Source organism: Molossus molossus, unplaced genomic scaffold (assembly GCF_014108415.1).
Source record: "Molossus molossus isolate mMolMol1 unplaced genomic scaffold, mMolMol1.p scaffold_m16_p_21, whole genome shotgun sequence".
NCBI lineage: Eukaryota > Metazoa > Chordata > Mammalia > Chiroptera > Molossidae > Molossus > Molossus molossus.
Window position 1 is genome coordinate 12802268 of NW_023425357.1, and position 108914 is coordinate 12911181.

General features: G+C 56.8%; 6 protein-coding genes across 22 annotated transcripts; 2 read left to right on the top strand and 4 right to left on the bottom strand.

Annotated features, from left to right (window-relative positions):
• Positions 1-719: 719 nt before the first annotated feature.
• MEGF8 (multiple EGF like domains 8) lies at positions 720-42209 on the bottom strand. Of its 2 annotated transcripts, XM_036274401.1 has the most exons (41): positions 41391-42209; positions 35877-36040; positions 35425-35631; positions 34444-34624; positions 34275-34363; positions 33306-33721; positions 32736-32881; positions 32490-32612; positions 29962-30116; positions 29511-29630; positions 28841-28985; positions 28599-28762; positions 26945-27145; positions 26364-26564; positions 25716-25952; positions 24848-24966; positions 24631-24762; positions 24425-24538; positions 23747-23995; positions 23052-23251; positions 22144-22354; positions 21801-22050; positions 21148-21280; positions 19495-19742; positions 19305-19415; positions 19037-19155; positions 18569-18776; positions 17923-18103; positions 17232-17395; positions 16114-16258; positions 14685-14916; positions 13282-13405; positions 12987-13200; positions 12609-12823; positions 8065-8272; positions 7748-7907; positions 7222-7414; positions 6505-6675; positions 5896-6026; positions 5317-5449; positions 720-2687 (listed from the first exon to the last, which is right to left on the bottom strand). In XM_036274401.1, the coding sequence occupies exons 1-41, from the start codon at positions 41575-41577 to the stop codon at positions 1419-1421; spliced, it is 8370 nt and encodes a 2789-aa protein (XP_036130294.1). In that variant the 5' UTR covers positions 41578-42209; the 3' UTR covers positions 720-1418. The 2 variants fall into 2 exon arrangements, with proteins under 2 accessions (XP_036130294.1, XP_036130295.1); XM_036274402.1 differs by lacking the exons at positions 720-2687; positions 5317-5449; positions 7222-7414 and having other exon boundaries at positions 5904-6026.
• Positions 42210-42703: 494 nt separating this feature from the next.
• Positions 42704-50605, bottom strand: TMEM145 (transmembrane protein 145). The gene is made up of 15 exons (XM_036275642.1): positions 50413-50605; positions 49614-49688; positions 49423-49500; positions 49258-49344; positions 49064-49165; positions 48879-48963; positions 48696-48767; positions 48523-48591; positions 48169-48249; positions 48010-48088; positions 47781-47874; positions 46872-47044; positions 46266-46386; positions 44028-44234; positions 42704-43522 (listed from the first exon to the last, which is right to left on the bottom strand). The coding sequence occupies exons 1-15, from the start codon at positions 50530-50532 to the stop codon at positions 43274-43276; spliced, it is 1692 nt and encodes a 563-aa protein (XP_036131535.1). The 5' UTR covers positions 50533-50605; the 3' UTR covers positions 42704-43273.
• PAFAH1B3 (platelet activating factor acetylhydrolase 1b catalytic subunit 3) lies at positions 43628-59439 on the top strand. 6 transcript variants are annotated; one of them, XM_036275645.1, is made up of 7 exons: positions 56733-56826; positions 56916-57131; positions 57218-57311; positions 57502-57591; positions 58243-58359; positions 58436-58558; positions 59112-59437. In XM_036275645.1, exons 3-7 carry the CDS (start codon positions 57234-57236, stop codon positions 59397-59399), a joined length of 696 nt encoding a protein of 231 aa, XP_036131538.1. In that variant the 5' UTR covers positions 56733-56826; positions 56916-57131; positions 57218-57233; the 3' UTR covers positions 59400-59437. The 6 variants fall into 6 exon arrangements, with proteins under 6 accessions (XP_036131542.1, XP_036131541.1, XP_036131538.1 ...); XM_036275646.1 differs by having other exon boundaries at positions 56916-57107; XM_036275649.1 differs by lacking the exons at positions 56733-56826; positions 56916-57131 and adding an exon at positions 43628-43646.
• On the bottom strand, positions 52678-53861 carry PRR19 (proline rich 19). The gene is made up of 2 exons (XM_036275643.1): positions 53211-53861; positions 52678-53126 (listed from the first exon to the last, which is right to left on the bottom strand). The coding sequence occupies exons 1-2, from the start codon at positions 53827-53829 to the stop codon at positions 52678-52680; spliced, it is 1068 nt and encodes a 355-aa protein (XP_036131536.1). The 5' UTR covers positions 53830-53861.
• A 249-nt stretch (positions 59440-59688) lies between the features above and the next one.
• CIC (capicua transcriptional repressor) lies at positions 59689-87032 on the bottom strand. 11 transcript variants are annotated; one of them, XM_036274359.1, is made up of 22 exons: positions 86174-86230; positions 80958-83762; positions 69419-69568; positions 69099-69336; positions 68888-69017; positions 68610-68792; positions 68366-68531; positions 67126-67328; positions 66805-67030; positions 66318-66421; positions 65449-66090; positions 64863-65055; positions 64593-64780; positions 63828-63949; positions 63564-63730; positions 63152-63460; positions 62736-63061; positions 62231-62484; positions 61978-62132; positions 61770-61901; positions 61344-61475; positions 60254-61254 (listed from the first exon to the last, which is right to left on the bottom strand). In XM_036274359.1, the coding sequence occupies exons 2-22, from the start codon at positions 83749-83751 to the stop codon at positions 60887-60889; spliced, it is 7182 nt and encodes a 2393-aa protein (XP_036130252.1). In that variant the 5' UTR covers positions 83752-83762; positions 86174-86230; the 3' UTR covers positions 60254-60886. The 11 variants fall into 11 exon arrangements, with proteins under 11 accessions (XP_036130249.1, XP_036130250.1, XP_036130256.1 ...); XM_036274358.1 differs by having other exon boundaries at positions 64863-65058; XM_036274356.1 differs by having other exon boundaries at positions 59689-61254; positions 61978-62129; positions 64863-66090.
• Positions 87033-97716: 10684 nt separating this feature from the next.
• On the top strand, positions 97717-105232 carry ERF (ETS2 repressor factor). Its single transcript, XM_036275962.1, has 4 exons — positions 97717-97896; positions 102249-102483; positions 102865-102980; positions 103085-105232. Exons 1-4 carry the CDS (start codon positions 97875-97877, stop codon positions 104362-104364), a joined length of 1653 nt encoding a protein of 550 aa, XP_036131855.1. The 5' UTR covers positions 97717-97874; the 3' UTR covers positions 104365-105232.
• Positions 105233-108914: the final 3682 nt, after the last annotated feature.

Genomic DNA, 108914 nt, shown 5'->3' on the forward strand with positions numbered 1-108914 from the left:
TCTCACACGCTTTATTTGTTGATTCAGTCCCTCCCACTCTCCCAGCCGGCCTCGGGCAGCACACGTGGACAGGCCTCCAGGCTGGGCAGAGGGAAGAGGCAAGGCCCAGCTCTCCAAGCTCCAGAAAAGCAGCTGGGGGATAAAGTCTTGGGAAGGAAGGAGAGTCTCAACTTCAAGATGGCTTGGTCTGGGGTGGGGTGTCCTCAGGAGTAGAGGAGCTCAGAAGTCCAAGGTGAGGGGCAGCCCCGGGAGGGCCAGTCCTCAGGGCAGCACTGTCTGGGAACAAAGCTGTCTGGTGAGGTCTCCGCCAGTTCTATCTCCAACCTTGGTGTTCACCCCCATCCCCCTTCCTGTGCCTGGGGTGACATCTCAGGCAGTGGCTTTGACTCAGCTTTGTCTCCTAGCGCTCTCTCTGAGCCTGTGGCCCTCGTGGGTTGGGTAACACTGCCAGAGCGGCGGCTTCCTGCTCTCGCTGGAGCCCCTGGGCTGCCTCCTGTCTGGCCTCTCAGCGCCGCCCTCGCCGCCCAGCCAGTCCCCTGCGCCCGATTCCTCGCGCTGGAGCTCAGAGCAGTTTGCTGCCCTGGTCGGACCTGACTGAAGGACGTCTAAAGGGCATCTTAGGTCCAAACTAGGCTCTTGACCTTCCTCACTGCCCCAGTCTGCCCATCTTAATAAATGACCCCATCATCAATAGGCCACATTCTGGATTCCTCCCTCCCTCACCCTGACACCCACACTCTGCCTCTGTCCCAGACTCTCCCTCCCATGGCCACCACCACTCCGACCTGGCCCATCATCTCTTGTGCCCCTGCTGTCTCTCAGCCCTTCCAATCCAGTCCCCACGCCACAGCTGGGTGACCTCTTAAATAGGTACATCGGATCCTGTCATCCCCCCTCATAAAACTCTAACGGCTTCCCATTGCCCTGAGAACAAAACCCCAAGCCCTCTCTGGGACCCACAGGCCCTGGTGGCCCAGCCCCACCTCCTCTTCACGCTGCCAGCTTCATGGTCTTCCCGTTACAGGGAGCTGGTCCTCACACTAGGACCTCGTTTCCTCTGCTGGGGCCCACTGTCCGCAGCTCTTCCCACAGCCTTTCCTTCGGTCTTTCCCTAGCTGCTCAGGTGCCCAGTGGACGTCACCCCTCAGTCCCTACAGTCACAGCAGCCCCACAAGACTAGGGAACCTCGTCCGTCTCGGTTCCTGTTGGCCTGGTGCCTTCATCAGGGCCTGGCGCTCAGTACGTGCTCAATAAATAATTCTTGAGTGCACAACAAAGGAGGCCTCGTCTGGGGACCCCGGGGAGGGAACCAGAGATCTCTGAGGACACAATATCCAGGGGCCCCCATGGAGAAGGGCCCCAAGCTCAGGGACCCTTCAGGGCACTTGGCTGCTGTGGCTTGAGGACCCAGCCTTGGGTCAGAGGGACATGCTGGTGAGGTTGTCCTGGCTCAACAGTCCCTTCCGACCTACACCAGCCCCGTGCCCGCTGCCGCCAGCACCCCCACTGCCCCCGCAGTACTCATGCAGCCTGTGCCTCAGTGTGACGAGGGCCGAGCCCAGGCAGGCACCATTGGGAGCATGGGGCCCACCAGGCAGCTGCAGCAGCAGCGTGGCCACACCGGCCATGCCGTCTTCCGTGGGCTCAAGGGTGATGGGCCCGGCTCGCAGGCCGGCAGTAGTGGTGGGGAGGGCTGGTGGGCAGCAGCCCCCTCCCACGGGTCCCCAGGGCCCGCCAGCCCCTGTCAGCAGCAGGGGTGCCAAGAAAGGCTCAGAGCGGCGGAAGGTGGGTGGCGGGAGACCGGCCGGCTTCCAGGACGGAACTGGGGCAGCAGGGTCGGGCGGGAAGCAGACTGTGACTTTGGCGAAGGGGCGGCTGGCCATCTTGGTCATCTCTTGCAGGTGCCGGCGCTGCTCCTGCCGCTGGTCCAGGGCCTGTTTGGCCTTCCAGAGGAGCACACAGAGTGAGAGGAAGAGGAAGAAGCAGGAGAAGAAGACGGAGAAAAAGACAAACAGGTCAATGTGGGCCTGGTCCTGCCGGAAGAAGAGCAGGCCCTGCGAGTCGGCCGAGCCGTTGGCGCCGGGCCCACTGGGGTCTCCCACGCCCAGCAGCAGCAGGTAGAAGCGGCTGGACTTGAGGGCATGGTGCTCGTGCGGGTAGGTGATGACCAGTCGGTCGCGCACACTGCGAACCACCAGCACTGCTGATGGCTCCGTCACTGTCACGTAGGTGATCAGGCCCCGTGGCCACACCTCCCGCACCCGCGGCTCCACTGAGGTGGCTGGCCCATTCCCGGCCCCGGGTCCCCCCAGATCCACAGCCCCCCGGGGCCCGCCATCCGCAGGGGGTGGGGGCGGCGGTGGGGGCGGGGGTGGCTGGATATGCACTGTATGGACGCCCGTGTCAGGGGCCACGCGGACCACGAAGGTGTCGTAGGAGGTGGAGACATAGAGGTCCACGGCACCAAAGGTCACATCCAGTGTCAGGCGAATGTCCACGTTGGTGAACTTGGGCTGCACACCAAAGAGGACGGTGCGGCCAGGGCCCAGGGCCCGGCGCTTGGGTTCGTGGAAGCAGTTGGTCTGGGACGTCGGGTCCAGGCAGCACTCCTGCTCCACAGAGATGAGGCGGTAGCACTGCTGCCCACCCAGCGGGCTCCCGTGGAACGACTCCCGGCATTTGGCGCACTGCGAGAGGGGTGCACAGGCAGCCATCAGGGCTGAGCTCGGGGCCCAGCACTTCTCCAGGCAAAACGGACACTGTGCACCTATTGGTAGGTAGCAAAGGCCCGGGTCCTGCCAGTGCCCCAGCAGCTTCCAGGGACCACCCCCGAACCTCCCTGACACAGTGTGGACACCGCCAGGACCCTACACTCCAGCTCTGCCATCCCTGGTGTCACCCAGGGACTACAGCATCCTGATGCCAAGGCCTCTGGAACTCCGAGGCACAGCAATGAAGAGCTCTGTTGAATCCTGGCTCCACCTCCTCACTAGCTGTGCAGCCTTGAACTAGTGACTGAACATCACTGACCTTGAGATTCTTCCTCTGTACACAGGTAGTAAACATGGCTGGCTCACAGGACTGCTGAAATCACAGGCACAGCAGAGTGGGCCAGCCTCGCGGTTTCTGCACTGTGTTCAGATACGCCCTACCTCAGGGCCTTTGCACTGGCTGATCCTCTGCCTGGATCACTCTCCACCTAATCTTGTCTTCCCCGCCTGTCTGCTTGTCTGGCATCCTCACTTCCATCAGGTTTTTACTCATGTCACCTTCTCACTGAGGCCTTCCTTGGTCACAGTATCTACCATTTTCACTCTCCAACACTCCCCAGCCCTCCTTTCTGCTTCATTTCCCTCCTTACTGCTCATCACTACCACACTGTATCCATCTGACTTGTTCAGTTGTTTGTTGCTAGACTCCTCTACGAGGATGTAAATTCCTTGAGAACAGATCATTTTGCCTATTTTTGTTCCCTACTGTGTCCCAGCGCCTTGCACAGTGCCGGCCACCCAGTGGGAGTGCAGTCGCTGTGTGTTGAATGAGCAGATGGGTCACGGCTGTTTTGACCCCTGCAGTCCAGTGGAAACCACTCAGGCTCTAGGACCAGCCCAGAGCCATTCCAGGCTCCAAACCCACCTGGCTATCTGACCTGAAACAGGACATGGAACGTCTCTGAGCCTCGTTTCCCTCTTCCATCTGTACCTCACCGAGACCCCAGCATATCCCTGGAGGGCCTTCCCATCTGTGTTGTCTCCGCTGTCTCCACAGCACAGCACCAGCTTGGTGACAGGCCTTCCCCACACACTAGTTTCTCCTGTTATTAATCCTCACCTGAGGATATTTTTCTATTTATCATCAGATAGGGTGGGAGGGAGGGAAAGAGAGAAACACTGATGTGAGAGGGACACACTGACTGGCTGTCTCCTGCAGGACCCGATCAGAGCCGGGGATGAACCGCAACCGAGGTACGTGCCCATGACCGGAATCGAACCTGCGACTCTTTGGTCTGTGGGCCGACACTCTAACCGCTGAGTCAAACCAGCCAGGGCTCCACTGCTACTGTTATGAGAACTTTTTTTTTTTTTTTTTATCCTCACCCGAGGACATTTTTCCATTTTTTGTTCAGGTAGAGTGGGAGGGAGAGAGAGGAACAGAGAGAGAGAGGGGAAACATCGATGTGAAAGGAACACATCAAGTGGCTGCCACCCGCACAACCGACCAGGGCCGGGGACAAACTGCAACCGAGGTACGCGCCCTTAGCGGGAACCGAACCCGGGTCTCTCAGGACCGCAGGCCGACGCTCTAACCGCTGAGTCAAACCAGCCAGGGCTCCACTGCTATTGTTATGAGAACTTTTAAGAAACCACTGCTTCCTAGCTGCTGGAGGAAGGGGGCTGAATTAACCTCTGGGACTATTTTTTTTTTTGCAAAGGCCAATGGGCCTTCAACTATGCATCAAGAAAGCAAAAGTTCTGGCCCAGGATGGAAATGTCAGGTGTCAGTAAGGCTTGTGAAGCTCTGTTGCTGTTTTGGGTGGAGTTGCACCGGTATAGATTCGGTGTTTCTGTAGATGGGTGGGGGAGACAGAGGCAGGCAAGGGATTTTCTCCCCTCAGAACTAGACAGAGGTCAGTGGGGGGGGGAGGTGCTGTACTCCAAGGAGAGTGTGGAATATCCCTTCTGTCGGAGAACTTGCAACATGACAGCCAACCAGGTGGCTAACACAGGGGTTCCAGGAGCCCCCCGGCAGAGAAAGGGAAATGGACTCCAGGGGAATTTGAATATGGGTATTGGTGACGATAGGAAGAATCCTGTCAGCTCAAGGTTATCAGGTGTGAGCTGCGCTTGGAGGAAAACCTGCCTGAGCATGAGGCCAACAGAGAGGAAAGCAGAGTCCGGGTGCAGGGAAAGAGGTACCCCCGACGGCAGTGTGAGCACCTGGATCCGGTCATCCCTGAAGGCAGGCTCCAGACCCCCGTTTTGAGAGCCAAGACATTTTCTTTTTGCGTAGGTTACTCTGAGATGGGGTTTCTGGCGTTTGCAACCTTCAGGTTGTGACTATCTGCAGTGGAGACTGTCTCCTCACCGGCCCCAGAGCGCCCCACAAGGGGCTTGTGTCTGGGTCACCAGCATCACTGCCCGGGACCTGAAACTGACTGGGGCTCAGAAACAGTCTATCACGCTGACCTTGATCGCATGACCACAGAGTTCAAAACCACACTGCCAGTCCTGCCTGGGCCAGGCCGCCCCCCTTCCCCCAGCTCCGACCCCTCGGGGCTATGGCGCCCTTGGTCCGTAACTGGTCTCTCAGCCGCACCTGGTACTTGTAGCAGTCTCGGCGGTCACTGGGGGAGCTCCCCTGGCAGGTGCCCGTCTCTGTGTTGTTCTGACAGGGGCAGCCTGTCCCGTCCTGCTCGTTACATGTATCCGCATGGCCATTACACTGGCATCTGGGGGGGAGGGAGACTGGGGTTACAGTGCTCTCCTGGCCTACAGGGGCCCCGGCTGGATGCTGCATATGTGAGCTCCAATCCAGGCCAGAAGAGACAACGGGCTCACAGAGGTCCAGCCCTTCACCCACGTGGCAGAGTCAGGACCAGAGCCTAGCTTGGACTGACCACTCAGAAGGAAGGCGCGAACAGGGAGGGCGTCTTGAGGCCTCTCCCTCAGTGGCCCTCTCTGCCCACCAGTCTCCATCAGGGCTGCTGTGTAGCCTGCATTTCAGCTTCTGAGGTTGGGGGCCTCCCCTCCGACTCCAGCTCCTTCTCCCCACACCTGCCCTGGCCTGGGGGCTCCCTGGGGATTTCATCTTCTCCTGAGGACTGGGGAGGGGACACTTGGCTCCCAGAACTGTGCCCAGTGAGCAGGGCAAAGGGCCTGGGTCCCTTCCACTCACTTGGTGCACTTCCCATCCAGGAGGAAGTAGCCGTGGAGGCAGCTTTCACATTTGTCCCCGTAGCTGTTATTCTGGCAGTTTACACACACAGCCTCGTCTTCACTAGGACCCTCTGTCACCCAGTTTTCAATCTGGCCAAGTAAGGACACAAAAAGGCATGGAGTAGCCCCCTCCTCCCTCAGACCAGGAGTCCGGGCCCCCTGCCCCTCCTCCCTCAGACCAGGAGTCTGGGCCCCCTGCCCCTCCCCCCTCGGAGCCAGGAGTCCGGGCCCCCCGCCCCTCCTCCCTCAGACCAGGAGTCCAGGCCCCCGCCCCTCCCCCCTCAGACCAGGAGTCCGGGCCCCCTGCCCCTCCTCCCTCAGACCAGGAGTCCAAGCCTCCAGCCCCCTCCTCCCTCAGACCAGGAGTCCAGGCCTCCAGCCCCCTCCTCCCTCAGACCAGGAGTCCAGGTCCCCGCCCCTCCCCCCTCAGACCAGGAGTCCAGGCCCCCTCCCCTCCCCCCTCAGACCAGGAGTCCAGGCCCCCGCCCCTCCCCCCTCAGACCAGGAGTCCAGGCCCCCAGCCCCTCCTCCCTCAGACCAAGTAGTTTGAGACCCCAGTCCCTTTCACCTCCTCTGGATCCAGCAAGTACTTCTCTGGCTCCCGCCTGGCCATTTCAAGCTCTTTCCTGGAGACACAGACGTGGCTGTTGCCACGACAGAAGGCGTGGCAGGGCCGGCAGGTGCCGCCCCCCACGGCAGAACCCACGAACAGCGGGAGGCACTGCTCACAGTGGCTGCCCTGGAAAGCAGGGACCATGTGGTCAGAGGGGCTGGAGAATCATGGTGGGGCACAGGGTGGGGAGGCCACAGGTTCTGAGAGCCCCATGAAAGGGCAGTGGGTGCACTTGGCCTGGGCAATTCCAGCCTGCCTGTGACTTACCCCTCTGCCTTTGCCACTCCAGTGACGGGGAGGGAGGTGGTGGGGTTGTCACTCCCTTACAGCCCAAGGTGTTGAGCTCAGAAAGCCCTTCCCTAAATTATCCCAAATCTTCTTCCATTTGACCACCTTCCCTGGCCCAGCACTGACTCTGTCCACTATTCCAAGGCAGCCCCTCTGTGATTCAACCCAGGCAGGGTCCCCAAAACCTTCTCACACCTCTCTGGGACAGGGTCACACCATTCCCAATCCCGCGCCTGGTTTATCAGGGCTTGACCAAGGCTCAAGATGCCTGAACATGGGCCCTGGCCGCTACGGCTCAGCGGCAGAGCATCAGCCTGCGAAGCAAAGATGCCTGAACGTGGGCCGAAGGCTCTGGGGCCAGGGTCTGAGGCCTGGGTGGCCCACCTTGGTGTGGTTGCGGCAGAGCAGGCAGTGGTCACGGGCGCCTACACCGGCACACTCGCTGTGGCGGTTGCATCGACACTCCGTGGAGCAATTGCGTCCAACAAAGCCAAAGTGGCAGCGGCAATGGTCTGGCTCCACACACGAGCCATTCACGCAGCCCTGGGCGCACACCGGGCGGCACAGCCCTGTCACACTGCAAGGGCAGGGAGGGGGTCAGGGCAGGGCAGCGGCCCACCACTCAGCATCCTCATCCCTGCTCTGTTCTATCTCTTCCCCCTCCAGGAGCCTGTCCACGGCCCTCTCTTCCTGGGGTACCCCGTCACACTCACAACTTTGCCCTGCCATGACCTAGCCCCCACCTGCATGCCCCCTTGGATTAATCCCACCACCATCAGGCTTGGACTGTTTTCTCCCACCCTTTGGTCCATGCCTCATCCTCTACTGCTCCCACAGACCCTCCCACCCCACAGTCTGTCCGGTCCCTCTTCCCTCGACCCGGCCCGGGCCAGTCTGGCTGCAGCCTCACTTGTCCATGGTGTAGCCTGTCTTGCAGCTGCACTCGTAACCGTGGGGCTGGTCATGGCAGTTCTGCGTTTCATTGCAGTCATGGTGCCCGTTTGCACACTCGTCCTCAGGGGGGCAGGACAGGAAGGCCCAGGAGGCCCCAGGACGCCCACACGTCAGCCCTGGAACAAGATACAGGGCTTCACTGGAGCCTCTGTACCACCCACTGAGCCACTCAGGCCCTTGCTCCTACTTCCCCTGAGCCCCACCTCTGAGACAGCCCCCGTGCCCCCCCATACTCTGTGCCAGCCTCTCACCGTACCCCCAAGCCCCTCTTACCATCACGGGGGCCGCTGAGTCCACCCTCCAGGCAGTGGCCGCCCCCGTCCTGGCCCCCCCAGGCACACCAGCCACAGTGGGGGCGCTGCAGGCACAGGGCACACTGCGTTGCCTGAGCACAGCCCAGGGAGCAGCTCTCAGGCCCTCGGAGCAGACGCCCGCAGCCTCCGGCCATACATCGAAGGGGCAGGTACGAGGGGCTCAGACACTGTCCAAGGAAGGGGAAATGCAGATGCACTGGGTCAAATAAACACATCCTGGGTATCTTCCCAGCTACAACCTCTTCTCAGAGATCTCACCCTCCCTGGCCACAGCTGGCTGGACCAAAGTGGACACCAGCTGGGGTCATCATGACATCCTCCCTCTCCAGCATCTATAACTAAGTCAGACTAGGGACATCCTTGACACTGTAAGATTATGTAGCCCAGGGCTGCAGGGCCGTTTGGATGAGCAAACGACAGCAACAAAGAGAGGAAGAAGCAGGAAAAGAGCAGAAGCAGAGGAAATCAGAGATGAGAACTATACCCCCAAACACAGGCGGAGAGGCGGCTTTCCAGCTCCATGTCCAGCCCCTGGTGACACCTGGCTGCACTCGCCACCCTGGTGCCACTGTTAGTGTAACGAGTCCCCTTTACCCACCTGGCTCAGGGCACAGCTGCTTCTTAAAATCAAAGGTGGGCAATGATCCCAGATGGAGACAGAAACTAGTATCAGGAGGGGGGTTGCAAGCCACAGTCACTTAGGAAAAATGGGGACCTGGTTGCTGGGGCAACAGGATGCTCCCACTCTAGCCTGGGAAGCTGAAGGGAGTCCATGGTCAGGGGCTGAGCAGCAGCTCACACGCCATCACGTAATCATGTCCTGAGAACCAGACAAGGTGCACAATGAGGGTCAGGCTCTTAGGAACGTACCTCGGTGTATAAGAGCATTTGATTTACTGCTCAGGCCTAAGTAAGGTATAAGAGGAAAGAGGTTAGTCTGGGCTGGCTGGCTTGCTGGGAGCACTTAGGAAAAACCAAAGCCAGCATACAGTCCGGAGATAGAAAACCCCGAGTGCTGTGGCCGGGGCTTTGAGCCCATTGAGGGTCATGGCCAGCGACGAGCTGAGCCTCGCTCAACTGCCAAATTCTCTGCCAGGCTAGGCCTCTGGATCTAAATTTACTGCACAAACTGGCAGACAGCAGAGCAATCTGGGAGGAGGTAGAGAGAAGCCCAAGGCTCCAGTCTGCACAGTGCTTTCTTTTTCTGTTGTTGTTAATCCTCAAGAGAGGATATTTTTCCATTGATTTTTTTAGATAGAGTGGAAGGAAGGGAGGGGGGAGAGAGAGAAAGAGACATTGATGTGAGAGAGACACATCGATTAGTTGCCTCCTGTATGATCCCAACCGGGGCTGGGGATGGAACCTGCAACCCAGGTACGTGTCCTTGACCGGGAATTGAACCCATGATCCTTTAGTCCCCAGGCCGACACTCTAACCACTGAGCAAAACCAACCAGGGTCGCACAGAGCTTTCTGCTGTGACCTCCCTAATGGCCAAATGTGATGCTGCCCAACCGCATTGCCTGTGTTCCTGGCAGACACGTGAACGTAAGTGCGGAGAGCAGGATCCGAGCGCATCTGTTGGCATGTGCCCGCAGCCTACGAGGAACGTGCTCAGGAAAGAATTTGGTGAAAGGAGAAAGGGAAGGAGGAAACAAGCCAGCCAGCCAGGGAAGAGCACACTCTTGCCTGCGCCAGGCTCTGAGGCCAACGTCATTCAAAACAACAATGCTGGATGGTTGAAACACAGCTGCCCTTGAGCCCGCACACCTGTTACGTTTGGTCTGTGCTGTGGTGGTTTTTAAAAACTTGCATCGACACTTGAACTAGAAGATTTTGGACACCAGAAGGATCTGGTGAAAGTCCTCTCCCATTCACAGGCAGAAGCAACTTGGTGCTCTCCACCACTTGGCGCGGCCTCATACCTGGGGCTGCCCAGAGCCAGAGGGAGTAGAGCCGGCCGGCAGGCACACGGCCTGGGGAGCCGCACATGCTCTCTGGAGTTGCTTTCTGGTCCCTGGAGCACCCGCAGACAAATAATGGCAATCTCAATAATACTGGGGGAGAACTTCCGTCACCAGATAGACCCCAGGTTGGGGAAGGACAGGCCTCTGCTTGTTAAAGAGGGACACTGCAGGGTCACCCGCAGGGACATCCACTCCCCACCCATGAGTGAACCTCTAGGTGTGTCCCAGAAAGTGGAGACTGGGAACCGTCCCGATGGGTGGAACCTGGGGCGTTGCTGAGTTCTTACTTAATGGCAGGCTCTGCATCATGTTCTCAATACATCCTCCCATCAACCTGCCTACGGGATGGTGTGATGCAACACAAAAAATGTTTGGATTTTGTCCCCCACTCCTGACACAAAACTACTAAACTGCTAGGAATTTCCCCAGTAATGAGAATGTCTTGTTATTTACCAGAAGCCCCTTTCTCCCAAGAGTTTATACTATTGAGTTGACTTAGGGAGAGGTCCCGGGAAGACCAAGCGATTAGAGGGGTGCGGCTTTTAGCCCCACCCACTGTCCTTGGAGCTCTATAAAAACTCCTGAACAAAACCAGGTTCGGAGCTGGTGAACACATCCACTGGGTGCCCAGGGAGGCATGGGAACTCCGCACTCCATTATCTGGCCCTATTAATCTCTTGCACTGGGCTCTTCCTAAACTGTGTCCTTTATGGTAAACTGGTATTAGTAAGCAAATGAGTTCTGTGAGCCGGTCTAGAAAATTATCAAGCCTGCAGAAGGCATGGTGGGAACCCAATTTATAGCCGTTGGGCAGAAGTACGGGAGGCCTGGATTTGTGACCAGCATCCGAAGGGGGGCAGTCTTCAGGGCTGAGCCCTCTGACCCATGGGATCTGGCGCTAACTCCGGATAGATGGTGTCAGAAGTGAGCTGAATTGTTGGACCCCAGGCTGCGTGAACTGGTCAATGGTGTTGGAAACACCTCAGGTGGGGTCTGTTGATATCAATCCTATTTTACCAAAGACTCCTGTAGGCTCCTGGGTTGAGATGGTGAGTAGACACACCTCAATTGGGTTTTGCACAATAAAGATATGAATGGGCCCTGGCCGGTTTGGCTCAGCAGTTAGAGCATCAGCCCACGGACCAAAGGTCTCAGGTTCAATTCCTGGTCCAGGGCAAGTACCTGGGTTGCAGGGCAATCCCCGGCCCCAGTTAGAGTGAATGTGGGAGGCAACCAACCAATGTTTCTCTCTCACATGGATGTTTCTGTTTCTCCCCCTCCCTCCCTTCTACTCTATTTAAAAATCAATGGAAAAATATCTTCGAGTGAGGATTAACAACAAAAAGATATGAATGGCCCTGGCCGGTTTGGCTCATAGAGTGTCAGCCCGTGGACCAATGAGTCAAGGGTTCGATTCTGGTCAAGGGCACATACCTCAGTTGTGGTTCATCCCCAACCCTTGTCAGGGTCGTGCGGGAGGCAGCCAGTCGATGTGTCTCTCTCACATCGATGTTTCTTTCTCTCTCTCTCTCTCCTTCCCTCCTTCCCACTCTATCAGAAGATAAATAGAAAAATATCCTCGGGTGAGGATAAAAAAAAAAAAAGATATGAATGGACAGTGGACCCCCATGGGAGTCAGAGACTTGGAACTCTGGTCCAGTGACACTGCTTCCAGATGTGACAGCAAGAGGTGAAGCTTCCTGCCTCCTGCTGGGGTGGGGTTGGGGGTAAATGCCTTCAGCATCTGTTGCTGAGAAGCTAAAGCATGCTGGGCAGAGGAACCTTAGCATGGGCTTTACGAGACAGCATGTGCCGGGCAGTCAAGGGGCAGACTGTCACTGGCATATATGGTACCTCCCCAGACCTTCCAGAATCATCTCCAGCCCACAGCCACAGATGAGGGTGGGTCTGAAGTGCCATGTCACAACCATGAGCTCCTACCCCTCCCTGGCTGTCCCCTTGGACCAAGGCTGGACACCTAACTCCTGAGCTGGGCTGAAGTCCCTTTGAGAATGTCAGTGAACCGATGAACAGAGATGACTGTAGCCTCCGGAATACCCAGACTGAAGGTCAGGGCTGTCATTTGAGGCCGTGTGTGTCGAAGACGGAGCCAAGAGAAATGAGGATGGAGATGAGTGGAGAACAGCTGAGACCACAGAGCGCGGGGCCCGAGAACCACGGGGCAGCAGTATTTCCTGCCCTTAGACTCCATCAAATGCCCTCAGTTCCTTATAATAAAGCCAGCTCAAGTGGGTTGCTTTTCTTAAAAGCAAAAGTTTCAAATGCACAGGGAGAGAAAGAGATGGAGGAGGGAAGCAGAAGGGTTTGGGAGGGAGAGGGGATGGTGAGTCATGGAAGGAGGGCGGGGACAGCAAGAGTGGAGAGAGTGCAAGAAGACAGGCCAGGGACTCAGGCAGGAGGGAAGAAAGAGCCCTGGGAGGAGAGGAGAGGAGAGGAGAGCGCGGCAGTAAGGGAAAGCGGAGGGGGAGGAAAGCGGACGGGGAGGAAGTGGAGGAGTCGGGGGCAGAGCGCAGTACCTGCTGGAGACTGCTGCTCCACACGCAGTGCTGCCAGCCCCCGTCCGCGCCCTTGGAGTCCAGGCAGGAGGTGCAGTTGGGCAGGAGGTGACAGGGAGTGGGGCAGGGCAGTGGGGGTGATGACTCCACTGGCATTGGAGACACGTTCAGCAGAGAGTGGCTGAAGCATGTCCAGTCGTAGGTGGGCTGCACTGAGAGGATGCGGCGGGTCTCCCCTGGGGTTGGGGGCATAGTGATTAGAACTGGGCCTGCCCCCCCCACCCCCGCCACCCCTCTGCCCTCAGACCAGGAGTCCAGGCCCGGGCCCCCACCCCCTCCGCCCTCAGACCAGGAGTCCGGGCCCCACACTCTCCCGTCAGGAACCCACTCAGTGCTCACCTGTCCTCTTGAACTGCCGTGTCCACATGCACTTGCCCTCTCTGGTACACTGCTCGCAGTCGGCCGCCCCGCACGCAGCCTCCGAGCAGTTCCCTGCCCAGAAGACCTCTCGCTGATTGATCCGACAGTCGTTCTCGGAGGTGCAGGACCCGTTGCGCCCGATGCAGGCACCCTCTGGACAGTTGGTACACCACTTACAGCGCGGGGCAGATACCTGGGGGGGGACAGACTCTGTGGGGTCCTCAGGGTCCCCAGCATCTCCTGACCCAACTCCTTCCTCCCTCACAACACTCACCTCTCCGTCTCCAGGCTGCAGGGTCCTGGGATGGCGGGCGAGGCACTCACTGCAGGTCCTTAGCCGGCGACATTCCTCAGGGGAGCGAGGCATTGGGGAGCAGGGGGGGACCCCACAGCCCAGCCTGGGGAGGCAGAGGCCTTGGCTCATCACACCCAGCCAGGCCCCATCCTTCCTCCTCCCTCTTCATCTCCAGACTCCCCGTGTGTGTCCCAAACTGCACGCCACGCAGGACTCGAACCTGCTCCTTCCCCGTCCCACGTGCGAATGGTCCCATGTTCGCGGTCACCCAGGTCAGAGACACTAAACAATACCTCACATTCTCCTGTCCCCCCAACCAAGGCTTTCTGCCTCCTGAATTTCTTTTTTTTTTTATCCTCACCCAAGAACATTTTTCCATTCTTGTTCAGGTAGAGTGGGAGGGAGGGAGAGGAAGAGAGAGAGAAACATCGACATGAAAGGGACACATCGAGTGGCTGCCACCCGCACAACCCCAAGCAGGGCCGGGGACAAACTGCAACCAAGGTACGTGCCCTTAGCGGGAACCAAACCCGGGTCTCTCTGGACTGCAGGCCGACGCTCTAACTGCTCTATCTCAAGATAAATGCAAAAATGTCCTTGAGTGAGGATAAAAAGAATAAATAAATAAAGGGACAAACAAAGCCAAGTGAGTTTGCGCTAAACCCACGACAGCACTTCGGCTTCCCAACTACAGGTGAGGGGTCTATGGACCCAGACGAAGTCCTGCACCTCGGCCACACACTGAAGTCCTTTCTGAGCTGACCCCACTCAACTCTCCAGTCTCCTTTTCCCCAGACTCAGAGGATCTTTCAAATACGCCAATCACAGCCTCACTTGTGAGCTTTTGCTGGTGTCAAGTGTCCTGGTCATTTAGGGCCCCGTTCAGACCCAGCTCCCACAGGAAGCAATTCTTTTTTTTTTTTTTTATCCTCACCCAAGGACATTTTTCCATTTTTTGTTCAGGGTGGGAAGGAGAGAAAGGAAGAGAGAGAGAGAGAGAGAGAGAGAGAGAGAGAGAGAGAGAGAGAGAGAGAAACATTGACGTGAAAGGGACACATCAGGTGGCTGCCACCCACACAACCAACGAGGGCCGGGGACAAACCGCAACCGAGGTACATGCCCTTAGCGGGAACCGAACCCGGGTCTCTCTGGACCACAGGCGGACACTCTAACCGCTGAGCCAAACCGGCCAGGGCAGGAAGCAATTCTTGGATGACACTCCAGCCCACAAGCAGGACTTCCCCCTCGGAGCCCCCAGCCTGCCCCTGCCCCTGACGAGTTGCTCATGTTCCCATGTGCGCTGGCATCCCAGCCTGGCCTAGCACAGAACCCCGTCTGGGGAGCACCGGCACGCCCTCCCGACTGTCAGTCAGCACCGTTACCTGTGGGCCTGGTCCCCGGACAAGCAGGCCCCATGGCACCAGGTGCAGGCTCCAGACTGGTTACAAGCTTCAGGTGAGGGCAGCAGGCGACAGGGGTCAGAGGGCAGGGTCAAGGCCAGCAGGCGGCCCAGGGCCACTCCCCCGAAGCCCCCTGAGATGTACAGGCGGCCCCCCACTGCTGCCACAGCATGGGCCACAGACTCTTCCATCGGGGGCCCCACAGAGGCCTGGCCTGGGGAGAGAGAGCAGTGTTCAGAGGGAGAACAGGCAGGAGACTCCGGGAAGAGACCTACACAAAGATACCAGTTAGAGAGACACCAAGTAAGCAGTTGGATGGTCTGAGAGGAAAGACACAGGGCAGGACAGGGAGAGACAGAGAAGGCCAGACAGGGCTGGGAAATCAGACACAGATAGCAAAACAAAGAGAGGGAGAGAGACATGGAGAAAAAAGAAACAGAGTGAAATTAAGAATGGAGACAAACGTTCCAATACAGCCCTAACAGTTTTCTTCTTCTTGTAATGCAAGCGCCTGACTGAATCTTTGACTGTCAGACACCCTTTTCAAAGAGGCATCTTCGCCCTGGCCAGTTTGGCTCAGCGGTTAGAGCGTCGGCCCACAGATCAAAGAGTCGTGGGTTAAATTCCGGTCAAGGGCACGTACCTCGGTTGTGGTTCGGTCCTCAGCCCTTGTTGGGGTCATGCGGGAGGCAACCAATCAATATGTCTTTCTCACATCAATGTCCTCCCTCCCACTCTGACTGAAGATAAATAGAAAAAGCATCCTCAGGTGAAGATTAAAAAAAAAAATCAGTGGTTGAGCATCAACCCATGTACCAAGAGGCTGCCGGTTTGATTCCCAGTCAGGACACATGCCCAGGATGTGGGCCCGACCCCCAGTAGGGGTCGTGCAGGAGGCGGCCAATTGATGTTCTTTCTCATCGATGTTTCTTTCTCTCTCTCCCTCTCCCTTCTTCTCTCTCTAAAAAAATCAATAATGAAAAAACATTAAAACAAACAAAGAGGCATCTGCTTCTAGGAAGGCAATCTGGAATAAACACACAGTCCCACCACAGGACTTGATAAAGAGCCAGGCGCCTCCTTGGTTTGAGAGAACTTGGCTGATTTCAATATCTGACCATTTGGGCTACGTGTTTGCTTTCTTGTCCTGTGCTTTAAATTCCTGCCCTTATGTCTTAAATTCACCAACAATGACTAAGCCAGCAGAAATCTTAGGACCCTAACATTGATCCCAGTAAAAGCAGCAAAAGAAACTTTTCTAAGGAAAAAAAAAAAGGAAGGAGGGCATCCCCCCGGGTGTTCAGGTAACATGGAGGGGACAGGAGCTTTGCCCGAGAGTCCGAAGGGACGCAAGGGACTCCTAATGAGAGGGGTCTGCGGACAGGGCCGGCAGGGACAGCAGTGGACTTACGGGTGAGGTCGGGCAGGAGCCAAGTGTTGCAGTTGACCTGGTACAGCAGCACATCGCTGCTGAACTCATCAGGGTCCGAGCGCCCCCCCAGGACCACCATGGTGTCCCCGAGCAGGGCTGAGGCATGGAAAAGGCGGGGGCGAGGCTGTTGGGGAGACAGGGGGCAGGATGGCCTGTCAGAGCCCAAGTCCTCTGCTCACTCTCGCAGCCTACTGGCCACCCTGACTCCCCCTACGCCCAGCCCCCACCAGCCCAGTTCTGATGGCCACCCTGACTCCCCCTACGCCCAGCCCCCATCAGCCCAGTTCTGATGGCCACCCTGACTCCCCCTACGCCCAGCCCCCACCAGCCCAGTTCTGATGGCCACCCTGACTCCCCCTACGCCCAGCCCCCACCAGCCCAGTTCTGATGGCCACCCTGACTCCCCCTACGCCCTGCCCCCACCAGCCCAGTTCTGATGGCCACCCTGACTCCCCCTACGCCCTGCCCCCACCAGCCCAGCCCGGCAGAACCTCCCTCAGATCTCCCCTCCTTTCTCCAGGAAAGCCCCTCCTTGCTCAGCAGCCCCCAGAGCCAGCTCCCTTTCCTGAACTCCCACATCCTGTGCTCCTCCCCAGGAAGCTGGCCCAGGCTGCTTGAGACCAACCCCACATTTTCAGGTCACCTCCCCGCTGGGCTGGGGGCACCGGGGTGAGGCCTGGGTCTCTTACTTCCACCTCCTCGCAGCCCAGCCCCATGAAGGGCTCGGAAACATGTTGGGTGGATGGAAAACGCAACTGCCTCTAACCAGCACACCTGGGGTCACAAGGTCTCCCACACATCATCTCCTTTGGCCATGAAGGCAGAAAGTGCAAGGAACCCCGGTCCTCCGGTTGCAGATGGGGAGGCCAGGAAGGGACGGGGCCTGCCAGGGCTGCACCAAGAGAGGGGAGGGGCTGGGGCAGAACCCAGGCCTCTGGACTCCTGGTCCAGGATTCCTTCCTCCAAGCCAGGGATGGAAGAAGGGGAGACTTGGGGTGCCACAGTTCAGTTCAGGGGACTGGGAAGGAGGAGTCGTCCAGGATTGAGCCAGTCCCTCCCACCCCCTACACCCATCTTTCTAGACCTCCTCTCCTGACCTTTGCGCCCTGAGAAGGCGCTAGCAGGCTCCAGGTTCGGTCCGGACAGTGCAGGGAGTAGAGCTCAGGGGACGGGGCTGCCAGCTCCACATGGAAGCGGAAACCCCCAAATACGTAGAGGGAGTCGGTGGCCTCGTGGTACACGGCAGAATGACCATAGAGACCTGGCCGGGTGGGGGTAGAGTGAGAACGGAGGCTGGGGAACGCCTGGTGATCAGGAGAGCCCACCACCTTCTTGGGCTCCCCTTCTCATGACCACACCACCTCCCGAGGCCCTGCGGCCACAGGCTCAGGAGCCCTTGTCAATCCCTCTCTCTCCCTTGAGTTCAAAGGATAACCATCAGAGACTCGGGAAGAGAAGACAGGGAGACGGGGTGGCCGAGTATCTGGGGACAGTGAACAAGGAATGCAGAAGGAGAGGCAGAGGAAGGAGACTATCTGAGGGACTGCGATCCAGGCCCTGGAGGAGGGAGATGGTGACCAGCATTACCGGACAGGAAGAGGACAGCTTTTCATGGAGTCAAGGGGAGGGGTGTAAACCTGAGACCCTGGTAGGGGTCAAGGGGAAGACAGAGAGATAACAGGTATGGGGGGCAGTGACCACAGAGTATGGGAATGAACAGAAAGACCGCACGAAGCCCTGGATGGCCAGGAGGACAGAGGTGCCGTGCTCTCCTGTCCCTAGCCCCACCTGTAGGGGGTGTTCCGCTCTGAGCTCCGGACACCCAGGTGCCAGTTGCCAGCTGGTACTCAAGCAGCTGCTGGTTGAAGCCATTTTCAGGAGAGTAACCACCCACCAGGAGCAGAGACAGGCCTCGGCGGACAGTGAGGGTGTGACCAGCGACAGCTGGCAGTTCCACGGTCTGAGGGGCCTGAGGGACAGAGGGCAGAGGCCATGGGAGGCCAGAGGTCAGGGGTCATCCTGAGGGTAGAAGCGACACTCAGAACTCCCCACACTCTGGCTGAACCGCTAAGGAGGCAGTGAGCGGCCCGGGCTGGTCAGACCACAGGCCCTCCGGCCGCCCTGGTCCCAGCAGGCCCGCAGCAGACCTGCCCGTCTGCCCTCGGCGTCGCTTCTCAGCCGGCACAGCCTGCGCTCCTGGGGAAGCCCTGGCTCCTCTGCTCGCTCTGACTGCACCTGCTCCCAGGCCAGGGCCTCATATCCCCCGGGCCAGAGACCAGCTGGGGAATACAGTGTGACCCAGGATGGCCAACTAATTCGATCCTGGGAGCCCAGGGAGAAGGCCCTGTGCTCTGGGGACAGAGCCCGCAGAAACTCCATGGTCGTCTTTGCCAGAGCCCAGCTGTGGGGCCCGGGGGTGGGGAGACATGCTCACCTTCTCCTGCCGCCACTGCAGGGTGGTGAGGTTGAGGACCCAGAAGTCTCGGGCGACACCCCCAGCCGTGAGCCCCCCCAGTAGGTACATGGCACCACGGCCAGCGGGCACATAGGCAGCTGCATGGAAGGAGCGGGGTGAGGGGCCTGGGCCCCCGTCCTCAGCTCCCGCCAGCATCTGTGTCCACCTCCACTCACTCACTGAGTACCTGGACCAAGATGCAAAACAGCAGCCTCACTGTCCACTCATCCCAGCATCCCCTGGGGTGACCCTCCTATGACAGTCACCTTACCATCCCCCAGGGTAGCACTACCCAAGTAAGTATCCACCCCTGAGGTGAGCCTCCTGTGACAAGTGTCACAGTGTCCTTTGGAGTGTCCTTTTTCTGCACTCCCCTGAGGGGACTCTTGTGTGACAGACATCACAGTATCCCGAGGTGACCTTCCTTTTCCCCAGGGCAGTTCTCACCTATACAGGTTTCCCAGCAGCCCCTGGGGCAGGCCCAGGCCCCCAAACATCCACAAGGTGGCATCAGGTCCCTCCACCATGGTGTGCCCCAGGCGGTGCAGGAAGCGGCTAGCAGTGTCCTGAGGGTGGGGGTGGGGACATGAGGCGTCAGGCTAAGGTCATGCAAAGTGTCAGGCTGAGTACAGGGTCTGGGAGTGGTCCTAGGAGTGGAAGCGGGGAATGCTCCAGGCTGTGCTGCCCCTCCCGAGACTGGACTGCTACAACTCACGGCTGAGAGGCGGCTGTCCATGAGGGTCTCCCAGACCAGCTGCCCGCCGTCCAGTTTTGTGGCACAGTCGGGACCCCCAAAGCCCTCGGCACAGATGCACACACCCAGGCTCTGGGGGACAGAGGAGGCGGCTTGGTGGGAGCCCTGAGCACCACCCCGTCCCACCTAGCTCACCGCATTCCACCTCTACCTGGTTACAGGTCCCTGCCCCGCTGTAGGCATTGCAGTTTTCAGGGCACAGAGCCATGCGGCAATGTGGGCCAGCCCAGCCCTGGGGACAGCGACAGAGTCCAGCCCCTTCAGCCCCATCCTGGGGCACACACTGCTGGGGAACAGGGCAGCTCCCAGGGCCTCCTGACCCGCAGCGGGCAGAGCCCACTGAAGCGTTGAAGCCCCAGGACGAGGAGCCATTGGCCTCCCAGTGCAGCACGAGCAGGCCTGTTGGGAGAGAGGCCAGAGGCATGAGCAAGGCCAAGGCCAGCCTCTGCTCCACCCCCAGGTTCTGAGAAAAACCCATGTAGTGGGGCAGGGAGGCCAGCCACCCAATCGTCTATAATCACTGCACACCCTGTCCCTGTCCAGCCCATCGGGTTCCGTAGGTCTTACAGCCTGAATTTCATTTCACCCACTGCTTGCCACTTCCTCAGTCTGGCCTGGCCGCCAGCACCCTCCCCCACTGGTTGTCCTGGCTCCCCTACATTCTGCCCTTCACAGCATCCCACGTGATCCTTTGAAAACAGGAATCAGCCTGTCACTTGCAAGCTCCAAACCTTCCACGACTCCTTACTGCTCTCTCATAAAATCGAGTTATATAGAAAAAATAAAAGGTCCGGCAGGCCCTCTGACTTCATCGCCTCCCCCTCATCTCTGGTCCCCTGGGTCCAGCACCAGGCCTCCTTCCTGCTTCTCGGGGCCTGGGCACCTGCTAATTCTCTGCCTGAAGGAGTCCCCCTTGCCCACACTGCCCCCATCAGGCCTCAAGTGAAAACTTCACCTCTGCACAGAAGCCCTGGGGACTCCCCAGACAGGCCAGGAGCTCTCTTCCACTTCCTTTGTCCCTCAATATTCTGAGTATACTTTGTTTGATGCCCACCCCCCCACACTCTCTGTGAACCATGACGGCAGTGCCTGTGCCTCCTGTCCACTGCTGCACCCCTACTATCCAGCTCAGGCCTGGCTCACCACAGGTGTTCAGTCGACACTTGGTGAGTGAAACAAAATGAGTGCCCCTCAGGTCTTTGCTCACCGTGAGGGGCTCTGCACTTGCCAGCTACAATTCTGCCTCTCTCTCCCGGCCTCGGAGCCGCTCTGCTGGACAGTGTGAAAGGAAGCATTCCCAAACCCGGCCCTTAACTGCCCTGGGTAACACATTCTTCCTAGCACAGCTCCACCAGCCTGAGCTGGGTTCTCTTGGCCCTGCTGATGAGTCCTGGTTGTGGGGCTGTCCTGTGCACTGTAGGGTGCAGAGCAGGACCTCTGGCTCGTATCCAGGAGATGCCAGTAGCACTCCCAATCATGACAACCAGCCACCTGCCCCAAGGACATAATCAGCCTTGGTAGAGAACTGTGAGCCAAGGAGATGCTGAGGGGCCCTCATGCCAACCCTTCTGTGTGCCCCAAAGACACATCCTGCTTGGCCCTTCTCTCCAGAGGCAGCCCTGCAATACTCTCTATTTGCCTCTTGACTGAAGGAACTGGGACCCACAGATGGCAAGGGGTTGCCTCATCCACCAAGTCAGTGGCAGAGTCAGGCTGGGTCTTACGCCCACCTTGGTCAGCAAGATGCAGGAGAGCAAGGAACACACAGCCCAGGACAGAGGTCCCACCTCCCCAGTCTCCATACCAGACAGGGCCTGCACAGTGAGGGGCCTGTCCCGCCGCTGACCGCAGAAGGCAGCGATGAGGCTACGGTCCGACTGCACAACACCAGTGTCCAGGAAGCGTGGGAAGCCATCAAAGGCCAGCACGTAGCTCAGCTGGAGGGGTGCAGAGCCGAGGATTAGGAGATGATGAGGACGAGAAAGAGGGATGCTTGGGTCAGGGAGAAGGATTCCAGAGGGAAGGACAATCTGAGACAGAAATGGGCTGTGTGAACATGCTGGGCAGACCGTCAAACTGTGGCATGGAGGCCACCATTCCCCCTCCTGTGTTGACACCTGACACGGCTAATCAAGCAGACACTCTCACCTGGAGCCTCCTTCTCAATACACAGCTCCTAGTGCCTACTAGCAGTTGGTCAGAGTTGGCACACATGGTATGACTATTTACTGTGCCTGGACTGAGGAAAGGAAGTTTGAAGACCTGGGGACTGGAGACAGGAGTCCAGGAACTAGGAGGTGATCTGGTACATGGGAAGGTCTTTGGGCTTAGAAATGAAGGACTGGGGGTCAAAGGAAGAGTTTGGGGTCTGAAGGAAGGTGGCAGTCAGGGTCTGTCTGAGGAGTCAAGGGGGGTGGAGGACATGTGGGTCTGATCCCTAGTGTCCTTGGAGCTCACCGTGCAGGGGGTGCTGCTGTCAGGGGAGAAGGTAAGGGTGAGTGGGGGACAGAGGATTCCAGGAGCACAGGGCTGTAGCACTTCCGTGGCCGAGACAACCCACACACAATACGAAAGGCCTGGCCCGGCCCTCGCTGCCCCACCACCTGGAGGCAGCAGCCCCCCAACCCGGCGTGAGCCCAGTGCCACTGAGGACACGTTGGTGAGGAGGGCGCGGCCCCCACACTCCCGGAAGCAGGAGCCACCGGCCCTGGGGAGACGGAGGAGAGCCAGTGTCAGACCAGTCCTGCCCCATCCCACGTCGTCCCTAACCCCGTGCCCACATGCCTGGCCCCTGGCTCACCGGGGGTCCCCATAGTAGCCAGGGGAGCAGAACTGGCAGTGGGCACCCTCAGTATGGTCCTGGCAGAAGCAGAGCCCGCTGAGGTTGTCGCAGTGGCCGCGGCGCGGGTCCCCGTGCCCATTGCACTGGCAGGGCCGGCAGCCCCCGGAGCCCGTGGCGTTGCCAAAGCTGCCGGGCCGGCACCGTTCACAGTGCTCCCCCCAGGTCCAGTCTGTGGAGGCCCCAGCAGGCAGGGTGCAGAGTCAGGGGCAAGGGCGGAAGGGGCCTGCCCAACTGGCTCAGCTGACCCCTGACCTCACCGGGCTGCTTCAAAGGAGGGTCACCAGGGCCCAGACATTGGGGAATAGCAAGTCCCCAGAGCGGTGACTGAGGCCCCACCAAAGAGATGAGTGCCGCTGAAGCCTGTCTGGGGTCGGAACAGGCAGTGGGCAGGGGCCCAGGGCTGGGTGAGGGGACCCTGAAGCCTGTCGGGTCGGAGCAGGCAGTGGGCAGGGGCCCAGGCTGGGTGAGGGGACCCTGAAGCCTGTCTGGGGTCGGAGCAGGCAGTGGGCAGGGACCCAGGCTGGGTGAGGGGACACTGAAGCCTGTCGGGTCGGAGCAGGCAGTGGGCAGGGGGACCCAGGGCTGGGTGAGGGGACACTGAAGCCTGTCTGGGGTCGGAGCAGGCAGTGGGCAGGGGCCCAGGCTGGGTGAGGGGACACTGAAGCCTGTCGGGTCGGAGCAGGCAGTGGGCAGGGGGACCCAGGGCTGGGTGAGGGGACACTGAAGCCTGTCGGGTCGGAGCAGGCAGTGGGCAGGGGGACCCAGGGCTGGGTGAGGGGACACTGAAGCCCATGCAGAGAAGAGGAAGCTGGAACCCGAGGAGGCTCCCTTGAGGTCAGCCCGGGGCATGGGGGAGGGCAGCTCACCCTGGCACTCATCGCAGAAGCCCGGCCCCCGCTTGCGGCAGTGGCTGTGGAAGTTGCAGCCACAGTCTCGGGAGCAGCGGGGGGCAGGGGGTCCTGGGGCCGGCGTGGGCGGGGGCAGGTCAGATGTCCAGCCCAGGTCACACACGCAGGTGAAGTCGGGAGGGCCGCTGCACACACCATGGCCGCAGTCCTCCAGGCACCTGTGGGGCCGTGGCAAGGGTGGGGGAAGGGCCGGGCAGGCCCAGAGTCCCCAAGGTATCCCCTGCCTTCCCACTCTGCCTCTCATTTCCATGGCAACACCACTACAAGCTAGGTTCTGGTCCTAGACTATGTGGGTGGCCCTGTCTCCAAGGTAACTCTATCACACGTGGTAACACCTGTCTCGATAGTAACCACACATCACCACTAGTGTTCTGTTCTCTGTGAAAACCCCTTTGGAACTTGATCCTCCCCCATCTCCATGGCAACTCTGAAGACTATGGCCCGCAGTCCACGGGTGACCTGTCTCCACAGTAACCAGTGTTACGCTGGGGACCTTGTCACTCTAATGAGGACCTAGTCTGCGAGGTAAAGACCCGAGGCTCACGGGGATGCCGGTTCCACAGGAGGGATTGCAGCACCATGATCACTTCCCCCTCCGTCTCCATGTGCCCCAGCCCGGGGCGACCTCTCCATGGAGCCCACACCCCACTCACGTGCGGTTGCAGTATGTGATGCCATCACCCTGGTAGCCCCGCTGGCAGTGACACTCATAGCTGAGGGGCGTGTTCAGGCAGGTCGCTCGCAGATGGCACCGTGCCAGGCCCAGGCGACACTCATCCACATCTGGACAGCGGGCATATGCCCAGCGGGCAGGGAGGGCCACAGACAGCCCCAGGCCCTCCCCCACCCAGAGGGAGCAGTTACCCCCACCCAGGGGCCCTGAGAAGTCCCCCTGGAGGCACCTGGCAGGTGGGAGGTTGAAGGTGGTGGAGTGGGGAGAGATGATAAAGAAGAGATGGAAACAGAGACGGAGAGAGAAGGCCCACCAGAGAGAGAAACAAAAGGAGACATGGAAGTGACAGAAAGCAAGAGCAGTCAGACAAAAAAAGAGTTTGAAGGACACGAGAGACAGACAGGGATCCAGTGAAAGGGAGAGAGGACAGACAGAAACAGAAAGTCAAGAAGAAACAGAAGAGAAAATGAGAAGAACAAGTTACAGAAGCAGGGAAAGAGTGGAGAGAGAAGAGAGCAACTGAGAGAGACAGGGAAGGGGGCCAAATCAAAGGTGATGGTAAAGAAAAGGCAGAGAGAGAGCAGCCATTAGAATCAGGGCCACGGAGAGCAACCCAGCCCATCCTGCCCATCCACCTGCCCCACCATCCATGGCCCACCGTCCCAGTGTGGGGTTGTCCTCATTGCCACACCAGCCACACTCATGGCTCTGCAGACACTCATGACAGGTCAGGAAGCGGTCACAGCTCCGGCACCGTGGCTCTGAGTGCACGCTGCAGGGCGACAGGTGTGGGATTGTCAGAGCCCAGCCACCTCCACCCTCCCCTCCATGAGCCCAGCTACCCAGACACCACCCTGACCACACCTGTCGTCCCAGCCTCGGCAGCCCCCATACGGGTAGCGGGCCAGGTAGGCAGCAAACAGAAAGCAAGTGTGGGTGGACTGGCACCAGGCACACTGGCTTGAGTTGGCCAGGCAGTCGTCACAGGTCAGGCGCCTGCGGGTGAGGAGTGGGGACAGGGTCACACCATGCTGGTTTATATACCACCCCTACACCCGCTCCCTGGGCCCGGTGGGCTAACTGGCTGCAGAGCGGGGGACACTCCTCCGGGCTCTTCAGGGCACCCCGACCCCGGCCCCGCCGGCTGCACGCCGCGTCCCCTTTCCGGTTGGTGCTCTGATGCCACTCACAGAAGGGGTCCTGGGGGTTGGAGAAGAGCCCAGTTTAGCCCCTTCCTTGGGTTCCCAGTGCCCTGCCTCCCTCACCTGCCCCGCCCCTAAGACCACCTCTCCAAGCCCCCCTCACTCCCCAACTGTCTGCCTCTCCTCTTTCCTCTCCAGACGTCAGCCAACAACATTCATGGTTTCTGCCTGCTCAGCCTCTCTCCCTTTTGGGCACAAGCACCCCTTTGTGTGGTCGAGGTGGGGCTAATTCAATCCTTGGGATCCAGAGACAGGCAAGGGGCCCCACCCCACCCCCTAGGCTCACTGACTGGTCCTACAGTTGGCACAAGACCCAACCCGAGCCACTAAAATGCACTTCTGGGATATGTTGACATGGGGGTCAACAGTGGGGTAGGGACAGAAAGGTGCTTTCCACTTGGCTGAATGGGGGATGCAAGACTGGAGCCCTCCAGGGAAATCATGGTCTGACCGCTGGAGGTCGCAGGCCTGAAGACCTTGGACTCTGCAGCCTGAGCCAGTAAGTGCCCCTCTGGTGAGAGGTACCGAGCTGGGTTTTCTGGCCCCTAAAGTCCTGACTGACAGGACCCCACCCTCCAGCCCCCTCCTCTGCTCCCCACCTGGCTTTGCCTACAGATCAGACTATTGCCCCAGCCATCTCCCCCTACTGCCACCCGTGGGGCCCCTTGGTTGCCCATGTCCCCTTCCCCAGTCCCCTGCTTTCGCTGCCTCCAACTTGACACTGCCCCTCGGTGGCCTGGCAGGCACCTGGGTGCAGGCGTGGCAGTCTCGGTGCTCCTCACAGAGCGGGCAGAGGGCAGGCACCAGCACCAGCAGGGATCCACCGGCCCCACTGTCCCCACAGTGGGCCCCACTCTGGCGCAGGTGGCAGGTGGCACTGGTCAGGCACCAGCCGCAGCCCTGGTCCGCCAGGCAGCCCAGGCAGGAGGAGTAGGAGGCGCAGGCTGCAGAGCGGTAGGGTTCCAGGAAGAAGAAGGAGATCTCCTGGGGAAGGGGCACAGGAGGTCAGGGGTCCATGATCTGACTTGGGGGTCAGGAGTCGAGGTTTGGGGTAGGGGTCAGAGTTTGGAGCTAAAGACTTAAGTGTTTAGAGACCAGGTTGAGAACTCAGGAGCATACAAAGTCATGATTTAGGCCATTAGCAGGCAAAAGGGGATCAGGGTTTGCAACATTCTAGAGATTAGAGGTCGAAGTATGGAGGGCAGAAGTCAGGGGCAGTGGGGTCAGGGCAGAACGTAGAGATGTGGGCAGGGGCAGAATATCAGATCCGGTCAGAGTCTGAGGTTCGGGAGTGGGGTCTGGAGGGTGCATGGTGAGTCCAGAGTTCAGAAGCCAAGGTTTGAGGCCTGAGGTTCAGGATCCCAGGGGATCTGAGGCCCAGGCCTGGGTACTCACACTGCCACCCGGCACACCAGTCCGGTCCCACAGCAGGGTGAGCTCACTGTGCCCGGGGCCCGCAGAGCCGTTGAGCTGGCCCCGGATCTCTACTGCGTACTTGTGGCCCCGGCCAGGGAACGGGAAGAGATGAGCAGACCCTGGGCGCTGTAGCCGCCGCGTCTCTTTCTCCTGCTGAGCCACCCAGCGCCCCACCTCCTCCTGGAGTAGGGGTGAGGACACAGAGGGGCCTCAGGATTTCCCACAGCCCCCCACTCCCGAAACCTCCAAGAGCTTCAAACCTACCTAGCAGCCACCTCTTCCTGGGAAGAGGGGTGCCTCAGGATTCCTTAGACTCCAAGAACCTCCAAGTGCCCTCAGGTCCACCGGTGACCCTCCTCCTCAGGGGCGTCTGACTGGGTAACACAGACCTCCCCCACCTTCTTCAAAATTCCACAAATTGTGTTCACAGTTGAACACCCCAAGGCCCTCCCACCACTAAGGATACATCTGCCTCTGATTTCTCCCCAGTCCTCCCTGCACCACACATCCCTGAGCCTGTATTGACACAATAGCCCTCTGAGTGTCCCAGGCACCCTCACCATGTTCTCTGGGTCGGGGCCACGGGCCATCCGGGCCAGGACGTGGAGGCGCTGGGCCCGGGCCCACACAGCCACATCCTCAGCCCCTGGCCCACCAGGCCCTCCCGGAAGCAGTGGGTGGATGAAGCCACGGTAGACTAGCGATACATCAGTCTCTGGGCTGGGTGTCAGCGTGATGGTTGTGCTTCGGACAATCAAGACCTGTGCCAGTGGGAAGGGGTGAGCATGAGTGCCCCTCTGCATGGCCCACAGTCCCCACACCCCTCAGGCCACATCAGAGCCAGAAAAGATCAGGCAACCCAACCTCCTGCCCTATCTTATGGGATGAGAGACTGAGGCCAGGGGCAGGGGAGGCTGCTCGCCCGGGTTAACTCTGGGAGAAAAGTCAGGACGCCAACTCAGAAAACAAACAGGGTCCCAGCCCTGCTCATCCCCCTCTCTTCAGGATCCTCTTCCCCAGTGCCCCACCTTTCCACCTAAGCCCCTCAGGAGTCCAGATTTAAAAAATAAAATAAAATCCCTTAATTATGGGGTTTGGAAAACTACCATGTTAGTGAACACACCCATGTACCTGGAGGGTGTCACGTCCCAGCTCCATGGGGACAGAAGTTCCTGTGCTCAGAACCTCCAGACCTCACCCTATGTAGCATATTCTCTCTTATGTAATATCAACCAGCCCAGGCCGGTTTGGCTCAGTGGTTAGAGCGTGGGCCCTCAGACCAAAGGGTCGCGGGTTCAATTCTCGGTCAAGGGCATGTACCCAGGTTGCGGGTTCGATCCCTGGCCCTGGTTGGGGTCGTGCAGGAAGCAACTAATCGATGTCTCTCACATCAATGTTACTCGTTCTCTCCCTTCCTCCCTTCCACTCTATCTAAAATCAATGGAAAAATATCCTCGGGTGAGGATTAACATAAAAAAAAAATCAACAGGAGCTTCTATAAAAATAATAGTTTGGTAGTTCTTCAATAAGTTAAACTAATAATTACCATATGACCTAGCCCTTCTGTCCCTAGATACACACCCAAAAGAGTTGAAAATGGGAGTTTAAACAAGAACCTGTGCATGAATGTTCGTGGCAGCACCACATACAATAGCACAAAGGTGGAAACAACCCAAATGTTGGTCAGCTGATGAAGGGTGCGGCACAGCCGTACAATGGAAGGCCGTTCAGCCGTGAAAATGAACGAAGCACTGACACACGCAACACGGAGGAGCCTCGAAAACATGCTCAGCGAGACAAGCCAGTCACAAGAGGCCACGTGGTAGATGAGTCCCTTTATATGACATATCTACAGCTGGCAAACCCAGAACTGAAAACAGATTAGTGGCTGTCAGGGGCCGGGGGAGAGGGGAATGGAGAGTGATTACTTCATGAGTCAGGGTTTCCTTTGGGGTAACGAAACTATTCTGGACCTAGATAGTGGTAATAGTTGCAAATACTGTGAATGTGCTAAACATCACTAATGGTAAATTTTAGGTTATGTGTATTTTACCACAATTTTTAAAAATGTTTTTAACTCAATAGGGAAATCAGACCCTTGAATGTGAAGACTTGCAGGGTAAACACATAAGTGATCAAGATCCATTTGGAAAACGAAAACCCTAGGACCAGCCCTTCAACACTCCACGCTGGACCCCATCCCCAGCTCCCCACCTTGTCGGGCTGGGAAGCATTGGGTGGCTGCTGGAAGGTGAGGAGGTGCAGGCCAGGCAGGAAGCTCTGGGTGACACAGGCCTCCAGGGACGTGACAAAGACAGGTGCGGGCCCCCACCAGCCCACGGTGCCTGAGATCTGCTCTCCTCGGCAGCGGGCCTGCTCTATGAGGACGGGAGAATGGAGGGGGATCAGTGTGGCGCGCAGTGCTGCCCCCTCCCAGACTGCAACTGGTCACTCACCGGGCTGAGGGAGGCAACTCTCATTGTGCACGCACCAGCCCAGGGCGCCAGGCCCCTTGGGAGGAGCTTCAGAGCTGCTGAAGGCCAGGCAGGCCTGGCAGTCACCCAGGAGGCGCCCCAGACCCAGGCAGCTGGCAGGTGGACACTGCAGGGAAGGAAGGCGACAGGGGTCACTGTTCACCGGGGCTGTAGGGATCTGGAAAGGGCTGTGGAGCTAGGAGTTCTGGAGGAGAAGGGGTCAGGAAATTGGAGAAGGGAACTGAAAGCCAACTATAATGAAGGAAGATCGAGAGGACAGGGCTTGCCCTAGCCGGTTTGGTTCAGTGGTTAGAGCGTCGGTGTGTGGACTGAAGGGTCTCGGGTTCAATTCTGGTCAAAGGCATGTACCTGGGTTGCAGGTTCAATCAATGAAAAAAACACCCTCAGATGAAGATTAACCAAAAAAAAAAAAAAAAAAGAGGACAGGGCCTGGGAATCTGGGTACAAATAAGTTCAAAAGGATTGGGAAGAGAGTCAAACTTCAGGGGTCAGCAATCAGGGATGCGGATCTTAGGTGTGAAAACAAGTCTCCTCTCTGTGTGGAGGGGAGTCCTTCTCCATTTGGTTTCAGCAGAGGGCGACACTGAGGCTGGTCTCTGTGCTAGGGGGCAGTGCCAGGACAGTCACTCACAGCCCCTGAGGGGGTCCTGGGAGGCAGTGCAGCTTGGCAGGCCTCCTGACACCAACTGCATTCAGGGTCTCGAGAGCAGACACTGCGGTCCGTGTACATGGAACAGTAGTCCAAGTGGTACTGTAGAGAGACGGGGTGGAAGAAGGGGCTCTTCAGACAGGGGCCTGCTCCCATATTCCCACTCATTTTCATCATCCCAGGGGACGCTGACTGCTCAGTACCTTGAGGACCCCTGTCCAATTCTCTTCCAGTGCCTGGGACCACTGCCCCTCTGCCCTCAGCCCCAGGGACCTCCATTCCTCCTCCCCTGAACCTGGGAACCAACATCCCTCCTCTCATCGACTTAGGGACTCCCACTACTTATCCCAAGGACCCCCAACTTTCTCCCGTATCTGTAGGAATCATGCTACCTCCTTCCCAGCCACCCTCTCCCTATCACCCCAATACTCACATCTGGGGCAGGTGCCTGGAACACAAAGGGGGGCACCTTGTAGGCCATCAAATCCCCACGGGGCCGGCCACTGTACCCACCAGCCACCAAAAGGACACTGCCACCAAGCACAGCTGCCACATGTGAGTACCGACCACTGGGAGGTGCTGCTCGGCCTAGAAGAACACAAACTCCAAGGACATGGGACTCCCAAGCCCCTCCCACCTCCGTGGCTCCGCTGCCCAGACGACTACACCTGGCTCTCCTAAGCCTCAGCCCAGACTCCTAGCTCCTGCTACAACCCACCTGCCCACGGAAACACTTCCAGTCTGCCTGGCCCTGAACCACCTCCAGTCCTTTTTCTCCTCAGGGTTCCCACACCCCTGCCCAAGTCTCCCTTCAGACAGAGTATGATCTTCGGGGTTAGGAAAACTTGGGTGCAAATCCTGGGTCCAACATTTACTTGGGTTAAAATTATGAATCAACTACTGACTAGCTGTGGAGCTTTGGGCAAGAGATTCAACCTCTCTGAGTCTGTGTTCCCTGTTCCCTCCTCTATAAATGGAGCCATGGTCCTGCCCTCAGGGAGCTGCTTGGTTCTCACCTGTTTTCGTCTGCCTGGCACTAGCCTCCCTTTGGTGACGGCCTCTGATTTTCCCCAGGAAAACAACCTTCTCTCTCTCCCAGTCAACAAGGCTCAAGTCAAGTCATCCCTACTTCTGGTAGAAGTGGGCTTTAGTCCAAGCCTATCAGTGTCAGTAACTAGTTCAGAATGGAACTCAAGTCCTACAGTTCTTGAGGAAAAAAACACCCTCTTCCCTCTGGGCATTTTTAGAAATATGTTTTTATTGATTTTAGAGAGAGAGGAAGGGAGAGGGGGAGAGAGAGTGAGAGAGAAACATTGAAGCTGCCTCCTGCGCAGCACCTACTGGGGATCGAGCCCTCTACCTGGGCATGTGTGCTAACTGGAAATCGAACCCGCAACCTCTCAGTGCAGGGGACAACACTCAACCGAGCCACAGCAGCCAGGGCCCCTCTGGGCATTTTAAAGGGGTAAAGTATCACCTGAGAGCTGCTGGTGACCATCTACAAAAGAGAAGCCTGCTGGAGACTGAAGGAAACCCAGCCGAGAACCAGAAAGAGAAATGGCTGATACCATCATGTGACCACCTGGATCCAGCCCAACCTGGAGCTAGAGTTTTCATTCAAATTAGCCAAGAAATTCTCCCTTTTACTTAAGCTGGTTGAGTTAGATTGCTGTCATTTACAACCAAGAGTCCTGGCTGACAGGTAAGTGGTCAGTGACTGGTGACTCCCCTTCCCTCTTAATGAACCTGGACACTGTAAGCACATGAGACCTGGTCCAGGGAATCACAAACCACAGAGGCGGAAGAGGCCTCCGGAAACCTCACACTCTCGCCTGCCCAGTAAAGGGGCCTAAAAGAGGAACAGGGACAAGCAGAGAAGCCCTAGATCAGAGATCTCAAATGTCAGACCCAGGCTTTATTCCTGATGGCCACAAAAGGTTCCTTGGGGACCTTTTCTCTTAAGTGTCCACCCCTTCCTTATGCTCGTCCTCGATCCTCGCTCTTCTATTCTGCGGGGTGGGGAGAACAGACAGGCCTCTGGGAAGTCCTCCTGAAATGATGTGCCCACTTTGTGCACACAAATGTTTTCCTGAAGAAGGGGCCTGTGGCTTTCTTCTGATTCTCAAAGCAATTTCTGATCTGAATTCAAAAGGTTCTCCACACCCCTTCCAGGTGAGCCCTCCAGCCTTGCAACGGGACTCTCACTGCTATTAGACAGCGGGTTGAGCCCTTCACTAGGCTGTCTTCATTCTTCAAGCATGATCTCAATGTATTCTCACAACAGCCCAGTGGCTTAAGTGTTTTTACAAAACCCATTTTACAGATGGGGGAGTTGAGGCACAAAAATTAAATGATGGCTTTTGTACAGATGGTTTTGTACAAAACCATCCTAGTTTTGCCACTTGCCCACTGTGCAATCTTTTTTTTTTATCCTCACCCGAGGACATTTTTCCATTTTTTGTTCAGATAGAGTGGGAGGAAGAGAGAGGAAGAGAGAGAGAGAGAGAAACATCGACATGAAAGGGACACATCGAGTGGCCACCACCCGCATGACCAACCAGGGCTGGGGACAAACTGCAACCGAGGTACATGCCCTTAGCGGGAACTGAACCCGGATCTCTCTGGACCGCAGGCCGACGCTCTAACCGCTGAGCTAAACCGGCCAGGGCCCACTGTGCAATCTTGAAAAAGTCACCTCTTCATGGACATTTCCCAGGAGCAGCAGGAAACTGCCAAACCTGAATTGGAACCTAGATCTGATGCTGCTGTAACTGCCTCCCATCTCCTTGGCAGCAATGCCCTTAGTCCTGTCTGCAGCACAGGCTTGCCCCCTGAGCCAGTCCAATACGGTGTCTGGTTCACCCCGACAAGGACTGAGATGGCTCCTGCCCAAAGCCCAGATTCACTGTGGGAGGAAGTGAGACCCTTAGGAACCCCTCAGGGAAAAGAGGAGCCACTCACCCTCAGGGGTTCCTGGGGGGGCAAGCTCGGCCCCCGACACCCACTGATGGCAGCCCAGGTGGTAGAAGAAGATGCCATCTTCATAGCACTTTTCCTCCTGGTAATGGGTGTGCACATTGCCCCCTGGGAACGGAGGAAAGGGGCACAGCTGGCAAGCCTGGGGGAGGTGGGGACACCCACACAAGGAGCCTCAGCTCAGGGCTGGCTTAGGCCCCTGGCAGACAGGCAGGCAGGGAGCCTCCTTACCATAGACCACCATGTAGTTGCCCAGGACACTGGCTGTGTGGAAGGCTCGCTCTCGTGGGCCCTGAAGCCCATCCCGGCCCTTCAGGGTTGTCCACACGCGCCGATCCACATGGAAGAGCTCAGTGGAGTTGACCCGCACCGAGAACCTATGGGGGAAGGCAGAGGAAGGACTCAGGGCAAGAGGGGCCTCTGTCCCCATCCTCTGGGCTGTTCAAGTTGTATAATCACTCAGGGTTGAGACCAGTGATGGCTGGGTTTATGTACCCTCAGAACTAGAAACTCCTGCGGGCAGGACCCAGGTTGGACTCCTATCTGGGTTCCCTGCACAATCTTCCCAGGGTTGGACACCAAGCAGGGGCTAGTGGAATGGACAGACGGTGGGAGGGTGGGAGGAAGCAAGTGATCAAGAGGCTGAATGGGTGGGTGAGTGAGTGAGTGAGTACGTGAAGGAAGGAGTGACGGAATGACTACAGGAGTCCAGGGGTAGGCGAAGCCCACTACTGACTAAAGGCCCAGGTGTTGGGCCAGGCCTGGCTCTGCAGAGCAGAGGTTGTGGGGCAGGTCACTTACCGGGCAGTGGAGGGCCGGTGTCCACCATGCACCAGCAGGGCTCGAGATGGGGCGTGGAACACCATGGAGTGGCCAGTGGCGGCGGGGGGCCGCCCCCCTGCCGGAATCACCCGCTCCCAATAGCCCCCACTGACACTGTCAAGACGGAAACGGAAGAGGCCGGAGGAGAAGAGGTCGTGCTGGGTACGGCCACCAGACACATAGAGCCAGATGTTGTCCACTAAGGCGGCTGCGTGACCTGCCAGACCTGGTGGCCCCGAGGAGCTAGAAGCAGGTGGTGCCAGTTGCTCCCAGTGGCCCCCGGCCAGCGGGCTAAAGGCCCACACGTCACTAGTGAGGGAGCCATTGGCCAGCTCACCGCCCATCAGCACCAGGGAGTCAGCCCAGGCTACAGCCACATGGGAGTGACGGGCAGCCTGTGAAGAAGAGACAGAGATGGAGAAGATGACAGATGGTGACACACAGAGTGACAGAGCCAGACACAGACACAGAGATGCAGAGACAGAGAAAGACGGAGGCACAGAAAGACAGACAGAGGTGAGACAAAGACAGAGATATACAAAGAGAGAAAAGAAGAGAGACAGACCCAGAAAGATAGACACGTGTGAATGCGAGCAGAGGGGAGACAGAGAAACACAATAAGAAAGGCGGAGTCAGGGAGACAGAAATAGAAGGAGGAATTATAGAGCAAAACAAAGAGAAATAGAGATACAGTCCAGAAAGAAGGAGACACAAGGACCGAGAACAAAAATGAAGAGATGGACCAAGAGAGAGACAAGACACAGAAAGACAAGATATAGAAAGGGATATAAAGGAAGACAAAAGAAAATCTAATGTAGAAAGCAGAAACAAAGGAGTAGGTGTTCCCCTGTCAAGCCACAAGCTGGGGGGACTATGGGGCGAAGGGGTGGCTCTGGGACTGACAGAGTGGGTAGGTGCCTCCAGGCAGGGCAGAGGTGGGGTCCATACCGGGGCAGGACTCAGGTCCCAGTGCTCCCAGGTGTTGGCAGAGAAGTTATACAGCACGAGGTCACCCAGGGCGCTGTTGAGGTCCTGGCCTGTGGAAGGTAGATGGTCTCAGGCCCTGGCCACAGGCTGCCAGACCTCCAGACCCCAGATACTCACCCCATATGCTCACCTCCAAAAACGGCCAACAGCCCTGGTTGGGACAGGAAGGCACCAGCCGCCCCGACACGGGCAGAGAAGGCAGGGTCCCCAGCACTCACGTTGTGCCACCAGCCAGCCCCCTGGTTCTCCCACAGGTGCAGGTCACAGGCACGTCCCAGGAAGCCAGGCTCACAGCGGCATGGTCCCAGGGGCTAGGGGGAAGAAAACACAAAAGCAGGGGATAGAGAGGAAGAGGAGATAGGGAGACAGGAGGAAGAGAGATAGAGCCAGAGTGAGACACATGGGCAGAAAGGTAGGAGAGACATGAACAGGAAAGGAGAGAATGGGAAAAAATAAAAAGAGACAGAGATACAGAGGGAGAGAGACACAGACAGGAAGGAGACAGATCAATGGACAGAGGAAGAAACAGACACAAGCAGAGGAGCAGAAAGGTGGAGAAAGGCAGAGAGACCAAGAGAAAAAGAGAAAGACCGAGAGAAAAACGAGGACAGATAAAGAAAATAGATTGGCAAAGAAAGACGGTGAGGTCAACATCATTAGAAGAGCTCAGATCTGGGGAGGTCAAAGCAGGGAGGGCTCAAAGCGTGATCCAGTCCCCAAGATGGACACGCATGGCTTAGGGCCAAGGTCAGTGGTTGAAACCAAAGTCATGGGGCCCAATGCCAGACAGAGAGGCTGGGTGGGTGAGTGAAGTCAGGCCTGGCAAGAGGAAGCAGGATGGGTTCACAGGTGAGAGGTCAGTTGATGAGAACAGGAGTGGGCTCAGGCAGAGGGGCCCGAGGTGAAGATGGGGTGGGGCTGGAGTAACAGGTAGGGTGAAATCCAAAACGAGAGAGCAGTACTGTGGACGACAGCAGGGCCGCTGGTGTCTTGGCAGAGGGTGAGGTGGCTGGGGGAGTCAGACAAGGGCAGAGTCAGATCCAGGAGATGAGAGCAGCAGGCGTGGTCACGGGTCAGGGCCCCAGGGGGACACAGTTGGGGACAGACTCACCGAGGCACAGGTGCCATGGCTGCCACAGTAGGCTGAACACTCCTGCAGTCCACAGTCAGGGCCCCCCCAACCGGGCTGGCAGGCACACACGCCGGGGGGCCGGCACTGCCCGTGGTTGTGGCAGCCCCCAGGGCACAGGGAGAAGCGGAAGGAGGCATTGAAGCCCAGCAGGTTGTAGTTGGCATCGCTAAAGAGGTGCAGCAGCATCTGTAGGTGCAGGTGGGCAGGGTTCAGGGACCCAACTAGGAGGTAGTCCACACCTGCCCCACCCCCACCCTGGAGGTCCCCACCTCATTTCTGTGTCTCTCTGTACCTTTTTCTGTCCCTGTGTCCTTCTGTCTGATGCCATGTCCCTCCCGCTGTCTCTCTGTCCCTCCCTGTGTGCAAACACCCCCTTGCCCCACAATGCACTGAGATCCTCTAGCCACAGCCCACAGCCCGACCCCACCAACCTTGCCTGAGGAAGCCTCAATGGGTGGGGGCCGAGTGCTCCCACTCAGACTAGCAAGCAGGGGCCCTCGTGGGGAGTCACCATCATACACGAACAGGTAGTCATACGTGCACTCCGTGTCAAGGAAAAGGAAGTCCAGCAGGATCCGATGCTGGGGGCTCGGCGCTGGTGGTGAAAACAGAGGGGCCAGGCTCAGATGTGGACCCTCTCCCCACCTCTCCATGCAGACCACCCATAAACAGCAAACCCTGCTCTGCACAATGAGACCCAAAGATGAGTCTGATCTGGGCCCTGCCTTGCAGGGGCTCCTGGTCTCATAACCCGAGGAGGTCAGAGCTCAGACAAGGAATTGCAGCATCAGCCCTGGAAAGGACTCCTGACATCAGGCTCAACACCCCACACTGTTCAAATGGGAAAACAGACCTGCTGAGAGGGAGCCCACCTCAGTGATCAGACAGAGCTGTTCCCATTCACTCCTGAGCTTCAGCACACCCAGGCCCGGGGGTTGGGGCCCAGGCCCAGGCAGAGAGGCATTCTCCCAGGTGGAAAGGACCTCTGTGAGGGTCCCCTGCTCCAGTCTGGGTAGAGCTCCAAGGGCCAAAGCCCAGACCTTAGAGCACCACAGCTCCTCTCTGCCCCATCCAGGGTCTCCCCCTCTCTGCTTACTGTGGAACCTAAAGACAGACTCCGGGGCCAGACTGCCTGGGCTCAAATCTTGGCTCTTCCACTTACTAGCTACTAGCTGTGTGACCTTGAGCAAGTCACCTAACCTTTCTGGACTGGTTTCTTCATCTGTAAAGTAAAGACATAATGGACTGTGGTGGATTCATACTTCCTGGCCATTCCGTCCACCGAGAGGTGAGGGCTGATACCCTGTCCCTTGAAGAGCCTCAGAGACTAGCTTGACCAACACAAAGCAGCAGAAGTGGCTTTCGGGGCCTTCCAAGGCTAGATCAGAGGAAGCTTTGCAGCTTTTACCTGAGACATGTAGAATGCTCCTTCTCAGAACACAGCTTCATGCTATAAAAAGCCACAGCCAGCCTGGCCAGTGTGGCTCAGCAAGAGGTTGCCGGTTCGATTCCTGGTCAGGGCATATGCCCAGGTTGTGGGCCCGATCCCCAGTGGGGGGCATGCAGGAGGCGGTCAATTGGTGTTCTCTCTCATCGATGTTTCTCTCTCTCTCTCCCCCTCTTCCTTCCTCTCTCTCTAAAATCAATAAAGAAAAAAAAATTTTTTTTAAAGCCAGTCACACGAAGGGGACACATACAGGCATCCCAGCTGACAGTGCCAGCTGAGCTTCCGGCTGACAGCCAGCATCAGCTGTCAGCCCCGAGCGGGAGCCTTCCCGAATGTCCGGCCCAGGTGAGTGAGTGTTCAGATCCGCAGCCCTGGCTGACATGCCTGCGCCTGTGTGAGAGGCGATAACACACAGAAAGTGCTTCGTGGGGCCTAGCGCTTCCGAAATGCCACTACTTCTAGCACTGTCATTATTCATACTCTCTGCCAGGTCCTGGTTCCAGAAGGTTCTCTCATCTCACATCTCACACTAAGGGCTCAGGGAAGTCTTCTGGGCTAGAGAAGTTAGACTTGGGTTCCAGCTCTGCTCCTGATCTGCTGGAAGACCCTGGACCAGCCCCTTCCGCCGTGCCCTTGGGCAGAATCATCTGCATGCTGGAGATGCTCATGGAGCACTCACTAGCAGTGTTATTTTGGGCCAGTGCCATGGGCTCTCTGAGTCTCAGTTTCCTTCATGTAAAATGGGGATAAGTCTACTCACCCGCTAAGGTTAGTATGGAGATTCGAGATGGTCAATCTAATGTGTCATCCCAGACCTTGTCCTCTCTCCAGGACCACTGATCAGTCTCCTTTCCTGGCCTCCCAGTCTCCCATCTTGCCCTGACATGGATCCCTGAGTGATCTTCCTAACTTGACATCTGGTCCTGGCCCTCCCCTGATCAAAGGCCTTCCATGGCTCCCGTCATCCCCAGAAGAAAGTCCGGTGTTCTAACCTGACATCTGAAGTCTTACCTTGTCTCACATCACCCCACTGCTTGCAGCTCTATCAGGAGTTGGGCCTTTGTTTTTTAATCCTCACCCGAGGATATTTTTCCATTTTTTTTGTTCAGATAGAGCGGGAGGGAGAGAGAGGAAGGGAGAGAGAGAGAGAAACATCGACGTGAAGGGACACATCGAGTGGCTGCCACCTGCACAACCAACCAGGGCCGGGGACAAACTGCAACCGAAGTACATACCCTTAGCGGGAACCGAACCCGGGTCTCTCCGGACCGCAGGCCGACGCTCTAACCGCTGAGCCAAACTGGCCAGGGCAGGAGTTGGGCCTTTGTATATGCTTCTCCCTCTGTCTGGAACACATTCTCCCTTCCTACCAGCAAGTTTCCCTATCCCACCCAGGAAGCCTTTCCTGATACCCCTGGCTGGGTTAGGTGCCCCTCTTAGGGGTTCTCGCTTCCATTATAACCTTCATCTGTAGCCAGGTCTGTCTCCCCAGCAGCCGAGGAGGCCCACACGGCAGGGCCTGGGCCTAACTCATCTTGGGGTCCCTCTCTGACATTGCCCAGCACAGAGCCTGGCGCTGAGCAAGGGTTCAGGAAATGCTGGATGAAGGAATGAGGAAACGCACAGAAGACAGACTAATGAAGTTGTTGGCTCTCTCTCAGGCTCTGACAAGAGCCCCAGAGAACTTCACAACAGACCAGAGCCATAGTCTGGGAAACGAAGAAGAACCATTCAGCTACACCAGACAAGAACTCCCAGTCTTACCAGCCTCAACCAAACTATAAAGCTCAAAACAAGTACATCTTTGTTAAGTGTCTGCAGAAGCAGGCTCACCATCTGCCTTCCCCAAGTTCCTCCCTAAGTTCAAGGTCTCCTGTTTCCACCCAGCATGGGCCCAACCCCATGCCATCCTGAACAGAGATCCAACCACAAAACCCACTGCTTTTCAAAAGCAAAAGCCTCTTATTCAGGAGGATGTTATGAGGACTGAATACAATAAAGCATGAATGTGGTACAAAAGTAAGTGTTTCAGTGGCTTATTTCTTTAATAGTCAGGGCAACATGTTGGTTCTTGGAAGTGAAAGGCTTTGGGAACAATGGAAGATGAAGGGAGACTATGGAAGTCTCCCAGACTCCTCCCTTCCCCAACATCCAACCAGTTGGTCCCCAAGTTTCATTGGTGGAACTTCACAAACATCTCTCAGTGCTCTCCATGCCTTTCTACCTCTTTAGTTCCTGCTCCAGACAGAACTCATCCTCTCCTGCAAGACTAGCACACCAAATCCCCAGTCCGCGCCCATGCAGCTTGAGAGTGAAGCCCCACTCCTGCCCAAAATCCCTCTGTGGCTCCCTTCAATCCCAAGAGCAAAGCCAAGCTGCTCGGCATGACATTCAAGGCCCCTCTTCCCCTGTTTCTAGTGCCCTCCTCATTTCCCAGCCAACAGTCTAGCCAGACCAGACCAACCTATACATGGCTCCTAAGACACACCAACCTCTCTTTTGTCTTCACAGAGGCTGTTCCCTTTTCTCACCCAGTAAACTCCTATGCATGCTTCAGAACCCCGTTCCAGTAGCTTTTCCTCTGTGAGCCCCCCAGCAGTGTCCTCTCACTCCCTTACAGGCTCCTCTACCCAACCCTGTACCTCCTTCTGTCTCAGACCTGGGCACACTGTGTCCCCAACCAGGCTGGGGCTTTTCAAGGCCAGAGGATTATTATTATTATTATTGTTTTATCCTCACCCAAGGACATTTTTCGATATTTTGTTCAGATAGAGTGGGAGGGAGAGAAAGAGAGAAACATCGACATGAAAGCGACACATCGAGTGGTTGCCACCCACACGACCCAACCAGGGCTGGGGACAAACTGCAACCAAGGCACATGCCCTTAGCGGGAACCGAACCCAGGTCTCTCCTGACTGCAGGCCGACGCTCTAACCGCTGAGCCAAACCGGCCAGGGCCAGAGGATTATTTATACCCCTAACACATACACACACTTCCCATTCTGTTCTCACCCAAAGACAGAAATGGCCCCCAAAGCTGGGGATAGACACGCATGCCTAAGAAACATGCTTCATCCATACCCCATACAACAACCATAAATAACACATTAAACATAAATTAGATCATGTCCTTCCCCTGTTTAAAACCCCTGCATGGCTCCCCAATGCCCTGGGATAAAGACCAAGCTCCATAGCCCGCAAAGGGAGGTTCTGCATGATCCAGGCCTTGTCACACCTCTGGCCTTTGCCCAGGACCTCCTCTAGGGGACCCCCACCTCTCCTTGGAGGCCAGTTCCTATATCCACTGCCAAGTGAGGCCTTCCTGGACTTCTCTTCCACCTCCCTATTACCCTCAGGAAACAGCTCAAAATCACAAGATCCTGCATTCTCTGCCTCCTCTCAACCCTCAGCTTCTGGCTCATGGTTTATCTTGGGGTATTGTGTTCTAGTACACTGCACTTCTACTTCCTCAAAAGCACCATACCCTCCTGCATCCAGGCCTTTGTATGAGCTGTTCTCCTTACCTGGAATGCTCTTGTGTTCCTTCCTACACATGCCTCTGGTCTCAGCTATCACCCAAGCTAAGTCAGACATTTTCTCTGGGCTTCCCACTATTTAGGAGTGAGTTTGTTTCCTCCACTGGACTGGAAGCCCACGAGGGTAAGGCTGGGCCCTTGCACAGGCTGATCCCTCTTCCTGGATTGCTTGCTCTTCTTCTTCCTCCTGGCTGATTCCTATTGGTACTTTAGGTCTCAGCTCAGACATCTCCTCCAGGAAGTCCTCTCTGCTCACACTGGTCCCCAGGTGCAGAGGCACCTCCTCTGGGATCCCTCTCACCTGTGGGGTTCCTCTATCACAGTACAACTCTGGACCACCGCTCTCTATTAATGTGTTTGTCTCCTTCACTGGATCCCAAGCCTCAAGTCATTGGGAACTGCTGGGACTGCCTTAGTCTCTGCTATGTCCCAGTAGCAAATATAGCATCTGGCACATGAATGATTGCAAATATACTTTTATTGAAGTACTTTAAAATCTAATGCTAATACCATGTACTGAACGTTTACTATTTGCCAGGCACGATGAAAACCTGTTGTCATTTCATTCCAACGACCCTCTGAAATGAGTACTATTATTATCCCCACTTGGGGGAGGGGAAGCAACCTCAGAAAAAGGAAGCCACCTTCCCCAATTCACTAAGGTAGTTGGAAATGGAACCAAAATTTAAAGCAACATGATTGGGATCAGAGCCCGAGATTCTTTCTAACACTCAGAATATCCCCTCATTGATGCTCCTAGCTTGTAACTGTCCATCTGAGTCTGGATGCAACTCCTCCACCAGACTTCAAGGCCTTGCAGGGCAGGGCCCGGGCGAGCTGTATTTGACAGCAAAGGGGCTGGATCAGAACCGGGCTCTGGGAATGTGGTGAATGGATGAATGAGTGCACAAATGAATGAATCAGCAAACGTCTGGGTGTGTGACCCACCCCACCCCACTCACCCTCGATGAGCCACTCGCAATTGCCATTGACGCTGTAGTTGCCCGCACCATCCGTCACGAAGCCTGGGGCCTCTCGCAGCACTTGCCGCTGACCCTTGCAGTCCCCTGCCCGGGCCCCAGGGCACAGCGGCCCCAGCACCGCCAAAGATAGAGCCAGTGCGGCAGCCAGAGCCTGGCCCAGGGCCATCGCCACCTCCGGCACTGACCCTTACAGACAGCGCGGACCCTCCACCGGTGTGAGGCCCTGAAAATGCGACCTCTATGGATGGAACATGGCCTTGTAGACCGGGGAGGTCCAGGAGTTGCAGTCCCCACGAAGGGAACCGCCGCTGTTGACGGGCTCTGGAAGTCGAGGGATGGGCCCTATAGACCCATGATAGGCCCTGCAAATGGGGTTGCTACGGACGGGGCCGACCCCCAGGGACCGTGGAAGTCCCTTATAAACACAGGCCCCCATAGGATAGCTGACCCCATACACGGTGTCCAGCAATTACAGCCGCGGACCGCTGCAGGCCGAAACGGACCTTAGAGATGGGGGGGTCTCCCGCGGGCGAGAGGCCCTACAGCCGGGCGAGGGCCTCCATAGAGGGTGCGGGTTGGGCCGGGATGGCCAGGATAGGGTTGGAGAGACTCCAGCCAGTGGCGGAGCCCGCCCTCACGCCTCGGGCCTGGACCGCGAAGATCCACTCCCTCGCTCACCCACCCGCGCTTCCCTCCAGCGCTGGATAGGCCAGATCACAGAGACGAGGGGACGCTCGGGCCAGAGCGGCCCCGGGAAGACCGCTGGGTGGGCGAGGGGGCGGGGCCGAGCGGCCGCTGTGGGAGGATTGGGACTGGGAGAGGAGGCGAGAAGCCGCGGAGCCGTAGGTCAGAGGGGCCATGGGAGGACTGCGGAACACCAAACCCTACCCCCCCTCCCACAAAGGGAGACTTCCGGAAACTTCCCCGCCCATTTGTCCCAGACGCATGCGCAGCATTGATCGTTTTCTCCAGCGAAAAGCAAGAATCGCACATGCGCAATGGTAAAATCGTAATCCAAAATCAGGGTGCAGCTGGCTGAGCAAAGTGTGTGCCACTGGAGGGCGCCTATACCTCTGACTGAGGAAGAGAAGGTAAAAATAAGGGTGCGGTGCTGTAAGAGGACTAGATAATTCATATCTTCAGTGCGCTTAGATTCTGGGTCAACATGAAGGTCAGGTTATGCAGGACTCTCCCAAAATGCCATTTCACAGATGGACACACTAAGGTCCAGAGCCTGGAACGGTTCTTGCTCAGCCCCGTCTCTGAGCACCATCAATGTAAAAGAGGCCATCTTATAGATAAAAACAACGAATCCTCTTTATTTTGGCAAGAAGGGAAAAAAGTCTTTCTACCGGGGACCTGAGGGAGGGCCCCGGGATGTAGATGGGGATGGACAGAGCACGGGTCTGAGGTCACAGAGATCCAAGGGAAGTTTTCAGAGTAGAGACCAGCTTCACAATATCCGTCCCGGGAGCAGTGGCTCGGGGTCGCGGAGTCCTCCTGGAGCGTCCCACGGGCAGGGTCCTGGCGATCCTCACTGGTGTCCCGGGGTCCGGCAGGGTCAGAGGTCTCGGAGGGGGCCAGGGGGCCGGAGGTCACGGAACAGCGGGAGCCCAGAATCCGGCGCCGCTCGGGGCAGGGGCTGAGGGAGGGGACGGGGAGAGCGGCTCCCGCGGGACCGTTTGGCACAAGAGTCGGGGGCAGGGAAGAAGTGGGACACCGCGCACCCCTACCTGGGAGCGCGGGGTGGGGAGGGTCGGGAAGGCCTGGGATGGCCGAGCCCTGGGGCTGGGATAGAGCAGGGGTCCGGAGCCCGGCCGGGGCCCGGCGCGCGGCCCAGGGGGCAGGGGCGGGCAGGGGTGTCAGACCGGGGGTGCGGTGCCCCCGGCCGTGCGCATGCTGAAGTATTCGGTGAAGCCGGAGTGCGGCGACGCCGTCTGGGGCACGAGCGGCTGGTAGGGCGGCGTCGGGCCATCCCAACTCGGGTCGGCCGCCTTGGCGAACCGAGCGGGAGGGGGCGGGGAGGCCGCGCCGGGCTCGGCCATGGTCACCACGCGGCCCCTCGGGGCCACCGCCGCCGCCACCGCCGTCTCCTCCACCTGCTTCCCGGCCTGGGAGGGGGGTCAGGGTCAGAGGCCGTCCGGGACCCACGGGGGGCAGATGCGGCCCCGAAGGCCCGTCCCCCTCCCCCCGGAGTATCCCCCTCCCAAGGTGTGGGCGCCTGTGTCAGTCAAGGTAGGAGCGGGTGGTGGGGCGCCTGGGCAGCGGGGCCAGATACTCAAGGGGTGGCGTCGGGGCGCGCGGGGCGAACTCCGGCGGCGGCCGGGGAAGCGGGGGAGAGCTGCGGAAGGCGAGCGGCGGGGGCACGGCGAGTGAAGGGGGCACGGCGCGCGGTGTCTGCGGGGGCGTGCGCAACAGCGCCAAAACCCAGTCGGGCAGGGTAGGCGCGGGCGCCGGGGGACGGTCGCGACGCGGCATCGGCGCGCGGGGGGTGCGAAAGGCTGGGGGTGGGCTCAGGCGCCTGGGTGCGGGGGGCGGCGGCGGGGCCGGGAGCGGGGTCAGGTACTCCAGGGGCGGCGCCAGCAGCTCCTCGGGCGCCGGGAGCGCGGGGCTTACGGAGGAGGCGGGCGGGGGGATGGAGAAGAGCTCCGTGAAGTTGGGCACCGAGTCGCTGATGAACGTCACGTTCCCATAGACGTGCTGCGGGAAGGCCTTGTCTGCCGATTCGCTCCCTCCCGGGCCGGGGGCACCAGCCGAGGCGATCTGCGATGTGCGCACGTGGTAGGGAAAGTTCTTGTTGGCCGCTGAGGGGCGTGTCATGATCTGGGGCAAGGGGCCAGGTGCAGGTTGAAGATGTACTGTCCAGACCTCAGGCTGTCTCCATAAACATGGAGTACTAAGGATTTCCCTGTACTGGGAATCCCCCACACTTCCTTGCAACACTTCAAACGGGATTACGCACCTCCTGTGGGCTTTCACAGTGCCCTGGACTCTTGACCTTTTTCCTCCACCCCTACTCATGACTGCTGACGCTTCCTCTATCAGAGCCCTGATCGCTGACTTGTCACTGACTAGGTAAGCTTCAACGTCCTGCGCTGTGCACTATGATAGCCACTAGCCAGCCACATGTGGCTATTTAAATTTAAGTTAATTAAAATTAAACTAATTTTTTTGTTTCTGTTACACTAGCCATATTTAAGTGCTCAATGGGCATATATGGATAGTAGCTATCATATTGGACAGCAAAAATCATAGAATAGTTTCATGAACACAGAAAGTTCAATTGAACTAATAGACTCTAGACTCTTTGCTCCATGAGGGCAGGAACTTGACTGTTCTGTTCCCTGCTGAATCCCCAATACCTTCTAGAACAGTATCTGGCACATAAGAGCTTTCAATAAATATTGGTTGAATGTAGAGATGTCTCCCCAACTAGTTTGGTAGAAAGGCACGCACTGGGTGTGACTCTCATACTGCACCCAGGAGCCCAGCATGGCCCCTCTAAGGTTGTGCTCAATGTGAATACGGAGCTGAAACCAATCAGCAGTAGAATGTCAGCAGTGGAGCTCTGCTAGCTAACGTGAGCATTTTTAGGAATGAAACTGGCTAAAGGTGAAATATAGAAGAAAAGGCATAGCGTTTGGCTTTCTGATACTGCACCCCACCTCTCAGCCCCACAGCTCACTGAGTGTGGGATCTGGGGCACATTGATTAAACTCCCCACACCTCACTGGCGAAAAGGAATTACAGTGCCTACTCAGAAAAATGAGAAAAGATGGAAATGAGAACTGCTGGTGCAGAGCTTGGCAGATGGTGGGTTCTCAGCATTTCTCCTCTCTCTGCCCATTTCTGACTTCCTGCAGAGCCTAAAGATGGACCATCCCAGGAAGGTGGGTCTGCACCTTAGTCAGGCTTTGGGGTAGCAGGTAGGGGACCTGGTGCCCTCCCTCTGCTGAGTACTTCTACACAGAGCTCATGGTAGACCCCTGAGATCAGGAGCTGGGGTCTTCAGTGATGCCTGTTTCCTCTTCATGCTAGATCATGTGGTCTGCTGGAGAAGGACCGGGTTCAAAGTCCCTGCCCTGCCACCAAAGGCTTTGGAGTCCTGGCAGGTCACCTCCGTTCTCTGGGACCTAGCTTCCTTTCCCTGAATAGTGGATCCAATGACCATTATCCATTCTGTCCTGGAGCTGCTTTGACACTTAAAAGTGTAGGGATAAATGAATATGGGTGTCCCCAGCGTGAAATAGGCTGATTTGAGACCGGTGCCCACTGAATGGTGGATGGATGGACAGTGGGTGGATTGATGAATTTATATGAGAACTCACACCCGGAAGGCTGGATAGGATATAAACCAGAGCAAAGAGGAGGTCTGCTGCTGATACCCTCCTGATGCCATTAAGGTCTAGAGCCCCAGCCTGGCCCACCCCAGCTGCTTCTTCCCAAACAATGACCTGTGATGGAGTGGCAGATGTGGGAGAGTGTGTGGGTGAAGGGTGGAGTAGAGACCAAGAGGACTGGGGGAGGCAGTGGGGATACAGAAGGGAAATTTGAGAATCTGGGGACACAGGGTCAGGACTGGGAATGGGGAGGGGGCAAAGAAAGAGGATGGGTTGGGGGAAGAGACCAGATACAGGGTGGGAGAGAGGAACAGAAGAGAGTGGAGCCTGGGGGATACAGCAGAGTAGCCTGCAGGAACCCAGCAGACTCAATAAGTGTCTATTGAATGACTGAAGGGATGAAGTGAAGAAAATGGATCAAGAGTTCAGAACACAAGGTTCAGGCAAATCGGGGTGGGAACCTCATGCATCCTCTGTCTATCGGTTTCCCACCCCACCAGATGCCCATCCTCACCAGGAACACGCCATGGGCATACAAATGGATCCCCAGCTGGATGCCATTGACAATCTTCTCCCGAGCCCACTTGGGGATCCCAAAGTTGGCGATCAGGGCCATGACAGGAACTGCAAAGAACCTGAAGGGGAGGAAATGGATCGGTAGAGACAGTGCCCCATGCCCTCCACCCACCCCCTGACCCCAGTTCCCCTGCCAGACACACACACAGGCCCCAGGTGGGTCCCAAACTGGAGGGAAGCTGTGTGACCTTCAGAAATCAGAGGTTAAAAGGGGGCATGATTTTCACTGGCCTGGGAAATTCTAGGGACAAGGACTAAGTTGAATTGCACTCAGTTTCACCCCACCCCACATCCCAGCACCTGATAGGAAAATCAATAGATATTTGATGAATGAATTAACATATGATAATAACAACTAAGAACCTACTGCATGCCAGATCTGTTTCTAAGCATTTTACATACATAAACTCATTGAATTCTCACAGTGACTCTGTGAGGCAGGTACAATTTCCACCTCCATTAAACAAATGAGGGAAATGAGGCAGAAGTTAATTGACTTGTGTGAGGTCACACAGGGACACATTGGAGGCCCAGCACATCTCACCAGAGGGTGTAGGCAGCAAAGAAGGGCACATAAAAGGGCTGCTTCTCCGGGAAATGGCGCAAAGAGACAAGCACGGCGTAGCAGAACCACACGTAAGCCGCCACCTGCAGCCCGATGAGCCCGTAGCCTGCTGGCGACTCATACGTGTACAGTACCTGGCCTGGGTCAAAGAACTGACCCAAGGAAGAGGGTTCGTCATAGCCCTGGCTTCTTGCCCTCCTGCCCTCCACACAGGGACCCCAGACCACATCCCTGGGTACCCAGGGGACAGAGGTACTTGGTCAGGACAGAAGCAGCAGAAGAGTGAGGGATGGAGACAGAAGCATGTAGAGGTAGAGAGAGAGGGTGACAAAGACAGGAAGAGAATACATCTGCTATCATGGGCCCAAAAGGGGTAAACACTGCCATGTGGAAGTTTTCCATTTGTATCAACTCCATGAAGTAGGTCTTATGATCACCCCACTTCACAGAGGGGGAAACAGACTAAGGGAGATGCCTTCTGGCTGAAGCCAAAGCCAAGGTACTACAAAGTGTTAGAGGAACCCCTGAAGTAGGTAAGACCTTCCTAATTTTACAAAGGACAAAATAGGCGCAAAGAGGGGGGCCGTCTCCTGAGGTCAGCCAGCTGGGAGGTGGGTGGGTCGGAGTGGAATCCAGATGTGTGAGTCCTGATCTCTTGGTCATGACGCTGAACCTAAATGTGACAGACAGTGAGACGGGGGAAAGGGAGAAGCTACTCAGCAGAGAGAGGAGGAATGCACTTAGAAAGACAGGTGGGAAGGTAGGAAATCAGAGTGAGAGAGAGAGAGCCAGGAGTGCGATGTGGAGAAGGGCTAGCAGACAGGAAGAGGGAGCCAGGAAAGCTTTGGTGGGGTGGGGCAGGGCCAAGCAGTGGCGGGTGGGACTCACCTTGGCCTCATAGATGAGCAGCACCACATGGGTAAGAGTGTACAGGGTCATGTAGACAGACAGCTTCACGGAGCCTGAGTGGCTGATGCGGCCCCTGGCAACAGGCCATGAGGGGAGATGGCAGGGGTGGGGCTGTCAGGGAGGAGGGGTGGCCGCCCCCCACACCTGCCCCACCCCCTAACCCAGCCACCCCCATCCCCAGTACTCCATCCCAACCCAGCCTGGGCACCGTGTCACTGTGAATCCCTTCCCCAGAAGGATGAGCATCAGCAGGAAGATGAGGAAGCTGGAGGAGAAGAGCAGCTTGGCTGGGAGAAGGGAGGAGAGGGCGGCTCAGACACAGTGGCAGAGGAGCCCAAGCACCTGCCCTGGCCCCCATCATTCTCACCCAAGATCTTCAGACTCTCGTTGCCAATACCATCAGTGGCATACTGGCCCCAGTAGATGCAGAAAAACAGGAGACTCAAAACTGAGGGGAGCATGGGCAGAGAAAGGAAAGGACAGAAACTGGCTTTGAGGCATCACTGATCCCTAGCGCTATGATCCAGGTGACCTGAACCCTCTTCCACCCCCAACAGGATTATAGACCGATCATGGAGACCCAGGAATCCAGGCCCCCAGCCTCCTCCCTCAGTCCAGATTTCCAGCCCCTTCTCCTTCAGGCCTAGATGTCTGAGCCCCAGGTCCAAGTGGTTTGCCCTCCTCTCATAGAACTCAAAAGTTAAGATGCTCTAAACCTCACCTTCCACTCCGGCTGCAGCCATAAACATTTTATAAGTCGTGTGGAGCAACTGACGACCTTTCAGCAAATCTAGAAGGGGATAAGGGAAGACTGTTCACAGACAGGAAGGGAGAGCAGCTCATCTCCCCCAACCTTGCCCCTCGGTATCTCCCCCAACTACGTGATGGACTCACATCCAAAGTAACAGGAGAGGATGAAGATGAGGATGAAGATGAGGAGGAAAGTCACATCTGTCTCCAGGATCCCTGCCAATTTGGTAGAAGGAGAAAATGGTTCGGTCAGGCTGGTGTCCCTCAGCAGCCACCCAGCTCCGGGCTCCCTCAAAGATCCTGGCTTTTAGGTTTCCATGTGCTCACCAAACTCATCAGCAGAGAAATGCCGCGTCCAGAAGGACTTGCCATTGGTGAGGACCATCTCGTACTCCAGCTGCAGCCCATCTCCCTGTAGGGAGGGTGGAGGCCTGAGGAAGGGCCCTAGGCAGGTAGGGGATTGGCAGGAAAGTAAGGAGAAAAAGACCTAGGTGGCCAGGACAGCCCCTTACCCCACACTTGCTGAGCGCAATGTACCACCACCTTTCACGCACTGAGCGGAAACTGCGGCCACTGGAGCAGCTCAGGTAGCGAGTTCCCTCCTCTGACACCACCTGGGACAAGCGAGAAGACTGAAGCCTGTCTGCACTGTCCTCAAGCCTTTGACCTTCAGCACCTGCCCACTCCCCCCAGGCTGGGCCCTTACCTGACAGCCTGACCAGGCATACTGGGTGGTGAGGTTGATGACCTGGTTGTTCTCAGGCCTGATCACTGACTCCTTGGCCAGGCAGTCCTGGGGAAGGCAGGGCCACAGTCACTCCCTGGCTAGCCTCAGCCTTCCCCTCCCATCCACCCTTGTCACAGCCCTCACCTTGTCCCCTGCCTTGTACACAGCTGGCCACTGGGATGGGTCATCGAAATAGAGGAGGATGTTCTGACAGCACTTGGCCTGTAGGCCCAGAGATTTTGAGGTTTGGAGGAGTGTGGGAGCTGGGGTAGCCCTTGCCTCAGGAGACCAGGGATCATCCAGCCTCAGTGTAGGAGTGATTGGGAAAGGCTCACCTCAGGGTATCGGAAACGGAAGTCCAATCGTCCGTAATCCGAGAGGAAGCAAAATCTTGTCAGGAACACCCAGTCCTGGAAAAGGGCCCCAGTCAGCACCTCTTCCCAGCCCTTCGGGAACTCTCCTCTACTTCACAGACCTTCAACTTTTATTCCCTACCCTCAGTACCTGGTTTCCCATGAAGTGTAAGGGGAACAAGTCACATCCAAAATTATTCCGTGGTCCCTTCACCTTGACTCCAGGATTCCTTTCTCAGGTACCCCCACCCCTCAAGCACTTTTCCCATGCACCCTAAGAAAGACCCTGGAGGGCCAGATCCCCATCCTGGCCACCTTCTGTCCAGACACCATCGGACCGACATCCCCCCAGTTATCCACACACCGCCCCCTGTTCCAGAGACCACCCTGTGCTGAGCACATTTCCAAATGGCTCTCTCGCGGTCCTGAGCCAGTGCATGAACTCCACGCTCTCCGCGGAGTAAAAAGTGCTGTCCCTTCAGCACCACCTCGGCGTCCCCCGGCCCCCCAAACTCCGACTCTCCACCCCGCCCAGCTCTGACCTCAATGTCCCTCCTACAACCGCCGAATCTCGAGTCTCGTCTCGACCCCACGCTCCCCCTCAGCCTCAACCCTTATCCAGCCCCTCTGGCCCCAGCCCACTCCCCCCGGCTCCGAGGGTCTGCCTGAGCAGGGCGGCAGGGGGCGGGGCAGCCCGTTCCCCTCCCCTCCTCTCCCTCTCTCCCTCTCTCCCTCTCCCCGGGGGCCCGGCGGGTGGCAGGGGAAGGCCCCACACGCTCACCTCTTTGGAGCTGAGGTTGCCCCGCACGTACTTGGCCCGGGCGCGGGGTGGCAGTGGCAGCAGCAGGAGCAGCAGCGGCGGCAGCAGGCGGCGCAGAGCGGGCGCGCGCGGGGGCTCCATTCCGCCCGCTCTGGCCCCGGCCCCGGCTCTGCTCCGCTCCGGCTCCCGCTCCGGCCCGGCGACGGCGGCGAGAGCGAGCAGGCCGGCCGGCGCGCGCCCCCGATTAAAGGGGCCGCTGGGCGCTGCAGTCCCCACCCCCTCCTTCGGGATGGCCCGGTTGGACCCCTTTCCAAACCGCGTGGGAGGAGAGGCCCCTTCCCCACCCTCTCTACCCTGCCCCAGCCCCAGTCCTCTTCTCTGGGAGTCTCGGTGATACCTCTTGGCTCCCCATGTCCTGAACTGAACTCACATTCCCACAAGCCCTGCCTCTCCAGACTACCATCTCCGGAGGACCCACAGCTCCCAGACCCCCACTCAGTCCTGATCTCCCTCAGTTTAGTTCTCAAACTGCTCTTGATTGCGCATCCCAGCCCCTATGCCAGCCATCCCCCACTGGGTCCAGCCAGGTGCCATCCATCCGCACCTCTTGCACTCTGAGAAGTTCCCACAGACACAAAGAGGGCAAACCACTTGTTCTGGGTCACACAACACGGAAGTGGCAGAAAGAGACCTCAACCTCAACCACTGTAACCCCCTTCCTGATCCTGTCCTGTGACTGCTTACCAAGGTGTTCAACGGGGTTGCTGTGAAGCCGAAGTGTTATGAATCTAGCAGATTCTGAAGTAAGTTGCCTGGGTTCGCATCGCAGTATTACCACTTTCTCCCCATAAGACCTCAGCCAAGTCACAGCCTTGTGATCTGGTGCAGTCCCCTCCATGCTGGTACCAACCCTAGATCCCCAGTGGCAATGGGGAACCCTGAAAAAGCTTTCCGGAGTAGCATCCAAGCCACTCAACTAAGTTTTCCTCATCAGATTTCAAAACATTTCTAGTTTCATCCCTCCCTCTGCACTGCAGAAAATTTGCTGCTCTGCAAAATACCACTTTTTAAAACTGTCTAAACCACCCCAGCTGGTGTTGCTCAGTGGTTGAGCATCGACCCATGTACCAAGAGGTCGCTGGTTCTATTCCCAGTCAGGGCACATGCCCAGGTTGTGGGCCTGATCCCCAGTGAGGGGCATGCAGGAGGCGGCCAATGTTCCCTCTCATTGATGTTTCTATCTCTCTCTCCTTTTTCCTTCCTCCCTCTCTAAAACCAATAAAGAACAACAACAACAAAAAACAACAACAAAAAAACCACTGTCTAAACCAAGGGGCCAAGCAGGAAATGTAAGTGTGTGAAGCATTTCCAAGGGATAGTGTGGGTCCCATGAAAAGGGGCCTCTGCTACTCTGCTTGAGCCAGTAGTTGCAAGGAGGAATAGTAGGTGGGATGCCAGATCATTTTCCATTTTTCTTTTTTTAGAAGCCAGAAATGCAATTTTTTTTTTTTAAAGAAAACTGTATGATATGTAACAGTAGGCAACTGATTAATTTTAAACATATCACGGGCCAAAGAAAAGTCTGTGGGTCAGATTCAGGCCTCATCTGCCACTCCTGCACACACACTGTTCCTGTGTCCAGCCGACCAGGAGCAGCTCTGTGGCAGGGCCCAGATGTGGCTCACTCTAGATCTCAGCATGGCACACAGATACAGGCTGAATAAAAATGGTCCCGTATCTCCTATTCACCCTCTCCAGGCCTTACACATGCTGTTCCTCTTGCCTCAAATGTTCTTTTCCTTCTCTACTAGCAAGTTTCTACCAATCTTGAGAAACACAAGGGTCTGTGTCAGCTCCACTTTGAATACCTTCTTCATCATTGGGGCAGTCATCACTCCCTCCTCAGATTCCCCCCAACTCTACCTTTCTCTCCCAGAGGCAAGCACTAGGGCTGGGACTGTCTGTACCCACTGCTGGACTGGAGTCTCCTGGGACAGAACCTATTTCACTCACTCTGGGGCCCCAGAATCGCCAGAGCTCAGAATCTAGCACATAGCTGACCTCAGTAGGTAGATGTGTTGAACTGACTAAAGCCCCTGTTTTTTTCAGTCTGCAGGTCCCTCGGGCCAGGCCCTAGGAAGACAAGTGATAGTACCTTCCCCTCAGAAACTAGAGCTAAGGGAAGCGCTCTCCTGAGTCAGTCACTCACTGAAAATCAAGAAGACCATGAAGAAGGTACTTTATTGAGGTGATCGGGAGTGCTGCCGCTAGTGCAGCATTAACTCCTTAGTACAGTCTCATGGGTGGAAAGGACCAGGCCTCAGGGCTGCTCTGGGCCACTGCCCAGGAGAGGCTGGGCAGTGGGGCAGGGGGGCTGGGACTCCAGTCCAGGGCAGAGGTTCGGGGCAACAAGGGGGATGGCAGCTCAGGCAGAAGCTGTGGTGTACTGACCTCACAGGGCCAGGGAGGGGGTGGTGTGGCTACCAGCCAGATGCTTTTCAGCAGGTCAAAGGCTGTTGGGGGGCCCCAGGCTGCTGCAGATGGCGAAGGCAATGTAGGTGGCCAAGAAGCTTTCGGTGGTGCCAGGCTCACCCTGTGTGTGCTGGGAGTGCTGGAGCTGTGAGGCATGGCAAAGGCGAATTCCTTTGTCCCCTGTCTCCTCCTCTGCCTTCCTTCTCCTGGGGCCTGCTCAGGGCTGTTGATCCTTCTTCTCTCAGGGGACCCAGGCTTGGTCCCTGGTATATAGGAAAGAAGCATGGGGAACAGCTGAGTTAAACAGACAAGGGGAAGGGGAGCACAGGGTCAGGAGGTGAGCTCACCTGACAAGGGTGGCTGGCAGCCCCGGAGCACCAAGGTAAGGTCAGGCACACAGCCGTGGCAAGCCTGTAAGGTACCCAGGATGGCATCTCTGGCCTCTTGTACTAGGTTCCTCCTGGGGAAGGCCTGTGGCAGAATCAGCTGGCCCTGCAGGTCCCCCAGCAGCTGCCCCAAGCCAGGGAGGTCTGGGGGACTGGGTGGGCCTGGGCCCGAGTCTCCAAGCACCTGATTCTCCTTGCCCCTTGACTGTGGGGCTGGTTCTTGGGCCCTGCTTGGGCTTGGGGAAGGCTTGGTGGGTAGTGAGGGGGTGCCTGGCTCCAGGGACCCACTGCTAAGCAGTCGTGCCACGTCCAGAGATTTCACCTCATGATTGAAGAGACCCCGGTGCTCCCGGCTTAACCGGCCCTGGGTTATGACCACAAGCTTGGGGGCAGTAGGGACCACAGGATCCTGGAGGTCCATGGGTGGATTCCAACTGGCTACAGGAGGATCCTGATGGGTCAATGGCCGGCGGCTGTCCACCAGGGCTTCATTTCGCTCCCGCCTGGTCTTTCGGCGGCGGACCCGACCAGGTTTCTCAGCCCTCTGGAAAGACTGGGGAGCTGGTCCCCGGGGGTCCATAGTGTCCTAGAAAATAAAGATAGGGTGGTCATCAGCATGAAGATAAATCAGGGACCTAAAAGTGAGTAGTGAGAAGAAGAGATGGTTTGGGGTGAGGTGGGAAACTAGATATGAGAGAGGGATTGGAGAAGACTTGGGTGCTCACTTTGTCAGCACATATACTTTAACTGGAAAAGGCTTGTTCTGGGAAGGAGTCATAGTGATAAGGGTGAGATCAAGGGAGTCATGGTGAGTGGGAAGATTTGTCAGGGAACACAGGGTTACAGGGAACAGGGACATGAGGAAATAGCTAAAAGATGGAGGATGGGAAAGGGATCATGAGACTGCAGGGATCTAGAGAGCCAAAAAGGGATTTTGGACAAAAGAGAAATCCTGGGGTAGAGAAGGTACTGGAGAACACAGGAAGTAGGGAGAGATGGTAGCGAAGGAAAGGCAGGAGAGAGACAGCAGAAGTTGTACAGAGAAAACCTGGAGGACACAGAAAGGGCGACAGGAGAGCGATCAGGGCCTAAGGCCTGGTCACCGGGGTTGGGAGAGTTGGATTGGAGAGGATGCGAGGGTGGGGTGGTCGAGGTAGTAGAGGGGGATACGTTGGTGGGATAAGGGCGGGGGAGGGACACCTCACCTTCTCCTGCTCCAAGGAACCCAGCCCCTGGCCCCCTACCCGCCCACCCCACCTGGCCGTGGGGTGCAATGGCTTCTTTTTCTGAGGTGACCCCAGCTCACTAAGCGCCTGGCGCTCTTCCGGGCCTTAGGCCTCCTGCGCATGTGCGTGTCCCTCCCATGCCCTTTGACTTCCCTGCGTCTTAGAGGCCTGAGGTTCAGAGGCACGTGCCAGGGGCCCAGAATGCCTGTTGCAGCCCCACCCCTCTCAGCCTCACTTTTGGAAACCTCCTATTTGTCCTTAGGCACCTTCCAGCCACCAATTGGCTGTGAGGTCCACTAGGCCCTCCCCTTCCTAAATCTGATTGGTTTAGACGTCTGTAAGCAGACTGTCTGTCTGGAGGGCGTGAAATCAGGCGAGGCACGAGGGGCAGAAGGGCCGGCCAGTCGCGGTGGTCAAAGACTTCCCTTGAGAATCACTATATTGTCACCATTCAGAGCTGGTCTCTGGGGCTAGGTTCAAATGTCCAGACTGGCACATTGGAGCTGTGTGAACTTGGAGAATTGTGTAACTGCTCAGAGCCTTAGTTTCCTAATTTGTAAAATCGGGTTCATAATAGTACCTCCTTCATACGGTTACTGTAAGTATGAGGCGAGCCAACGTCTAACTTAAAATAGCGCTAGGTAGCCCTGGCCAGTTTGGCTCAGCAGTTGGAGCATCGGCCTGTGGACCAGAGAGTCTCGGGTTCAGTTCCTGCTAGGGGCACGTACCAAAAAAAAAAAAAAAATAGCGCTAGGTGAATGAATGCCTCGAAGCCTTCTTTCTCACTAAGCTTTGCTTCAGGAACAGCCTCTCTAACTCTCCAACTTATCTTTCTACACTTGTCCACTCAGACTTTAGAATTAAACTATGCCAGTGAGCTGTATTACTTGTGTAATATTGCTTGGCTAACCTTCATGATCTTTCAAATCCTAACTCAGATACTATTCCTTCTAGGACACCCCCTCGAAATCAGAGTCCTCTTCTGCCTTCTCCTCAGAGGTCCCCAGTTCCTCCCTTAATCACAACTTTGATCCTTCCCTCAGCTCTGTGTCTGGCTCTGTCTCTCCCAACATGCTGGGACAAGGCCAGGATCAGATCCATTCATTTAATATTCATTCAGCAAGTACTTGTGAACTGCCACAGTACCTGGTACTATGAGTCAGGTCCTGTTCCAGGCAAGTGGATTGAGGCAAAACATAAACAATAGTCTCATCTCTGTATCTCAGTATCAACCTGCCTAGAAGGAATGAATAGATAGGAAGGTTCCGCCTGGGAATATGGCCAGGAGTTTTAGGGGGTATGGGACCCCCACACACACATGCACACACACCTGATCCCTGAAGACTAGGAGATCTAGGAAGACTTGAGATCTGAAATTAAGTTGGGGTGGGGGGAGGACCGACCTTAGGTGGCCTTGGCTGTGGATGTAGGTTTCAGAGCCCAGACACACCAGCTGAAGTTATTGGGTTTAGGGAGGGGAGCAGAGGCCACAGATCTGCAAGATGAGCTTCTGGGGAGGTTTGCCAGGCTGGACCTGGGCCTTGTAGCGTCTCTAATTTCCTTACTCGTTCTGCACTTTCTTTTAACCTCTTTGCAGGGACTGTGATGCATGTAATGCAGAGACGTGTGGTTTAGATTTTTATTTCCACAAAACTGATGTTTTTGAGAAGGGGAGGCCTATGAGCAGATAGGCTCTCCAAAGTCCTGGAGCTGCCTTAGAGTGTCTCTCTAAAACTGCGCCTCTAATTTTTTTTAAATGTGTTTTTATTGATTTTAGAGAGTGGAAGGGCGAGGGAGAGACAGAGAAACATTGATGTGAGAAACATCAATGGGCTGCTTCCTGCACGCCCCCTACTGGGAGTGGAGCCCGCAACCCAGGCATGTGCCCTGTCTGGGAATCCAACCGGTGACCTTTTGGTACATGGGAAGGGGGGTTCAACCAACTGAGCCACACAGTCCAGGGTTGAGCATCTAATTTTTACCATTTTCCTTTTCTCTCCCCCACATCAGTAGAAAATGGGATCGTCTCCTCCTAGCAAGGTGCGTATGAGCCACCCCTTCAAGGGATCCAAGAATGGACTTGTCCACTCACTCACCTCCCCCACCACCACGTGAATGACAACACACAGAGGGAGTTGGGGGGAGGTAGAGGGAAAGAGAGAGGAGGAGACGGGGGGCGGGGGGGGAGACAGAGAGAGGGAGAGGAGACAAAGAGAGAATGGGGGAGAAAGAGAGGGGGGAGAGAGAGAGAGAGAAGGTAGTTCTTTCCGCATATTTCTCGCCCTGCAGCAAATGGTTTCTTCCTGCGAGGCAAGGCGCTAGATTTTCCCCGCCCACTCTCGGCCTTTCAGGTACTTCGCCCCTCCTCCTGACGCCGGTGGGGTGGTTTCTCCCTCCTCCCCCCACGGGTGCTGGATGGTCTCGTCTTCCCCATCCCTAGGCGCTCGGGTACGGTAGCCGCCGCCGAACAGGCCCGGGAGTGGAAAGCGCCCGGGCGGGAAGTGCCGGACGAGCTCACTGCGCGGACGCCGTGGGGGAAGCAGGGGTTCCCGATCCAACTCCCCTCCTAAGTGAAGGTTTCCGCCCCTGGAGAGGAGGCGGCGCCGAGGATCCGCCTTCGTCCACCAGCGGAGTGCGGGCGCCCGGACTGTCCATTGTAGCCTGGAGGGAACAGGGTGGGTGTGGCGGAGCTACCTCCTCTGGGAACACTCTGGGGCCCGACCTCGCTCGCTCATCCCGCAGAAGCTGCAACGCCAAGATGAGCGGAGAGGAGAACCCAGCCAGCAAGCCCACGCCGGTGCAGGACGTTCAGGGCGACGGACGCTGGATGTCCCTGGTGAGCGACCCCGCCCTCGATAGTCGGGAGTCGGGTGTAGGGGCCGGGGTTCAGGAGTTCAGCTGGTTCGCGCGGCTCTCACTACCTGATTGGGAAACTGAGGGCAGTTGGGGTGGTGCTGCCTAAGGAAAGGGGGCCGGGTGGGCCCAGGAGCGAGCGTGCCGTAACTCCCCCTCGTTCGTCCCTGAAGCACCATCGATTCGTGGCTGACAGCAAAGATAAAGAACCCGAAGTCGTCTTCATCGGGGACTCCTTGGTCCAGCTAATGCATCAGTGCGAGGTAAGGCCCGTTTCTCTCCTGCCCCACCCAGGCCTGCCCTCACTGACAAACCTGGACAGACCTCAGGCCAGGCAGGATATGAGGTACCTGAAATAGCCTCAGGTAGCGCCCAGCACCCAGAATTTCAGTGTAAGGTACAACATTCTAATGAAAAGGAAGTGTGTGCCCTGTCTTTGTCGGGCTGGTATCGTAAATAGTGAGACTTAAAATGAAGCTTTCCTGCAAGATTGCCTAAGGTGAGGCTCTTTATTGTTTGCTTAATGGATTTCCACAAAGCTATAGTCCTTTCCATAAAGTGAAGGTCAACTGTAATATCTCTCCACAGAGGGGGCCGTGGTGTAATATCTTTCCACTAAGCAAGGTTAAACTGGTAATGGCTTTCCTCAAAGTGAGGTTTAACATTGTTTCATTGCATAGCTCAAGCAGAGTGGTTTCCATAAAGTGAGTTTTGCTTCTATGGGGTCCCGAGGACATAAATAGATTTGCATAAAGTGAGGTTTGACCATACTGGGGTTTGCTCAAGATGAGATTTAACCAGACTGCTTCCATGAAGAGCAGCTCTTCTGTAATGATATTTGGTTAACATTTGGACCCAGAACAGTGTGTCCATACTGACAACGCCCCTGTGCCTATACCACTTCTTGCCCACAGATCTGGCGGGAGCTCTTCTCTCCTCTGCATGCACTTAACTTTGGCATTGGTGGTGATGGCACACAGCATGTGCTATGGCGGCTGGAGAACGGGGAGCTTGAACACATCCGGCCCAAGGTGAGCAGGGCTTGGGTGGGCAGCTAAAGCCCCCTTAGCCTGCCCCTTCACCACTAATCCATGCCTCTCTTTCCAGATTGTGGTGGTCTGGGTGGGTACGAACAACCATGGGCACACAGCAGAGCAGGTGGTTGGCGGCATCAAGGCCATCGTGCAACTGGTGAACCAGCGTCAGCCCCAGGCTCGGGTCGTGGTGCTGGTGAGAGAGTGGGAGGGCACGGAAGGAAGGGTGGCAGTGTTCTGGGACCTCCTCAGGTGTAGCCACAGCTGTCGTGGTTCTGGGCAGCTTGGCACAGAGCAGTGACTTTCAGGCAAAATTTCACACTGAAGCTTGCTACATCCATCAGAGTAGCTGTGAATAAGGACAGGATCAGGGACCAATTAGGCCCTTTTGCTCAGGGGAGCACTAGAGATTCTGGGAATGTTAAAACTCAAAATATTTAAATAGCCAAAAGTTGTCAGGAGTTCCCAGGATTAATCTAAGCTACATCACTTAAAGCTGGGACTTTTTCTGCTCTAAAAGAGGAATTGACCCTTTGCAATTTTGTCGGCATTTTTATAAGGCTGTTGTTGCTGAATGGAGTCTCAGACAAGGCATCAGGAACCACACTTGCAATCCCCATTTCCCATCTTTGTGTATTCCGCAGCTGGGGACTTCATAGTGGGGGCTGGAGAACAGTTGGGCACAGGGACGCTGGTAGGCCCCAGATTGTGATAGGACATCTCCTGACAACTCTCGGTGCCCTCCTCAGGGCCTGCTTCCAAGGGGCCAGCACCCTAACCCACTTCGTGAGAAAAACCGACAGGTGAATGAGCTGGTACGAGCAGCGTTGGCTGGCCACCCACGGGCCCACTTCCTAGATGCTGACCCTGGCTTTGTGCATTCAGATGGTACCATAAGCCACCATGACATGTACGATTACCTGCATCTGAGCCGCCTGGGCTACACACCTGTCTGCCGGGCTCTGCACTCCCTGCTTTTGCGCCTGCTGGCCCAAGACCAGGGTCAGAGTGTCCCTCCGCCAGAGCCCACACTCTAAGCTTCTGCTTTCCTGCAACATTAAATTCTTGTTCTTCAGTCTCCTGTCCCATTTTCTGCTTTATGGCCAAGCCCATCTGGGTACCTCAACCTCAGCCCTTATCTCTGTGACCCTGCAGTTCTGCAGGATGTTTCTACCAGAGCAGGCATCATCCATCTATCAATGCACTCTGATTCTTGTTGAATATAGTGGATTTATACTGTCATAGTAGTGCTCCAGGCAGGCACTACCAGTCATTTAACCCTAGGTGAAGCCACTTTGCCAACACTACCCTATAGCATTGTCAAGAAAGAATTCTGGGAACATAGTGGCTTCCAATTTTTGCACATGCTCTTCTCCTGGCTGGTGCTCTGGAAGCTTCCTGATCCTACTCCCTGCAGTCATCCCTCCATACAGGGTACAGGTGTCTGTCTCAGACAGGCACTATTCACTGGCTAAGGGGTGTAATACTAACCCAGGTGAGGCTCCTGGCCTGGTTGCAGTGTTGGACCAGGCCACATGGGGGCAGCAGGAGTCACTCTGAGGACAGCACAGTACTTGGGACAGTGCCACCTCTGGCCTCAGACCTCAGGTCCAGCAACTTCAAGGGTCAACTGCCTTTGCATATCTAAGCCTTGCCCAAGCCCATATATGTTGGATGGCAGAGATATCACAACTCCCTGAGCACCAGAACTAGAGGGGCTGCCTGGCCTACAACGGGTCAGGGGCCTCAGGTCATTGAGTCCAGATGGGAGGGAGTTGTCCTGGCACTGCTCTCACCTCACTGGGGAGAAAGTATATAGTCCCATGGCCATCTGGCAACATAACTGGTACAACCAACACCCCTTCTCCCTTTCAAGTGGTCAGCGCACAGGTGTGTTAAACAGCTTTAATCACGGTCATTGTGGCTTCTCGGCACAGTAAGAAATATTGCACATGATCAACATGTTTTGTTCAGGGGATGGGGACAAGGGTAGGGGGAAATCACCTTCTTAGAAAGTACAACCCAAGTTGGGAGGGCAGAGGGGTGGGGAGAGAACCCTCCCCAAGCCTGTGGCAAAGTGCAGGAGCCCCCACCCCCAAACTAACCTGAGTCCAGCCCCTCTGGGGGAAAAAGGGGTGCATGAACTCCCCCTACTCCACAGGCACCTCCCTGTGGCCCAAGGCCCTCACTTCTCTCTGCTTGCAGCCCTCACACGAGCCATTTTGCATAAAGTACAAGTGAAAAGATCTGAAGGTCACACACTCCAGGTTATTATGTACAGGGGCTCGGTAGAGGGAGACTGTGCCCCTGCTTCCCCTCAGCTGCCCCCCATCATTGGGAGGCAGCTGTGGGGGGGGGGCAGGGATACACAGAGGAGCAGGCCTTGTTCCACCCCAAACTGGAAAGGATGAAATGGCTTTATTGGGGAGGAGGTAACCACCCTGCCCCCCCATTCCTGCCATCTACATACTGTCCATGTCCTGAGGGGGGTACTATGGGGTCCTGGGATCTTCTCAGGAACCCCTCACCTGCCTGTGGCAGCTGTGGAGGGACCAGGGGGTGGAGGAGAGGGCTGAGGGGTCCCCTCCCAGGCAGGCTGTCCGGGCCCCGGCTCTGGGGGTGGAGGCAGTGTTGGGGCAGCCTGGGCCATGCCAGAGTCCGAGCCAGGTGAGGTGGGGTCAGGGCCCCCAGCAGGGCTGGGAGTGGGAACAGGGGCAGCAGCAGTGCCAGTGGGGGGCGGTCCAGGGAGGGGGGCTTCAGCTCCGGGGGGCTGCTCCGTGGGAGTGGCTGCCTGCATGATCTTCTGGCGCACCTCACGGATCTTCAACTGCAGACAGACCTTGGAAGGGAAGATGTCTGCGTAGCGGGCCTGGAAGGCTGCCGTGGCCTGGGCTGGGGACAGAAAGACAGTGGGGAGGGGAGAATGAGGTGAGCAGGCAGGTCCCTTCCAAGTGCCCCCCAAAACTCCAAGACATGCTCACCTGATGGGAAAAAGCCATGGTCTTGGAAGAGCTGCATGACCAGGGCTCGGCGCTGGTCCAGGGTGCGCCGCAGTGACGAATATGGCACTTTCTCATATTCCAGCTCCCCGAGCACATCCTCAGCTTCTGTACCTGATAATCAAAGCTACTGCAGCAGCCTGGCCACCTCACTCTCACACCACTGTCCAAGTGTCCAGCCCTCACTGAATTCTATTTCACAGCAGGGTTCAGAGAAGGGACCTACCCAAGGTCACATGGCAGTTTAGGGACCTGTTGGACTCTAGAACCCAACTGTGACCTCGGTGACACCCACCTTCCTCTCGGTGACACCCACCTCACCTATCCCATCTCTAACCCTGTTCCTGAAACCCCATGCCCCTTGCAGGCACTGGCCCCCCACAGCTCCACCAGTCAAGGCACCAGCACCTGTACGGTCAAAGGTGAAGATGTCTCCCTCGCACTTGGCACTCTTGGGGGTATTGGGCTCTGAGCTGCAGCTGGAGCGTCTCCTCATCTTGCGCTTAGGCGAGGTGGGGTCCTCGGGGGCCGAATCCAGGTCTGGTTAAAAGAAGCAGGCTCAGGGGAAGCAGCCCCAATCTGTCCCCCACCAACTCTGGGTGTCCCCTTTGCCTACCAGTGGAATTCTTCCTTTTCTTGCGATAGGAGCCCAGGATGGCCCGGGGTGAGGTGGCCAGAGATTGCAGGGTGGGAGAAGGCAATACCTCTTCAGGCCGAAACTCAGGCAGCTCAGCAAAGCGTTCTTCAAAGTCTACTTCTGACAGGACCCTGCTGGAGGTCGGGCAGGGTCACCTCCTCTGCCCAGCGTTCAGCAGCACACTCTCCCACCAATCCCACAGGCCCCACCAGAGCCCCCAGCCCATGCTCACTTGTCCACAGAGTCAAAGGTCTTCTTCAGGGGCGGGGGCCGCACCTTCACCTTCTTGCCGGTACTGGCTGCCTCCTTGCGCTCAGGGGTGTCCCCAGCTGCCCTGCCACTACTGCCCTCACTGCTGCCACTGCTGCTGCTGGGGGCTGAGGCTGGAGCTGGGGCTGGGCTGGGAGGGGTGGGAGGCTCCCCGCGACTCTCCAGGCCCAGCCCAGGGACGCGCCAGTCTGAAGATGAGCTGGGGAATTTGCTGGCCTGGGATGAGGATAGCACAGAGATGGAGGACACAGTTCAGACTTGCTGGGATAAAACCCAGAAACACAAAAAGACAGATGCTGATTGCCCAAGACAATCTTGGAGAAGGCCCACTGACAGTCAAGCAGGAAGGCAAAGGGGCACAGCTCAGACATGCATGCAAGGAAGAGAGGTGGGAGAGGGAGCCAGACAGTGGGTCAAGGGACAGAACTCAGCAGCAGCAGGAGCTCCCAGACCTGCTAGACACTCACCATAGTCTCAGGGCCCTTGGTGCTGGTCCGCTCCTCAGCAGGCAGGGGTGTGGGGGGGCTGCTCCGGGCAGTGGGAGCCCAGGTCTCTGGGAGAGGTGGAGGGGCCGGCGTTGTAGGCTGCCCCTCAAGCTCAGACTCAGGGGCAGCAGGCTCACGAGCTGAGCCAGGCTCCAAAGGCTGCCGAGGTGCAGGGCCAGGCCGCCCAGGGGCACCTGCCTCAAAGGAGCCCACAGGAATGCTGGCGATGGCTGCCTTCACTTTCTGGGGGGCCTTGGGAGTGGGCCTCTGGGCCTTGGGGGCCACTAAGCTGTAAGTCATGGAGCCTGCTGGTGAGAAGAGCATTTGCTGAGCCAGGCCTGCCTGGAGCCCATTCCCTGGGTCCAACTCACCCGACCCTGGGTTGGCCCAACACCCACCTGTGGCACTAGGGAAAGGGCTGGTAGGGGCTGGGGTGGCAGTGGCAGTAGCAGTGGCAGTGGGAGGGGCCGGTGGACCCTTGGGCAGGATTGTAGCAGTAGGGGGGGTGGTGCTGGTGGCCACAGTGTAGACCAGGCCTGGGGGGGCCTGGGATGGCTGGGCCAGGGGTGCTGACGAGGTGGTTACGGGGCTGCCAGGGTAAAATGCCGTGATGACAGGAGCTCCAGGGGCTGCACAGGTGGGAGGCAGCTGGGGGCTGGGCACAGGTGACACGCCCACCTGGCCAGGAGCCAGCAGTGGGGCTTGGCCTGCAAAGAGGGAAACAGAGGAGAGGCAGGGACCTTAGTTAGGGCCCGAACTGCCTCAGCCCCACCCTGGATCCCCAGCACTGACTGCCAGGTTGCCCCTCACCTGAAAGCAGGGGCTGCACGAAGGCAGGGCCACTGGGCCCCAGGGAGGTGAAGCCTAGGGCTACAGAGCTCGTGGGCCCATATGAGGTGACTGTTCCAGCCTGGCTGGACGCTGGGCTGGTACCCAGAGGCAGCGTATGCCCGCCGGCTGACTGCACATAAGTGATTCTGCCACAAGGAGAGGAAAGGGGGAAGAGTGAAGCAAGCTGGCTCCACCCACCCCTTCCCTGGGCTTGCCTCCAGGTGCGGGCCCAACTGCCATTACCTGGTAGAAGAGGGCAGCAGGACCTTCTGAGGCTGCGAGGTGGGACCAGGGATCGTGGCTGGGCTGAGTGGCGGCACCAGACCACTCGGTGTGCTCACAGGCACTGGAGTCAGCTGGATGATCTGTGAGCAATACCCACAGTCTGCAGTGAGCAGAGGACCCAGAGTGGGGCAGAGGAAGACTAACACCTGGGACGGTGGGTCTCAGCCAACACAGGGAACACAAAACTTGGGATTGAAACAAAAGCAAAGAAGACAACAAGAGATAGAGGAAAAGTAAAAACAAATAAATAAGCCCAGCTGGCTGAGCATCGACCCATGCACCAAGAGGTCGCCAGTTCAATTCCTGGTCAGGGCACAGGCCCAGGTTGTGGGCCCAATCCCCAGTGGGGGCATGCAGGAGGCGGCCAATCGATGTTCTCTCTCATCGATGTTTCCATCTCTCTCCCCCTCTCCCTCCTCTGCCCGACTCTGGGTCCTCTGCTCACTGCTCTCCCTTCCTCTCTCTCAAGTCAATAAAGAAAAAAATAAAAGTATTCTAAAAAGAATTTTAAAAGGAAGTGAGGACACAGAAAAGGAACAAATTGCAAACACTGAGGCCAGAATCAAGAGACACTGAGGAGAAGATGGCACGAGGGTCTCAGAGCCTGACAAAAGGGGGAAAAGAGAGACTGAAGGAAAGGCAAACAGAAACCCTAGGACATGGAGACCAACACCCAACAGAAGAGGAATGAGGATCGTGGGGCCAGAGCCAGGCTGCCCTTACCTTGCTAGGTGGCTGGGCGCCATTCTGCACAGGTACTGAGAAGGGTGGGCTCACCAGGGGCAGCGGCTGGCCGGCTCCTCCACCCCGCACTGACATGCTAGGGGTGGCCAGGGGCACTAGTACCTTCCCAGGTAACAGCTGGGCTGAGCCACCTGATGGTGGGGCCTGCACAGGAGAAACCGACTGGGCTGCAAGAGATAAGAGAGGAGGTTAAAGGGAGCCAAACAGTCCTGTGGCCCCTCTACTTGTGCTGCCCAGTCCAGGCCTCACCTTTAGGGGGCGGGGCAGAGGGTACAGACTGCAGGATGGGGATGCCAGGAGTGGGTGCAGTGGCAGCCAGGACCTTGCTGTTGGTGGAGGTGCCCGGTGGGAGGGTGAAACGAATGCTGGTGGTGGGTGCAGGACCACTGGGAGCCACTGCCTTGGTCCCAGGGGCTGGTGCTGGAGCAGGTGCCACTTGAAGCTGCTGGGGCAGTGTGGGCAGGATGTACTGCACCTGGGTGATTCCCCCAGCCTTGCCCAGGGCACCTGACTGCAGAATACCCAGGGGCACTGGCCCATTGGGACCACTCCCAGCACCTGCTCCTGAGCCTGTAGTGGCCCCAGTGCCAGGGGTCCCTTGGGCAATAAACTGGACAGCAGAGGGTGCAGGGGCTCCATAGCCTGGGGTGCCCACCAGCAGATTGGTGACAGTGGCAGGTGCCTTCCCTACAGCACCCAGTAGGGGCCCAGCCACCAGATGTGGGGCTGGTGAGGTGGCTGTTGCTGACTTCTTGTCCGAATATACTAAACTGACGCCCAGTGGAGAGCCCCCTGGTGCCCGGGATCCAGCGACCACTTCAGTCCTGGCACCTACTGTGTCATTTGGAGATGCTTCCACCCGGCCAGAGGTGGAGAAGGGCTTGGAGGCGATGGGCACAGGAGTGCTGCTGACAGGCCGCACTACGTTGGTGACCATGGTGGCGGCTGGGCGGGACAGGGGAGCTGTTGGGGCCCCATAGGCTAGTGATGAAGCTGGGGCTGAGGACATGCGGGCTCCGCTGCCCTCCCGTTCCTCCTTGTTTGGAGGCAGGACCAGTGTCTGTAGGACACTTCCTCCCCCGCCAGGAGGTGCTGCAATAACTGAGGGGCCAGGTGGCTCCAGGACCCCCCCACTTTCAGGCCTCTTGCGCCGGAAGGTGGTAGGATCCGTTGGGAGAAAGCGGGTGGCCTTGGAAGGTGTTGCTGGGCCCCCAGCCCCAGGGGGTGGGGGCCGTAGTGGGCCTGCTATGCTGCCCTGACCTGACTCCTGGGCCTTGAAGGTCCCTGAGCCCAATGAGAAGGTGGCTGCTGACGCTGAGGAGGATGCAGGTGGGGATGAGGAGGAGGATGTGGGCCCGTAGCCTTTGCTGAAGGCTGCAGGTGGATCCGGGGGCCCTGGGGGCTCAGGGTCCAGTGACGGACGGCAGTGGGTAAAGGGAGAACGAATCACAGGTGAGAACACCTTCCGGCCATAGCTCTGAATGGAAGAAGAGACACAATCTTGTCAGAAAGCCTGGATACCTACACCCTACTTGTCTGTCCCACTGGGTAGCCAGGCCACCTGAAGGCCTTCATTCATCTAGGCTGTGACACAATTCCCCAAAGGACAAATAGCTTCCCTCTCAGGTCTCTATCAACACACAAGAAGGCATCTCCACTCCTAGAACTGAGTGGGCAAGAAAGCGCCAAGTCCCAAGCCCTCACCTTGCTGCCCTCTGGGTCTTCCCCAGAGCTATCTCCGCTCTCGCTGTCAGTTACCCGCTCCTTGCACTTGAGGTCAATGTCTGTGGTGCTGAACCCATCGTCAGCTGAGGAAGAAGGAACAGTGTTGGTAAAAGGGCTGAGTATACGGCCAGAAGGACAGTCTGGAACCTGGGCTCTGGCCTCGGCTCTGCCCCAAGCCAGCAGTGAGTACTGTCCAGCAATGCTGTTCCTCAGCCCAAGGTGTGCCCACCTACCCAAGCGTGCACCTAACACTGTGCCCAATGGCCATGCCTGGGTCCTCCTGGTTGCCTGTCTGACCAGGGACTTCCCAAGGGTAGCCTGAAATGAACATGCCTGCAACCCTAAACAAATATGGAAGGGAAGGCAAAAAAAAGAGGGCAGAGGACCTGGATCCAATCTCTGCCCATCGTCTAAACTTTATCCTGCTGACCCCAGGACAGGATTCTGGGTCCCTGCAACTGCTCACCAATGACATCATCATCCCCTTCCTCCTCACAGATAACCATTCGTTCCTCATCACTGGTCATGTCCTCACTGGCCGCACGCTGGGAACGGGAGGCTCGGGTGGGCAGCAGTGGAGGCCGCCCACTGGCTGCTAGGGCACCTCCCTCTCCAGGGGCTGCAAAGGGGCCTGGAGCCCCATATTGTGTGGAAGGCTTTGGGCCAGCATAGGACGCAGGGCCAGACACCATCTGCAGGGTAGGTGCAGAAAGAGTTCAGCCAGGGCTGTCACCTTGGGCAGCCCTCTCTGCCCGTCTCCCCCACTCCCACAGCCTGCACCCCAGACCTGAGTCAATTCCTGTAGTGCCTGGCTGTCTACTTCTCCACCATCCAGGCTGTGGACCCCACTGTGGGAGAAGGCTCGGGGCCGGGCTGAACCAGGTCCTCCAACTGCGTGCAGACGTTCTGCCCCACAGGAGCCGCTCCCTGGAGCCTTGGGGTCCGAGCTCAAAAGTGTCTGGGCTGCGACAGATAGAAGCTCAGAAGACACTGCAGAGTGAAAGGGGGGGAAGCGCTGCAGAGTCAGGAAGCCTCTTACCAACACCTGGACTAGCCAAGCCACCTGCAATATTTCTAGGTACTGGGCAAAAGCAGGCTGAATTCCTGGGCCACCGAGCAGGAAAGAGATGCCACCCACCAGCCCAGCATCTCCTTCCCATTGATTCCTGCCCTCTGGAGCTGCAAGGAGCAAGTCCATTGCTCCCCAGAAAGCAGCCCTTCTGAGAGTAAGAAAGGTTCGCGTGGTGTTGGCTAATGACCACTGGCCTGTTCCTGCACTGCATCCCTGCCCTCAGAATTGTGAGCCCAGACCCACAGGATTGCTCCAGAAAAGCACCTCAGCACAAAACCAGGCTCACCTGACATCTATAGTCAGTTGAAACATCAATGAGGGGCTTTCAAATGGGACGCAGTCAAGCTGAACTTTAACTTCTGGCTCTGCCAGTTAGTTTCCTATGACTTCAAGAAAGCAATTTTGCCTTTCTGGGCCTCAGTTTACTCATTTGGAAAATGGGATATGCTTCTGAGTACTAGAAATTATACTCCCCTTGGTGCCTGGTGTGTAGTAAATGCTCAGTAAGTGGCAGTTGATAATGAGATTGTTGTTTGGGAATTTGATCTGTCTGGACCTTCCTGGATCCTTCATGACACAAGTCCTAATTCCTTTATAAATAAATGTCCTCACATAAAAGTGACAGGGCAGCCCTGACTAGTGTGGCTCGGTTGCTTGAGTGTCATCCCGTGCACCAAAGGTTGTTGGATCAATTCCTGGTCAGGGTACATGCACAGGGTTGCGAGCTCAATCCCCAGTAGGGGGCATGCAGGAGGCAGCCGGTCAATGTTTCTCTCTCACATTGGTGTTTCCCTCTCTCTCTCTCTCTTCCTTCCTCCCTCTTCAAACATCAATAAAAAAAACATATTTTAAAAAAAAAGTGACAGGAGCTTTTGGGGCAGGGGATGAGCAAGCAAGGGGGTACCAGAGGCTCTCAGGGAGGGAAGTGGTAGGGCAGAAGAGCCAAAGAGCTAACCTCCAGGGGCAGCAGCGGTGCCCGTCTCCGACATGCTCCGCTCCCGCGTCTCCTTGTGCCCTCCTGCCAACCCCAGACTTGTGGGCTTGGCCTCTGAGCTGGATTTCTTTCGGTCCTTGTTGCACCACTTCCAGTCTGGGTGGGCCTTAAAGTGGGCCTCTTTCACCTGGCAGGAGATGGCAGGACCCTTCACTCACCTACCCACCAGAGGAAGCTGGGAATAGCCAAGAGAAGGAGATGTTACCTGGAAGGCCAGGTCGTGGTACTTCTGCTTCTCCTTGGGCCCCAGGGCATACCACCACTCGCCCAGGATCTTGCTGACGGTCCTATTGTCCTGGTTGGGGTGACGCTGATGGACCAGGGCCCGGTGCCGCTTGCTGAAGATCATGAAGGCATTCATAGGCCGCCGGATATGGTCCTTCTCCCTCTACAGCAGACACAGGCCCAAGTGGAATGGTTAGGACCAAGGAGACAGGCTTGGGCAGCCAAAGGATGAGCTGGAGATAGGTGGGGATGAATCACCTTGTTGGGGCTGCGTCCATCCTTCTCCGAAGATGAGTCTCGTTCCTTGGGCAGGGCACTAAGGGACTGGGTCCGGCGTTTTCCAGGTGGCAAAGGCAACTGGATCTCAGGAGACATGATGGAGAGGAAGCTGTGGTGAGAGCAGCAAGGACAGTGAGAACCATGTCTCTGGCCATCCCACCACCCAGTCCCAAGTCTCCGCGACACTCACGCGTCATCATGGTCACTCTCCGTCTCACTGTCCAGCCGGGATTCTCCTGGAGGGCCCGGGGCCTCCTCCTCAGTAGTGGGAGGGGGGCCCTTTCCAGGTTCCACCACCCCCAAAGTGTGGGGGGGTCCAGGCCCTGGGCTCTCAGGGCATGTGGCTCCTCCAGGGGGCCGCCCAGGGTCAGCATTCCCCGTCCCGCCCAGTGGCTGCTCATGAGCAACAGCTGCCGACTCAGCAGGTTCTGGGGACAGAGAGGCAGATCAGAGGGCTCTTGGGCTACCTCAACACTGTCCCATGCCTTCCCACAGCCCCCCAACCCTCACCTTTGCTCTGGTTGGAAGCCACTGGGTGGCTGGCAGGTTGCTGGGCCTCACTTGGCTGCACGGAGGGGTCTGGCTGGCTGGGGGCCAGGAAGGGGACTAAGGAGTGCCAGGGAAACACGGCGACAGAGCGAGGTTCCACATTCGTCCACACTGTGGGAAGGAGCCAGCTGAGCTGTGCAGTAGGAGAGCTTGGCCTTGACCCCCAACCCAAGCTCTTTTCCACCCTGAACAAAGTAGCTCCATCTCTCCTTTACACCCCCTTCTCCTAACTCTGAACCTCTTGACGTCATGCATGTGACATCACTCAGAAAATACTCCTGCCTGAAAGGTTTTTAGATTTATAAAAATGAAAACAGAAGCAGGGAAGGGAAAGAGTCTTCACGCCCCACTCCCTCCCCCACCTCCACCAGCCCGGCCACCAGGGACCAGGCCAGAGGAATGACTGGCTCCTATCACAAACCAGGCCATGTTCGACTGCCATCCTACACTCACAAGGCCCCAGGACCTCAGAAGGCCTGCAGATGCTCCCCTAACCATGCCATGTTGCCAGCACCTGCTGCCATCTGACATAGCCCCTTACCTTGGCCTCATCCTCCTTTTCTCTGAGGCAAATGGCCCTGTCTTCCCTCTCCTCCTCCCTCCATTACCCACAGAGTGTGGAGTCTTGAGTCTCTCTCTGCCTCCCTCCCCCTACCACAGGCCCCAGAGAGTCAGACCTGCCCTTCCTGGACTGGGCACAGGTGGCTACAGCATCTCTCCTCTTACCCCAAAGAGAATCTACTGCCTTTGAAGAGGCCTCCTAGCCTCCCTCCAAAACCCCAAGCTCATCTTTAGGTCATGGCCCAGGCCCCAAGCCCAGAAAGAGGGGAGAGTGCAGTAAACTCCATGGAAAAAAAAGGCAGACAATGGGACAAATGAAGAGAACTGTTACAAGTCTCTGCCCAGGGAAAGCAAGAGTGCCAGGTGTTTCCTTGAGGATATACACAGGAAGGCACTTCCCTCACCAGGGGCTGATCCCAGAGGTCCCACCTTCAGCCCCAAGAGCTGGGTGACTGGCCAGACTCCTGGGGCAGGCGGAGACTAGGAGTGGGCTTCCCTCTCACTGCTGGCTCCCTGGGGGAAGTGGAACCAGCAGTGGAGGCCCCTGCTAGGGGAAGATGATGAAGGGAGGAAGGGAACGCCCTAGCCCTGGTCTCCATCATTCCAGGCCTCCCCCTAACCCAGATCACTCTGACCTAGAGTGATCACCCCCCACGCCTTCAGAAGCCTGGACTAGGGGAACCCTCTGTGAGGCACTGGCCTCGAGACCTGATTCTGTGAAGGGCTGACAAAAGAAAAATAGACATCAAGGCAACCAGAGAGGAACAAGAAAGCCAGCAGTGGAAATGACTCAAGATGCTATGACGACCCTACCCCAGAACCCTGGGGACACAAAAGCCTTCTTGGCCCTTCAATCCCACAGCAGCCCCCAGGGACCTGAACCTGTCCCTCTCTTCACAAAGACCTTTCTCACCAGTGACTCCTCATTTGCTGGGTAAAGAAGGGGCCCAGCAGACAATGAGGGAACGGTCCTTTGGTCCTGCCCCTTCTGAACTCCTCCCAAGTGCACTACCCTCCAGTGTCTTTGGGTCTCTCCCTCTCTCCCCAAAGCTCACCACAAACACTCCAGCCCAACACAGTTCTGAGCAAATAGTGCCTCACTTCCCAAATCCTGTCCTAGTCCTACTACTCAACCGCAGCCCCTTGCCTCTGTCTAGTCCACACCTAGGGCCAGTACATATCAGGCTGCTCCGATTCCAATCCATGCTCCCAAGACAGTTACTCTGCACCCCTCACCTCCAATGACAACGGACCTGTTTCACTCCATCATCTAAACACCACAGCTGCCCCAACTACTCCCCGTTCCCATCACTCTACTACACTCCCACCTGCCTGCCGTCACAAAACCACTTGACCTGCCGTCACTAACCACTACAGCCGAGCTCTGTAACTTTCCCGTTACCCCTTTACTCTGGCTCTACCATTCTCCAGCTATAGCCCCATCACCGATGCTCCGCAGTTAGCACCCCGACACCTTGATCCCTATAGCCCCAGGGCCCAAGAACTACTGACCGAACATTCCGAGGCCACGGGAAGCCGCGCCGGACGCGGGCACCAGGGGCCTGTGGGCTGAGTACATGGTCCGGCGCAGGGGGGCCCGGCCGGGGCTCGCGCCTCCTCAGCGGCCGCCGCCGCTCCGCCCGCCGCCGCCGCTCGGGCCAGGGGACAGCCGGAGGCCGTCGCCGCATGCCCCCCCCGCCCGACCACCCCCCCGCCGGCCGCCCCTCGCGGGGGGTCTCTGCCGGACGCGCCTGCGCAGACCTCCGCCTGCCTCCCGCCGCCCGGGGGGCGGGGGAGTTCAGAGCACTCCGGCCCCGCCCCGCCCCCCGGCGCGCGCGGGGGCCGTCACGGGGCGCGCGGCACGGGGGCCATCGGCACCGCCCCCTCCCTCTCCCTCCTCCCGCACCGAGCCCGACGGGCGGGGCGGGGCGCGGGTGCGCGTGCGCGGGTGCGGCCCCTTTCCTTCTCCGCGCCCTGGCTCGCTCGCTTGCTCGCTCCCTCCCTCGCAGCTCGGGCGGGTAACGGCTCTGGCCCCGCGCGCCCTGGCTGCCAGCGCCGCCGCCCCGCCTTTCTGGGCCCCCGGTCCCCGGCTCAGCACCGGGTAGACCTCCGGCTCTCGGCGGATAGATGGACCAGCGTGCGTGCACCCGTGCGCTCCGAGCGAGCCCCGCGCCGAACCACCGCCGCCTCCCCGCCCCGCCACTACTACGCGCTCCCCTCCCCCCGCCGCGCCTCCCCCCGCCCTTTCCCCGCTTCCCCCGCGGCCTTCCGCGCAAGCCCGGCCCCCCGTGCGTAATCCCATTGGCTGCCGACACCGCGCGCGGGTCAGGCCCCGCCGCGCCCGCCTCCATTGGCCGCCCCGGGGGAACGTCAGTCATATGCAAATGAGGCCAGGGCGGGGCGGGCTCCGGTTGGCCCCAAGCTTCCCGGGGGCGGGACCGCGGGAGGAAAGAGGCAGGACGAGCGCACTGCAGTAAAGGCACCGAGCCAGGGAGGCGGTTTAAGGCTCCGCGCTGCGGAGGCCCCGAGGTTGTATGTGGTGCTGTGTGTGTGTGTCCAGTCCGCGCTCGGAACATGCTCCCGCGCGCTCGGCCCACCTGAGTGCGCACGGCTCTGCAGACAGCCGAACTGCGTGTAGGGTTGGGGGAGCCACCCCTGAGCCCTCACCAACACACACACACCCCCCTCATAGACAGACTTTCCTGCCACACCCATTATTTCACACACACCACGGTCACATGTACCCTGGGTCTTAGGCTTACTGTCACACACAAAGTCACAAACCTGGAACACCTGCTCACATATATGTACTACTCACTTCACGGTCCATCACTCCCCATCTATCGTCATATACACTCATTCTCAGCCATCCTCTTCATGTGACCCATTTTCATACATATGTTGCTATCCATATTTCGCCAATGTATATCCTTATCACACATTCACTGGCCCACATTAATCATTGTACAAACACAACATATCAAATAGACAGATTGATCATGCACACCTCATCACAACCACTGCTTCTCCATCACACACACCCCACATCCCTCCCACACAATCACGCTCTTCTATCTTCACACACTCACACAGCCTTAGAGGTCTCCCATCCCCAACACAGGCTAACTCTCACAGACACCATCATGGTGACCCCACACACTATTATATACACTTACCCTGTTGAGCATTAACTACACCTCAATACCCTGGCCTAGGAAGTATACAGAGTACCATGACCATTCAGTCATTCAGCTCCCCTGCCTGACAGTTGGCAGCCACCCAGGACCCTCTACCTCACAGAACACCACTGTGCGCTGGCCCCACCACCCTAGACTGGGAGCCACCCCTTCCAAGAAAGGGCCATCAGGAAGAAAGGAAACTAACATTGAGGCTGCTATGTGCTGGGAGCTTGTATGCATTATCTTGTTTAGTGAATCCTCACAGGCACTGAGGAGATACACTTTATGATGCCCATTGTTCAAATGAGGCTCAGAGAAATTGAATGAATTGTGCAAGATCATGCAGCCAGACATAACAGCCAAGTGCTCCAACTCAGATGCTCTTCCCACTACTGAAAATGTAACCTCAGGGTGGACACAGGTACAGACTCCCAAACAGAGATCCAGGAATATGGTTTGACTATGATAAAGGTCAGAGGACACACACAGAGACACAGGCAGGGTCTAGGGCTCACTAGGCAGAAATGCAGAGGCCTTGGATCACTCAAAGAGGACTCTGGGGCCACACCCAATAGAGGCAGAGGCCTGGGGTAACACCTGAGCTGCTAAAGGTTGAACAGGCTCAGATGGACCAAGACATCTCCTTCAGAGGTGGGGTGGGAGACTGTAGCAGACAAACTCTTCTCCTGGCCTGCCTCATCCACCGACAGAGCTGAAGGCATGGAGAGGGAGCAAAACAAGGTAACCAGAGCCCAGAGGGAAAAGGGACGTCTGTAGCCCTCTGACCTCCAAGAGACTGCAGGGCCAGACACTTGGCTGTAAGCCTGGAGGGGCCACCAGAGGGACTATTAAGTGACTGCCCCCTCCCTCCGTGTGCAGCCCCAGACTCAGACCCTCCATTACCTCACTGCCCCAGGGACTGCAATGTAAGGCAGAAACCAAGGCTGAAATCAATGTGGCCACTATCTCCCCACCGCTGCCCCCTCCTCTCCCCACCGGTGAGTCACCTATTGGCAAGTTAACCCCTTCCCCACTGCAGTGGAGCCCAGAGACAGAGCTCAGAAGAAACTTGCCCCCAACTCCCCAACTTCCTTTGGGTGAGAAAAAGAGCCAGGCCTGGCACCACAGGGAAAGCAGGCCCCACACATCTGGGAGGGTTGCACATCTGGTAGAAGACACAGTGCCCACATAGGAGGGATGGGAAGAGGCCCCTTACAGGGTACAGTACAGCCAAGTGGGGGCCCAGCCTGGCAGGGAGGGGCCGGAATCCAGGCAGGATGGGCCCCCTTGCCCTGGGCACTGGGCCAGCCCTATACTTAGCTTCCATTGTTCAGAGTGAAGGAACCCTGGGTGGGGGTGATTAGGAGTGGAGAAGAGGGAGCAAGTCCTATACCCACACAGCTCCATCTCTCCAGCTATCCTCAACCCTAACTAGGGCCTCCCTAGTTGGAAAATGCTGAGGAAGTTTCCCAAACCAGGGCCCCAGCCCTATCTGAACGGGGGTGGAAAGCCATCATTCACTCAAGGCAGGTACTGGGGCAGAACTATGGTACAAGCCACCCCCTATCACACCCCACAAGCAACTCCACAAAAGGTTTGGCCCTAAACTGCCCCCAGAGCACCACCCCACCCCACCCTAGCCTAGGGACCCCAAGCCCAGGCAGAGACACCAATTGCCACCCAGGGTGGCACAGGCCAAGGCTTGCCCAGAGGCCTGGGGCATAAAGCCAGGGATGCTGACAGACTGAGGGACAGCAGACATGCTCTGAACTCACGGGCCCTATTTATTGAGCCCGAGAGGCACCCCACCCCCGCCGCCCACGGCTCCCCACCCTGCCTGGGACCCCGCCTCGGCTCACCAACCCAGTGTCCCCAGATCCCCTCACCCGCTCCCCACATACACACCCACCCACCCACTCTGGGAGGCGTCGGGAGACGGCCAGGGTTGCCTGGGGAACGAGCCCAGGATTGGGCTGGTGCTGTTCGGGAAGCATGGGGGCCTAAAAATAGCGCTGGGGTGAGTCACTGTGAGTGGGGCTGGGGTAGGCAGGGGGACCAAGAGGGAAAGAGAGGCAGGCGAGAGGTGTGGGGGAGGGTCCCCAAGGATTGGGAGATGGGCGGGATAGGTTTGAGTTTAGGGGTGGGGGTAGTGTACAGGCGCTGGGGCTGAGAAGGCTGGTCGGCGCGGGCTGAGGGAGGCGCCACAGCCCGAGCGGAGGAGGGGGCGCCGCCCTGTGTTCTCCTGCCCTCCCCGCGCTCACGAGATTTTCCACTCACTGCCTGGCACCCAGCCAACCCCCGGCAGGCCTCACAAAGCTGCTTTGTGCTAGGAAGGAGGGCGAGCGCCGGGCCGGCCTGACACCCACGCGGGCCGCGGCGGGGCGCGGGCCAGCTGGCACCCGAGCTGTCTGCCGGGCAGGGGGGGGGGGGGGCGGGGCGGGGTTCGCACCCGCCCGAGCGCACGGCCGCTCAGGGGTTAATGGCGCAGCGGTGGGGGGAACCAGTCTCCGCCAATCGGCGTCAGCGGGCGCGACGGCAGCCAATAGGAAGGAAAGAAGCCCGACGGAGGCCTAACCCCTGGGGCGCGGGAACCTGTACCCCTCGGTAGCCACGGGGGCTGGGCGCAGCGCTCAGGGGGTGCACGTGCGGGTCTACAAAGCCCCGGGTGTGCACCGTTTCCCCGCAGCTTCGCGAGGAACAGGCCCAGAGAGGGATAAGATCTTGCTGTCAGGAGGTGGTGGCACGTTTGGGATTTGAACCCAGGCCTGCCTGGCTTCGCAAAATTGCTTTTCTGCGGAAATGGGGAGACCGGGGTTCCCTAGCCCAGGCGCCAGTGGGGAGCGGGAATATGGGATGGGGTGTGGGCGGAGGCGGCGGCGCGGTGGGCTCGAGTCCAGCCGCCTGCGGTGCAGTCGCTGCCGCCGGTGGTAATGGGAGCCAGACGCCGTCGCCGCCGCTGCTAATGCGCCTCCCTCCCGGCCACTAATGGAGCCATTAATGCCGGGGCGCTCGACGCCGGGAGCTCCGATTCCCATCCCCACGGTGCGCATGCGCGCGCCGGCCGCCCCGTGGTCCTGCCGTCCGCGGCCGCCAGGAGGCAGCCTTCTCACAGCTCTTGGTGTGGAGTTTGGGGGGGGCACTATTCCATGAAATCTCCAAGAATCACTCCTGCTACCTCACAAACTCCTCTCCCCTTAATTCATCCTCTTCTTTCCAAGCTAGCCCTCCTTCCTCTCCAGGACAGTATCCCGGGATCTTTGACGCCCAGGTGACTCAGGTGCAACTTTTTCCCTCCCCTCCTCTAAACCCTTTTTTGGCCCTTCAGGGGCTGGCATTCAACCCTGGCCTGGTTGGAGCTGTCCTCTATGGCACCCTTCTGCCAAGCCTAGGCTCCAGTGTCAGCTTCAGCCTCAACTAGGCACTCAGAGGTCATGCACTTTCACCCTCTTGGCCTTTGCTCCCATAGCTGCCTCGGCCTGGATAGCCCTTCCCTTTCTTTCACTACCCTGAAATCCACTCATTCTTCCTGCTTCAGCTCAAATGTCCCCTCCAATGAGAAGCCTTCCTGAACCTCCCTCATCACCTCAAACTGAGCAAGAGTTGTCTCTATCCTCTGGATTCCTCAGACTCTGTACCTCCCTCTGTCATCCTTGCCTGTACCTGCCTGCAGCCACATCTGCCTTCCCCACCCACTTACCCAGGACTGCTCAGCCTGGGCCTGGTGGAAGGATGAGGAGAGACTTCTGGTGGTAGAGATGGGGTTCACTGAGACAAGATAGAAATTCTGGTGGGCAGGATCTGGATTTGGGTAGTCAGGAGACCCTCAGTCCCTCTTTGGGCCTCATTTTCCTCACCTGCCCAAGCAGAGTTTGTGGGCACTGCTTGGTCTCAGAGATAATATGTGTTGGGGTGGACTACATGGGCTCAGTAAATTGGAGCTGGCATCAAATGTGTCTCCTGAAAGGTGGTGGGGGAGAGGGGATATAGGGTGATCTGGGTCATGCCCTTTAGCAGGTGGGTGGGCACAGGAACTGCTTTCCTACTGCTCCCCCACAGCCGGATCTCCTAGCTTGGCCTGCACAGCCCCCGCCTTCCTGCCTGTCTTGGGAACAGGTGCTTGCGTGTAGATAGGTCTGCACATGACTCCTGACACCTCTCAGCAAGGTTTAGGGACAGTAGTAGGCAGTTAATTTGTACCAAGCCTGGACAACCTCCCAATACTCTCCAAGAAGGAAGTAGGGGAACTGGTGCTTAGCAGTGTCAAGGAACAAAGCACCTGATGTGCACGGGGTGGGGGTGGGGGACTAGAATAGAGGCTGAAAGTCTATCTAAAGAGTGGGAGAAGGGGGGCCAGAGGAAAGGCTAAGGCTGGTGTAGAAACATAGAGGGCCAAAACAGAAAGAGAGTGGGATGAAAGTTCAGACAAGGACTGATGTCTAGGGAGAAACAAACCAAGAAAGGTGCAGAGGACCAGACTCAGAGAGAAACAGACAGACCAAAGTCGAGAGAGAGAGAGAGAGAGAGAGAGAGAGAGAGAGAGAGAGACTCTGGGCCAGAAATGGAAACCTAGACAGAAACAGACATAGGAACTCAAGGGAGAGACAGATGGGCAGGCAGACCCAGGAGAAGGGGCAATGCCTGTCAATACAGGGAGGCCAGGCTGACCCTGGGAGCTGGAAGGGAGACTGTGCCAGGAATTGGGCTGAGACATCTGGCCTCCTGGGCTAAGGCTGAAGGCCCTCGGGCAGTTTCTTCTCCTGGGGAGTAGGGGGGAAGAGTCACAGGGAGGTGGCAATGGCAGCTGGCTGGCCTGGCCATGTGCAGAATGTGGAGAATGCCTCCCGCCTGCCCCGGCATGTCCCCCAGCGGAAGCAAATGCCTGGCAGGGGGCAGGAGCAGGCAAGCTGCCCAGCCGCCCCCTCACACCTGCTGCCCTGAGTGAGGGTCAGGCTCTGGCTTGGGTGGGCAAAAGGGGCCAGGACTACGCCTTCACTATGCTACTGGGCACTGTCTGCCCTATCTGGGCCTCCAAGAGAGAAGGCCCCAAGGTGCCACCTCCCAAGGGTTTAGGGAGGCCTATGGGAGAAGAACAAAAGGGCCTGATGGCTGGGAACCTGAGGGCAACCTGGATACCTCACATGGGTGTTGTCACAGAGGCGCGGCTCAGAACAGCCAGGACAGGCACTGGACAAGTTCTGACGACCAGGCAGCCTCCAGTAAGGGACCTCCCGCTTCAGTGAACCTCAGATTTCCCCTACAACGGGGCTGGTAATTCCTACTTCCCAGCATTGGGTGGATTCGATGAGATGACCCTACACCTGAGGATGGGCACATGGTAAACACTCAATAAAGAGTGGTTACCATTACTTCTTCATCATTATTATTGAGAGTGCTTAAGAGCCTGGGCTGTGGAGCCAGACAACATGGGTTTAAATCCTGCCTCTTCCTTATCATAGCTGGGTGACCTTGGGCAAGTCTTGGGGTGCAGTTTCCTCCTGTCTACTGAGAATAATGTGTCCTGACCTGTGAGGGTATGAGGATCCAGTGAGTAAATAGTCAGCACTTAGGAGTGAGCCAGGTACATGCATGGATAGTGCTCAATAAATTATTATTACTGTAATGTCTGATAGGAAGAATCCTGTGATCAGGAGACGGTTCAAGACCCAGTCCTGCTCCTCCCTGGCTGGGTGAACTCAGTCAGGACTCTTGTTCTGTTAGGGCCTCATTTTTCCTCATCTGGAAAATGTGGCAGGAACCCCTGCTGGACCTGCCCTTCTAGGCCTCAGGTTACCTGTATTAGTGCCATCCCTACCCATAAGGCAGCAGTAAGGTCATGTGAGATGATGCTATGAGGGCAATGTCTGGGGCTGTAGGCATGTGGGGGGTCAGGGGGAAAGGGTTAGAATCCTTCTGCTTCAGTTTCTTCATCTACCTAAGGACAGAAATCCCTGCTGTGCCCACTTCTGTGGAATTTTGCTCACGTAAACAAATGTAAAAACTGTAGGAAGTAGGGCAAAAAACACAGCTCACAACCTCAGTATAAGAGCATGAGGGGTAAGCAGAGGCCCTGTGTCCCTGTGCCCTGGCTCTGGGCTGGAGCTCTATGAGGGCAGGGCTGGAGCATCTTCCTACATTGGCCTCTCTACCCCAGCTCAAGCCACAGCAGCACCTTTCTTCCTGGCTCCCTGCCTCTAGAATAGCCATGGTCAGATGGGCTCAAAACCTTCCCTGGCTCCCTAGTGCCCTTGGGATCAAGTTCACAAATCTCATAAGGGCCCTCTATTATCTGCACCTTGCTCACCAATACAGTGGCATATCCCAACACTTGTCCTCTGTCTACAGCCAGTCTTTGCAGATTCAACTTCTTTCAAATACTTGCTTTCACCTCAAGGCCCTTAGCTTCTGCAAGTTCTCCTGCTGGCCTTGGTAGGCTCACTTCTGCACACCCTTCAGGTCTCACATTAGAAGCCCTTTGCCCCTCCAAGAAGTCCTCCCCTACTTCCCACAGCCTCCTGAGCCTTCCCCCATCCCTGCCCTGACCACTCTGGACAGTCACTGTCTGGGCAGTCTGTCTACACCAGGGATGGTGAGCCCTCTGAGGGCAAGGGCTATGTCCTCAGCACCAACCAGCACACCAGGACCAGGCACAGAGGGGGCTCTTAGTCAACAGTAGACTCGTAAGCAAGTAAGTAAAAGATACTAGGGAAGGGGCTGGTGATGGGTCTGTCACCCTCCCTGAGAGTTGCTCTGACAAGGCGCAGCCTGGCCTGGGCCCGTCTTTCTAGCACCATCTCAGAAATGCTACTCTCCCCACCCCTGGCCTCAGCCATCCAGACGCAAGGGCTTTCCCCAGCTGTGCTTCTGGCCTTGCAGCCTGCCTTCCCACTGGGGGCCTAAGAAGTTCTTTCGCACCACGCACCAGGGTTGCTGATTTCAATGCGGTTGCTGATTTTAATGCGTCCTTCAACTCTTGCCTTACGCACCCTGTCCTGAGGGCAACTAGATTCACACCTGGATTCAAACCAGGGCACAGTACCTAGTATACCCTCAGTTCCCCTCCAGGGCACTGACAGCACCTGTGATGTTTACCAGGCACCATGGAGAAGATGAGGCCTCCAGTCCAGGTCTTGCCACCTCCTGGCAGATGGACCTACTGAAGCCTGTTTTCCCATCTGTAACCAGCACTATGACCCAGTGGTCACAAGACAGCCTGGGTTTGAAGGCTGGTTCCAGGATTTACTAGCCACGTGACCTTGGGCAAGTTACTAACCTGAGCTCAGTTTCCTCTACAGGAGCATAATCATAGCACCCATCTGTTAGGGATGTTGTTAAGACTAAAGGAGCTAGTATTTGAAGGGGGCTTAGAACAGGGCCCGTATGTTGTTGAGTGCTGCATCATGGGATGGATGTAAGGGTTCGGTGAGATAACCCACACGCAGTGCTTATCATGGTGACGCCCCTACCAGTCCTCCAGACATGGAAAATGTCATCATGGTTACCCCAACGGCTCCACTCAGGAGTGGTTCCATGGATCTCTCCAGAGTACATTCCTTACAGGAGGCCTCTGGAAACACTGCATTGAGCCTCCCAAGTCCAATCCCTTGCCTGACACATGAATTCCCACTGGAACATCTGTGCAAAGAGGCCAGCCTCCCTTTGAATCCCTCCCCAGGCGGGAGCTCACCTCTCAAGAGCCACTTCGAAAGTGGCTCTGTTCAAAATGAGCCCTCACCCAGCCCATCCACGGCACCTCTTCTTACCTGTCCCAGGCCGACCCATGATGACTTCCTTCTTGGGGGCAGGGTGGCTGGTGTAGCTGCTGGGCACCAGGACGGGCAACAGGGCAGCAGGTGAGGGGTGGAAGGCAACCGGCTGGAAGGGCGAGGAAGCCAGGCCAAAGGTGGGCATCGGCTGGGCCACAGCGGTCGGTGCAGCTGGAGGCACGGTTATGGGTACAGGGGCTGGCAGAGGTGGGGGCAGGCCAGGCTTCCCACTGGCCACCCCAGGGGGCACTGGGGTCTCTCGGCAGCCCCGCCCAGGTCCTACAGCTCGAGCCTCCCCAGCAGTGCCCACCTCCCCAGGGAATTTGGAAGGTAGTGGCACGTCAGGGTTTCGGACAATAACAGGTGAGTCCCGTTGCACAGCAGGCACCCTACGCACAGAGGGTCCAGGATCCGAGGTCAGGCCAGCAGGTGGGGGCAGCAGCAGCAATGGTGAGGGCTGACGAGAACGGGAGAAGGGCACGGCAGGCGACACAGCCCGGAAGCCAGCCGGTGTGGAGGGTGTAGGTGTGTGGGACACAGAGTCCACACCAGAGTCTAGGCTGTCACTCTTGGGGAAGTCTGGGGCAGCTCCTCCACCCCCTGTACCAGGGGCTCCCAATGCCCCTGGGTGAGGCAGCAGCTCTGTCTTCCGCCGCCCAGGGCTGATGGGCACGGTGAAGGTCAGGTTGGTCTGGAAGGTGGGTAGGATGCCAGAGGAATGCCTCTCTCGAGGAGCAGGTGGTGGGGGGTGGGGGCCCAGGTCTGGTGGTGTGAGCACCCCTGCTTTAGGAGTACTGGCGCTCAGGTGGCGACTGCGAACACCAGTGCGTTGGATGACTGGCGACGCATTGATGGGGCTGAAGTTGGCTGGACGAAAGCCGAAGAGTGGCGAGGGTGAGGGTGAGGGCGCTGGTGAGAAGGGCGATTGCGTAGAGACCGGGGAGAAGGAGGGTGTGCCTGAGCGGGAGCTGCCCAAGGATACCAGCATCACTGCTGCCTCACACTCGTCAAACTCAAAGCGTGACAGGTCAGCGGGGGCTACCAGGCGTGGGCGTGAATCTCCGCGGGCTGCCACACTGCTGGCCTCACTGTCCCTCGATGTCTCATCGCCCCAGTCGAATTCGGTGCTGCCCTCACGAGCTGCCACACCGGCAGGCCGCCCAGCCCCACCTGGGCCACTGTCAGCCAGGCCCTCCATTTCCTTGGTTCGCATGGACAGGTGGCGGGAGCAGTAGCCCCGCCGCTGCGACTCCTTCATACAGCCATCTCGTGAGCACAGCCGCCGCCACTGCTTGCCATTGAATTTCTTGCGAATTCCATTAGGTGTGCAGACCACATCACCCTTCTTGTACTTCTGCTGGGCAGCTGTCAGTGGTGTGCGGGCACGGGTGGCCGGAGCGGCCCCCTTCTCCAAAGAGGCCACACTGCTGCTACGGCTGCCACCCTGACTCCCCTCCTGGCAGGGTGAGGGCTGCTCACCAGGGCGACCTGGGCCTGCAAAGGCTGGGGATTTGGGTGGCGGTGACAGGAGCTGGGGTGGGGGCAGTGGGAGCAGGGCTGGGGTGCCCTGGACTGGCGGGTGCTTCTCCTCACCCTCCTCACAAGCCCCCAGATTGCCACCAAAGCTGATCTTGGAGACCTCAGCATCCTCAGGCTGCTTGGGGTCCAGGGCAGCAGGGCAGGGTGGCACGGTGGTCCCTGATTCGGCCTGCTCTTCCTCGGGGCCTGTGGGGGGCTTCCTCAGAAGAGCCTCAGGTTCCCATGGGGGCCTAAGCAGGCGAAGGCTGGAGCGGGCCACCCATATGGCCTCCTCAGGCTCACGATGTGATGGCTGCGACGGCTGTGAGAGGGTGACTGGGGGGCCTGGCTGGGAGCCAAGACCAGGGCTGAGACGGACTTTGTAGGCAGCTGGCTTGGTAGCCACCTCCACCACCACACCCTCACGGTAGGCAGCCACCCCAGGCTCCACACAGGTACAGACAGCTGTGCCCACCACGAGCGTACCTGGTGGTGGCGTGGCATCCAAAATCACATCTACACCACCACTGGGTGCCCCCTCATAGAAAGTCAGGGCCCGGTCCCCAGGAAACTGCACACCCAAGTCCTGGCTTCGCCGTACCTGGCGTACCACAGCTGGCAAGAAGAGGCCATCCCCACGTCGCGCCAGCACCCGCTGGGATCGCAGCTGCCGCAGGTCATAGCTCCCACTGGTGCCACCCAGGGGCCAGGCCCCTGGCCCACAGCCTTCGGCTGGCTCATCCTCCAGGTCAGCTGAGTGCTCGCTGGCTGTGTCAGTGGAGGAGGAGCGGGCGGAGGTGGGTGGCTGTGGAGGGACACCGAGGGCGCCAGCTTCCTCAGGGGTTGCTGCCCCTGCCCGCTCTTCAGGGGCCCCAGCTGCCCCACTGCTGCCACTGCCAGAACCATGCTCCTCCACATACTTCTTCTTGGGCGCTCGTGACTTGAATGTGGCTGTCTTTCGGCTGAGGGGGGGCTCCCAGCGGCCTGCCTCACCCTCTCCCTTGGGGTCCTCGGCTGGGCCTGGGGCCGCGTCATCAGGGTGCAGCTCTAGGGGGAGCCCCTCAGCCCCTGAGCCCTGCTGGGCCTCCTCCTCCTCACCCTCCTCGGCCTCTTCTGGGCCCGGTTGCTGCTGTACCTCATCGTCCTCTTCCTCTGGCTTGTCACCCTCCCCAGCCCCTCGCCGCCTCAGGGCCTTTGCCCTAGTGGCTGGTGGGGACTTGCCTCCGCTGCCAGGACCTGGGAGGCCAGTGCACGCCTTCTTCATTGGCTTCATCTCTTGTCTACCTGCAGGGTAGAAGGGCAGAGAAAGGTCATCGGGAGCAACTCAGGCATCCCCCAGACCTAGTTTCCCCCAAGAGTTCCTACTTGCTAAGGCCCCCGCTTCCACTTCATAATCCCTGAGGCCTCCTTCCTGGCTGTCCCCAACTCACAATGGGCCCCTGACCAGTAACCAGACTCAGAGTGGCACCCATGTTCCATGAGCTATTTACTCTGGCTCCGCGGGGACACTCACATACATCTGCTCCCTCTGCAGAGGACACAGAAGACACGTGCACACATTCTGACTGCTCCAAGACGACAGAAGAAGCAGTAATGGTTCAAGCCTCTGGAGCACTCTTTGTGCCACCCCTGGGCTAAACTTGCCTTTATTAACCATTTCATCCTCACAACAGCCCTAATAAGCAAAGGTCACTAACTGCCCCATTTCACAGTTGAGGAAACTAAGGCACAGAGAAATCGAGCAACTTGTCCAAATTCATCTAGCTATGAAACAGAGAGCTAGGGTCTGAACCCAGGCGATCTGGCTCCAGAGTCTGTCTTCGTAACCATCTCAGTGTGCCGCCTGTCACATGATCCAGAGGGCACGCTTCCTTGCACTGTCACTGTCCACAGAGCACACACACACACACACACACACACACACAGAGTCACAGAAAGGGAGGTGATTGGGCTGTGATGTGAGCCTCTCTCCACCTCGCCCCCCCCCATCCCTTTGAGCAGCCTGGCATAGCCAGGCACTGTGGAAAGGAGTGGGCAGCTGAGAGTCCCGAGGAACGGCTGCCCACTCTGCTCTGCACCCCAGTCCTGCCAGGTAGAGCCATCTCTCCATATCCTGGCAGGGAGCAGGCAGGGGCACGTCTGAGGCAAGAGCTCATACCCAACACTGCCACAGGGCCGCGTATGAGCACACACACGCACACAAACATACACACACAGGCACACACACGTCATCACACAGTGGGACATGGAGCTACACCCCAGGGTTTCGCTGTCCCACTGAATAGGAGCCTGCCCTCCCCCACAGTACCCAGTGTGATACCCACAGGCCAGCCCCCCTCTTCTGGCCTGCATGCATCCCCACCCTGGCTGGGCTGGCTGGACCAGCTCCCGCAAGGTGGCTGAGCCGGCCAGGCTCCCCTGACCCCAAATGTGCCCCTTGACTCCAGGTGGGGGTAAGTGGGAGAAGGTCAAAGAAAGCAGGACAAGCCCAGCTGGCCAACCTCACCCACTTCCTGAACAGTCATTACTGCCCGCCCCCTTTCCAGATACCCTGAGAAAAGAAAAGGGAAAAAAACTTTACTCTGAAGTGACTAAGAGAACCTGAGAAGCTGAAAGGGGGCCTTGGTGGTGGGGTGGGGGTAGGAGGTGTTGAAGAAGCCCAGGACCATAAACCAAACGTAATTAGAGGCACCCCTAAATCAAGTCTTCAGGAACTTGACCTCATGCTCTCCTATTTGAGGCCTGCTGCTCCTGTGGACCCTGTAGTCGCAGGCTGCCCCTTCCCAGGACCAATCCTGCAGTCATCATAGGCAGAGCCTGGAGGGGCTGGGACTTCTCAAACTGAGGAAGGTACCCAAGTGCCCAAGAGTTGGGCAGCCACCACCACCTTCTCCCCTCTGACCCACTAAGTCACCAATCTGGGGGCTGAAATCTGGCTCCAGTCCTGCCCAAACACAAACCTGTGCATACTCCGCCAGGGCCTACAACAGCACGGCCTGGCACCCCTGGACCCCACTGCCTGGTGCAGCCTCTCCAGCCCAGAAGCCAAGCCTCTTTCTTTTCTCTGGGGCCTACTCTCTTCCTGTCCACCCCTCTCTGGATAACTCCCACCCAGGGCCCTGTGGACCCTCACCCCCATTAGAATCGAAGCAGTAACTCCTGAAGCCCTGGCCAGCCCAGGCCCTGACCCTTCAGGGTCTCATGCCCTTTGCTCCCATCAGCCCTTCTGGCACCAGCTTCTCTGCTACTTTCTCTCCCATCCTGTCACCACCTCTCTCTCTCTCTCTCTTCACAGGCCCTTAGTCACTACCCCCCCTTACCATCCTCTTCTACCTCTGTCACCTCTTCCTCCCAGTCACTCTCCTGTCAGCCATCTCTGGACCTGCCACCTTCTCTCCCCATCACCTCTCCTTGTCACCCCCTCCAACTCTGTCTCTTCCCTCTCCCTGTCACCCTGTTCTAGTCCTGTCACCCCTCCATCCTGTTGTTACCATTCTCTGCACACCACCCTCTCCTAGTCACCTCTTTTCTGTTCCGCCTCCTACCCACAACTTCCTCCACTCTGTCCACCCTTCCCACCATCCCACCCACCCTTTTTCCCCGTTACCCCCTCCCCGTCCCTGCCACCTGTCCCCTCTCGCTCCCCAGCACCCCAAATACACCCTGCAGGTGTCAGCCCTGGACCCGCCCCTCACCTTGGGCTCGGCGTGGTTTCGGGGCGGGGGGCCGTGGCCCCGGCTTGGTCCGGTCCGGTCCCTCCCCGCCCCCCCTCCGGCTCTCCCTCTCGATTCTCCCTTTTTTTTTTACTCCAACACACAAAATGGTGAATGGACCTGCAACAGCTGGAGCAGCCAGCCAATCAGCGGCCACAACCCCGCTGACCGGCGCCGTCCTAGACCAATAGATATTCGCAGCCTGGTCAGCTCCGCCTCTCGACGACGAGCGACGCTCCCCACGACCAATCGCGCCCACACGGCAACGCTAAAGGGTGGAGCCAAAGTCTAAGACCGGCCTCCCTCTGGGACCGACACCAACCTGAACCTACGACTGCCTGATATGCCTAGGGCCCTGCCCCACAACCAGTGATTGACACTAGCACTGGCCAATTAAAGGCCGTCTCAATGCCGAATGACAAATACAGTATCCAGTCATTTTGCACTCTAAGCCGGAACCCAGCCTTTGTAAGGGACAGTAGCCAATGAAATGCAAAAAGGAGGGGCTAAGGAACCGGCTCTCCAATGAGAAGGACTAGAAGGCGTGGCCTGAGCGTTTGTTGACCGGCTAGTCGCAGTTCCTGCTGGGAATGGTAGTCTTCTTACGTCTCTGGCCCATAGTCCACAGTACAAGGCAGACTACAACTCCCATGTGTCAGGGTGACTGAAGCACCAAAGAACCCGGGGGAAGAGAAAAAGTCGGAAAGGGCAGTTTCTCGTGAGTCTCACTGGACACCAGGAGCATCTTAGACCCAGGGCCCCGACTCACCCGGATTGCCGGCTCTGGCGTCGCCGGTGGCTCCTCTCAGCAGCGGCGGTAGCGGCACGAGGGGGAGGTGCGAGGAACAGCCAACCGCCACCCTCAAGCCCCGCGGCCAATCAGCAGTGTCCGGGGCGGTGCAATGACCTCACCGGGTTCTACTCTCTTGCCCCTCCCCCACGTGGTTTTTGCTGCTGGTAGTCGGGAGTAGGAAAGTTTGGGGTGGGGGAGGGGAAGAGAAAGAGTGATGTCACCTTTCCCTCGCTTGATTGGCTGTCGGGTGGCCGGGACTTCGACCAATCAACAACCTCAGAAAGTCTGGCGCGGCCCCGCGGAAAGCCCTGTTGCCACCGGGAGGGGAGAGAACGTGCGTGTGTGGGGTGGCGCGCGCTGCAGTGTAGTCAACTCACGCGGTCTGGGATTTGGGGGCCCCGGGGACAAGTTCCCTCCTCCAAGACTTTGACATTTAATGGCAATGCAGTTTTCTGACAGCCCTCCTAGGCATGGAGTGGGGAGCACGAAAAGGGGCTTCACACTGCATTCCGTGGAGAGCTTCACCTTGTGGGTGTTCACATCTTACGAGAACAAGCTTTTTTAAAGGGGGGGTTCACCCTGGGAAGGAGAGAGGTAAGCCCTGTCAGTAGTAGATTCCTGCTGCCCAGATACGGGGTTTACACCAGGTGTCTGTAGTGCATCCATACTCTGCACATGGATTTGCCCTGGATAGAGACGGGATGGGGAGCAACAAACACTGGCCGTGGGGGAGGCGTCTTCCGCCGCGTTAGGTTCCCAGTGTGAGCACGGGATTCACACCGGGTGTGAAGAAAATGCACCCAGCCTGTTGCAGTGCCTACTGTCTGACACTGGCACTCCCCTTGGGAGTGTGCTGTGCACGCTGGGTAGTGTTGAGTCTGAGGAAAATGACCCTCTCGAGAGTTCCCGCTGCTAACTTAGGTAGACCTTTGGAGAGAGTTGTTCATGCTTTCACCAAAGGGGTTCACGGCAGCCACAGAAAGTTACCCATGCATGGTGATAGGCATTGTCCTCGTTAATGTTGGCATGAGTATGAAGGAGATTACACTGTAGCCCAGCCGGTGTGGCACAGTGGTTGAGCGTCTTCCCATGCACCCAGAGGTTGCAGGAGGCGGCTGATCAATGTTCTCTCTCAATGATCTTTCTCTCTCTCTCCGTCTCCCTTCCTCTCTCTCTAAAATCAATAAAGAAAAAAAAACTTTTTTTAAGAGATTACACTGTACCTGGAGAGGCACATACTGAGCAGAGGGTTCACATTGTGAATGGGAGTTGACTGTGTTGGGGAGATATTTCCATTGATTAGGATGGTGTTTCATGTTACCCAGTTAGTTCAAATCAGGTTTGAGAGTTAGATTGTCAGTGGGGTGGTCTGTACTCTCCACGGAGGAACTTACCCTGCCCTGGGGAGCAGTCTGCTGTAGTGAAAGGGGTTTCTGCTGTCTGTTGCAGATCGCCTTTGGCTGTGGTGTGTTTAATGTCCACAGAGGGATCCCCATTGTTTATGCATGTGACAGAGTACACCATGCATGAAAGAGACCCACCTGTGGGAGTTCACACTGTTCAAGGCCTATTTCCCCTGTCATTTAAGAAAAGTATGGCCCTGGCCGGTTTGGCTCAGCAGTTAGAGCGTCTGCCCACGGTCCAGGGAGACCTGGGTTCGGTTCCCGCTAAGGGCATGTACCTCGGTTGCAGTTTGTCCCTGGTCGTGCTGGTGGCAGCCACTCGATGTGTCCTTTTCACGTTGATGTTTCTCTCTCTCTCTCTCTCTCTCTCTCTCTTTTCCTCTCTCTCCCTCCCACTCTATCTGAACAAAAAATGAAAAAAAAATGTCCTTCAGGTGAGAATAAAAAAAAAAAAAAGGAAAGTGTGCACAGGGAGCTGTATCCTGCCTCTGGTAAGTTTACACAAAATGTTATTAATTTAGTTATACAGCTAATTGAAATTATAATCATTTTGGGTGGGGAGATGATGTTGCAGGAAGTAGGATAACACAGGTTTACCCAGGTTGCTGGGGTCAAATCCAGCTGGGCTTCTCCCAGCTACATGACCTTGGGCAAGTCATTTAATCCTTCTGTGCCTGGATTTCTACTTTTGTTTTTTGTTTTGTTTCTTTTTTTATCCTCACCCGAGGACATTATTTTTACCCGAGGATATTCTTTTTTTGCATTTATCTTCAGATAGAGTGGGAGGGAGAGGGGGGGTGAAGAGAGAGAGAGAAACATTGATGTGAGCGAGTGGCTGCCACCCACCCGACCCCAATTGGGGCGGGAACAAACTGCAACTGAGGTACGTGCCCTTAGCGGGAACCGAACTCGGGAATCTCTGGTCTGTGGGCCAATGCTCTAACTAACCACTGAGCAAACGGCCAGGGCTGGATTTCTACATTTGTAAGGGGTTACTTTTTTTTTTTTTTAACCCTACAGCATAGGGTTGTTATGAAGATGTAATGAATTAACATGTGCAAAACATTTAGGACAATGTCTCCAGCAGAATAAATCCTCAAACATGTTAGCTATTGTGGTTATTGTTATTCACAAGGAGTTTATTTCTACCTAAAGAGCTTATGCTGTCACAGTCTTACACATAACCTTGTCCTAGTTTGTTTGTGCTATGGTAGTGGTGGTAGTGGTGCATTTTGGAAGGATTCCAGGGTTCAGCATATCTGTGGGGTATTTATCAATCAATCAGGAAGCATTATGGTCTAGTGCTTGATGTCCCAGCTGTAAAGATTTTTAGCTGTGTAACCTTGGGCCTGTAACCTCTTTCTTGGTCTCACTCCGCTCATCTGAAAAATGGGCAACAATAGAGTACCTTCTTCATAACTGAGGCAAGGATGACATGAGATGTTGAATCGAGAGCCTTGCATGTAGTAAGTGCTCAATAAAAGGAATTCACCATTTCTTTGCCTTTATTAAGGGCCACATTGTCCATAACAACGTATACCACCCTTCAGGGAGTCATCTGTCCTAATATGTGTGTTGAAGGGGAATTGGGTAACTTTTTTTTTTTTTCAGTGTTTTTTTTTTCAATCTTCACCCAAGGATATTTTTCCATTAATTTTTTCAGATAGACAAGAGAGAGGGAGGGAGAGAGAAACATTGATGTGAGAGACACACATTGAATGGTTGCCTCCCACAGGACCTCAACTGGTGATCGAACCTGCAACTGAGCTACTTGCCCCTGACCAGGAATTGAACCTGCCACTCTTCTGTCCAGAGGCGGATGTTCTAATTGCTGAGCTAAACAGGCCAGGGTAGAATTCGGTAACTTTTTATGAGAACATTAAGATATTTTGTTAGGGGTCATATAATATTATGAAGGTTACAAAGGTCCGGAGGGTTTAAGTGGAAGGTGGGTATAGGAAAAGGCTATATTATCCATGACTTAATAAAATGGATATAGTGCCCGGCCGGTGTGGCTCAGTGGTTGAGTGTCAACCCACTCCCCAAAAGGTCCCTGATTCGATTCCTGGTCAGGGCACATGCCCAGGTTGTGGGCCCAATCCCCAGGGGGTGGGGGACATGCAGGAGGCAGCCAATCCATCTTCCTCATTGATGTTTCTATCTTTCTCTCCATTCCCCTTACTCTATCTCTAAAAATCAATAAAGAAAAAAATTTTAGCCCTGGCCGGTTTGGCTCAGCAGTTGGAGCGTCGGCCTGCGGTACAGAGAGACCCGGGTTCGGTTCCTGCTAAGGGCACGTACCTCGGTTGCAGTTTGTCCCCGGCCCTGGTTGGTCGTGCGGGTGGCAGCCACTCGATGTGTCCCTTCACATCAATGTTTCTCTCTCTCTCTCTTCTTCTCTCTCCCTCCCGCTCTATCTGAACAAAAAATGTCCTCGGGTGAGAATTAAAAAAAAAAAAAAAAAAAAAAAAAAAATTTTAATGGGCATAGTGACATTAGGGTTTATTGCACCCACTGGTGAGTCTACACTCTCATAGAGTAGTCTACCACAGCAGGGGGCACAATATCCATGGGTTATACTGTATGAGGCCACTGACTATGGGGCTCCCCTGTTCACAGGAAGAGTCACACTGCTGATGGAAGTGACCCTGTTTATATGACTGTCACAGGGGGTGCATGCCCAGGTTACTGGAGTTGACCTTGTTGACAGAGGAATTCACGCAATGTTAAAGAAGTCATGCTGTCTGGGTGGTAGAGCACACTAACAAGGGAATATGCCTTGAGAGGACACGCATTGTTTATTGCTGTCTCCCCACCTATCTGGGGCTCACGCTGATTATGAGGACCACACTGCCTATACGGGGTTCGCACCATTTATGTGGTTGCCCTGTTATATGGAGTTCACACAGTCTCTGAAGGTTGTACTGTTTGCATGGGGCTCATATCACTTATGAGGGCCACTCTATCTGTATACGTTTTCTGAGGGTCACCCTGTTTTTGAGCACTGTCTATATGGGATTTATACTGTCCATATGACATTCACACTGTATATGGGGGTTTATATCAGTTATGGACACTGTACTGTCTGAATGGGTTTTGATTGTGGGGTGATACCAGCTGTGTGTCTACTCAGTTCATGCCAGCAAATACGTATCACCAGCCTGTTCCATGGCAGACCCAGGTCTAGGCACCAGTAATTAAGCAGCGAAGGAAACAGACCCAACCCCTGTCATTGTGGAGCTGACAATCAATAGGACAAGCAAATCCTTTAAGAGTTTTTCCGGCCCTGGCCAGTTGCTCAGTGGTTAGAGCATTGGCCTGTGGCCCAGAGAGTCCCAGGTTTGGTTCCTCCTAAGGGCATGTACCTCGGTTGTTTCCTGCTTATGTGATTCACATTGGGGTTCAGATATTTTAGGGGGCTGTTTTGGAATCAACTGTCCACGAGGGTATCCCTGTGTGTCTGGGGCTACATTTATTGGTATCACATTGGGTATAGGGAGTTGACTGTTCAAAATGAGCTTATTCCCTCATAGGTTGTCAGGCACTGTGCCAGGTGCGGAGGATACTGCAGGCAACAAAACAGGCACACACAAAAAAATCCCTGTCCTCTTAGAGCTGACACTAAAGAGGAGAGATTCAGACAACAAGCAAATACATTGTGGAAATATATGTCAGATGAGGATAAGGGCTATGGAGAAAAATAGTGCATAGAAGGGACTTGGGATCAAGGAAGGTCAGGTAAGATCTTATTGGGAAGGTGGTTTTTCTGTGGAAAAAAGCCTTCCAGGGAAATGGAACAACACCAGCAAAATCCCTGAGGCAGGAATATGTCTGGCATATTCAAGAAATAGCCAAGAGGATGGAGATGAGGGGAAAGGTGAGGTGAGGAGTTGGTTTTTACTCCCAGTGGGCAGAAAGGCTGCTGGAGGGTTTGGGGTAGCAAAGGGAGATCATCTGATTTACTAGAAACCCTCTGGCTGTGGGTGGAGCACAGACTGTAGGGGTTGGTGGCAGCAGGGAGACCAGTGAGAAGACCCTAGACCGGGGGTGTGGTAGTGACAGTGGAGAGTAGCTAATTCTGAAATAGCTGAAGTCAGAGCTGATGGGACCTCCCTTCAGATTGGATGGCAGTTGAAAGAAAGGGGTCATGGATGACTCTAAAGTATTCAACCTGAGCAACCAGCAAAATGGAGTTGCAATATCCTAAAATGGTAAAGACTAGGGAAAGGTGGGGACAATTTGGGGGAGCTCAGGAAGACCATCTTGACTTGGCAAACTTGAGAAATTCAAGTGGAGATGCCAGTGAAGCACTTCAATGTGTGAAATTTGAGTTTAGGGGAGAGTCCTGAGTAGAGATAGAAATTTGGGTGTAGCCTGGCTGGTGTGACTTAGTGGTTGAGCAACGACCCATGCACCAAGAGGTCGCCAGTTCGATTCCTGGTCAGGGCACATGCCCAGGTTGTGGGCCTAATCCCCAGTGGGGGGCATGCAGGAGGCGGTCATGTTCTCTTGTTGATGTTTCTCTCTTTCTCTCCCCCTCCCTTCCTCTCTCTCTAAAATCAATAAAAATAAAAAAATATATATTTTTTTATTTAAAATTTTTTCTTTATTGCTTTTAGAGAGAGAGGAAGGGAGAGGGAGAGAGAGAGAAAGAAACATCGATGAATTGCCAATGATATACCAGATAAGGGGTTAATTTCCAATATATATAGAGTGCTCATACAACTCAACAAAAGGAAAACAAAGAACCCAATTAAAAAATGGGCAGAGGAACTAAACAGACACCTCTCCAAACAGGACATACAAATGGCTAAGAGACATATGAAGACATGTTCAACATCACTAATCATCAGAGAGATGTAAATTAAAACAACAATGAGGTATCACCTCACACCTGTCAGAATGGCCCCCTTCAACAAATCATCAAACAACAAGTGTTGGCAAGGGTGTGGAGAAAAGGGGACTCTAGTGCACTGCTGGTGGGAATGCAGACTGGTGCAGCCACTGTGGAAAACAATATGGTGTTACCTCAAAAAATCAAAAATTGAACTGCCATTTGATCCAGTGATCCCACTTCTAGGAATATACCCTAAGAAGCCTGAAACACCAATCAGAAAGAATATATGTACCCCCATGTTTGTAGCAGCACTATTTACAATAGCTAAGATCTGGAAACAGCCCAAGTGTCCACCAGTAGACGAATGGATAACAAAGCAGTGGTACATATACACAATGGAGTACTATGCAGCTGTAAGAAAGAAAAATCTTTTATCCTTTGAGACGACATGGAGGGACCTGGAAAGTATTATCCTAAGCGAAACAAGCCAAACAGAGAAAGACAAGTATCATATGATCTCACTTATTTGTGGAATATAATGAACATAACAGTCTGAGGAATGGGGTAGTCCCAGAGACGTGGAAGTGGGGTACAGACTGACAATCCCCAGAAGAGGGGATGGTGGGGGAGAGATAAACCACAGAACTTATATGCATGTATGCATGAACAATGGACATGGACAACAAAGCTGGGGACAGGGCGGGGGGAGTGGGGGAGTGGGGAATCAGTGGGGGGAAAAGGAGAAACATCTGTAACAAAAATTAATTAATTAATTAATTAATTAAATAAAAACAAAACAAAAAAGAAACATCAACGAGAGAGAACATCGACTGGCCATCTCCTGCATGCTCCCACTGGGGATTAGGCCCACAACCTGGGCATGTGCCCTGACCAGGAATTGAACCAGTGACTTCTTGGTGCATGGGTTGATGCTCAACCAGTGAGCCACACCGGCCGTGCAAGAGAAAATATTTAAAAAAAAAAAAAGAAATTTGGGTATAACCAGCATAGAGGAGAGAAGAGGGCCTGGGACTAGGCCCTGGAGCTCTTTAGCTTTTCAAGCCAGGGAGATGAGGAAGGTGAAACCATAATGGGGTTATATTTTCTATTTGAGGCGACCATACATTGTTTAGGTGGCTACACTCTATATAGAGGGTGGGTCATGCTATTTCTAAGGGAACTACAATGTTTACAGAGTAGTAATACCTCATTATTGTTCACAGGGGTGGTGGGTGGGTTGTGGCTATGATTTTTATTATCCCCTCAGTTTCCAGGATTGAAGTCTTGAAGAGCTGCGACTTCTGTGGGGACAGGTTCTGTCCATGCCTTAGCTTGACTACAGTAAGAGAAATGTCATCTGTGTCAGGACAATAAACCGAAACAAGGATTGATAGGTCCAAGGGAGGAGGGGGCTGTTTTCTTCATAGAGCATTACACTTTTTATCACATGATAGCCCTGGTTCTGTGAGAGGCTGGGCTTTTCACCAACCCAGAGGGATTCGTGGAGGCTTTCTGTAGAAACTGGGGGGGGGGGTCCCCTTGTTCATTGGAATTGACATAGTCTGGATTGGATGGTATGTCTTCAAGGAATGAACAGTGATGAATAGTTTTAATCATAATACCTGGGTGTTTCACATTTTCATGGTGGGGCTCACTTTCCTTGGGGGTTACTCTTGGGTTCCAGAGGTAACTGAACTAAGAGGGTCCACATTTCTATGGTGAAGTCACATGGACCCCTAAGAGGTTGTATATCTGTGGACAGGTCTCACAAACCACCAGAGGGACATTTATACAGGGACTCCTATCCTCTGTGAGGGGTTCAGACACTCCATGAAGCATACCCACCATCCACAATTGTTTCTCAGAAGCAGTGGGATTGAGTTACCCAACTAGGTCAGGGTGGCATTATGACATTAACAGGCGATTTCACACTGTCAGTGCTATGTGTGTATTGTCTACAATTGGAATCTGTAGGGTGAGAGGTGCTTACATTGTCCACGGGGTATATAGTTCACTCTGTTAATAATTATTAGCAATATTTATTACATATTCACTTTACCTCCTAGGTTTCTCACAACAACCTGGTCATGTAGGCTTTGTTAATATCCCCATGTTACAGATGAGGAAGCTAAGGCTCAAAGAGGTACACTGGCTGGCTGTTACAGTTAGCAGAGTTAGGGTTGCAACCCAGGTCTCTGACTTGCTGGTGGGAGGGCAGGGGTCACTAAGACTATTATCTTTGCCCTGGCCGGTTTGGCTCAGCGGTTAGAGCATCGGCCTGTGGTCCGGAGAGACCCGGGTTCGGTTCCCGCTAAGGGCACGTACTTCGGTTGCAGTTTGTCCCCGGCCCTGGTTGGTCGTGCGGGTGGCAGCCACTCGATGTGTCCCTTCACATCAATGTTTCTCTCTCTCTCTCCCTCCCACTCTATCTGTACAAAAAATGGAAAAATATCCTTGGGTGAGGATAAAAAAAAAAAAAAGACTATTATCTTTGAAACTCTGCATTGTCTTTATCCAAGGGGGCAGGAAAGGTGGTACTAAGGCCTAGTGGTTAAGGGTGATGGTTTCCAATTGAATAGATCTGGATTTGAATGCTGACTCCAACACTTCATGACTATAGGACTTTGGCAGACTGACTTCCCCTATGAGCCTCACTTTAAAAAAATACATATTTTTTAATGATTTTTTTTAGAGAGAGAGAGAAGAAGGGAGAGAGAGAAACATTGATCTGAGAGAGAAACATCAATGAGCTGCTTCCTGCACACCCCACACTGGGGACTGAGCCCAAAACCCAGGCATTGACCAGGAATTGAACAGGGATTTCTCAGTGCATGGGAGGACGCTCAATCCACTGAGCCACACCTGTGGGGTGAGCCTCACTTTCTTAATCTGTGAATGGGTATAACAACAGTAATTCCAGTCTTTGGGCTTTTGTAAGGATTAAAGGAGATGATGCCCCAGGCAGTGTTTGGTCCAGCACCTAGCACATCATGAGCACTAGGAATTTGGAAGCACTTATAACAATGATGATGATTATTGCTGGACCACACTGCTCCCAGAAGGTTACAATATGGGGGGGGGGGGGCTGCACTGTCCCTAGGCAAGGTTACATAATTAATTCCCTAGTGGGGTTGATGCTTCCCTGGAGTCCTTGGTCTCCCCAGGGAAGAGGCCTGAGACTTCTTCTGAGGCACTCGTGAGGGACTGCTGTAAGGCAGCTAGGAACCCAGCAGCTAGGAACCCAGCAGCTAGGAACCCAGCAACGAAGGCTGAACTAGAAGCCCTAAGAAACCAGAGCTGACCCTGCAGGCCTTCCCTCCCAGTAGCCCATCTCTCCCTGCTTCATCTTCTGGTTTTCATCCTCTTGGAGCACCCCTCCCCCTATATTCCCATCCTGTGGTACCTCAGAGTTGTGTTTTTTTTGAGACTCTAACTCCAGACTTGGCCTGAGTATTGCTTCCATTTGCCCTCTACCCCGTTGCTGGCTCCGGCTGGCCATCTGATCAGTGCTGATTTCCTGTTTCCCAAAGCCTCAGTTTCCATCCATCCCTCCCGGCTTCGGAGCACTGAGACTTAACACTGCCCTACGCGATGGCCTTCATCCTTAAGCCCTGACTTCCTCTCTCTTGGCGACCCCCCAGTGTCCCTTGGAAGCACATTTGTTCCGACTTTGGTCGCCCCCTCGCATCCTGGCCCCACCCCCGGAACCCCCTGCCCTGGTGGTGGAGGTGGGGGTACCTCCGGTGTCGGCCCTGTCCCCAGGACAGCTGCAGCTTGGGGATGGAGGGGGGAGCTCCCGAATGCATTCTCTTTGGTCACTTCCTCCCCAGCTGGGATTGGGGCTATCTGGAAGGCCAAGACCCCATCCCCGGAGGAGCGGAGGGCACAGTCGCCTCCCCATTTCCGATGCTGGGAAATGCTTCCCACCCATTCCACCCCACCCCTGGACAGCTGCCCCCATACAGGCTCAGGATTGGGGGGGGGGGCAGGGTAAAGCTAGGCTGGGAAATGTGGTCTTGATCATCCTCCAAGGTCCTGACCGACCCCTCCCCCCCCAGCAGAAAAGATTCTGTCTCCTCTCCAAAGGTCTTTGCCTCCTCCTGACAAAAGTTGCTGACCCTCCCTTAGAAGGTATCCCCCCCCCCCCATCCTCCGCTCTTACAGGCTTCCCAAAAGACAATCTGGATCCCGCAGTGGGCAGGAGAGGAGGAGGGGCGGCAGGTCGCGAGTGCCGAGGACTTAAGTTATCTTCAGACTTGGAGTCTCCGAGAAGGGTCATGACCCCGGGACCCCATCCCACCGCCGCCCCCTCCTTCATTCCTCCCCCGTGGCGCGGCCCCTTTAAGCCCACAGCCGGCCAGTCCTCAGTGGCTGCGCGCCGGCGAGAGAGTGTGTGAGTGCGCCGAGAGGGGGCGGGCGCAGTGTCTCCATGGCGACGCGGCGGTGACGTCGCCGGCCGGGGGGCGTGGGCGTCCCGGCCCCGGAGTGCGATATTAACCCGGGAGGCGGCGGCGGGGAGGGGAGAGGCTCTGAGAGGCGAGGCCGGGTGAAACGGCGAGGGCGGCCCGACCGGCGCGGGACGGGACGGGGCAGCGCGGGCGCCGGGAGCTGCGGCCCGGAGTCGGGGTGCCTCGCCCCGGGCCCCCCAGCATGAAGACCCCGGCGGACACAGGTGGGGGCGGGGGCAGCACGTGTGGGGGAGACTTGTTGCCCCGGGAAACCAGGCGGAGAAACTTTGGGGGGGCTGAAGGGTTCTGGAGGAGCCCGAGTGAGCCCCAGTTCTGGGGGACCCCCAAGCACACGAGACCTGTTGCATCTCAGGCGCGAGCGGGGGGTGCTGCATGGGACCCCCAGTTTTTGGTTCCGGGCGGAGTCTTTTGGGTGCTGCGAGTCTTGGTCCTCTCCCTGCCTGGACACGGAAAGCTGGGCTCGCCCTCACTCCCGGGATCGGAGGGTGACGGGGTCCCTCCCCGCCGCTCTGTCACGTTGCACTCTGGGGGCCGGGACGTGTGCGGGGCGTGGGGGGGGCTGTCCACGGGGCCCGCTATCCCCGGTTCCGTGCTGCGCGGTCCAGCCGGTGACCTTCACCGCGGTACGTGCCCTGCACCGGCTTAGAGGGGGAAAAGGGATGGCTTTTAGGAGGAGGACATGAGTGGGGATCCCGGACTCGGGGTCCGGGCTACGCTGCCCTTCCCCCGCCCGTCTCCGCCGGCTCCTCACTCCCCCGCCCGCGCGGAGTCGCAAAGTTCCAAAGCGCAGCCCGAACGTTCGAAAAAGGAACTTTTTGTTTCCGACCTTAGAACGCGCGGCTTTAAGGTGGCTCAGGGGATACCTGGGTACCCTCTTTCCGCCCCGCCGGGGGCTGGGGGTTGAGCAGGGTAGGGAAGGTGGGGTGGACGCAGAGGCTCCCCCCCTCGCCCCCCTTCCTCACCCAGCTCTTCTCTTTCAACCGGCCGTCTTTTCCCTCCGCCCCCCTCTTCCCCGCCAACTTACTCCTCCTTAAGGGGCCAAGGTTCCCCTCCCCCGCTCGGTCGGCGGGCGGGGGGCAGCGGGATTAACCCCCCTCCCACTCGGACTTTTCCCCCCTTCCCCTCCCCCGCCGCCCCCGGGCTCTAGCGCGCTGGACTTTGCGCCTGGGCGCGCTGGGGGGAGGGGTCCCAGCCGCCCCCTGCCCGTCCACCCCGTCGGAATCCGGCCCCGGGCGGGGACGGGGGAGGGGGAAGGGGGCCGGGCGCCGCTGTTCAAACTTGTTTCCTTCCCCCGGCGGCGGCTGCGGCTCCGGCTCCGCTCCTGTGTGCGGGTGTGTGCCCCGACCGGCCCACCCACCCCGCCCCCCCCCCCCTCGGCGGGTGGGGGCGGCTCTTAAAGGGCTCAGAGCCGGGCTCTGGCGCTTTGGAATGGCATGTAGGGATCGGAACCGAGGAGGGGGCTGGGGCAGGGGTGCAGTGTGGTGTAGGGTCAGTCACGTGCGACCCGCGGACTCTCCGGCTCCCACGGGCTCCAGGGCCGCTGGGCTTTGGGGACAGCAGGAGACTCCCCTTACCCCGAGAAATGGGCCCAGGCGCCCAGATAACCCCGCCTCGTCTTCCCTCCCTGCTACGGGCCTTCCCCTGGTGGGACCGGCTGGGCCGCTCCCCCAAGCCTGTCTTGGGGCCGAGCCTCCATTGGGTTCTCTGACTGGGGGAAGGGGCGGGGGCCTGGGATGGCCTCCTGGTCGCCGGGTCGGTTCGTTGGTCTGTCAGTCGGTCTGTCTGCTTCTTGGTTGGCGACTCTGCGCCCCTCCATCCGATCCTCCATCCCGGCCCCTCTCCCCTATGCCACGGCTGTTTCCCACTTCCTGTTTTCTTCCCGGCTCTGGCGCCACTGAAGGGCTGCCTGGAGTGGGGGAGGTGTTGGGGCCCCCCAGGAGGCCGGCGTGCTCTTCCTCTACCACCACTCCTCCCTTCCGACTCCCCCCAGTCTTTTAAAAAAAAGTTTGGGCAGTCATGTGAATTTGGGGGGGTGTCCTGGAGTTTGGCTCCCCCAGGTTTCTAGTCTCCCCACGTCTGTGGGACCCAGGTGTTCTTTCTGGGACCCCGCTGTACCAGCCCTTCTGTCTGCTGCCACTTCTCCACTTTGTCTCACAATGTCCTGAACCCCTCTCAGTGTCAGATACTCTCTCCCTACTCCTACTGTCTTCCCCATGCTCCAGAAGTACTACACTCTCAAGCTTTCTTGGTGCAGGCCTGGTGGTTCCCTGATTTAAGCACGTGGACTCAGACACAGCACACACTTACACACGCTCCCCTTGCCCGTGCCTGGCTCCTGGCTCCGAGGCTCTAAGGCCTGGGGAACAGAGCCCCATTGAAACACCCTGACGTCACCCCCCCTTCTTCCTTCTCCCCCCAAAGCGGGGAACAGGACCTCATGTATGCCATGTCCGATGAGGAAAGCCGGTGTAGGGGTAGGCCTGGCAGTGGGGTGGGTCCCTGCCAGGAGTGGGAACCAGGGTCCTGGCCCCTGAGGGGGTTGTTCAGGGAGGGGGCTTCACAAGGGGGCCTGACACAGTCCCTGGCATGCAGCTTGAGGCCTTTCCAGAGCCCCCCACCTCCCTTCCGAGTTCCTTTGTGTTGCATGTAGTCTCTCTCACTCCTTCTCTTCTGCAAAGTTTATTTTTAGCCTCCTGCTCCCCCGCTCCCAGGACTGTCGCTGCACACACGTTGCCTGGTTACCGGGACAAGGAGGCTGGGGTGGGTGGGTTGGGAAGGGTGGCTTTAATTTGGGGGGCAGGGTGGAAGTCAGCACATCCTTCCAACCCCAGACTGATGTCTCAGGGGCTTCACCCCCCCAACCCCCTTCCTGGATCTGAGAGCCAGATTGGAGTTTAGGTGGGAGGAACATGGAGCTTGATGTCCTGGTGGGGCCAGGAGCTTTTTGGAGGAGGGGGTGGGAGGGTTCATGGAGCTGATGGTTTGGTCACTTGGGTTCCCAAGGGGCCTGGGTTCTCTAGAAGGGTGAGGATAATGGGACGAACACCTGGATTTCTGAGAGGATAGGGCTATGGTGGTTGGGTCCATGGAAGGCGTTGTCAGGGGCTGTCACTTCTGAATGGAGCAGTGGCTGCTGGTGTCTGCTGTAGGTCATATCCCTGGAGCCCTGAGGGGCTGGTTTGAAGCTGGGATTTCTGAATGGGGCAGGGACTTAATGGAGAATACTGGCCAGGGGTGGGGGAGCTGGGTCCCGGTGGGGGAGACAGTCCGCTCTGGATTTAGAGGTGGTACCCGTGGGAGCAGAAACTGCTGATCCCCTGTGTCCTCCAGAGGAAGAATCCCCTGTTGGATTCCAGACTGGGGTGGAGTCTCAGCATTGCCCCAGGCTTGGTTGGTACCTGCTTGAGCTGGGGCTTGAGCCAGGGCCAGCCTAGAGAGAGGCTGACCCACACTGCCTGATTGGGACTTGGGACCCCGCCCATGTTTAGCTGTCTACCTTGGCCTTCTCCCTCTAGTGGCACCAGGGCCCCTGCCCTGCCTCCTCCCCTCCTTCTCTTCCTCCCCTTCCCTCCTCCCACCCCTCCATTACCGGCTGCCTAGTGCTGAATTATTGATGGTCCCTGATTACCCCGGGGTTTGGGAAATGACAACAACCGCAGCCCCCCATCTCCTCCCCCCCCAGCTGCCCACCCCCTCCAGGGACCAGCCAGCCCACCACCAACCTCTATCCAAGGTTAATGCTGGGGGCGGGTAGGCAGGTGGGCAGGGAAGAAGCTGAGGATGAGAAGGCAGAAGGGGAAATGGGTTCCAGTAGTGCCTGTTCAATCTCGAGGCCTGGGCTGGGGCCCTCCAGCCAGGTTGGGCCCATGTGTGTGGGTCTGGGGAGGGCAGTGCAGCACAGAGGGTCCAGGCTTGGGGGGGGGCCTCTCTCAGACAGTCTGGGTTTCACTCTCCAGGGAAGACAGAAGCCTCTGTGTGTGCAAGCGCTGACCTCATCATCAACCAGCCACCCCACCCCTCCTGGTCCTTTTAAGAAAAAAAAAATTCTCTCGGGTCTTGGGGTGGGAGTAAAGGCTCTGGTAGATCTTGGGAGGGAGACAGTGTATATTCCTAGTAGGTGACCGGAGTTGCTGTCAGAGGTTGGGGATCAGTATGACTAGCCCTGAATGGGAGTGGGGGTCTTGTGGGGGGACATTGCCCCAACCCATCTGGCCACGTGTATGCCCCTTCCTGCCCTTCCCCCACTGGCAGCCCTACCCGCCAGCCTGGCTTGGTGCCTGGCCCCCTGGCACTGGCCCCGGGACCCGCCGCCGACGGTTTCCTGTTTCTCCGGGTGTCGCTGGAGCAGGCTCCAGCTCACCCCCCCCCATCTAGCCCCCTCACACACAGACAGACATACACTGTCTCTCTTGCCTACCCAGGTCTTGATTTGGCTTAGGGGGGAGATGGATTTCCCCACGTTGAGGGTGGGGTAGGAGGTGGACCCTGAAAGGGGACCCAGAGGCCTGGACTTGGAGCCCTAATCTGGAGCCACTCCCCTGCCTCCTGTCCCCAGGGTTCGCCTTCCCGGACTGGGCCTACAAGCCAGAGTCATCTCCTGGCTCCAGGCAGATCCAGCTGTGGCACTTCATCTTGGAGCTGCTGCGGAAGGAGGAGTACCAGGGTGTCATCGCCTGGCAGGGGGACTACGGGGAGTTCGTCATCAAGGACCCTGACGAGGTGGCTCGGCTCTGGGGTGTCCGAAAGTGCAAGCCGCAGATGAATTATGACAAACTGAGCCGGGCCCTGCGGTGAGGAGGGCAGAGCCCCTGGGCAGATGTGGACAGTTCCCCATCGGTTGGGGAGCCCCTGACCCATGGGAATAAACTTTGGGTTTGACTCCTGGTTCTTCCAAATCATAGCTGTTGACCTTGGGCAAGTCCTCACTCTTCTCTGAACCCATTTGTCACACAGAGGTGTCCTGAGGAGAGAAAATAGTCGTGGGTGTAAGCCTCTAGTCTGGCTCCAGACCTGAGGGGAGAGCTGGTCCCTACCCTTTGGGTACTTGATATCTTTTGTGGCCTAGGTTGCTCAGTTTCCTTCATGAGTAGCACCTAAGGCATGTCATGATATGGGGGTCCAGACTTGGGCCCCCTGTGACTGACCGTCTGATGGTGTCCCTACATCCACAGCTATTATTACAACAAACGCATTCTGCATAAGACCAAGGGGAAACGGTTCACCTACAAGTTCAACTTCAACAAACTGGTGCTGGTTAATTACCCTTTCATTGATGTGGGGCTGGCTGGTGAGTACCAGGGCTGGCAGGAATGATCTCTGAGGGAGGAGAGGGGGTCTGGATGTCCAGACTAAGCCAGTGGCCTTGACACCATGTCTGTCCTCTCCTGCCAGGGGGTGCAGTGCCCCAGAGTGCTCCTCCAGTGCCATCGGGCGGCAGCCACTTCCGCTTTCCTCCTTCAACACCCTCTGAGGTGCTGTCCCCCACCGAGGACCCCCGCTCACCACCGGCCTGCTCTTCGTCCTCGTCCTCCCTCTTCTCAGCTGTGGTGGCCCGACGCCTGGGCCGAGGCTCAGTCAGTGACTGTAGCGATGGCACTTCAGAGCTGGAGGAGCCACTGGGAGAGGACCCCCGGGCACGACCACCAGGCCCTCCGGAGTTGGGTGCCTTCCGTGGGCCCCCGCTGGCCCGTCTGCCCCATGACCCTGGTGTCTTCCGTGTCTACCCTCGGCCCCGGGGTGGCCCTGAGCCCCTAAGCCCCTTCCCTGTGTCCCCTCTGGCCGGGCCTGGCTCCCTGCTACCACCTCAGCTATCACCGGCTCTGCCCATGACGCCCACCCACCTGGCCTACACGCCCTCGCCCACGCTGAGCCCTATGTACCCCAGTGGCGGCGGGGGCCCCAGCGGCTCAGGGGGAGGCTCCCACTTTTCCTTCAGCCCTGAGGACATGAAACGGTACCTGCAGGCCCACACCCAAAGCGTCTACAACTACCACCTCAGCCCCCGAGCCTTCCTGCACTACCCTGGGCTGGTGGTACCCCAGCCCCAGCGCCCTGACAAGTGCCCGCTGCCACCTATGGCACCTGAGACCCCACCAGTCCCCTCCTCAGCCTCGTCCTCCTCTTCCTCCCCATTCAAGTTTAAGCTCCAGCCGCCCCCGCTGGGACGCCGGCAGCGGGCAGCTGGGGAGAAGGCTCCAGCAGGCACTGACAAGAGCAGTGGCATTGGCAGTGGTGGAAGCACAGGGGGGCTGGCTGAGGGGGCAGGGGCATTGGCCCCCCCTCCACCACCACCACAGATCAAGGTGGAACCTATCTCAGAAGGCGAGTCAGAGGAGGTGGAGGTGACTGACATCAGCGATGAGGATGAGGAAGATGGGGAGGTGTTCAAGACGCCTCGTGCCCCCCCTGCACCCCCCAAGCCCGAGCCTGGCGAGACAGCTGGGGCCGCACAGTGCATGCCCCTCAAACTGCGCTTTAAACGGCGCTGGAGTGAAGACTGTCGACTGGAGGGGGGTGGGGGCCCCACTGGGGGCCTTGAGGATGAGGGTGAGGACAAGAAAGTGCGTGGGGAGGGTCCTGGGGAGGCTGGAGGTCCCCTCACCCCGAGGCGGGTGAGCTCTGACCTCCAGCATGCCACAGCCCAGCTCTCTCTGGAGCATCGAGATTCCTGAGGGCTATGGGCAGGGGACCCTGTTCCCCCATCCCCAGTGCTTCTTTTGCTGCCTTAACTCCCCTGTGCCCTGGAGGTAAGGGCAGCTCTAGTTTCTTCTCTGCCTCCTCCCTTTCCTCTCCCCATGTTTTGTATAAAAGTTAATTTCTTTTTTTTTTAATTGTGAGGGTGGGCGGGTGCCCAGGGCTGGGGGCTCTCTGGTCTCAGTGGGTTTCTAAGCTCTGGGCAGAGTGGTGGGTGGGTGGGTGGGGATTAAGGGGGCCACCTCCATTCTGGGGAATTTATATTTGAACTGAGGCTCTGGCCTTGATGCCCAGGAACTTTTTTATTACAATCGCTTAGGAAGTAAAGCCTTGTCTCCCTCCCTGTTCTGTGCCTCCTGTACCCGCTCCCTGTCCACCTCTGGCTATCCTCAGCCCCAGTCCAGCCTTCCCTGCCCCTCCAGGGGCCATGAGTGCCTGGGTTTCTGACCCCACAGGGTTACAACAGGGGAGAGTTGGACATTCTGTGATGAACCAAAAATTCCATGTGTGTGAGGGGTAGGGGGCAGAGGAGGATGAGGGATGCCACCCATAGGCCACAAATCTCTACAAGTGCCTGCTATCCCTCTTCCACTCCCCACCCCAGCACTGGTCCAACCCCTTCACCCCCAGCTGCTCCTAGGACCAGCCCATAGGCAGGTGGGTGGGGGGTGGGAAGGGTGAACCCTGAAACCAAACTGGAAGCCCCCTCTGCCTCCCAGCTGGGGCCCCTTGGGGTGGGGGTCTGTGGTCAAGCCTTATTCTGTATTGGGGATGGAGGGTGGGGGTGGGGAGGGAAGTTGGGGGCTGTTGGAGAATGTATTCAAAACAATAAAACTTTGGACCTTTGGAATGGAGTGGTCTGTCTCACTGTAGGCCATATAGCCTGTGCTAGATTCTGGAGGATAGGGGCCTATACAGGCTCCCCACTGGGTCTATGGCCAGAGTGCCTAACCCCATCTGAATGGATCAAATCAAAGCTTGGGAAATGATCTGACCTTTGCGGGGAGCTGGGTGGGGGGAGGCACATAACCCCCAGGGCCTGATGATTAAGGTCTCAGGCATACTCTGACCATCATCTGATTGCTCCCCTATTCCAGGGGGACCACTTGTCCTTGGAAGCATTTACACTCTTCACCTATTGCCTGAAATGCCTTTCCTCTCTGGCTCTGAATTGCTATCCATGTTCCCAGGCTCTGGTGAAGGCCTGGACCTCCTTTTGCACTATCCTCTAGTGTCCTCCCACACATCACTTTCCTTAGGGCATTTCTGAGTTAGTCTGGGGTCCTTTGGGGACAGGCCTACAGTCTCTTGAAATGTAGACCTTGCAAGGGATCTTGGTGATCTTCCCATGGAATCATGGGAAAACCCTCTGCCAATAAATTGAGATGGGACCAGATTAATCAGAGTTGCTATTGATTGACCTACTGTACCAAGTACCTAGTACCTAGTTAGGAGCTGCAATGCTTTATCTCCAACATCCAGCAAGGTAGGGGAAGTGACTGTTAGACTTGCCCAAGTTCTGTCTCTGAAGCTTGTGTTTTTTCACCTCCTGAGTATTCTTTTAAAGCCAGGATGGTTGGATCCAGACCAGGGTCTTGAGGTTATAGGATCTTAAGAGGTGAGCTCATCAAGCCTAGGTTGGAGAGCTCCAATCAGGGGTGAAAGGATCAGGAGGAATCCAGGCTGGAAGTGCTGCTCTTTCTCTGGACCGCAGGCCAACGCTCTAACCGCTGAGCCAAACCGGCCAGGGCAGAAGTGCTGCTCTTAGATACAGTCCAACTCCTTCAGTGCAGGTGAGTGCCTGAGGCCCAGAAGGGGAAATGAGTTTTCCCAAGGCCACACAGCTGCTAAGAGACAGAGTGAGAATGGAGAACTCAGGGCCTGTTGGAATGGCTTCACTGAAACCCCACCCTGTGCAGCTCTGAAGGGGAAGGAACTGGTAACTCCTACCGACACTCTTCATCCTCATTTCATGCCAGCCCAGGGTGGGTGGTCCCAGATGTTGTCCGCAGGTTGGCAGTGAAGAGAGGATCCAGGGCTGGGGTATTGGCAGGAAACCGAGACTCCAGTGGCGGCCTGCGGGCAACTGCTCCCTCTCCTGGGTGATGTAAGTCATTCCCTGGGGTGGGGGCCCGCTAGGCTATTTCTGGAAGTTGGGATGAGGCATGTCTCCTGGCAACATAGATGCAGCTGAGTTGGTGGTGGTGTGATGGAGAAAGGGGGATGTCATCACTTGGGGGAGGTGGGAGGACCCTGCCTGTAGTCTCAGCTCCTGATTCCAGTGCCTTCAAAGCACTTCTAACAAGGTCTAACATGGATTCAAAAGCCCTCAGCTCTAGCACTGCTCTCCAGGTCAGACCAGACCCAAACAGACGTGTTGCCCCCAATTCTGGCTGACTAGGATGTCACGGGTGGCGTAATTTTTAATGACCCACCTATATCTATTCAGTTTCTGCAAGACCACACCCTTGCTCCCTTCCACATCCTCCAGGATCTCTGAGTCCAAGCAGAAAGCCCTTTACAGATCTCATGACATTTCATCAATTAATTCATCCCATCAGAGGTTACTTTCATATCTATAACCCCCAGCACCTCCACAAACCCTCAAAGCTCCTTCTTGATGCTCCTCAGCCACCCTTCATCCCTTCTGGTCCCTCAGAGATCCCCTCAGTCGGCAGTTTCTCACTGTCTGCCGCAGTTTAAAACACCCCAAGTTCCCTCTGAGTTATCCATTGTTTCCCAGTAAGACCCCTTCACCTCTCCACAGACTCCCCTGAGTACCTCCAGATACCCATAGGCCCCTCAAAGACACTTACAACCCGCCTTAGCACCACTCAACAAACGTTCTCAGTCCCTACAAACATCCTGGTTAAGATTCCCTCAGATTCCCACGGATCCCTGCCCTCGTGGCGGTTGCCTACACACCGCCCACTGCGCATGTCCCACGGGTTCTGGCCGTTAAGTAACCGCCGCTATCCCGCCCCGCTCCGCTGCCCTTCTGAGCCTTCTTGTCCAGTGTAGGATTGATATCCCAGGTTTCAGGGCTTGACTCAGATTTTTTGCTTTTCGACTCAGAGCTGCCGTCAGAGGGCAGCAGGCACCGTTTGTCTGAGAAACTACAATTCCCAGAAATACCTGCTCCAGGCTGTGTGTAATGGTACCCCTTTCATTGAGAAGGGAGCGGAAGTGTGTCCGCGCTTTGCCTTTTGGTTAATGGAGTCCGAAAAGGCTTTAGCGCTACCGTCTGTTCCGCTCGGGGGTCTGCGCCCATTGGGAATTGCAGTCAGAAGCAGAGGCTTTCTTCAGCCTTCAGAAAGGGCAGGCCAGTTAGAAAAAACACAGGCTCGGATTAAAGTGGCGTCTACAGATTACATTTGTCATCATTCCACGATGCAGGAGGGGGCTTGAGGGTGATTTCATTCTAGTTCCAAGTATTTCCGGGACACACACACTCAACACGAACTCTGTTTCCCAGCTCCCTTTGGTGCCACTGTCCTTCCGGGTATTAAGCGATAAATGCAGAGACAGAATGCGCGCACAAAACCCAAAGCTACTCCTAGCAGCCGGCTGGCCTCCTTGTTTGGACCCTTCAAGATCTTGTAATTTAGGAAGACGGAGAATGCCAAAAGCTGAATGGGGGATTAAGGCAAATTGTATTTTTTTTTTTAAAGCTCGGCTCAGCCTCCTGGTGTAACCCACAATGCCAGAAAATACTAGATTGTATCTGAAAACTATTGTTCTGAAAAACTGTAGGGAATTTTGTTTCCCAAATCGTTTGCTGGGAGTTTTTCCTTTTCGACTTGTGGAAACTTGGTTCCAAGTTCCATTCTTCAGCAGCCCCTAGTCGATTTCGGCTCTTAGGACCCAGGGAAGAGGAAGGAGCCGTTTAAACACTCTTCAGTCTCCACAGGGAACTGCTGTCTTTCACCTTTCGCTCACGGTTTCCCGAAGTTACCCTTTGGAATCCACTTTACGAAAAGCGTAGACAGTCTAATCTCACAGGGTCAGGATCCGCTATGGCCTATTCCCCAGCATGCTTCGGGATCATGGTGGATCCCTCCCCTCAGTCAATAGGAAGGCTGCCTTGAACTCCATTTCCCAGAAGAAACAAGGGTTCGCTGTAGCAACTGCTCCGAAGCCTTGGTGTTGACTACATATCCCGGCAGGACCTTCGGCCCAGCGTACGAGGGAGGAGGAGCGCTGCATCTACTCCATTTCCTAGCCTGTCTCCGGAACTGCAGTATCCACTTGAGGTTTAGGGATCACGTGGGACTCCATTTCCCGGCGTGCTTGCGGAGTCCCTTTACACCTGCAATGCAGTGAGGGCGTGGCGACGACTCCATTTCCCGGCTTGCCTCACGGTTTGATATCTGCGAGTCCTCCTGCGCAGACTCAATTTCCCAGAGTGCACCTGGCGTCGGTGGGCATACACAGCCAATAGACTCTGTGAACAACTAGACTCTGTTTCCCAGCGTGCGTCAGGTCATTGACGGAGTGGCTGCGACTACATCTCCGAGGCACTCTGAAG

Excerpts from the sequence above, each read along its gene's own strand:
- CIC (XM_036274353.1), bottom strand. The coding sequence starts at position 83,751 with ATGAAGCCAATGAAGAAGGCGTGCACTGGCCTCCCAGGTCCTGGCAGC. Across the intron at positions 69,337-69,418 it reads GGCTTCCAACCAGAGCAAAG|AACCTGCTGAGTCGGCAGCT; the intron begins GTGAGGGTTGGG and ends CTCTGTCCCCAG. Across the intron at positions 66,091-66,317 it reads AAGACCCAGAGGGCAGCAAG|AGCTATGGCCGGAAGGTGTT; the intron begins GTGAGGGCTTGG and ends TCTTCCATTCAG.
- ERF (XM_036275962.1), top strand. The coding sequence starts at position 97,875 with ATGAAGACCCCGGCGGACACAG. Across the intron at positions 97,897-102,248 it reads GAAGACCCCGGCGGACACAG|GGTTCGCCTTCCCGGACTGG; the intron begins GTGGGGGCGGGG and ends TCCTGTCCCCAG. Across the intron at positions 102,981-103,084 it reads CATTGATGTGGGGCTGGCTG|GGGGTGCAGTGCCCCAGAGT; the intron begins GTGAGTACCAGG and ends CTCTCCTGCCAG.
- PRR19 (XM_036275643.1), bottom strand. The coding sequence starts at position 53,829 with ATGGACCCCCGGGGACCAGCTCCCCAGTCTTTCCAGAGGGCTGAGAAA. Across the intron at positions 53,127-53,210 it reads CTGCCAGCCACCCTTGTCAG|GGACCAAGCCTGGGTCCCCT; the intron begins GTGAGCTCACCT and ends CCTATATACCAG.
- PAFAH1B3 (XM_036275649.1), top strand. The coding sequence starts at position 57,234 with ATGAGCGGAGAGGAGAACCCAGCCAGCAAGCCCACGCCGGTGCAGGAC. Across the intron at positions 57,592-58,242 it reads AGCTAATGCATCAGTGCGAG|ATCTGGCGGGAGCTCTTCTC; the intron begins GTAAGGCCCGTT and ends TCTTGCCCACAG. Across the intron at positions 58,559-59,111 it reads AGGCTCGGGTCGTGGTGCTG|GGCCTGCTTCCAAGGGGCCA; the intron begins GTGAGAGAGTGG and ends TGCCCTCCTCAG.
- MEGF8 (XM_036274401.1), bottom strand. The coding sequence starts at position 41,577 with ATGGCCCTGGGCCAGGCTCTGGCTGCCGCACTGGCTCTATCTTTGGCG. Across the intron at positions 32,882-33,305 it reads CACCGGCCCTCCACTGCCCG|GTTCTCGGTGCGGGTCAACT; the intron begins GTAAGTGACCTG and ends CTTCCCCCATAG. Across the intron at positions 7,908-8,064 it reads ACTCAGCGGCCCCCGTGATG|GGCTGACGTGTGGGCGTCCT; the intron begins GTAAGAGGGGCT and ends ATCTTGTTCCAG.
- TMEM145 (XM_036275642.1), bottom strand. The coding sequence starts at position 50,532 with ATGGAGCCCCCGCGCGCGCCCGCTCTGCGCCGCCTGCTGCCGCCGCTG. Across the intron at positions 49,689-50,412 it reads GCAACCTCAGCTCCAAAGAG|GACTGGGTGTTCCTGACAAG; the intron begins GTGAGCGTGTGG and ends GCCCTTTTCCAG. Across the intron at positions 43,523-44,027 it reads TCCCCCCGCCCGCCTCCTCC|GCCGGGAAGCAGGTGGAGGA; the intron begins GTAAGCCCCGCG and ends CCCCCCTCCCAG.